Genomic DNA, 140,128 nt, shown 5'->3' on the forward strand with positions numbered 1-140,128 from the left:
TGGCCGAGTACAGACGCATCTGGTTCCAGGAAGATGGGGCGCCACCTCACCAATATCGTGACGTGGTTGCATATCTAAACGATGAGTTTCCTGGAAGATGAATCGGAAGAGCTGGTCCTGTTCGTTGGCCTGCAAGATCACCTGATCTAACACCACTCGACTTTTTTCTTTGGGGATTCGTAAAGGACTACGTATACCAAACACCTGTGACGAGCGTTGAAGATTTACGACAAAGAATCATCGAAGCATGTCGCCGGGTGACTCCAGAAATGGTTCGGGGAGCATTTCGCAATATGCAACATCGTGCATATTTGTGCATTGCATCAGAAGGTGGTATTTTTGAAAACATTTTGTAGAAGTCATTAAAAAACATTTGTCACTTGGGCTAATTATTATTTGTTTATTTTTCGAAATCTTTTAACTGAAATGCATGTTACCTACAATTCGTTAAAGGCTATTGCCTGCTATTACAACTTGTTTTTTCCCCCGACCTCCAAATTCAGTGAAAAATAGATCTTTTTCAACCGAACCAAAATTATTTTTACACTTTCGACTATGCCCTACAACTTTTCTATTGAAACATTTTGCGTGACACCTACCGGTGAAAATTTTCCAAAACGGCACAAAATCGTTCGATTTTTCAGAAATTTAGTAACCAAAGCCTTCCATACCAAACAAATAAACCCTGAAAATTTCAGAACCCTAGCATAAATACATTTTGAGAAAAATGGCCTGATCGAGCAAATTGAGACACCCTGTATATAAGTGAAAGCACTAATAAAAACTGCGTGGGCTCATAACGACAACCCAAAGAAGCCGATAAAAATTCATGCAAATATAAAATCGTAGAGATGAATTCTCCCCCACATTATCAACACTTTAGATAGACTAAATAAAACAAGAAAAATAACCAATAGAAGAATATACAGGGTCTTTTTTTTTGCTCGGAAAAGTGTTTTTTTTCAAAAACTATTTATAGTACCGATTTAAAATTTGGAAGGTCAATTCTCTATACCGGGGGACATCAGTTTGAGAAATTTGAGCGTTTTCGGTAATGTTTTTCACCAATTTTGAAAAATTATTTTTCGACCACTAGGTGCGAGATAAAAAATTTCTATTATAAAGTTGTAGGCCGTCATCGAAAACCCTTAAAAATTGTTCACTCGACGAAAAACAATTTATTTATCAGTGAAAATTCGAGCATGAAAAATTTACAAGTTGGTGAAGCCAAATTACGATTGTTTGAAACGATAATTGAAACCGAATTACCTAATCCAGTTGAAACTTTGGTTAAAAAAACGACCGGATTTAAAAAACACGAGGCTATAGGTCAATCCTAAACATGCATTGGGTATTTAAAGGAAAACTTTGGGAGATTATTATCAGTGTTTGATAATATTTCGAACAATACCTCGTTATTCAGTAGCTGAGCGTACCGAGATAGTTGCCATTTACTATGGAGAAGCAGCGCAAAACCTTAGAAGAGTGACTGAAATCTTCGCAGAAAGACATCCAAATGGAGCGCCATCTGTAAATACAGTAAGACGAGCAATTCACGATTTCAATCAATTTGGTAACTTGCAACCTAGGTTTCGCGGATTGGGTCAACCGGATTTAGACTTCGAGAACAATGTACTCGCGTACTTTGTGGCATATCCTCGTCACAGTTGCGCTAACGCCGCTGCTGATTTGGGTTGTTCTGCAAATCGTGTGTGGAAAATTCTTCGTAAGAATCGCTATCACCCATACAGAGCTACGCTCCACCAAGGACTAATTGACGGAGACCATCAAAGACGTTATGAATTTAGCAACTGGTTACTAAATGCTGTCCAAGAAGATAGACAATTTTTGCGCCATGTTTTGTTCTCCGACGAAGCGTCATTTTCTAGAGATGGGCCCTTTAATCATCAAAACAGCCATCTTTGGTCTGACATCAACCCACATTGGGGTTTTGAATATCATCACCAGGTTCAATTTGAACGGGTCAATGTTTGGGTTGGACTTGTTGGAAACCGTTTGATTGGTCCCTTTTTCCTGCCGACGAACCTCAACGGCCAAAGGTATTTACATTTTCTACAGAACGAACTGAGTGACGCAATCGACGACCTTCCATTGGCTGAAAGACGTCAGTTGTGGTTTCAGCAAGATGGCGCCCCTCCGCATTTTTCCCGGCAAGTAACTGAGCACCTCAACAACGAGTTTCCTGAAAGGTGGATAGGGAGAAATGGTCCAGTGCATTGGCCAGCAAGGTCACCTGACCTAACACCGCTGGATTATTTTCTCTGGGGATTCGTTAAAGCAAAGGTATACGCCACGCCCATTGAAACTAGGGAGGAACTCATTAGACGAATAATCAGTGCTTGCCGAGACGTCACACCAGAAATGGTAGAGAAAGCGTTTGAGAACTTAATTGTCCGCGCACAAACCTGTGTTGCAGCCAATGGTGATATTATTGAAAATATTTTGTAAAAATTTATGTGAATAAAATATCTGCATTTAAAAACCAAACGTGTACATTTTTTCAAGTGTGAAAACTCTACTACGTTTGTATTAGACTTGTTCCCTTTTCAATTATCGTTTCAAACAATCGTAATTTGGCTTCACCAACTTGTAAATTTTTCAAGCTCGAATTTTCACTGATAAATAAGTTGTTTTTCGTCGAGTGAACAATTTTTAAGGGTTTTCGATGACGGCCTACAACTTTATAATAGAAATTTTTATCTCGCACCTAGTGGTCGAAAAATAATTTTTCAAAATTGGTGAAAAACATTACCGAAAACGCTCAAATTTCTCAAACTGATGTCCCCCGGTATAGAGAATTGACCTTCCAAATTTGAAATCGGTACTATAAATAGTTTTTGAAAAAAAACACTTTTCCGAGCAAAAAAAAAGACCCTGTATAATAATTACCCAACCAAGTAACAAATTAATTAAAATACTTAGGAATCAAGAAAAAGTCAATCTAAATTCCCACAGTAATAAACATTGTATTAGCAGAAATATACAATAAAAATATATAATAATAACCCAATCAAACAACAGGGTAATTCAAATACTTAGAAATCCAGAAAATGTCAATCCATACACCCAAGGTAATGAAAATTGTAATAGAAAAAAACCAAAAACACCTTACCGTTAACAATTCCCGGCTTATAACGCACACAAAAAACCCTTAACAGAATAGTGAAGGCTAAACAACAACGCATATCTCAAAATAAATAAAACCAACGTAACCACATTAATGAAAATGTATCATTGATTTTGAGAATTTTTTCAGTGTTATTAACATTTTTCAATTTCGAAAAAAAATATTTCAAACAATTTTGAGATAGTTGGTCGAATTTAGTTTATTTTATATAATTTTTACAAAGCTTTAAAATTGGGCTAATTTATATCTATTATTTTCCAATTTCCGTTGCCCATTGAATAAAATCCCTTTAGGATTTTTAAGTTACATGAAGGTCTACCAATCCCCCGAGTTTGAACAAAATCGGTGTGTAACACCTCGGGTAGTCTCCTTGTAAGTGGACCAACCACAGGTCCTACCCTTTAATCCCCTTATCTCTGCTGAGTACGCTAAAACAAGATTTGACCTTTATAATTTCATACAAAATGTAAGACTTTAAAAACTATTAATATACTCTTCCGCTTAAGCTGAGTTTCTAATTTTCAGTGAAGTGTAACACGTATCGGTGGTTCTGTAGTAGAACACTCGCCTGTCATGCAAGTGGACTCGGGTTCGAATCCCGCCTGATACTACTAGCGAAAATTGATTTAAAGACGTATACATTAGTCAAAAATTACTCACGTACAATCGCAATTCGCGAAAGAACAAAAAGAGGGCTCTTTTGGAAAAACCTTTTCCCTAATTTCAAGAAACTGCGAACGCGGTGATTTCGACAAACTGCGTACGCAGTGATTACACTTTGCTCCGAAAATGCGAACGCGTGCGCAGCCCAGACAGACCGAGAGACACGGTGATTGTAACCCCCCCCCCCCCCCTAGGGGACTATGTCTCCTCGGAGAGGTAAAACTTTGTAGAGCGTACTCACAAACTTAAAATAAAGTTGGTTTGGTCGAAAAAGGCCAACTTTTCACGGCGATATTAGGTTATGACAAATAAAAAAGTTCGTAGTAGGTGGCAATGGCTTCCTTCAACTAAGTTTTAAGCGTAGCAAATCGAAATGTAATAAAGGCTGATCTTCCTTTTTTCAACCAAAAGGTAGGCGTTATGTCTACTGAATTTAACAAAGCATTTTTGACACTACGGTTTCGTAAAACATTTTGTTTCCATTAATATTTAAACTACCACCTTTTTAATTTTAAAGTAGTGGCTCACTCCTGTAATCCCAGGCGTCCGGGAGGCAGAGTTTGTGGATGGCCGTGTGAGGACGACCACTAATCCCCCAACGGGTGGTCGGAATACTTCCGCCACGGGTGTCCCCACCCCTGTCCCCGCGTATCCTCCCGTTGGCGTGGCCGTTACACTTATCTCGCCCTGATTAATCAGTTATTGTGTGCTGGTGTCTAAGGCCTTGGGTCGACACCGATGTGTGGATGTCAAAAAAAAAATTACTCCAGTCGAAAATTATTCCTCGCTTTGGTTTAACCACATGTGCAGCGATGAAAATCCACACTGGGGATTTCCTCACCACAATCGGATCCAATTTCGCTTCAACGTCATGGCTGGTGTACTAGGAGATCGCGTTATTGGAGCATTTTTTCTACCGAATCGGCTTAATGGGGAGAACCACTTGGCCTTCCAACAGAATGAAGTTGCAGAAGCGTTGGAACATGTACCTTTGATCGACATTCCGCACCTTTTGTTCCAGCATAACGGTGCGCTTAATCACCAGCAAAGCGGTGTGGTAAAATTCGTTGGATTGGAAGGAACGGTCCAGTGCGATGTCCTTCTACGTCCACAGATTTGACAGCGCCGGACTTTTTCCTGTGGGGATTCGTGAAGGAGGAAGTTTATAAGACGTCAGTCACTAGCGAAGAAGACTTGCGCCAGATAATTATTGTAGCGTTTCGACTCGTAACTACAGCTATGGTCCGTGGTTCATTTCAAAATCTGCTGTATAGCACATGAACGTGTATAGCAACGGATGGTGGAATTATTGATCCTCATTTAGTATAAGACTGGTACATTTGGAAATTTTGTAACACTTTCGGAAATTCTTTTTTATCTCAAAACTAATTACCAGTAAAAAAATTAGTTTAAAAAAGTTCTTTTTAGCAGTCATACAACATTACAATAGGCGCTTAAATAAATCATCCTCCCAGGAAATAGCCAAGGAGGAATATTTCCTAGAGCCAGGACACGCATGGTATTGTTTATATAGTGCTTGTGGAAATAATGGAAACTTTTCACCTGTAAACAGAACGTCTTGTTTTTGCCAAGCCTTAATATGTTAAAAGGGAACGCCATGGGGAACGCTTGTTGCTACCGTAAAGGTGGAAAATTTCCATTATTTTAACAAGCACTATATAATGACTTGCAGGTCATGGATCTCGGAAATATACCTTCTTGGCGATATACTAGCTGAAAACTATTCGTGAGTTCTGAACCGTTAAGAGAATGGCCTAGGACTGAGCTGTGACGTCACGCAAAAGTTCTGGATAGTTCAGAACTTTTGTACGAATAGTTATGATTCAAATTAGGATCGTACGATTTGACGTACGCAGCCCGATGTGCAGACGAATTTTAGAGATTTCAACCTTGAGTTCCGGCCAGTACTTGCTCTTGAGCAGGTACCATTTAGAACGGTTCCGAACGGTTCAACAAGAGGTTCTTGTCTGCCAATAGTTTGCATTTGGGTAGTTCTAGAATTTTTTTGCCGAATAGTGCGCATGGGGACTGGTTGAACGGTTCAGAACTCACGAATAGTTTTCAGCTACTGGGTGGATGATTTATTGAAGCGTCTATTTAGATAGGTTTCTTTTTAAATTAGTTGTGAAAAGGCTTAGCCCCCTACCAGCTTGTTATTTTTCATAATATCTCAGTGGCAAATTGACCTATTCCGACCAAACTATAATTTCATTTAAGGTTTTCGAGTATGCTCTACAGCTTGTTTATTGACAGTTTTCATCTACCACCTATCGTTAAAAAATAAACATTTCAAAACCGTGAAAAATGTCACGACCTTCAACGATAGTGTAGATCCTGAAAATATCACATTTCTAGGTAATATAGTTTATGAGAAAAATGCTTGGGGTTATCAAATTGAAACACCCTGTATAATATATATTGCAATTGTCCACATCATAACTCATTGGAAGTATTTAAATATAGTCCTTTAAGAAACGTTCAGGTTTTTTTCGAAATACGACCAGAACGTGTTACTCGTACCGGGCAACTGAGACGTGCGAGTAGGAACCATAGAAATAGAAATGAGACTAGAACCACTGCGCTATCCGGTAATCTCAAGGAAAACGGCCAAGCTAGAAGGCTGCCATGAGAGTGGAATCGCTACTAATCCATTCAGGAGTGCGCCATCTATTAAAAAAATTGAAACTTTAAATATTTTCAAATAGATGATGTGCTCCCACAAAGAATACTGGCGATTCCACTCTCACGGCAGCCTTCTAACTCGTACATCTCACCACAATCTAACCGTCTAGTCTATTTCTGTGGTAGGAACCCGGTTGAGGCCTGCCATAAAAGATCGGACGAATGGGATACATTCGTACTGGTGTGCTGGTTCATTATCTGCGTCAACGCTCCTATCAATATCGACTTGACGTGTTCTTTTTAAAACTGAACAGGCAACCCCTTAGATTATTAGTCCATGACTCAATTAACGCTTCACTACGACGTTGAGTTTGTTGAGTAACCGTTGAGAATCGTGACGTCAATACCGCAGTACAAAAATTCGTTTAACAACTTTCAACGGTTCAACGCTGACCCCGTTCATAGTGTATTTTTTTTCTACGGTCCGCTTACTAGTTACTGAACGTACCTATGGCACGCCAAGGTAAAATCATCGTCTAACTGTGCATGTCAGATAATATTGAAACTCGGTTATTGTAACGTTTTAGAAAATATCGTAATTTTATACTAACGATATTATTTATTTAAAAAAGTCCATTCTTCTTCAAGTATCTGAAAAATTATTATCGTTGAGACCGTTGCTAACGTGACGTAGGATCTCGTTGAACGCTTTTTACGTTTGTTGAAATATCGTCGTATGTGGCGTTTGCAGCTAGCAACGGTCTCAACCATAGAAAAATTGAATGGTCTCAGCGTTGCCAGATAGCCAAAATCAAATTATAGGCCCAAGGACTAAAAATTATAGATTTCCAGTTCAAATTATAGGACACATTGTACTTGGCGGTAGTTTCAATTTTGCATCGGATATACCATTGATGTTTGATAAAATTTCACTTTCAAATAAACCCATTGACGTATGGTAAAATAAAACGTTTTAAATAAAAACAAATAAAATATTAAAAATAATAAAAACACATTTATTCATCGCATTTGTCGGCTGCTATCCGAGAAATTCTTCGACGGTTAACGCTTACAGTAAGAGATTTTCAGATTTTAGGATTTATAGGTCATCAATATCAGTGCCGTATTTCCGCCTAGGCCAACCTAGGCCGTGGCCTAGGGGCCCATCCTTGGAAGGCGCCCTCCAGTGACCGTAATTACTGTATTCGAAGGCATAAATACATAATATCAATCGTAATTTATATTGGAGAAATTCCTAGGTAGAAGATTTTGTTTTAAAATTACCAACATTTCTGCCTGACAGTTTACGGACGCAGCCTTAAATCGCAATGTTGCATATTTAGTCGACGATTGTTAAAGGCCGAGAACAGAGATTCCATTTTCTCGTGTGCGAATTTAGACCCCCACAAAATTGAGTGACAGCGTCGACAGCTTGACCGACGGCTTGGACTGTTTTTGAATAGAATATATACAATGAGCATCAAAAAAAAGAGGTAAGCTACAATACACGGAATTGTCCAGGCAGTCATTCAATTTGTCAGAGATGTCAATCAGTTGTCACTCGTCAAAAAATTAAGTACAGGATAAGAGGGGTGGAAATTCGCTCTGGCCTCGGTCTTTAAGAGCTTTTATTTAGTAATATAACCATAGAGCTCAGACTTCTACGCTGAATCAGGGAAATTCAGATACAGCCTAGTTCCAGGGATAAGAGTAAATGCAGCGCGTGAAAAGGGGGCCCAGACTCCTTATCTGCCTATGGGCCCAGGATCTCTAAGTCCGGCCCTGATCAATATCGAAAAATCGGAAAAAACGCCCTATATAGTACACTGCTAAAATTATAGGACACCGAAAATTTTGTGGCAAAATTATAGATTTTTCCTATAATTATAGGACGTCTGCCACTGAATCATGGGCCAATAAAAGATATTCATGGCTGAATGGTCTCAACGAAAATAGTTTTTCAGATATTTCGTTGAGGGTTATTGAACGCAGCCCAAGTTACGGTGTTTTTTAGTAAAATTTCAAAGCGAAAATAGTAGAAACTTGACTTTTTTCGAATAGTCTTAGTCGATAATTCAAAATAACGGTCAAAAACGCCGCCGATCAGTTTAGTCAAATATTTTTGGCGGCGTAATCGTCAGCCATTTTCGGTATGGAGATACAGGCCGAATCATAGAAATCTTATACTTCTACCTAGAATGCTCCCGTCTACGGGAGAACCTGACGCCAAGACATTTTTTAGCAACGACTAATGATTATACAGTCTTTGCTTAAGCTTCACTTCAGCCACGGCCCCCTGCACGCGCTCACGCTGCTCGCGACGATAGCGGCCCCGGCGATCGACTGAAAATTGCGAAAGTGAAATTAGTTAACTTTTTTCCTACATCGACCTTTGGCGCTGACGTAACAACTAAGAAATGGCTGGAGTATATGGCGAAAACGTTCCAATTTTTAGAGTTTCATTAATTATTACTAATTGTGTAATTTTAGGGTTATAATTTCTTTCCGTAATCTTTAAATTACTTATTAATAAATAAGTAAAATACGTTTGGATATTTTTTAAATCAAAATACGCGCCGAGAAAACCAGACAAAGAAGACGCTGTCGACGTTAATAATGTAAACAAAAGAACTAGTCATGTGTCCGCTTATCAGCTGTTGTTTTTCGATTTTATTCTTACAGTTCTTTGATAGTAAGTTGTTTTAATATTTACAAAGTTAACTTCAATTTAAGTAAATAAGTAGTAAATGTAATGCAGATTATAAAACTAGAATATTATTTTTACAGTTAACAAAGTCAGACAATGTTGAAGATTGCTGAAAATCTATGTATGAGACATGTAAGCATTCTAAATCACAGACTCACTAGTCTCACTCACAGTTCACAATATGGTTTAGGTCTAAATGTAGAGATTCCCATTTTTTTTACCATAATTTAAGTTAAAATTGGTTTTTGTTAATTGCTTTTAAGAATCTCGATAACTTAGTAGTCCCACGCTCACATTAAAGTAATCAGCTTTTTTCAAGTAAAATTCATCAAGATTCAATTAAAATTACTGGATGATGTAGGAACATGCTGGATGATGTAGGAACATGCTGGATGATGTAGGAATATGCTGGATGATGTAGGAATATGCTGGATGAGGTTGAAATATGCTGGATGATGTGGATAAACATTCTTTTCGTTTCTGATGGTAGTTATATTCGAATTTGAGACCTAATCGTATATTGGCTCATATGTAATGCCACCAATTCAGTAATAGGTAGTGACGTACATCTGGTTCCAAATCCTACGATTACGCATTAGCCTAACAACAGACTATCATTAACTGAAGTTCCTTAAAATGCAAACCACAAACCAATCTTCCATGTGAAGTGTATGCTTCGTTGACTACAAAATCATTCCTAGAGATGCTCTTAATCCACAGTTTGCATAAATTTTCATCAGCGGGTAACTGATGAAATGACACTTTGGTCTTCTTAAAAGTAGATGAACACAATGGAACAGAACAATGCTGGAATTTTTTAAATGGGTAATTTGGAGGGGCAGGTCACTTCCTTGATTAACGACGCACCTCTCAAAAGATTAAATCGTTATTATTTTGATTAAATTCAATTTAATCACGATTATGTTGATTAAATCATGTTTAATTAATTAATATAATCTTTAAATCTATTTAATCATGATTAAATGATTAAATCTGATATAAATGATTAAATCTGATATAAATGATTAAATCTGATTGAAACAATTAAATCGTGATTAGTATGATTAAATCGCGATTAGAAATTAGAACGAGAATCAGAATGATTATATTGGTGATTGGAATGATAATAATTGTGCGTGATTTTATCGAGCTTATTAGAATAATTTACTAAGTGATTAGAATTATTATTTCGTATTTACCGCGCTCGATAAAATCTCGATTCGACCGATTATATTGATTAAATCGTGATTAAAATGTTTAAATCATGATTAAGTTTAAATCGTGATTAAAATGATTAAATCTAATTAAAATGTTTAAATCTAATTAAAATGTTTAAATCTGATTAAAATGATTAAATCCTGATTAAAAAGATTAGATCCTGATTAGAATGATTAAATCTCGTTTAAAGCGTGGTTAGATTTTCTAATCTTGATTAATTTTTGTTGAAGAAATAAAAAACAATGAAGATATTTTGTAACAAAGTCATTCAACAGTACTAGTCCGTTCTTACTAGTCAGTTTTCTGTTGTACTACCATCGTTTCATTAATTGCTATGTATATATATATTTTAACCAAGTCGAAAATAAACCGTTCATTACTTGTAGCTGATGTCACTGGATTTATTTCGGTATCTGCGCTCTGCTCCGTGTTGCTGTTGAAAACTTGAACAATTTTTTTAATTTTAATTACGCTGATTTAATCACGATTACCTTGATTTAATAATTTTACTATGATTAAGACGCACCCAAAATGGAAGTGACCTGTCCCTCCCGGTAATTTTCACTTATTAAAAAAACAGGATGTAACGCAGCCAGGGTAATGGCATTTGAGCAAATATTAATGTTTTATCTTATGCAAATTATAAAGAACAAAGTTTGGTGAATATGACAAAAATTATGAACAGTTATCATAATTATAGTCTTAAATAACTACAAAATACAGTTTTTAATAACTTGAAAACTCATTGCCAATACAAAACTTAAACCATTTATGGTTAGGCTTAGCAATAAAATGTTACCACTCAAAATATTGAAATATTTATTAAAAAAAATTTTTTGAAATGAAAACTTACATACTTAAAAAGTGTAATTACTAATTGTTTGTTACAAACTTCTCCAAATTCAATAAAACAGTTGGAAAAAAACTTCACTAATGCAAATTCATCGCCATTGAAACGTATGTTAAACTTCCCGCCTCTTTGATAGATTCCGGTTGTTACACCAGCGTTCCAAGCGACGGAAAATCGCTGTCGCGAAAATACATGGGGAGGAAATTCTTTGCCGGGGCCGCTATCGTCGCGAGCAGCGTGAGCGCGTGCAGGGGGCCGTGCTTCAGCCAATCAGCGGCCATTCATTGACTACGCCAAGCCGCTAGCGCCTTAACATGGCGGTTAAAAATAGTAGAAGCTCAGACGATTTTTACAGGATCCCATAGGTTTTTGCTGGAGTTTTTCAGTTTTTCACATTAACCACTTCAACGTTTTTGGATTTTTATTTAATAATAGTGTTAAGATTTTTTTAACTTATAGTTTTGTTTTCATATTTACTTATTATAAGGAATATTTAAATGCCATTGTGAGGAAGATAAATAAAATTTCGTTTAGGTTCGCTTTGAAAATATTTAAGCCTAGGCCTGACATAGGCACAACGGGCCAACTTTTAAAATAGCAGGCAATCATTCACGGCCCCCGGCACGCACTCACGTGAGCGCGTGCAGGGGGCCGTGACTCGATTGACGTGGGCCAATAAAATGCGGGTTCTTAAGGTGACGTAATCCATAATCGAATTATTATTTTCAGTAACTCAAACTAGATGGCAACGAGTCGTTGCCGTAGTCACTCTTTGAATCCTGATTGGCTGATAATGACGAAACCTCCGAAAATGTAATTGGCCCATGTAGTATTTATACGGTATCATTCTATGTTATAAGCAGTGATGTTCCACCGCGATTTAGGAATGTACTTTCCACCTATGTCAAAATGTACTTTTGGAGGATAAAATGTACTTTTCGTTTATAAGCTGAGCGGCGCGCGCCCTCTATGAGTTTTATTACCAAAAAGCGCGGGAAATTTCAAAACGTTTCTAGTTTTTCACTTTTCTTATTGCTATGATCATATGTAACATAATCACTCATAAGGATGCCATAAAAGCATTTTCGTTAATGAAACCTTGTTCACGTAATATGACGTAAATTACGTCACTTACAACTCCGTGACGAAATACGCGTCATCAACTTTACCGATTGGATACGGAAGTTAGTGAGAATTCCTCGCGCGTTTCTGGCTTTGTCCCATGTCAAGTTTAGCTCGTGCCTCGCGATCACATGATTTCATTTCCATGGTAACCTTTTCAATAGCGCAAGGATTATAAGCATTTCTGTATTTTTGAGAGGGATACTTATCCATAGAAATCTCATAGGTAACTAGAATGCTGCCGTGTAACTGGCAAATGGACCAAACGCCGTGGCAGACGATAGCCAGATCTCAGCCAATCAGAGCTCAAAGAGTGGTTCTGCCAAGAATTTAATGCCACCAGAGAGAATGATATCACCTATCTCCCGCTATAGTAGCGGAACCAAGGAGGATTATTATCCTCCTTGGCGGAACCACTCTACGGCCTCTCATTGGCTGAAGGTTCAAGGCGAACTGGCGTCAAGCTCGGCCGTAGGCGGCAGCATTCTAGTTACCTATGAGATTTCTATGTACTTATCAGTAATTATGTTACATAAGCTATAATAAAAGAACAAACTTTAATAACGCAGATGTTCGTAGGTAGAGCTCAGATGTTACATTACACAAAATTAGATAATGGACGCGAAAATTGTAAATACAAGAAATGAGTGGAAACAAAAATGTGGACTTAAAATTTTTTTGCATATTTTCAAAAACTTGTTTACAGTTTCCTTGATTTTGATAAGCCCAACTGGCCCAAGTCTCCTAAAACCCACCCCCTCTATAGTGTGGTGAAAACCCGAAAAGAAACAGTAAAATAGTAAGTACACAAAACAAATGTACACCTGTTACCCCGCGAGTGGTTCAGAGCGGCCAAGTAGATTTCACTATTAACTTCTTGCATTTAAAGCTGCTCTATGTCTGCAAAAGGGGTTGACCCCCCCCCCCCCTATTGATACTGATGAACGGTCAAAAGAAGAAGTCCGAAATATTAACTGCCTTTAAAACGCAGCTGCCCTTGAAAACCAGTATTCCAGTAAGTCCGAGCTACATGTATGAGCGGAATTTCCCTATCTATACAGGTGGCTGAGGTGGGGAGGGTGGGAGAGCGGGGGTTTACAATGGAAATTCGGAGATAAGCAGAAAATTTGTGATGGTTAAATTTAAAACAATCCCCCAAATTAAAAAAATGTACTAAATATATGTCAAAAATATAAAAATGTATTTTCGTTTCATATATTTTCAAAATGTACTAAATACGTATCTAAAAGTTTACTTTGGTATCATAAATTTACAAAATGTACTAAATACGTATTAAAAATCTCCAAATGTATTTTTGTACTTCAAAATCAAAAATGTATTAAAAAAGTACAAATGTACCGCTTGGAACATCACTGGTTATAAGATTTCTATGGGCCGGATTCGCCGGAAGGCAGGCAAGGCTGCCAGATTTCGATAGACCGAAAACGGCCAACTCTCTAAGACTATCTAACTGAAGTTTAAGGTTTTTTAAGCTAAAGAAAAACCGATGAAATAGGCATGTTATACTGGGTCGTGGGGCAGCGGTTTACTCTTTCAAGCTCGAACGGGTGCCCTACTAACCAGGGAACGTCAAGTGGAATTATTGGGTTCCGAAGCCTTATCCCCGCTTTGTAAGCTATGTGGTCAAGTGAATGAGGATGTTTACCATGTTCTCCTAGAATGCCCAGAAACGGAAACTGACCAAGCGTGTAACAGCTGGCGAGCAGAGCATTTTGGGTGCCCCTTGGAAAATATTCTTGGTCTTGCAGGGGATGTTTGGGACTTCGAGGTGATCCAATAGGTGTTAGAGACTTGGCAGAAGAAGAAAAATTAACTTATTTGACTCCCTTAACTTCTCTGTTTCCCGGTCTACATTGTACTTCCCCCTAAAATTTATTACATAACGTTGCATATTACTTTTTCCTGTTTACGTTTTCCTGGTTATTTTTCCATTACCATTACCTTTTATTTTTATTACTAGAGTATTATTGTATAATTAATGCTGAGCTCCCATTGGGGCCGCCCTGTTACAAAAGGGTGTACTTTGTACGAGCGAATAAAAACCTTTGAACCTTTGAACCTTTGATTGGAATATGTTTATTACCCCTTTTAAAAAGACTAAAAAAAAATCCAGCTTGATTTTCCAAGTTACCATTTTTGTAAACTTAAGGCCTTTTCACACGACCCCACGAGTCAACTTTTTGATACAACTAGATGAGTCAACTTGAGTTTAGTCAACTAGTTGGTTCGTGTGAATAAAAGTTCGATGAGTTGATCCACAAACAAAGTACGCGAGACTGACTCAGAATTTTTATTTGAAAAGTTGGCTCGTGTGAAAAGGTCTTTAGGTAGCACGATGCTCAGCGATGACCTTTCTTTGAGTTACTGAACGGCGTGAACGCATCCACAATTCCACATTCATCCATAGAGATAAATAGGTACATCCTAGGAGGATTCAAGTAAACCTGGAGTGGTCGTCTCCCGTTTTAGGCGGGGCAGTAAAAAATTAACGGACATAACAAGTATCGCCATCTATCGTAGAACCTTTACACTTTTAATCGGCTTTTCGTCTGCTAGTTTTTCTATTCGCGTATTTCTAGTCCCGTGTTTTTAGTAGGAATAGACAATTAATTTTAATATTCGAAAACTAGCAGACGAATTTTATAAAAACATGTAGAAAAGGTGGCGCTAAACTCGTATGTCCGCGATTCTGGCTCGCGCTGCGTTGCCGTAGAGAGAGAGGGGAGCTCGTAGTGGGGGAATACACTTTTCTATTCCAGGGTACCGAGTTTTCATATTCCTAGGTACATCCTTTAACTGAAATAATTAATCCATGGTTGATTCAAATTAGAATACTTGTCTCGAAATTTAATATTCTAACATTTAGTAACTCATCTATTGTTGATCGTATTATAGCACACTAGCGGATAATTATGGTTCGTTATTTGATATTTAAATTTTATATTTTGAGCCTTGGCTTCAAAGCCTGACTGATATTTTTTATAATAATTTTGTAGCTGTTCTATTCCTTTTTCAAGTCATTGGTTGGCAAAGACGTTGTTGTTGAATTGAAAAATGATCTTAGGTAAACCTAACATATTTAATTTCCCTATGAAGTCACTTTTTATTAAAATTATGAATTGGTTACGAAACTACTTATTAGTATTTGTGGAACATTGCATTCTGTTGATCAGTACCTTAATATTAAATTGACAGACATCAATGTTACAGATCCGGAAAAATACCCTCACATGGTAAACCAAATTTATGTTTTAAATCAATCATTTACACAATTAACATGTTTGTCCTTCGATTTCAGCTGTCGGTAAAGAATTGTTTTATAAGGGGTTCTGTAGTCAGATACGTTCAGTTACCAGCAGATGAAGTTGATACACAACTTTTACAAGATGCAGCTCGCAAAGAAGCTGTGCAAAGTAAACAGTAAATAATGATGCAAAAATTGCTTGTAAATATCATATATTTCATATGCATATTAACATTGTAAAGTTATCATTGTTAATCCCAAATTGAGGGTTATATAAAATAAATATAGTCATTTCATTTATTCTGGGTGTCTTTTAAAACAACTTCAATACAGGATAAGTCTGTAGATGGAAATTTAACAACTTTTTCACCTCTTTCTTCCAAAATATCTTCAATATTTCTGAAATTTGTGGAAAAAAAATCTTTATAAAATGACAATGGTGCTTCCAGTTTATAACTTTATACTGTACCTTTTGTCTCCCATATCAGAAAACCATTTCAAATTATCAGCGATTAAATGGTTATTATTGCAACCAGGGCATTTTACAATAACAACCCCCTTTTCATATGCAATTTTTGATATAAATTTTGAGACTCTTTCATTGCAAACTTTGCAGGTGAAAGCCAGAAACTTTTTACTTTGGACTTTAACAAATTCAACACCGTTAATTGGTGGTGTAACATTTTTTGTGTCTGAAAACCGTCTTTTATTGAAGGAGCACAATTTAAATGAAAGAGAAGTAACGGAAATTTTCAAGTCATTTCTAGAGCAATCAACACAGTTGTTTAATTTTCTAATAGTCCTCAAATGATTTCCCCAACTTAAGAGGAAATTCTGTCCTCTAAAACATAATTTGCATACATTCATGTCGAATATGTTGTTCTTTTAAACTAAGACTTGGCATGGATTAGGATGAGCTCAGTGCTCACGTTTGACTTTACCCCTACTATGTCCGCCAATCATTTCATAGGTCTTTACCTCTTGTACAGTAGTTGAGTCATAGTGGGAGGTGGGGGGCCTAGTATTCTTTGAAGGGAAAAAATCAATTGACATATTCTTGTGCTGCCAGCTGATTTCTTCTGGGCAGCTGCTTGAACCTGCTTCAGCCTCAGGTTTATGTTTTTTTTGTACTGCTCTTCACTGAATTGTCAAATCAATTATTTATAACAATTGTAGAGGTTTCTAAAAATTGTATTAAGGTAATATAATTTATTTCCTCTGTACAGTTTACAAGTAGTAGATTAGAACAATGGGCAGTAAACTTTTTTCATTTGTCAGTCTGTGAATGTTATGTTCAACAACATAATCCCCCTCTATCATTATATCATTCAGTGGTAAAAGGGTTTTTTATTTGTCATTGTATGTGAAATGTTAGGATAACAATTGCATATTATAGTGTGTAAGTGGAGGGTCTAACCTCTTATGAAAAATCTGTAGGTGTGATGTGAGTAGAGTAACCAAAAAAATATTTTAGATATAGATAAAAGTTGAAATTGCAATGCCTTAAGATGAAAATTAATCTTATCAGTTTTGGTACTTACCAGTTCCGTTTCTACTTATAGACTTTTTCTCTACTGCAAGAACATCCAATAATGATTGAAACGTGTCCTGAACGCAACTACTACTCTTTTGCATACACCCACTCACTGTTGCAACAAAATTTAGATTCCTCTTGAAATTCCAGAATAATAAGGATAAAAAGATGGGTTTTTGTTTGCAACTTCGCTTGCTATTATGGAAAAATTTTACTTTAAAGAAAAGAAAACCGGTATGCATTTTATAGGTAATTCTGGAACGAAATGTATGTTTAACTTCAATTTTATTTTATCAGCTCGTTTTGATGTTTGAACTGTTCATACCATTAGTTCTCTTCTTTATTTTACTGGGAATTAGGAAAAAACAACCGTCAAATCCTTTAGGGATGTGTAAGTTAGCATTTTCAAATAATCAACAGGGCTTTTTCTGAGAAAAAAATATTTGTTAGCAAAATTCCCGGCGTATCCTCTGCCTTCAGCTGGTGTTATAGCAGTCATGCAAGCATTCTGTGATAATAGTCATCACAATGATAGTGGTTTTTCAACTTTTGAAAACAACACGTAAATTATTTTCTTTGTATTTTTAAAGGCAATTTAAAGTAAAATTATAATGCTCCTTACAGCGTAACTAGTTTTCTCGAGAAACTCAATAATGCTTCTCAGCATCACAATTTCTTTAAACCGGATTTTACTCCGAGTGATATGGATGAGATCCCAAAAATTTATAGATCTTTAGTCGAAGATCCGGTAGCTCTACATGATCTCTTTCTCAATGCGGGAGGTCTGTCTCTCTTTTCTTTTTCTTTAAAGATTTGAATGAGGAGGTGATATTTAACTCCAATTCTAGATATTCCTACCACTTCTCTATTTATTAATGCCAGCGAACTAGAAGATTATTTTATTTATAATATGTCAATTCCCGAGGAGGGTGTTAGACTGCTTTTCAATACAACTGTCAATACTAAAAAGGTTTTGACAATAAAAATTTGGCTTAAAACGATTTTGCTTAATACTGATCTGTTTAGGTTTATGAATTAATATTTGGATCAAAACCACGTGAAAGTCAGAGGGTCATTCCTAGAGAAATTGAATCTCGGAAATCACTATCGGCCATTCCAGCCCAGTCTGTTGAATCTGTGGTTCCTAACACGGAATTTTCTAGTTGGATTATTAGCAATAGCGCCTCTCTCAATCATTTAGCCACAATTGTCAAATTCCTTGAAAAGCATAGATTGAGGAGTACGCTTTTACGAAAAACCATTTTGTGGATTTTAAATCCTCAATCTGGGGAACCTTCTCCCGTTGTTGATATGCAAGAATTGACTGAAGAACTTAAGGTATGGTTCCAATCTTCAAGATCAATGGTTTTTAAGAAATCATATTTTTAAGACAACATTGCTTATTCTATTAAAGGATTTAGTTTTCTCTGGGGATGGAATGATTACATTAATTTGTGAACAACACGGCTTAACTCAATTGCTTAAAGCTCAAGGCAATGAGAAAAAACTGGTGTGTTATAATCATTTTTGGTTTTTACTAGCTTTCTTACAATATTCCTCGCCTTTCTACTGTTGTCGGATTCTTAGGATGAGGTTCAGAAAATTCTTTGTCAGTTGAATCATACTATGAAAGTTCAGATTATGGAAAAAGTACAGCTACACTTGGATACTACAAAACTTTCAGATTGGGTATTGGTGTTATTAATTTTTATAATTTAGGGTCATGGCTAATGTCAACCCCTCCACCTTGAGTGACTGTATTAAATTTTGTTCCCTTCTCAATCCTATCTTAAATTTTACACTCTGTTATAATGTATTTTTAACTGTGATGTTACATTCTCCCTCTTTGTATAATAGTTAAAAATAGAACAGTGGAATATCTCCATTGCACGGAACAGAGTTAAAGCTCTAATAAATGATGTAAGCGTTATAACTTTCAATCTATGGAGAGTCACTCTTAATATTTAACTGGGAAAATTTTCAGCTTAAAAAGTTTCAAAGATTTGAAACAACACTAAGAAAGATGAGTGAGTTAGCCTCTGTCTTGCCCCAAGACGCTTGTGATGAGTTAAACACAACTAGCATCTATGACAATGAAACTGAAACTACTACCAAAGAATCTGACCCAACTGCCCAACCAACGGTAGAACCACAGAAGGTGTTTATACCCTACTAATTATCATACCAGCAGTTTTCTGGGGAAGTTTTATTCATTCACTGTGTTTTTCAATGTTTTCAGCCCCCTAAACGCAATCCCCAATATGGACTTTTGAGAATTTGGCTTGGAATGCAGAGAACTATTTGTGGAAGGGAAGTCAAGTCTTCTCAAAGTATTCCAAATGATGGCAGTGAAATTAACTTAGGTTTGTTACTGGTTTTATCTGCGTTTTGAAAAACATCATTTTTTGAATCACAATTTCCTCAGATGAACTTGGTATGTCTAAAAACCAGCAAGAACAGATGGGTTTGCTAGTACATGTACTCTATAGCAACCCTAAAGTCCTGTATAGTCCCAATAATACAGATGCTGATAACATTATATCAGAGGTATGATTACGCAAATGGATTTAAGCATTCCTATATAATTTTTTTTTAAATTTTTAATTAATTATAGGCCAATAAAACCTTTGAACTATTGGATACTGTAACTCAGTATGCAAAAACCATGTTAAATGTCTCTGAGGAAATAAGGGACTTCCTTTATCTCAATAATACTGATCATTCTTTAGCGGTTTTGCGACAAGTATTATAAAATAAAATAAAATTTTTGGTTGTATTTATAAAGAAATTTTCTTTTCATCACAGATTCAACACAATTTGAGGCATCATCCTCTATTAGTGAGACTTATTAATAGCTCTGAGCTTGGGGAATTTGCACAAGGGTCTATAATTGCTGATAAAGAAACTTTCATTAATCAACTCGATCTGATTGATAATGCTGCTTGTAGTTGGATCTCTTTAATGTCTGGCTTGAGCCTAAATGTCTTCAGAGGTTTTGGAACCGAGGAAGATTTGATTGAGTACTTTAAAGAGCGAGCCTATAATGATAACATCACTGTATTGGCCAGTGAGTGTTCCAAAATACTATTATTGCTAATTCAGAACAGTTCTATACATTTTTAATTTTGATAGGTGTTATATTCAATATGAAGCCTGATGGGTCACTACCTAACCATATGATATATAAAATAAGGCAGAATGCCTCCTTCACTCAAACAACTAATTTGGTTAGAAAGAGGTTTTGGTTCCCTGGTCCTAGGAACTGGGGCTATCACTATTACCAATTTGGATTTGTGTGGATTCAGGTTTGGTGATCTTAATTCACGTACAAATGCTTTAAAAGATCATATCCTTCCAAACAGAATTTTTGCTTTATTCTCTCATTTACAAGTACTTTTCCACTGGGTTTCTTTGTATTATGCTTATTTTATCCTGGTTTAACATTCAAAATGTACATTTTACCTTTTATATGCTCATAGTGCTTCGTTCTCCTTCTTCATGTGATCTTACAGCTTTTTTGCATTGCTTTTCTGTCAAAGTTCCAATTTTGTAATAGTTTTTATTCACTAAATTTACTAAACTTTAGGACATACTGGAAAGAGCGATGATAAATTTGTATACTGAAAAAGATGTCACTGAACCAGGCACCTATATTCATCAGTTTCCTTACCCATGTTATTTACAAGATCAGTATGTTGGTTCTAATAATAGCCATCACAATTGTTTGAAAAAGGGTAGTAAAATATCTATTATATTGTACACTCCTATAGGTTTCTATTTATGATTGAGCATGTCATGCCCCTGTGTATGGCTATTTCGTGGGTTTACTCCGTCGCCATGCTTGTTCAAAATATTGTGTATGAAAAAGAGCAAAGATTGAAAGAAGTGATGAAAACTATGGGCATGAACAATGCCGTTCATTGGTTGGCCTGGTTTATCGCTAGTTTTTCCCAAATGACGGTCACAGCAGGGATACTAACAGCCATTCTTAAATATGGCCACGTCTTAACTTATAGCAACCCATTGGTTATTTTCTTCATGTTAGAAGTATTTGTAGTGGCAAACATATCATTTTCGTAAGTTGCTTTGTTACAATCAGCAGTCAAAACCAGTGGCGTACTGAGGGTTTATCAATTAAATTCTTGTATGTCACCCCTTTTTGGTACAGAGTTGATCAACAAAAATTTCATAAACAGTTAAGGCGCTCCCATTACACAGGGTTTATACAGACTTGGAAAACCTGGAAATATCAGGGAATTTGATTGTCGACAGAAAAGTTAGGGAAATATCAGGGAAATTCCATTTTTTTTTGCTGTATGAACCCTGTTGCAATGCTTAATACGCCTCTGGTCTAAGAATAAACTATGAAGAAAGGTCAAACTCAAACTGACAATTGGTGTTATGAGAAAATGCCTTCATAGTTTTGTTTAAGTTATTTCAATTTAAATAACTTAACTTTTATTTTTTTAATTACTTTTAGGTTCCTTGTAAGTAGTCTATACTCAAAGGCCAAACTGGCAGCTGCTTGTGCAGGCATTATTTATTTCCTAACATACGTTCCTTATATGTACTTAGGTTAGTTTCTTTTTGTGAACTTTTGAAAGCTCTTAATTTGGGCACTATATTGACAATTTAAATTTTCAGCGGTGCGCGAAGAGGCTGCCCATGATCATATACCAGCTTGGTTAAAAAGTTTAGCTGTAAGTTAAAAATTATTTCAGTAATAGTATCAGTAAAATGACAATCGTTATTCGCACTCAGTGTCTGCTGTCAACAACGGCGTTCGGCTTAGGGGCCAAATACTTTGCTTTTTATGAAGAAGTAGGTGTTGGTGTACAATGGTCGAACATGGCAGTATCACCAGTCGAGGATGATGAATTTAGCCTTCAGAATGTGGCGGTTATGATGGTCACTGACACATTCATCTATTCGGTGTTAGTGTGGTACATTGAAAACGTTCATCCAGGTATAATTAGTGAAGAACTCAATGTTTGTTTTAAGTGGTTATCAATTAATTCTGATGACTATTTAGGTGCTTATGGTCTCCCAAAACCATGGTATTTTCCCTTTACAAAAAGCTACTGGTTGGGAACCAACAGCATTAAGAATGATCACAGCAGCTGTGGCTGCATGGGGAAATGTTGGAAAAAGTTCAGAAATCGGAGGAAAGGACTTTCTGTTATTGAAGAAAACCAGGCTTGCGCCATGGGTAACAGACCAGGTTAATTTCAAGGTATCAAAGCCAGTATTTTCATATTAAATACTCTCTTTGTCCCATATTCCTAGATGATGCGCGTTACTTTGAAAGTGACCCCTCTCACTTGCCATTAGGTGTCTGTATAGACAATTTAGTCAAAGTATGATTTTCTTAATAGCTCTATTTTCTTAAGTATAGTTCAATAATGCATACTTTTGTAAATAGGTTTACAAAACTGGACGTAAACTGGCAGTCAACCGTCTAAGTATTAACCTTTATGAAGGTCAAATTACTTCTTTTCTCGGCCATAACGGAGCTGGAAAAACTACTACAATGTATTTACATATTGAAGGTTTTTTTATTTAATGATTATGTGTTTGGTAAGTTTAGTTCTTTTAGGTCTATTTTAACGGGTCTTTTCCCACCATCTTCGGGCTATGCTACGATATACGGCCATGATATTAGGACAGATATGGACATAATTAGACAAAGTATGGGCATGTGCCCTCAACACAATGTATTATTTGAAGAGTATGTAATTTACACTGCAATAATGGATAGCGTTTCTAAAATCATATGATTCAATTCAGGTTATCAGTAGAGGAACATTTGTGGTTCTACGCGAGGCTGAAAGGTTTGCCCCAAAAAACTATAGCAACCCAAGTTGAAAAGTAATTGCTTAATAAGTAACCAAATTAGCCAAATTTTAACATAAATAAAATTGTACTTGGTTTAGAATGATCGAAGATCTAAATTTGCCATTAAAACGACACAGTAAAGTCAACTACTTGTCAGGTGGTATGAAACGAAAGTTGTCAGTTGCTATTGCATTTGTGGCTGGATCGCGGGTTGTTATATTGGATGAACCTACCGCGGGGGTTGATCCCTATTCGCGGCGAGCAATTTGGGATTTGATTCTCAAGTACAAAAGAGGTACTAATCAATAATCATTAACACCTCGTTCAAATGTTTACAATATAACATATGACACTATCTGTATGTAGGACGCACAATCTTGCTTTCGACGCATCATATGGATGAAGCTGATATTTTAGGTGACCGAATCGCTATCATATCACACGGTCAGTTGCGTTGTTGCGGCTCCTCGTTGTTCCTCAAGAATAATTTAGGAGAAGGGTACCATCTGTACGTAGTTAAGAAGCCAAAGAACTCAAAGAAGGATGTCTTTAAAGGTGATTGTTGATTGTGAAGTGGGGTGGCGGAGTGGTTAGCACTTTCGCCTCGCAGCAAGAGGAGCCGGGTTCTATCCCAGCTTGTGGCACTGGGTGAACTCTCGGAACAACTCCTGCATTGTGTTTGCAAGTTCTCTCCCCACTCGTTAAAGGGGTTTTCTCCCGAGCTCTTCGGTTCCCCCTTTCCATGAGAACTTGTAGAGGTTAATAGTAATAATAAGTGTAGGGAGCTGTTGTCTTGCATGAAGAGCTTGCCTCCACCCTCCTACACCTTGTAGCCTGGCCACCTGAATTAATGGCATTAAAAGTCGCTTGATGACTTAGGCCTAAGTTGGTGCCTTGCCTTGCTGATTATGGTCCTGTCGTATGAGGTTTCGCAGAGCTGCTTTTTGACGATTTTTTTTACTTTATCACAGAATGTGTTGAAGGAGAGGTGACCACTTTCATCCAAACACATGTTAGTTCAGCATATTTGGTGTCGGAAAGCAAGCACGAGCTTCATTACATCCTACCATTGAGTGAATTGAGGAAGGGGAGTTACGAGAAACTTTTTGTGGCATTGGAATGCAGTTTAGACCAGTTGGGTATCGTTAGCTACGGCATCAAAAATACGACTCTTGAAGAAGTTTTCCTTAAAGTAGCTGAAACTACTCAAGACTCTGAAAGTAATAATAGGCTCAAAATATTTATCACAATTGTTTTTTTTTTTAATTTTTTTCATATGTATAAGGAACAAGTTCCAATAAGTCGACTCCTATAAAAGCATCCAGCTTGAAGTTGTCTCCCAGTAAAATGGGAAAGAAACCAAAGAACAAGAATGATATGTCGATGTTGCTCGATGACAAGTCTGTAGAGACTATGGTTGAAGGGGAGCTGGTTGGCGATGTCCCGCTGAGTGAAATGGGCAAGAGCGAGACATGTCATTACTGGGAACCACTGAATGGAGAAGGTGTTCTTGTTGACGTGGATAACAGTGCCGAACAAAGTAGCTCCTCCGTTGAATGCGATTCCGAGTCCAAAACCAACTGTCCCTCTTCTTCCGAAGAAGGTGATTGTAAACCAGCTCTATCTAATTGTAAGCCCCATCTAAATTAGCGTATTTCTTGGACGCAGTGGACCAATTGGATCCAGGTGGATCGTACAGAGTGGAAGGAAACCTTTTGTTGCTGCAACAGTTTTCCGCTATCTTAATGAAACGGTATTATTGCACCCGGAGGAATTGGAAGGGAATGTTTTCGCAGATCCTACTTCCGGCGTTTTTCGTCAGTATTGCCATGTCCGTCGCGCTGACGGCCCCCAAAATAGAGGACCTGCCGCCTCTCATCCTAAGCCCCTCACAGTATTACAACTACACTCAACCCGAGGGAAACGTCATACCATTTGCCAACAACTTCCAAGATTGTATAAGCCCAATGTCCGTATTTTCGACTTCAATGAAGTTCTAGAAATTAAATGTCCCTCTTTGTTTTCAGCAAGGATTGGCATTCCTATAACGCCGATTCTAAGCAACTAATCAGTACGCTGAGAATGCCTTCTGGTGTTGGTGCTACTTGTGTTTTGAAATCGGCTTTCAACAACTTTGATAAAGTCAATTTTTCCGTGCGCAATTTCGAACTTCTGTCCGCGTATTTCGAGCCGATGTGTCAGAGTGTCTTTGTTCATGGTTTGCCCCTAGAAAATTTCGTTCCCGTTGTTCCCACCGTTGTTCCCACCGTTAGTCCTTTAGCTGATAAGGAACCCTTAAATAATACCTGGCTAATTCCATTAGGTATGACTCCTTGGTTTTCATTTCATGCCCTAAGGTACTCACCGTTGGTATTTTTTGCAGAAACGACCAATTCGAGCTACGAGCGTTATTACCCTATTTGCCATTGCTCCGATGACAAAACCGGATACGTATGCCAAGCGTATGGCTACAAATCTCCACCTTCATTTAAAGTGGTCACTGGTGATATATTACTCGATATTAGCGGTCAAAACGAGCATGATTATTATTTATACACAACAGATATGTACCGACTTCGAAGGTACGTATCATTTTCAACGAGATACATTGTCATTGGGTTAATGGAGCCTAATGTTTAGATACGGAGCTTTTTCTTTTGGGTTGGTGCAAGATTATGTTCCTGTTAATTTTGGCAAAGATGCCCCTCCATTGTTTAGGAAAGTAGCCGTCAGAAATATAGCTAAAGTATGATTTTGAAAATACTTCTGTATATTTTTCCTGAGAGATAAATTTCCGTTACTTTTTTTAGGTATGGTTTAACAACAAAGGTTTTCACGCTATGCCCACCTATATTAATAGCATGAATAATGCCATCCTAAGAGCCAATTTACCGGAAAAGAAAGGAAATGCTTCGGCTTATGGTATGATCAGTTTTAAGTTGTACTTTACAATTAAGTTAAATTATGTTTTTTGGATAGGAATTACTGTGATAAATCATCCTATGTCAGATACTTTATATATGCTGTCTCGGGATCAAATGTAATGATTAAAAATCGTATTTTTATCCCCATTGAATTTTCTGTAAAAAGTTAATTCTCTATTTATCTTTGTTGAACGCAGTTTACAAGGCACAGACGTATTGATAGCTATATTTATCATTGTGGCCATGTCTTTTGTGCCTGCTAGTTTCGTATTATTTCTAGTCTACGAGCGTTACACCAAAGCGAAGCACTTGCAGTTCGTCAGCGGTGTCAACGCCGTCATTTATTGGGTTTCGAACTATTTTTGGGATATGTGTAGTTACGTGGTTCCCGCCACTTGTTGCGTTCTCATTTTACTAATCTTCGATATCCCAGCGTACGCTAGTCACAAAAACTTCCCCGCCGTCGTCTCCTTGTTCCTCGTCTACGGGTAACACTTTCTGTTTCCTAGACTAATCCGCACGCTCTAAATGCTTTTTTTCTGCTTTAGGTGGTCCATCACGCCCGTTTCATATCCTTTAAGTTTCTTTTTTAAAGAGCCAAGCGCTGCCTATATCTTCTTAATTGTGATTAACCTTTTCGTGGGAATAACTTGTATAGTCACCAGTTTTCTTTTGGAGGTTTTTTCCGAAAACGAGGTATGTTTTTGAATTGGTTAAGTTTAAGTTGCCTAATCTGTAAACAATATCTTTTTTCGCAGTACTTGGGCCAAGTACATGGAATCTTGAAGTCTTCGTTTTTAATTTTTCCAAACTATTGTCTCGGGCGTGGTCTCATGGACATCGCTTTCAATGAATATCAGAATTATTTCCTGTTTAAAACTGGTACTTGTTTGGAACGCTGCCTTTTGAGATAATGATAAAACTCTTTATCTCTGTTTAAAGGACAATACGAAAAGATGCAGTCACCGTTCGAGTGGAACTTAGTTACCAGAAAATTAGTCGCTATGGCCATATCCGGTCTGGTCTTTTTCATTATAACTCTGCTGTGTGAGTTCAAGTTTTTTCGAAAACCAAAAAGAGATCAACAGTCTAGTCTCGTCCAATTCCCAAGTTCGTTGAAATTCGAGGATCAGGACGTCGCGGCCGAAAGGTTTCGCGTTCTGAACGGCTACGCCGATAATGACGTTCTGAGGATAGTCAATCTTACCAAAGTATGATACATTTTACATTTACGCTCCAAAAGTACGTCATATTGAGCGCATTTTTTTGCCTCAAGGTATATCAAACCAGAAAACTGGGCAAGCAGTTAGCAGTCAATAGGCTTTGTTTGGGTGTTCCCGAAGGGGAGGTAATCGTAATTTATCAATATCGGGTTTGCGATGTCTTTAACGTTAGACTTTCTCTCCAAAGTGTTTGGGATTATTGGGCGTTAACGGTGCCGGGAAATCGACCACTTTCAAAATGTTGACGGGTGATATGGATATCACGGCTGGTGACGCGTTTTTAAATGGATGGAGGTATTGTTTTAAGACGAGATTTCATTTACATCATAATTAACACAACGTATTACGAACAAAAGCGTACACAAAGACTTGAGGGAAGTTCAACGCTACGTTGGCTATTGTCCGCAGTTCGATGCGCTCTACGACGAATTAACGGCGGCTGAACATTTGACCCTTTACGCCCGATTTAGAGGCATACCGAGGAAGGACGAGAAAAAAGTGATTCACCCGATATAATCTGCCATAAAAACACGTTATTTTTAAGTAACATGTTCGTTTTAGGTGGTCGAATGGGCCCTGAGAAAGTTGGATTTAGTCAGCTACGCAAATCGTCCGTCTGGGACGTACAGTGGAGGAAATAAACGGAAATTATCTACTGCCATAGCTTTATTAGGATCGCCACCCGTTATCTATCTCGTAATTATATCTTCATTCACAATTTCTTACGGGTTGAAGCATTGCGAAAAACATTAGTTTCTTCAATCCAGGATGAGCCGACGACAGGGATGGATCCGTACACGAGGCGATTTCTTTGGGACCTGATCCTGGAACTGGTGAAGAGTGGACGTGCAATTATTTTGACGTCGCACAGTATGGAGGAGTGCGAAGCTTTGTGTACACGATTGGCCATTATGGTGAATGGCAATTTCAAGTGCATGGGTTCTATCCAGCACTTGAAGAACCGATTTGGAGAAGGATACTGCATTACGCTCCGTACCACGGAGGAGAAACAAAGCATAGTGCAGAGATGGTTTAAACATACATTTCCCGACGCGAAACTTAAAGAGAGACATTATAATTCGCTGCAATATGAGCTTAAATCGGGGTCCTTCTCTTTGGCATACGTCTTCTCGAAAATGGAAATGGCCTTACAAGATTTACCTATAGAGGAGTATTCGGTCTGTCAAAATACGCTCGACAATGTGAGCTTGATTTAAAACCTTTTGTCTTAATAGTTTTTAGCTGAAATTAATCATATTTTTTTGTAGGTTTTTATTAATTTTGTAAAACAACAATCCGAAATGAATAACGAATCCAATGGGGTCGCTGTCGGTGGTCAACACGAACTCAGGCAGCTAGCATCGGCTAGAGATAACGCAGTTGATGACGGAATATTAGATGATGAATTGGATGATGATCTTGCGGGGCAAATCACAAGGTCACAGGTGAGCGACGTTAGGTTAGTATGCCCTTTCCTATAATGATTTGGGCTTTTCCTAATTTCCACAATTTAACTGGTGGCGGTTCTCGACATTGCTCGACTCAAATTATGACATTTACGTTTGTTTGTCCTACCGTCTGTCCTATCATAATCACTCATAAGTATGCCATAATAGTCTTTTCGTTAATGAAACCTTGTTCACGGGATATGACGTAAATTACGTCACTTACAATTCCGTGACGAAATACGCTTCATCAACGTTACTGATTGGAAACGGAAGTCAGTGAGAATTCCTCGCGCGTTTCTGGCTTTGCCCATGTCAAGTTTAGCTCATGTCTCGCGATCACGAGATTTCATTTCCATGGTAACCTTTTCAATAGCGCAAGGATTATAAGCATTTTTGCATTTTTGGGTCCGCTTAATGAATGTTCCGCGTGAAACAAGGTCTCATTGAATTTTTTTCAATGGAAATGTTATACAGAGGCATACTTATGAGTAATTATGTTACATATGGTCCTATTTAAAGTATTTATTTAATCTTACGTCGTAAGCGTGCGTTTTAACTACTTTTGAACTTTTTTCTTTACAGAGCAAATTAGCATTTCTCGACTTAGATGTTGCCTGTTAAAATAAAGCCTATGGAATAAATAATAAAGGTTTTATTAAACCCCCGAATTAGTTCAAAAACTATTTAAAGTGATGACAAGAAAACCGACTACTTTTAGTGCAATTAGTTACTTTTTTAAGTACTATTAGGGAAAATATTTTTTAATACTGTTCTATATAAATGGTGTTGGGAATTAAGGACTGTACAATTTCACTTATTTCCTAATATATTTTATACATTGTGTTGCCTTTAAAGAGATTGCGTGAAAGCACAAACGGTTCCGGAGTGCGTGAAGTAAAATATTTTGCGCCTTTTCATACAGCTCGGTTTTTAGTCATCTCTACAATCCTCTCCTCTTATAAACTCTAAATCTCTATATAAAAGTGCTCAACTTATATAAGTATATCGTCTCTTTATGTCGTTTTTAACATGAGCTACGAACTTTTATGATCTCTAGGCTCTAGTCACGAAACTTGGTCTCTCCTAAAAAGATGCCTTTTCCCTTCTGTGCATATTTCCAATGTTGTATTATTCGAAACTTTACCTAGTACGGTTCATGGCTTGGTATATTTCTAACAATAAAAAATAATACATGATATTAAACTTGTCTTTTTTGTCTAATTTCGTGTGAATAGTTGGCTTCCCGGAAATTATGGTTTTCAGCCAGCTAGTATTTTGTATCAGACTATAACTTCTTGCAACGGAAAATGAAAAGTCAAAATAATTTAATCGTGGTCTGCTTGGGCTTTATTACCACTCGGGGATCTCGAGATTTATGGGCGCGAGATTCGTTGGGCAAAAAGGGAGAAAGGAAGAGGGTTGATTGACCAAGTATAGGATTCTCACTTTAAATTTGATATAAAACCACTCTTTATTGACATACACAAATTTATATACATTAACACTAATGGCGGCTAGGAGCAACAAACACAAGGAGAACGCAGCTAGCCTTTAAAGGGAATATAACCTCTGGTATTTCTGTCGCCCTCCGAGGGTTCCAATATTGTCCGCTGCCTCGCATAGCTTTTCACACTTGCGGCGCTGATAATCGCTGATTGTGAAGGGAATAAAGGAAATTGATGGGGTCTTCCATAAAGAACGCGTTGGAGGTTCTATTCCCTTTAAACACGCTAACGCAGTGTTGTGTACAAATTTCATTGGACGAGCCTTTACGCTGAACGTTTTACAGAAAGAGGAAAGACAATTTTCCCCTTCCGACGGCTGTGGGCGCTAAAGCGTCTAACCAATGAAAAATGTACTCAAGAAAATGCACGACTTTTGTGTAGTAAAAACACTATACATGGGCTACTGAGAAGAAGATAGTAGTTTAATCTCTTTTTTAGCAGATTGACTACCAGGCTACGTTGATGATGGCGATAAAAACCCGTGTAAACATGATTTTTATCTAAGTAACAAATTTAACCTAACTTTACCTTACCTAACCTCAATCTAATCTATCCTGAATAAAACAAAGCGCGAGAAGATTTTATCAATCTTCAAAGAAAAAATCAAATGTCGTAATTAGCAGCCAATGTAATTGAGAACCATTTAATTATCATTAAAGAACTCGTCTAGACAAACCCAGTTAGTACGGTATCGGGTAATGTGAGCATAGCCGCCTAGATTAAACAAAGCCCGTGCATGGTACCCAGAGAGGGGGGGATATTTTACTTACTCCTAGCCGAGCTTTAGTTCTTGTGTACGCCGTTGGATGGCGTCTTATGGACTACGAACTCGGGGGGCATTAATAAAGGTTCAAGGAAAATAAATTGTATTAGGGACTAGGGAGGTCCTTATAAAGTTCAAAATGTAAGTAACTGTAGCTGCTAAGTTTGAGATTTCTTGACTAGCTTCATTATCAGTAATAGATGTTAATTTTTCATTTTGTACTTTTTCAGGTGACCTTTTCTTCTTAGGAGGAGATAAATAAGGATTCCTTGTATTATGTGATGACATTTTATTGAGCACAGAATTTGAGTCATATTGAGTTCCTTGACTAGCGTGAAAAACCCCTTCTTGATTTTGATTGCGTATTATATTAGACAAAGGGGTTTTATTTATTGCGTAATCTCCATGACTTTGATGATTACTTTTATCAACTAAAGTTTCATTTAATTGGTCTTCAACAATGTCTTCGACAAATATTGAAGGAATAGCAAATGCCAGTAATGATTTTCTGGAACTTGAAATGCTGAAATCAGCTTGATTAAAGTGATCACTACAAACTCTTGCACCCTGATTATTAATGTTTTCAAGGTATTCGCTTTGAACTTCATAGTTCTCACCAAATATTGCACAAAGCCAGTTATTTCTATTATCTTTTTTCTTGGGAATCCTATGAAAACTTCTGGTATCAGAAGTTTTCTTGTGCCAATCGTTATTCTTACATCTTGGAACCAAACAGTAGACCATTTTTTAACAAATTTAACTGAAAAATAATAATAGTTTTAGGAAAAGACCTAACAAATAGCCCAAGATAAGGCCTACGTATATAGCATTTAGTTCAAAATAGAACACCCTAAATAAAGTACACCGCACAGTGTGCACTTTAAACTAGTTATTTAATGAACGAAACACTATTCTAAAAAAGTATTTTTCATTTAAAATCATTTTCTTACCTGTTAAATAATAATGAAATACTTATTACAACTTTACGAGGCACACAGCCTCCAAGCCTCGTAGCAGACGCCTCTACCGCACCGTTAGAAAATTATTGCGTAATCGTCCCTAGTCCATAACACGCCACCAAGCGGTCAACCCTAGCGTCCTTAAAATGCCAGTTTTAAAAAAGATTTTCCGACCATGCACGGGCTTTGTTTAATCTAGGCGGCTATGATGTGAGTGTCCCCCGGTTGTACTCCGGGGCCACCACCATATTTTCCCCCGAAAGAAATGAGAGGGGAGACATTGAAAATTTAATTCAGCATAAAGTGCCTTTAGTGTTTAAATATGTCGAAAGCGAAATAGACGGAGTAGGCCAAAGGTAGTGTTGCCAACCCTATACCAAGGTCAAAGGGCCGGGTGCCAGTAAATCCGACATTTAATTCAGTTGCAAATCGAAGTAGGAGCTGAAATAGAGTGTTAGTGTGGAAAACAAAGGAAGTGTCATATTTATTGTTATTATGTAACTATGGTATTAGAAATATTAAATGAGAAGAAAGTCTTTGGACTGTGGTTGACAACTTGCCATGTTCTTAAATGCCAATAGAATTGCTCCAAACTGGCACCCTTTTGTAAATAAACATGGTGCTCCTCAAGATGATTTTCTAGGAATAATCACTAGTTTAAGGGGTTTTCCCTTGAGGTCTTCGGTTTCCCCTTTCATAAAAACTTGTTGAGGTTAAAGGTAATAGTGAGTGTAGGGAGCTGTTGGTTCGCGTGTCATGAAGGGCTTGCCACCAGCCTCCTACGCATTGTAACCCGGCCACCTGAATTAATGGCTTTAAAAGTCGCTTGTTGATTTAGGCCTAAGGTGGTGCCTTGGGTATTAGCCTAGCTGATTATTATTATAAGAGCCAGCTCAGGTTGTGGGCCTGTTCCAAACGCCAAGCCCTCAGGAGGAACGGTAAACGTCCTACCGAGAAGCAATGTTCCAAAGTCTCGAGAGGAGACAAGGAGTAGTAAGCATGAATGTCCGCCGCGCCGCACGGAGCTATTGGTTGGGCTGAAGCACAATGGAGGAAGCGCTCCATGAGACTAATAGCCGTTGAGGGCGGGACCCCAAGGATAACTCTGAGAGCCGCATTTTGAACCTTGTCGAGTTTAGCAAGCAGAGTGGAGGAATAATCCATCGGATGAGATGGGTGTAAAGTAGTATAAGGACTGCTCTGGCTGCTTAAAAGAGACTGTGGTCTATCGTGACCCCTAGATATGGGTATGACGTCACCCTCGACAGGGCATTGCGTCCTAGGTGAAGTTGAAAAGCGTCCGGAATCTGTTGGAGATAATTAAGTATTTACATTTCCGCAGCAGGAAGTTTAGGCACCATCTTACGTCATAGGACGAAACGTTGTAAAAATAACCAGTAAGCTGCGAATGGTTAGTTTTTTTTAATCAAATTCACTGGAATCCATTTAATTTCTAAACTTAAAAAATTTAATGACCCAAGCCTAGGCCGCGATCAGTAACAGCAAACGGTTGGACCCATAGACATAATAAAGAAATAGACACCTTACGCGGAGTTTGATTTGACAAAAAAATACGGGATTGATAACTAGCAGACAACCGGCAGTTCTTACGTATTCCTGGGGTACTACGTGTAAAGCGCCACTTAAGTTTGGTGGCGCTTTAGGCTAGGCGCCCACTGGCTCTCCGTTTCCTATCCGTCCTGCCTTCCACAAGACATTGTCTCCGTTACGAAGCAAAGGCTTGTGGAAGTTGAAAAGCGTCCGGAACCTGTTTGACCTTGGAGATAATTAAGTATTTGCATTTCCGCAGCAGGAAGTTTAGGCACCATCTTACGTCATAGGATGAAACGTTGTAAAAATAACCAGTAAGCTGCGTATGGTTAGTTTTTTTAATCAAATTCACTGGAATCCATTTAATTTCTAAACTTAAAAAAAATTAATCAACCAACCTAACTTTCTCGCACGTACCTTCTCCTAAGCCCCAAGCCCCCAACTCGCAGTGATAGTTGAACAGAATTCTTGAGGCGCTTCAAAGCGGCTGATGTACCTCAGTAAGCCTTCCGATTTAGGCCACGCCTACCGTGTCAAAATATCTGGAGGAGTGAGTCCCCTTAAATTCTTGGTCCATGAGCCATTGAACACGCCAGACGTCGCCAGTTTATGTCATAATCTATGACATAGACTGGCGACGTTATTATAAAGGATCGTGCACGCTTCCCTAGAAGGGGGGGTACTTTTTAACGTCGCGACGTCTTGTTTCTTAGCTTCTTATTCCCAAGAGATAGCGCACCGAGTTGGACCTAATAAGGGGTTTTCATAAAGTTTCTTAATAACTTCTAAGGGGCCATATATAAAAGTAGAAAATTTGTAAGTTAATCAGAAATTTGTTGAATTTTAAATGTTTTATAATCATGACAATGTAATTAAAAGATTGTACAAATAAGATGAAAAAATAGCAGTTTATTTCCCATAAAAATTTTAAAATTTATGTACCTTCCTTGATAATGGAATGTAATTTAGAGGTTTCCGAATTTGTAAAGTATCAGTAGCGTCTCTGGCGTGATTATAAATATTTTTCTAGTAGTAATTTGGGTAGGCTAAAATTTTTACAATTACAAACTAACACTTTGGTAAAATGGGGTAATATAATTTGTAATACTGTGGCTAATACTCGGTCTTCAGGTAAATTTTGCAAAACTAACTGTATAAATTTTGTTACCTCTACTAAAAGCAAAACTAATAATCTGCTAGGGTATCTTAAAGTCTATCTTTATTAGTAACATGAGTGAGTTTGCAAGAGACATCAATAGGAACTGATAAAATTGAATGTGTTCACTGACATCAGTTTCACCAAATATAGATTCTATCACTTATTTTTAAATCTTGTTCTTTCGGGAATGAATTAAAACTGATGTGTACCCTATCATTTTCATGTTGACTTTTACGTTTATTACTTATTTTCTTTTCACTCTCATTACAATTTGGTACGGAGCAGACAACCATGTTCGAATATTAAAAAAGGTTATATAAATTTCCAAGCTATATTAGGCTTCACTTTTTTCATTTCTATCAAAATATCTATTACATTTTATACTAAAACCATTTATATTATTGAAAATAATGGATTATTAACTTTCTTTTTCTTTATCCTTCGAATTCAATTCTTTAAATAACTTAAGAAAACTTTAATTACATCCCAAGCTAGTCCCACTCTTTGCTAGTCCTAAGGCTGCCATTCGCACCGCCATATTCCGATGACTGACGTCATTTCTGACGTAAAACTACTATAAAAGCTACGGCATTTTAAAAAAACACCGATGACTGAATAAAAGCGTTCAACAACTTACGATGTCATTAGCTGAAAACTATTCGTGAGTTCTGAACCGTTAAGAGAACGGCCTAGGACTGAGCCATAGAAATCTCATAGGTAACTAGAATGCTGCCGTGTAACTGGCAAATGGGCCAAACGCCGTGGCAGACGATAGCCAGATCTCAGCCAATCAGAGCTCAAAGAGTGGTTCTGCCAAGAATTTAATGTCACCAGAGAGAATGACGTCACCTATCTCCCGCTATAGTAGCGGATCCAAGGAGGATTATTATCCTCCTTGGCGGAACCACTCTACGGCCTCTCATTGGCTGAAGGTTCAAGGCGAACTGGCGTCAAGCTCGGCCGTAGGCGGCAGCATTCTAGTTACCTATGAGATTTCTATGGACTGAGCTGTGACGTCACGCAAAAGTTCTGGATAGTTCAGAACTTTTGTACGAATAGTTGTGATTCAAATTAGGATCGTACGATTTGACGTACGCAGCCCGATGTGCAGACGAATTTTAGAGATTTCAACCTTGAGTTCCGGCCAGTACTTGCTTTTGAGCAGGTACCATTAAGAACGGTTCCGAACGGTTCAACAAGAGGTTGTCTGCGAATAGTTTGCATTTGGGTAGATCTAGAATTTTTTTTGCCGAATAGTGCGCATGGGGACTGGTTGAACGGTTCAGAACTCACGAATAGTTTTCAGCTATTATGACGAAAAAGCTCATCGGCGGAAAATATCAAATCCATCGGGTTCTTTTCCGTTGACTGCTGCTGAACGTAGCTAGTCATCGGTGTTTTTTAAAATGCCGTAGCTTTTATAGTAGTTTTACGTCAGAAATGACGTCAGTCATCGGAAAAACCGACTCTTCCAGCCGATGACTTCGGTGAGTAACCGATGACTATCGTGACGTCAAAACCGGAAACGCGACAAAGCGAACAGTAGGAAACTGATGTCACCGATTAGTAATCGGTGAGTCCGATGAGCTCTGCTGAACGTACCCCTTGTTATTGTGACTCGAGTCCAGCTAGGAGAAATCCTAGCGGTAAGATTTGGCAAGCTAAAATGCCAGAAATAAATAGAAAAAATCTAGCGTGCACGGGCCTTTATAATAACGTAGGCAACGCATAGATATAAGAAATGTATATCAAGGTCTAGATAAATTTCGGGGCGTCTAAGCCTAACATAAAATACGGAATTGACACCTAGCAGACACCGAGGAAGGCACGTGACCAAGAGCGCGAGCTCTCTTAGCATTTTAGTACTAAGTGCTTGACCTTTCCGCAGGCCGTAGTCTTTAGACACCATCTGTTGGTGACTTTTAGCAAAGACTATATATACGCTTCGCTTACTAGACAGGCGTGTTCCTAGGAAAAACCTGTTAACACCTCTGTAGCACTGTAAAAGCTGGGTTAATATTTGGACCCGCGGCTAGAGGCGCCACTAGTAACACAGCTCAAGCTAGGGAAAATTTTGACCTGTGTCGAGATGGAGCCACAATTGGTATGCAAGTTGAGACATAGAACACGCCTGTCTAGTAAGCGAAGCGTATATATAGTCTTTGACTTTTAGTAAGCAGGTGACAATGGCTCTCGAGACGATAGCACGAGCTTTCTTACCGATAGATAGCGCCTTATAAGGATAGCATTAAGAAATTACGCGTTTCTGCTAGCTGTAACCTCCGTATTCACTCCCTTTGAAATATTTTATCTAGACCTTTATATAGATTCTTTTACGGAGAATATTCGTGGAGGAATCCATAGATTGACTACATGGTGAGGGGAACCGTTAGGGGGGAAAAATTCAATAGTGGAGGCAGAGGTAGTACGGCGGTGGCGGCCGCCACATGGGAGATTGTAAAGGGGGGTCGATACGCTCGTAAAAGAGTGTATACGTTTCCTATATCTATGGTCTATGTAGTCTTTGTTATTAATCCAAGGTTCTACGAATTTTATTACCGCGGTTTTCGATTTTAATTTTTGAAAATGGGTAAAAAGATATTTTCTAATCCTTCATAAATTTATAACTCAAAAATTGATTAAATGGTTTTTCAGGGGAAGATGTAAAAATTTTTGACATGCCAGATATTCAGATAACTCCGGACGCTGTAATAGGAAATGTAAACATATATGATGGCTTACCTATCGTTATAGATAATGGTAACAACATTTTAATTTTACTGTTTTAATGATATTTAATATATTTTGATATATTTATGTTGAGGTTCTTGGGAATGTCGAGCTGACTTTGCCACTAATGGAGGATCAAGTCCCCGTTTAGTGTTCAGAAACATGATTGTTAGGAATCGTGGAAAGAAAGTATTAAGATCGTTTGAACTTAGCTTATAAGATGATTATACAAAGATATTTTGTAGGATTTTGAAATGCAAGTTGGAAATGATATCAAAAATATTGAATTATTTCGGTGGCTCATAAAAAATCAATTTGATCGCAATGTTATCACCAATTTTGAGAATCAAGAAACTATTTTTGATTATATTTTTACACACTTGGGGATAACCAATTGTAGTGTTGATCATCCCATTGTAATGACTGAAGCACTTTCAAATCCAAACTACAGTAGACAATGTAAAGTTTGCTTTGTAGTGCTACAAAATTGAGGCTTTTATTATCCAGTATTATTCCACAGTAATGTCCGAGCTTCTGTTTGAAGCATATCAAGTTCCTAGTATTGCGTTTGGAGTAGACAGTCTATTTAGTTATTACAAAAGTAATGAGGCTAAAAATGGTAAGATACCTTTGTCCTATGATTAAGATCAAGGTAATTGTAAACTAATTGAAGATTGAACTTTCAGTTGATTCTGGGTTGGTGATAAGTTGTGGTTTCAATAACACCCATGTCATTCCAATTTTGCACAATCGACTTGATTTGCCTAAAAGTCAGCGGATAAATGTTGGAAGTTGTCACATGGTGTCTTATTTACATCGATTATTACAACTAAAATACCCTACACACTTTGCATCCTTAACTTTAAGCCGAGCTGAGGTCAGACCATTAAGAATTTTACTCTACCTTTCGTTATTTAATCATGTTGATCAACAGGAATTGTTAAAAAGGCACATGATGTATGCTGACAACTATCAAGATGACTTGAATAATCTAAAAAATCCAGAATATTATGCAAAAAGGGTTCATAAAATTCAGTTACCATACACTCCAGTAAATATTTTCATATACTTCATTTTCACAATATTTTATTAGTATGAAATGGTTCATGTAGCTTCCAGGATCAGTTCCCAACAAACCGATTGGTAAAATAGAACGGTGTCAAGCAATGATAGAACGACTCAGAGATATTCACCTAAAAAAGAGGGCATTAAATGTAAGAATTGCGGAGCATTTAATATTCTAGTCTTCAAATGTCTGATAAAATTATTAAATTTTAGTTAATGGCGAAAGAGGAGAAATTACAGCAGCTAAATATGATTCAGGAATTGTACGAGGAGAGAGATTTAGATCTATTTCAAGTAAAATATTTGGGTTTCTTGACTTCCGAATGAAATTAAGCTACATATTTAATACTCTAGCGAGCTCTCAGAGAATTTGGCTTCTCTAGCCTACAGGAATTGCAAAATGGGATGGAAAAACTAAATAAGCATATAGCTAAAGTTAAAAATTCATCTATAACCATTAATTACAATACAGTTGAGTTTTTTTGTTACTTGATAACCAGTGATTATTCAATTTTATTTAACCATGTTCCATTTTCTTTTCTTAATTAAGCTGGATGGAGTTGAATTAGATAATTTTCCTGACATTGAAATGTGGATTTTAGCTGTTAGAAAAAAATGGCAGGTATATAATAAATTTATAATTCATTTTGGTTGATTTAATGGGAAATTTATTTTAAACAATCTTTATTTTTTGTAGAAATTTCGTGACCTTTCTTTGGAGGAGCTAAATCAACCCAAAAAAATGTTTAAAAGTATGTTTTATCGCCGAAATAATGTTGTTATTCTTACATTTAAGTTTTATTTTTATAGTTGAAGATTTTAATTCTGGGATTGAAAACGTAAGAATTTAAAGATAATTTGTGATAATTTTAATTTCATTTTAAAATTTATAGGAAATGGAAGTAGATATTTTGAGTATGTCTTGGGATGAATTTGAAGGCCCAGAAAAATTACAAGAATTAGAGGATATTTTGAACGAATATGAGGGCGAATTTAACAAGTTAGCCTATTTATTTGGATAAAATTTAGCCTTTTTCTTATGAGAATTTAAAACTGACCACATTTTAGGGAGCATGCGATTGGTTGCGAAAGTTCTTTGGCTTTCAATTTGGCTGAATATTATCAACTTCATTTGGGAGTTGAACGAACGAGGTATGTCATTGTAATAATTTCATCGTGAAGATAGACCATTTGCTAGTATATCATAAGCTAACACAATTATATTCTAAATAATACAAGATGCTTAAGCAACAATGTTTTAATTTTTGTCCAAGAGTCCCAGAAATTATATTTCAACCTTCCATGATTGGAATTGATCAAGCTGGTCTCGCGGAAGTGATGGATAATATTTTAAAAACCTATTCTAATGAAGAAAGAAATCTTCTTGTGAATGTACAATTTACTAATTTTAGAAATTCAGAGTTGAAATGAAGTAATTAATGGTTTTTACACGCTATTTTCTCAGAATGTATTTCTGACGGGGGGATGTTCATCTTTGCCCGGTTTTATTACAAGATTGAGCGCAGAGTTGCAAGAAATGTTGCCTTTTAAATCGGTTTTTCAGGTCTCTAAAGCTGGTAAGATTTATTGTTTGTGTCATTTCGTAACAAACCCTTTTAAAATTGTTTGAATTTTAGACAACAGCGTCTTAGATCCTTGGAATGGTGCTTGTATTTGGTCCTTAAAAGAATCTAATAAGTCCTTCTTTGTGATTAAGTCTGACTATGAAGAGAAAGGGGGCGATTATCTTAAAGAAAACTCAATTTCAAATATTTATATTCGGCCCCAGCAGTTAGTAAAACCAACGTAACTGTATTCAGTATTTTTTTATGCTTTTAAATAAATTTTAACTTTAAAAGTACACTCCTTCCTCTTTCCCAAGCAAAAATTTAAAACGCGGTTGTTCTGTTGAACATTTCTTGATACCATAGGTAGATGGCGACATAATTTTCGTAGCGTTATAGGGGACGTTCAGCAGCGCCAAGGACAGTAGATACATAAGTATATGTATTTGTACCCCGCTGCTCCGCCTTAAGCACTACAGCGGCCACCTTAAACAACCAGCCCTGGACAAAAGTGCGCTTTGCGAAACAACGTTCGGCCAGTGAGACAGCCATTTTGACCGCCTCACATATAGCAAACAAACGCCCTCATCACGGCCCAACAAAAGGCGACACCATGGGCTGCCCGAGACCCACCCTCGCACAGCTGAGGACTAGAGTGGCTTCCTCTTCCACTGCAAACTACCCTCCTTAGTAGGTCACAGAATGACGAGTTTGGAACACCCATGAGGTTCCAGTGACCCAGCGCCCCGATCACATGACCTTGAGAGCCGGGTATGGAGCCCCCCACAGGCTCCAGTGACCCCATCACACCACTAGATAGGGATGAGAAAGCAGATAAAAAAATTTCTATTTTAAACGTCTTCATAAAACATATTCACGGGGAGTTAGATGTAAACAAACCGCGGCCATTGTTAAGACGTGGTTCACCATGGACAGTATTATTGTAGTTAGTTTTTATCATTTTGATGTTAAATTAAAAATAAAACTACGAGCGTAAATAAAAAATGCCCATTTGTTTGGAACACTTAAGCCTCGTCAAGAACCGCTAAAATTAGGTGACCGCCATTTTTTTTGTTTACAACTAACTCTCCTTGCGTTTAGGTCGTTTTAGGTGATATATTTCAACCACGGCCAACTTTGATTTCTCGCGCTACAGCGGCCATCTCATTCGTTGACGTTCCTGTGTTAACCTATGAGCAAAAGATGTGTATGACGTCAGCGCCCCTAGCGGATTATTATTTTTAGTATAGTTTTTACATTGGGGACAATATAACCACCGAGCGTGGCGCTGAACTCCTACACATTATAGTAAGGTTTATAGGGGGAAAATCCTTGCTCGCGGAATTTCGACGAATGTGTTGGCCGTAGTAGCGCTAACAGCGCGTGATCAAAGTTGGCCGTGTTTCAACAGAGGCCGCCAATACACTTTCTCGTCCCTGTATCTACTGTCCTTAGCAGCGCGTTCAACAGACATGGCGTCACGATTGCAAACGGATATCAACGGTTAATTAACAATTAATGGCGACATAATTTCCGTAGCGTTATATTCTGGGTACGGGCAGCAGCGCTCATCGGACTCACCGATTATAGGAATCGTTGACATCGGTTTCCTACTGAACGCTTTTTCGCGTTTCCGGTTTTGACGTCACGATGGTTATCGGCTAGAAGAGTCGGTTTTTCCGATGACTGACGTCATTACTGATGTAAAACTACTATAAACTCAACGCCATTTAAAAAAACACCGATGACTGAATAAAAGCATTCAGCAACTTACGACTTCATTATGACGAAAAAGCTCATCGGTGGAAAATAAAAATCCTCTGGGTGCGTTCAGTAATGGTAAACGGACCCAATGTTGGGTAAACTTCCGGTTACGACGCCACGTTGCTCAACGAAGTCATGGGATGTAAATTTTTTCATTGCTCAACGGTATAGTAACGTCACGCAAACTAAGAATGGCGCGAATATTAATACAAAATTGGCAATGGTCCTAGAAAAGTGTTCAGTAAGTTTCTACGTCACGTTGAGAGTTCAGCATCAGTTTAGTCTTCATATTTAAGGAAGAACAACGGAAGTCCATCATCTCGGAGCTCGCGATTGAATCTGATATGTATGACTTGGGCCTAAGGTGGTGCCTTGGGTATTAACCTAGCTGATTTGTTTGTTATTGCGTGAGAGATTGCCAATTTTCATTTCGAAGTAATAATCAGCTAGGCTAATTACCCAAGGCACCACCTTAGGCTTAAGTCATCAAGCGACTTTTAAAGCCATTAATTCAGGTGGCCGGGTTACAATGCGTAGGAGGGTGGTGGCAAGCCCTTCATGCCAAGCGAGCCAACAGCTCCCTACACTCACTATTACCTTTAACCTTAACAAGTTTTTATGGAAGGGGAAACCGAAGAGCCTTAAACCAGCGGGGAGAGAACTTGCAAACTCAACGCAGAAGGAGTTGTTCCGAGTTTCCACCCAGCGCCACAAACTGGTTATTGAACCCCGCTCCTCTTGCTGCGAGGCGAAAGTGCTAACCACTCCGCCACCCCACCTAGTAGTGTACTTGACATCCCAGGAGTACCCAATAGATGTGGCAAAGCGATCTGCTTTACTCTGGACCATTTAAATCTTGCAATACGGACTAGCAATACTCTAAGCTCTGCTTGAAACGGAGGTATTTGAACTCCGCCACATGATAAAGGGAAAGCCCAGCTACCTGGTACCCATAAGTCCCCCGGACGAAGAAGGCCGAGAGTCTTGGACGTCCAAACCAGCGGACCAACCATCGAGACTAGAAAGGAGGTGGGTTTCCGCGCTGTTGCCACAGTGGAAACCCCGTTGAGGCGGAGCTAGTGCGTTGTGATACTCCAGGTGGACAGTGACTGTGAAAGCTAACACGTGTTTAGCGACCTTTAAAGGGAGTATAACCTTAGCATTGATGGTCTAGCTTCCACCAATAATAACGAGCGTCACTAGTTAGTATTGGCGGAAGCTAGACCTTCCCTGCTGAGGTTATACTGCCTATGCGTACGCACGCTTGAAGGTTTCTGTTAGGAGCACAGCCTTATCAACTGCGGAAGAGTAAACCTGAATTTTCTTACAGAGATCCAGAATTTTAAAATGCTTCACTTTAGAAAAAGGAACGTTTGGTAGCGGCAGCGTCAAAATAACGTGTACGACCAGCTCGAAGCGCGAATTTTACCAGAGCCCACTGGCGACAATATACGGCGGAAGCACCTGGAGATTAATATAGTTTAATAAGGTGATGACGACCTTTTAATTGGTCTGTAGCAGACGTTAGATCATAGGCGCCACCTCGGAGAAACTAGCGCCGTTACGACACCTAGACTCTTTTCGGTTGCGACTAGGGCTTGAAAAATGCCTAAGTATCATTTGTTTGATCTGTATACTATCAGGAGGTACGGAAGAGGAGGAGCTACCCAAAATTCTAGTTTTTCAAATTATTCTGTGACCCTTTAAAAGTACTATTGAAATTCTCAAAAGAAATGGTTTTAAAATTAAATAGCTTTTATTAAATAGTCTTTATACATTTTTATGTTATATAGTACATTTATACACGCATTACATAAAAGCAGAATGTATTCATTTCAACCATGAATATCGAACTATATCATTACCGTTTCTACCATCTGGGGCTAAGATGGACGGTGCCTTTTTGCGTTTTACGTAATCACTTGAGCCAATCGGGAGACAAGCGTTTGTCGTTGACTCGATCCACCCATGGGCCAAATAACCAAACGTTTTCGCCACTTTCCGGGATTGCGGACAAAATCACTTGATAATCGGCGTCGCAAATAACGGAATTTAGTATTAATACTCTTACCTATTTTCGTTCAATCATAAAGATGTGTATAAAAAATTTAGAAACTAAATTTCGCGCGAAGCCTTGGCACTGAAAGCTAGTCAAGTTTCAAGTTGCCCTTCAATACAAATTTTGAGCGGCGGCGCGTGACCAACTTCATAATAACTAAGCCCCTCCCATCATAGCGACTGAGGCTAGACTGCCTAATGCAGTTCGATATTCATGGTTGAAATGAATACATTCATGATAAAAGCCCATCCCCCGTTAATTTGGTAAAATAGTCTTAATCAGTTCTTCTTTTCCAGAGATGATTTCAGAGAGAAGAATGAAGATAATATTTGGCTAGCCGAGGCAGATCGAGTAGTACGCGACAATATTTCCGTTTCCGATTTGACGCGTTTTGCGGGTGGTTTGCGTTTGGCGGATGGCACGGTGGGTAAAGGCTCGCATATGCTGACCGAGGCCCTTCTGGGCAGGCGAGATCGGGCGTACAGCGATGGACGTATCCGATTAGTATACGGACAAACCTCAACAACAGGGTCGTTAGTCCATAGTTTCTGAAAAATATTGTGTCCATTTTATTCAAAGAACTAAATTAATAAAATCAGGAAGTTATATATGGATACACTTGGAAGACTATATAGGTGTCCCTGATGATTCTCATAGAAACGGGCGTGGTTTACTCAGGGGCGGCGTTAGGGGTAGGTGAGACAGGCTATAGCCTACGTTAGTTTTCACTTAGGGCCCACAAAGCGACTCAAGTCAATTTATACATAAAATGTTTTAATATTTAACGTTTTAGTCAATATATAGGGGGGCCTACAATTGAGGAACAAGGGAAAGAAATTAAGAAAAATCTCGTGATGCAGCCCCTGGGTTTACAGACGAGATTTTTGCTGGCGATGTGGTACTCTAAACTCAGCTCCTAGTCTACATTAAGCCTTGGCTGAAATAGAAGTTTGGCGTTCTTTTATAACCATATAAGTACGTGATTTTACACGAAACTAGACCAGTTTCGTGAATAACACGGATAATTCTTCAAGATCGTCAGTATGAGAATCAATCGGGGTTTCTTTAATTAATTTTCTGGCAAGTCTATTTTCCGAATGAGTGTCCTTCAGTTGCTTAGCGACGGCAGCCAGCCAATGAATTTGTAGAAACACGCTACGTCTTACATTCGCGGCAGTGTAGCAATGTAACCATCGATATTCCTAATGTATACGTATATAAAACGTATTAACGTACATCTTGTTCATCCCTTGTCCACTTAAGGATAGCTTCGTCGTCGTCATAGCAGCCGGAACAACTGATAACGGTCAACTCCTCGTCACATCTGTTAAATGCGTTTGATCAGAACTTTACGATAGAAGTATCCATATGGGACATGAAAATTAAATACTCAAGGCACTTTTCAATTGGATACAGTTTACTGCGGTTCTAACGATGCATAATTTAATAATAACACTGCGTAGGGATATTTACTTACATAAAAACGAAGGGCAGATCACTCCTTTTCGGATTAATACCTAATCGGATGTAATCCGATTAAATGTATTAAAACTTTAATCGCGATTACATTTTTAATCCGACTTAATCTTTTAATATGGAATTAATCTTTTTAATCTTGATTTAATCACAAGTTAATATTTTTAATTTCGATCTAATCTTTCTATCGCGTAGTCGTGATTAGATCAATTTAATCACGATCTAATTTTTTGAATAATGTTTTTTATTCGGTTTAATCGTGATTTAATCGGCTTAATCACTAACTTAATCATAGAAGTGAGCTACGCCTCACATAAAAACCATATTCATCCATTGTAATTATTTTAGAAAGTTATTTTTTCCTAAATTTAGTCCCCCCCCCCACTAATTTATACTTCCGAAACGTATTTTGAGTAGGAGGTCACTCAAAACGGCACAATTTATTTTATCCCCATCCCAATTCGTGTTGGCTAAAACGGCACATTTTTTATGAAGTATATTTTTTTTATTCCAAAGCGAAACTTCTTAAATTTATAGTCATCGAATACCAGACATCAACCGCCCTTATTATTCGCTATTAATTTGAAATCCATTTAAACCCTTCTACCGCATACCAAGAAATGCGAAATGTATATTTAGATTAAAATTATAATCGTGTCCTAAAGTACAGCCCAAAAAATGCGTGACGTTTTTAACTCACTCAAAAAAATTAAAAGGAACATTCTTTAGCAAAAATTGTGCCGTTTTGGGCTACTAATATGCCGTTTCGGGCATCCTCGTTTGAGTATGTACTTGTTTCAAGAAAATAACATAATCATAATAAGGGCCTCAAGTTCAAACTTACGTAGTTTTCAAAATACACTTGATGGCCTTGTCAGATATTTTGATTTTCTCCACCAGTGCCAAATCGAGCGAATAAGGCTGTTCAGTACTTGTACTAGACAGTACGCTGGCCGTATCACTGGCAGCTCCTCTGATACCATTCGAGGTGGCTCCCCATTCGTTCAGACGCAGAAAATCGAATTGGCCTTCCGTTTTGGTCAGCTTGGAGTGGACAGGGTAGTCGGTTGTACTTGTACTGTCTTCGTTGCTGCCGCCGTTCGTAGTGGTACTCGCCTTTGAGCCGTCGCAACTGGTCCACGATCTGTCCGTAGAACAATTTAGATAAATCACTGTTAATTACGCCTTTTATTTAAGTTTTTACCGTAACCTGTTATGTCTAAGTGTTCCATTTTCTTTGGGTTCCAGCTCTCCAATATTTATGATGACGTTAGCCTCGTTACTTTTCGATTCCGAGTTGTAGTCTGTCTCGTTGGTAGCAATGGAGCGCTCTTTATCCAACAACCTTAGCGAATTCAATAGCAAATTGGTCGATTCCTTCAACTCAGTTGACGAGATTCTGGGTATGGTCGCGAGGGGTTTACCAAATTCGTCGTCGGTGTAGGCTACGAAGAGGTCATCGTATTCGTAGCTATCCCAAGTGGTGAGGGAGCAAAGCGTCTCGGCGCTAGCGAAGTGAGCACCACCGAGCGTGTTGATGGATTTGCATCTGACCAAGGATGGTTTTCTGGCACTCAGCTCGCGTATGTCGGGCATAGAAAGTCGCCGTTCGCGATACTTTCGCTTCAGCCTTCGCCGTGTTTCTTGTACTTCGGCCACTAATTTGGAGTATCGGCTGGTTTGAACCGAAGAAGAATGACTGTTCGGTTTGCTAGAGATACTTTCGATGGTGCTACCCAATGTGGTTAATTTGTAAAGACGACGGTTAAAACCCGTGTTGTGAAGCCTACGTCCTATCAGTAGCGCGTCAAGGTCACCGAACAAAGCGTTGGGCGTTGGATCGCTGTCAGACGTGTCGGATAGGTTTCGACTGTTAGTTTTTAAACGTTTCTCACCCGAAGTTAATTCTGTTGGTAAAAGTTCGCCGGAAGGTATATGGAATACCGTATCGGTAGCCATTGGTATCGCTTCGATATTGTCCGAACTTAAAATACCGCTATCGACGACCGTTGAGTTAGTGGACGCGTCACTGTTAGTTCTAGCGGAGTTATTTCTTACGACCGAGGCGTCTAGCTCGTTCGTGGCGTTGCCGTCAACCGCGTGATCGTCTTCTGGCTGGGGCTCCGGCGTGTTGGCGTCATTTTGTTCAATTAGAGTAGAGCAACAAATTTCGTAGTCGGCTTTGTCGCTGACTGTGCCGGCGCAGCTTTCTCTTCTACTTAGCGTCAATGTGGTTGTGGTTGAAGAATAGCATCCGCTGTCATTTCGTTCTCTGAAGAAAGGATTTACAATCACGTCGGCTATCTTTTCAACCCGATTCTGTAACTCAAAATTAAAACTGTTAGAAACAATTTCGGAAATGAGCTTGTGGTTTTCAATCAGACTTACAGGGCTATCGTGATCGGGAGTTTCTTCGATCGATTTAATAGAACCGGGCGTGTAAACCGCGCTGCAACTCCTGGATAGTAAGGGCGTCACGTCATAAAAAAGAATGGACCCTTCATCAGTTCCGACAATGACGCATCCGTTGACTTGGAGAAGGGAAGAAACAGCGAATGTCCCATCACGGATGTCAGTGTCCTTTCGAAGAAACATCATCCAAATTAAGTTATAAAGTGAAGGCCATCTTAAAACTTAGACACGAACCATTTGACTATTCTTGGTAATTTGATTCTTGGCGACGTCAAAAAGAAGACGACAGGACAAGTCTTGGTGGTCCCATAGTTGAACGATCGATGACCCTCTTAAGGTAATCCAGACGCCGCTGGAACCTAGGACAACCAGGGAGACGTAATCCATGCCGTTCGTCGATGTTTGGAAGTTATCTTCGATATCGAAGGTCCTGCCACAAAATGAATTATTAGACTATAAGTTTCTGTCAACCGATATATGGGTTGACTACATACTTCAAACTCAAAACTACGATTCTGTTTCCGGAGGCGCACCAGAGTTTCCCGTTGATGAGGCACAAGGAAGTGACGGGAGAAGAACCAACGGAAACGTAAAATGTTTCAGGCTTGGACACGCTGTCCTTGTCTTTCTGTTGACGATCGAAAAAAGCACAAACGTTTTAATCCGTGGGTGAACGGGTACGTCTATAGATACGAACCTGAATGACCGCTACCGTTCCATCGGCCAGACCGGCGTAAACTTGGTACCTTCCCTTCTCCAATTCGGACGCCATGCTCAGAACGGAATCGTTTAAGGGTACTTCCCAAACTCTCTTCCTCGATTTGGTGCTGTAGGCGTACAATTGGCTGCTTATGCTGCCGAAGAGAACCACCGAGTCGCAAAGGGCGTGAACCGATCTTATTCTACTATCGAACTGAAACAATCACTCGCATTAACACCGGAATATTTATAAATTATACCAGAAATTTATAATATATCTATTAATCATAGTATTCATCTACCTATCTTTCTAATGTAGAAACATGTATATACCTACGTAAGTTCAAAACAAGTTTGCGAAGGAACATGAACAAAGATCTCACATATTGATTTTCTAATACTATTTCAGAATATAATTTATCGATAGGTCCTACACAGTGTAATTTTACATTTTACATCTTCACTGTTAAAAAAATTCGTTCAGAAGACGTTCAACTTAGAACAGTCTGTTCAAAAATGAACGATAGCGTTCTAAATGTATGTAACAGAGAACGGTGTGTTCAAGATATTTTATTTCATTCAAATAAGAACGAATGCTTTTTCGCCCTCTGGAGGAAGGCTTGTAAACTACACAATAGAATAGATTCGTTCCAATAGCTAGGAGATCGTTCCCCTTAGAACAGGTTTTACACACAATCCTATATGAATTTCTTTGTATTGGTTTCATGTACATGTACTAACATATAAGCGTGACACTTTCAACGTATGACCAAAAGTAACAAATAAGTGTGACACTATTTTGCGGAAAACTTCGTATGGCCAAAAGTAACAAACAAGTGTAACATCCATAATAAATGTGTGGTTTAGAGTGCGCTTTGTTATAGGTAGTTTTTTCGTACATTATTATGTTGTTTTAAGTTAGTGTACTGGTTGATTAAACTATTACTCGTAGTAATTTATTTACAGGGTGAGTTAGAACATGTTGTAATGAAGTTTTTTTGTAGTTGTATGTACAGTGTTTGGAAATTTACCGAAGATTCAATTGCATTGTTGGAGCGTAGCTCCTTCACTAGCGACTCAAATGGTGTTAGGTCTGTAACGCTGTTTCTCAGAAACTACCCCACCTATTGAAAAGAAACTTCACACAAATAACGATATAAATAACCTCCGTGTCCTAACGAAAGGTCCGAATTTATAGGACACGCACCGTTTTTTTTCAAGTACATTTTTATTTGATTGGCAAGGTAGACGAAATTCGTTCGGAAATGTAATTGCCCAAGTTCCAGAATTAAAATTTACAGAAAATATTTCGTAATATACTGCAATTTGGTTTGAAGTTTTCAGCATAGAAATAAATTCTAAAATCGTTTGTTACCAGTTCTCGGCCTCTCGGCTGAGAATAGAATGTAATATCTTTTGCGCTATGAAAAGGTTTTTATTAATTTACGCGTATAACTTTCGTGGTATATATTTTAAGCGTAGTAAGATGCTTGTAGTTGAGGTTGGAACTAAATTAAAATTATCTAATTTTAGGCCTGGTTTTCCTTTTCGGTGGGCAATGGGTTAGGCTAGGTTAGTTTTTTTTAATTTAGCATGAGGAACCGCCGGCAGGAGACATGAGCTATAATTTTGAAAGCAATAACTTTATGTACTCTTTGTATTGGATAACGATAAAGCATTCCAAGTCGAACGAGAAAATTATCCACGGCGAACGACAAAGCGTTCTAATTTGGACAAAGAAGGTTTGTTCAATATAGAACATCTAAGTTCAATCAAGGACTGTAGATACAGGGACGAGAAAGTGTATTGTCGGCCTCTGTTGGAATATATCACCTAAAACGACCTAAACGCAAGGAGAGTTAGTTGTAAACAAAAAAAAATGGCGGTCACCTAATTTTAGCGGTTCTTGACGAGGCTTAAGTGTTCAAAACAAATGGGATTTTTTTTTAAATAGAGTAGTAGGCACCACCTTCGACCACATAAGCAATGTTGCTTGTGCGTGATCAAGTAACAGGTGGCCGGGTTACAATGCGTAGGAGGGTGGTGGCAAGCCCTTCATGCCACGCGAGTCAACAGCTCCCTACACTAACTATTACCGTTAACCTCAACAAGTTTTTATGGAAGGGGAAACCGAAGATCTCGTAGTATTATTTTTAATTTAACATCAAAATGGTAAAAACTAACTACAATAATACTGTCCATGGTGAACCACGTCTTAACAATGGCCGCGGTTTGTTTACATCTAACTCCCCGTGAATATGAAGACGTTTAAAATCAAATTTTTCCCCCTGCTTTCTCGTCCCTGTATCTACTGTCCTTGATTGAACGAATATTTTTGGTTCATATTAGAACAAAATGGCGTTCTGTTACAGGGACAACCTTCTGAACGACGATTTGTTCAAATTAGAACAATTTTTTTAACAGTGTTGAAGTGAAGTAATAGAATCTGGGATGCGGTGTACATATCTGCCTCGAGCCCACCTACGCGGATACTTCTCTCGTAAGTGATATATCATAAACTTCTGACCCTGAACCGAATAAATATCAGTTGAATATTTGTCGGCTGATACAACTGTGATTCAAAATCGTTATATGAGTTTAAAAACATCGTAACTTGAGCTGTATTAAAGCTAGAGCTACGACTGAGGTTATGACTTACTCGAACCCAAGTAAGTAAATTGAATACAGTTCGCGTGGAATATGTATGTAAAATCTCCCGAAATTCTACGAAACATTTATCATGCCTAAGATGATGACAAAGGCTTCGCCAGTTGGGTCTATGATAAGGAAGCTTCACTCCAATAACGTGGCTTACTTGTAAATGCAGATTGTACATGATGTTCTCTTCGCAATTGACTTTGGCCACTTTACTGCTTTCGTGAGATCCGTAACATATCAATAATTTCCCTTTAAAATAATACCCATTAGTTACGGTTTTTATAAGTATACAATTTATTTTACCAGTGTCGAATAGAGTAGCGCATTCGATGAACATGGCACTAGACTCATCCTTTTCAATCTCCTGTTAAAAATATTAATTATTTTACATGAAACCTGAAGTAAATCATATATTTCTTACGAAATAAGTATCTATCTCTCTATATATCTAATGTTATAAATATTTAATTTCTGTTCCATGGTAAACTTATTGAAAATTGTTAAAAATATTTTAAAAAGAACTGCTACTGCATGGAGTTATTTAAAAACATAGTTTATTTTAATCGTTTCTTTTACTCGACGCTTGGCTGAGGAAGGACCGCGGTCCGAAAGCTCCCAAAGAAAAGATTTAAATAAATTATGTTTTTAAATAACTCCATGCAGTAGCAGTTCTTTTTAAAATATTTTTAACAATTTTCAATACCTAATGTTATTCACTTGAAACTTGTAACTTCGCCGGTTGTCGCCGATCTTTCAAAAGACTTCGTGAGAAAAAATAATGCGAACTAAATATAAAACTAAAAACCAAAACTAAACTAAAACTGTTAAAGAGAGTAAATTAAGTCAATAAATAATTAAATGCGCATTTAAATATCTATAATTTACATCGTTTTTACTGGCCATAAATGTTAATAATCAATAATAATAATAATCAGCTAAGCTAATACCCAAGGCACCACCTTAGGCCTAAGTCACCAAGCGACTTTTTAACAGTGAGGCTGTGTACTCATCCGCTGTTGGGCGGGAAATTGTCTCGAGCCAGCGAAGGTATCGTGACTCATTACAATAGCTTAGATGGATACTTTTCTCGTAAGGTATATCTTATATATTTCTGATAACACTCAATGATACTTCAAGATAATTGAAATTTACCGATTCGGTACGATGTAGTTTCCGGTGGATCCTTTCGCGGTCTTGCTTCAGGATTCTTTCCGAGATGGTTTTTAGATAGTAGGCCTGTCTCGCCGCGATGTCCTTGCGACACGGAAATGGTTCCAATTCCTCAAACGCCACCTATTATATTACGTGAAAGACTCGTTCGAGTATTCTGTACGTCTTTAGACGCGCGATAATGTGTCTGACCTGTATGAGGGCATCCGCGTCGAAACAGAGCTTGGCTGCCGTTTTAAGCTGTCTCATAACCGACACTGCGTCTTTCTTCGACAGAATGGCCGATTCTTGCATTTTGATGATGGCCAGAGCGAAACGGAAAATTACTTTTGGTCCCTCCAGCAAGAAACAGTCCCATATTCTTAGCACAGTCTAAATGGTAAATTACCCTGATATTTACTTTAAATAGCCTTCAGTATAAATGTTTATTAAATAAAATCATTTGCCAGAAATGTTCTAATCTGGAAAAAGACCGATAGAAATTTGTCTTAGGAGAAGATCATTTCATAGGGGTAAGGCCATTAAGGGTCGATTTTTATATACCCGAAGTCTTACCAGATGGCGCAAGCAGTCCTGAACGTAGAATTTAAAAATTATCTAATAAACCCCGAAAAATATTTTTTTGTGTTTTTTTTGTAGAATGTTTCTTGATTTGAGCATCACTTAAAATAGGGGTTATTTTTTTAAATAAATCGGTAAGTTCATAAGTAACATAATAAAATATGAGTGTGGCACTTTCTATTGTTTTTATCCTTATTTTCTTACCCAACCTTTTTTTGACACTGATACTCTCGCCGATAAATATGTAATCAATTACGTAATCACTTTAGTACAGTCTAAGCTATGGACTTGAACAACGATTACAGGCAGAGGCAAGTCTTTGGTAATGCTAAATATGTAATAAATTACGTAATCACTTTAGTACAGTCAAAGCTACGGACTTGTACACCGATTACAGGTGGCGACAAGTCTTTGCTAATGCTAAATATGTAATAAATTACGTTTACGTAATCACTTTAGTACAGTCAAAACTACGGACTTGTACACCGATTTCAGGCAGAGACAAGTCTTTGCTAATGCTAAATATGTCATAAGTTACGTAATCACTTTAGTACAGTCAAAACTACGGACTTGTACACCGATTACAGGCAGAGACAAGTCTTAAGTAATGCTAAATATGTAATAAATTACGTAATCACTTTAGTACAGTCAAAACTACGGACTTGCACACCGATTACAGGCAGAGACAAGTCTTTGGTAATGCTAAATATGTAATAAATTACGTTTACGTAATCACTTTAGTACAGTCAAAGGCTCAAAGCTACGGACTTGTACACCGATTACAGGCAGAGACAAGTCTTAAGTAATGCTAAATATGTAATAAATTACGTAATCACTTTAGTACAGTCAAAACTACGGACTTGCACACCGATTACAGGCAGAGACAAGTCTTTGGTAATGCTAAATATGTAATAAATTACGTTTACGTAATCACTTTAGTACAGTCAAAGCTACGGACTTGTACACCGATTACAGGCAGAGACAAGTCTTAAGTAATGCTAAATATGTAATAAATTACGTAATCACTTTAGTACAGTCAAAACTACGGACTTGCACACCGATTACAGGCAGAGATAAGTCTTTGGTAATGCTAAATATGTAATAAATTACGTTTACGTAATCACTTTAGTACAGTCAAAGGCTCAAAGCTACGGACTTGTACACCGATTACAGGCAGAGACAAGTCTTTGGTAATGCTAAATATGTAATAAATTACGTAATCACTTTAGTACAGTCAAAGCTACGGACTTGTACACCGATTACAGGTGGCGACAAGTCTTTGCTAATGCTAAATATGTAATAAATTACGTTTACGTAATCACTTTAGTACAGTCAAAACTACGGACTTGTACACCGATTTCAGGCAGAGACAAGTCTTTGCTAATGCTAAATATGTCATAAGTTACGTAATCACTTTAGTACAGTCAAAACTACGGACTTGTACACCGATTACAGGCAGAGACAAGTCTTAAGTAATGCTAAATATGTAATAAATTACGTAATCACTTTAGTACAGTCAAAACTACGGACTTGCACACCGATTACAGGCAGAGACAAGTCTTTGGTAATGCTAAATATGTAATAAATTACGTTTACGTAATCACTTTAGTACAGTCAAAGGCTCAAAGCTACGGACTTGTACACCGATTACAGGCAGAGACAAGTCTTAAGTAATGCTAAATATGTAATAAATTACGTAATCACTTTAGTACAGTCAAAACTACGGACTTGCACACCGATTACAGGCAGAGACAAGTCTTTGGTAATGCTAAATATGTAATAAATTACGTTTACGTAATCACTTTAGTACAGTCAAAGCTACGGACTTGTACACCGATTACAGGCAGAGACAAGTCTTAAGTAATGCTAAATATGTAATAAATTACGTAATCACTTTAGTACAGTCAAAACTACGGACTTGCACACCGATTACAGGCAGAGATAAGTCTTTGGTAATGCTAAATATGTAATAAATTACGTTTACGTAATCACTTTAGTACAGTCAAAGGCTCAAAGCTACGGACTTGTACACCGATTACAGGCAGAGACAAGTCTTTGGTAATGCTAAATATGTAATAAATTACGTAATCACTTTAGTACAGTCAAAACTACGGACTTGCACACCGATTACAGGCAGAGACAAGTCTTTGGTAATGCTAAATATGTAATAAATTACGTTTACGTAATCACTTTTGTACAGTCAAAGCTACGGACTTGTACACCGATTATGGAAAGTGGTCAGCTCCTCGAATTACACTGTACTAAACCTTGATTGTGCAATTTCTCAGTTTTTATGATAATTTTTGCTAACTGTCATTACTTATTGTTATTATTATTATTATATTATTACGTACTTATCATACTGATGGTAATAATTTATTCCATTAACGCCAAATGGTTTAAATTGGTGGCATCTAGTAAAACCATTAAAATTGAACGTCGCGTCGCGTCGCGTCGAATGGATTCGCTATAAATGTTTGCTTCCCCGTAAAGAATTTGTGAATCGATCTTATAGGACTTGGGGAAAATGTCAATCAATTTGCGCTCGGGGCCAGGGGCCTTCTTAAAAGACTTTCAAATTCCAAGGTATTATTAAAAAGTAGAAAGAGCTAAACATGGCAGCAGGCAGCTGGTCCGTTTTGCCAGTTAGACTAGATGGAATCTCGGAATTCTTAATAAAGAAAATATTTTTTTTTGTGTCTCTCGAACCGAGCGGTTTTGCCATTAAGTTGGAAAAAGAAAAGGTAGTAATTATATATTTGAAAATACTTATCGGTTGGGGGTTTCGGGAATTGGATAAGAAAGAGGTACGCGGAATATCAAATAGGGGCAGCTCAACGAAAAACTAAATAACGATAAATAATGTACAATTAATTTATTAAATAACGAGAAAATGTCTTAAGGTAATAAAAAATAAAACAAGCGATTAATTAATCATTAAAAATATAATATTATCAATTTGATGATTGTTTCAGGATATCGATTATGATCAATGTTTGTACTAGAGTGATCATACCCAAAATGAGGTTAAATGAAATAATTAAGTAAACAAGCATAAATTTTAGATCGCCTTTCATCCAAAATATCTAATAGCTCTAGTACATTCTAGATAATTATACAAGTTCTTGGAAATAAGAGACTTTTTTCAAAGATAAGCAAATTTTAAAGCTTATTGTCATTGGTTCCATAATAAAAACCGCATTGTAACGTAATAATGGTTACATCTATCTGTAAACTTATCAAGATAAGAAATGGTATATCACTATATAACGATCATTGATAATAAATTTCTAATCGTAAAACGCTAAACAAGGTTATTTTTTTTTACTGTTTTGGTATTTATATTGTCAATACACACACTCAAATTTGCTATATTATATTTATGGTATGTACTTGAGCCCAATAATGGTATTTAAAATAGCTTAATATAGAAGTAAACACATTACGTAAAGCATATAAAGCATAATTATTTATATAGCTTATTAATTAACTATTAATAAGGTTATTTTTTTACTTTATAAAAATTAATTATGCAGAGAGTTCTTAGTTAAAGAAGATTCGAATGCGACTGTGGGGTGTGGTGGGGTGGGAAGTCACGTTGATGGAAATATTGTATCCCTTTGTACCGTCAAAGAGAAAAAAAAGTAAGTTTCTATTTTATTATATTTACCAAGGAGAATTATTATCCTCCTTGGTGGAACCACTCTACGGCCTCTCATTGGCTGAAGGTTCAAAACGAACTGGCGACAAGCTCGGCCGTAGGCGGCAGCATTCTAGATACATATGAGATTTCGATGGTCACGAGGAAATAAAAAAGTACTGCCAACTTTTATTAGTGAAGTTGGCGTTGCGTGACGGAGACCGGCCGTTGAACATTTTATAGAAAAACCTATTGAAATACGCCAAAATAATATTATATCGCACAGCCATTTCCTCTTTAAAAATTCTAGAGCATCTACACACGATAAGATAGTTCTTGGAAATAAGAGACTTTTTTCAAAGATAAGCAAATTTTAAAGCTTATTGTCATTGGTTCCATAACAAAAACCGCATTGTAACGTAACAATGGTTACCTCTATCTGTAAACTTATCAAGATAAGAAATGGTATATCACTATATAACGATCATTGATAATAAATTTCTAATCGAAAAACGCTAAACAAGGTTATTTTTTTTTACTGTTTTGGTATTTATATTGTCAATACACACCCTCAAATTTGCTATATTATATTTATGGTATGTACTTGAGCCCAATAATGGTATTTAAAATAGCTTAATATAGAAGTAAACACATTACGTAAAGCATATAAAGCATAATTATTTATATATCTTATTAATTAACTATTAATAAGGTTATTTTTTTACTTTATAAAAATTAATTATGCAGAGAGTTCTTAGTTAAAGAAGATTCGAATGCGACTGTGGGGTGTGGTGGGGTGGGAAGTCGCTGTCCCTCGTATGTCAGACGATACTGCGGCTAGACACTACAAATACGTGAGTTAGAACTTTTAATTAAATTATTTATACAAGTTGCAGAAGGTAGTTCGTTTCAACCCTTTAAAATGTCGAATTAATTACAATTATATAGATAAATTACGATTTAAACGGATTATATATCATATCGGATTAGTCGTAATCATGTAAACAAAAGTTCTAAATTAAATTTAAATAACTTGTCCTTATTAATTATATTCTAGGGTTCGCCAGCGATAAATAAATTATAGCAATAAATTTAAGGAGTTTAGGGATGGGTGGAACAAATTACGGCTCTTCGTTTTTCCAATTGCAATTCGGATGTACCCAAAAATGGACCCAAATGGACCAAATGTACCCTAAAAACGACCAAAGTCACCATTTTCGCCCCTATGTACCCCATTTCGGACCAAATGTACCCCAAACTGGACCTTTTAGCTTTATTGTAATGTTAAACGCCCATAGAGATCCCCCTAAAAAGAATAATAAACTGGCGGTCCAATTTTGGGTACATTAATTATTTCGGAGAGATAAAACTAATTCTGGCAAACTGCTGCGATTTATAGTGAATGGGAAAAAAAAGCCAATTTCTAGCGATTGGGAGCAATAATAAAACCTTATAATTTGTATACACTCTTCTCTTTTTTTCCCAAAACACTTTTACCGATGACCGCCCGCTATTTTACGGTACGCTTAGGGGCCCGAAAGTGTTTGTCGGCGAAAACCAACTCGAATTGTGCCCGACATTAACTATGACGGGTAGGCTGTTTGCATAACATCGTGTCACCGCCATAGGGGCAGATAACCTATTGACCTAAAATGGGTTAACACCTGGGTTTTATGGGTTATAACATCGTAAATCAGCTAACCTTTTGACCTAAAATGGGGTGCCTCCAGCTATTAACTATGACGGGCCGGCTGTTTGCATAACATCGTGTCACCACCATAGGGGCAGATAACCTATTGACCTAAAATGGGTTAGCACCTGGGTTTTATGGGTTATAACATCGTAAATCATCTAACCTTTTGACCTAAAATGGGGGTGCCTCCAGCTATTAACTATGACTGGCCGGCTGTTTGCATAACATCGTGTCACCACCATAGATAACCTATTGACCCAACATCGTAAATCAACCTCGTAAATCATCTATTGACCCTAAAATGGGGTGCCTCCAGCTATTGACCTTTTGACCTGCCGAAAATGTACGCAAAATGGGGCCCCTATAGGGGGTCTGTTTCACACCTATTTAACGGCTGTTTGCATCGTGTCCATAGGGGCAGATAACCTATTGACCTAACATCGTAAATCAGCTAACCTTTTGACCCCGCCGAATATTGCCGCAAAAGGGGGGCCCCTATAGGGGCCCGTTTCCCCCGCCCGCAGGTGCCCCTTATCGGTAGACGCACTCACTTATCTCTTTCGTTTTCACCACGGAAACTTTAACAACGGAAGAAATAGTTCTTTTTATAAAATAACCATGGGCATCTTGTTGAAATGTTGCCTCCTTCAGCTGTGGATCCATTTTCTCTCCCACTAAAGAGCTTATGAACTCATTCTTAGGCTTTGGCTGAACTATTCCAGGGCAACATTTCAACAAGTGGGGCAAGCGTAAAGACATTTTATAAAATCAACTATTAAAGAAATTGTATGTATTTTCCGCAACAATATTAAATCTTTATATCGGGCCAATGGTATTATATTAGAAATTCACCAACAACTCCAAATTTGTGGATCACTAGTGTAGTATATTGAGAAGATCACCAAACACTGTAGACGTTAAAAAACCTTCAGCTTGTTACGTTTTTAATGTAAAAAGGTTTATCATTTAGCTTACGAATATTTTATTACAATTTCTTCCAGATTTTTACCATTATAATTTGAATATACTTGTATTTTGTACCTGGATGAATGCCTGGTTTTGTCCGATGTGATCAAAATAAAAATGAATTGATGAAATAAAATGTAAGAATTAACATTTTCCAAACTTCTGGAATAACTTTTACAATTGCTAATTACGCAATAAAAATATTTTATTTTCAGTTCAAACTTTGAAAATGACCCTAATAATATTTAGTATTTAGGTATCATTTTCCGATAGATCAGTTAGGAGGCCTAATAAGCCGACTACCATAACGGAAATTTTATTTATTTATTTATTTAGAAAGGAACTTTGCCAACATTTCTTACGTTTCGTACCTCATAATATTTTGTAGCGCTATATGATTGGGTAAATTTACACTGACTTCTTTTCAATGACCAATAAAAAGAAATCAAATCTCAAAGAGTATTAAACTTCCGGTTTACAGAGTTGCTAGTCGTTTTTCTGATTTATCGTTGGTGAAGAAAGGATGTAGTAATAAAAAATGCATGAGCAAGGCTACAAGTGTCAAACTTAGGGGTATTATGTTACTTATGGTGAAACGTAATGTTTCGCGAGTTAATGGAAATCAAGGCTAAAGGTGGAAAATTAGCTTTATCGTGAATAAACTTTGTATCCTACACGCAGGACCATCTAATTTTACCTACCGGCCTGTTAACCGCGCAACAGCGTTAAAAAAGTTAAAAATGCTAAAGCGTTATCTCTTGGGAGATTGCACAGGTCCCCTCCACCGGGTAAGCGTGATCTCCTGGGAAATTGCACAGATCCCCTCCACCGGGTAAGCGTGATCTCCTGGGAAATTGCAGAGGTTTCTCCGCCTTTCAACTGAAATTTAAAATCTCCAAGAACACTCTCGCAGTCCCCGGGACAGATGTTTGGCCGTACACTAATATTTTTACTGGATTTTTAGATAAACAGGAGAAACGCGCAATTTTAATCTATCTATCGATAAAATGGCAATTGGACAGAGGTGGATTGGCCACAAGGGAAAGTAGGCCCATGGAGCCCAGTGCACCCTAGTACATATATAGGTGAAAATCCATTTGCGCCGTGACGACATTTTTCTTAAAGGAAGTATAAATACAAAGTGCCGTGTTTTTGGTGGATTAACGAATTTAGCCTTTATGCCACCAATTGCCAATTTTATAATTTTCGCGAGTTAATTTAAAACCCATGCAGTCATCACGGTTTCGATTCTCTTCATACTCCCTTATGGCATGAGATAAACAAATGAGCTGGTGGTGCCACCCAACGGTAAAACTTTAAAAATAAGGAAAACGTCAGACCTGAAACAAGTCACGTGAGGTCTTTTTGAATGGCTTCTGGAAAATGAGACCAAGGCTTCGTTGTCTTTTGTAAATTATAATTCGCATCTTTTTTATTAAAGAATAATAATTAAAAATTATTATTACAATGTAAATACCTTATTTTATGCGGACACCTAATATTTTGTATTAGTTCAGGTATTTGTTTTAAAATTAAGAATTAAAATCCCCAACCATATTCTCGTCAAACAGTATTAATGTTGTAAGTCGGAAAATTTTCCGCTGAAAATTTTCTGCTCGGAAACTTTTCCGGAAAATTTTGGGAATTTTCTGCAAAAAAATAATTTCCGATTGTCACTCGAAAATCTGCCTCAACAACCCCTTGTGGCCCCGTCCAAAATGTTCCTCTGTACTCTCGAGCCACGCTTAAGTTTGTGCGAATAGTCCTTATTTAAGGTATTTGGCAAATACCAAATACGTCGGTTTTTGGGACAATCTGTCGTATCGAATTTCGAAAATCACTAAATAATAGGCCGATAAAAATATTTCGCCTAAGTTCTTCTCTTTCACTAACTACAAGAGGATTTCGGAAAGAGGGTAGAAAGGGGAAGTAAGTCTGTGACGTATGTTCAATAGCAGCGCCATCTATGTACAGATATCAAAACTATAAAAAACGTTAAAAACAAAATTCGTCTGCTGCAGTATTTTTGTGGGGAACATAAGCCGTAGCAAGAATCGCGGCCTTACACGAACGTTTCTTATGACTGAAAAAAAATCGTCGAAGTTGGCCGTAAATTCCGACCAATCAGAAAAATCATCTTTTTCGCGGGTTTACGCGGATTTCCCTTTGGAGTTACTTACTTTATTATTTCAATACGCGCAAAACACCAAATACTCCCGGATTTATGAATTTTCAATTTTAGAAGACGCTACACACAAGAAGTGGCTAGAAAACCGCAGCGCTACGTAAAACTATTTCGGTCACGAATTTACAAACGTCAAGATAATTTTAAAATTTCAATTTTGTTTGCTTCGTCAGAATCGTCATTCGCCACTCGTGACTCGGGTTTGTGTAGTGTATTGAATTGCGGCTTGGTGGGCCCTGAGGATTAAATGCCCAGCTGACCAAATGGGTGCCATTCGACGGCTCCTGGTAGTGTCGATAATCGAACATTTAAAACCTAAATACAAATTAATACACAAATTAACCCAAGGTTATTGCTAGATAATCGATTTATTCCGGGGGCATAGCCAGGAATTGGTTTCGGGAGGGGCACACATTGAAAAAAATAAAACAAAACAAAAAAATTGTATATAGAACAATAGGTTTCGGGGGGGGGCACGTGCCCCCTGTGCCCTTCCCTGGCTACGCCACTGAATTTATCCACCATAGAATCTAAGGTCAAATAGAAGAATTAATAAGCAGTAGATCCATCTTTCTGTAATCGAAAGTGCTTATCTATTCGCTTTAGCTAATTCACGAAAATAATTTATAAACCCGAGATGAAACGATAAGTAGCATAATGCATAGATAACACGCTTCCGTTTTCACTTGAAGCTAGTTATTTAAGGATGGTTTGTCTCACCAATCACAACATAAATAATTTATGAGGCTTAATACTAAAAACGACTCCTAATTGTTTGTAGTCTTTGAAACTGCCAGTTAACAATGCACGGAACTAATTTTCATTGTATTCCAATTTACATAAACATAGCAGCTGTCAGCACTTTAGTAAGCGTCGGCTCAATGATGTAAGTAACGGTCCCACGGAACAATTAGCGGCCGTTCAATAGATTTAAAGAAATCACAATGGGCCACAAAACCAGTTTCAAGGGTGGGCTAAGGACATTAGTTCCGCAACTGCCTGTGATAATGGATAAACGTATTTGAATTTACAAAAGATCAGTATCGATGTAGAGCAAGTAACGAGAAACATATAGCTATCGTGTGCAATGCATTAAAAATAATAAAGCTGGCGTGACAGTACGGGTTATTCTTAATTAATGTGTACATCACAAACGTCAATGAAACCCGATAACTATCAGAGTTGTCACTCCAGCGGCTCAAAAATGTCACCCATCTAATACGATAAAATCATATGGGGTCAATTGTAAACGAAACATGTTTAGAACGTTTCCTATCATGTCCTATAATGTCTCATTAAAACCTTACCGACGAAAAATATATAGATTTCGTGAATTTATTTCGATTCTATTGAAAATTTAAACGTTATAAGACTGAAAAAAATGACCTGGTTGTGCTATTTGAAACTCTGTATTTATTTATATACCACGCCAAATATAATGACGATAAATAACAAATAATATTTATTTATAAAAATATGTCATAGTCTCTTTAAATACGGTTACGTTAAAATAAATTGCCGCATCAGGCAGTGGCGCTTTAATTGACATCCAGGATCTTCGGCTTGAGCTTCAAAAGGGTCCTTAGAAGTAAGACCTTCCTTTCTACAATCCTCTCAGGCCCTCCTCTTTAAGCAAGTTCCCGGATCTCTAGTTTTAAACCTTATAGTTTTTGCGCCTAAAGCCTGTGCAAAGAGTTTAAAAAACTGATTTATGGCCTCACGAATTTTAATCACGTTAATACTTGCATACATTTTTCACACTATTGCGATGTCGCTAGAATCAAATAAGAATAATGATAGTACGAATTTTAGTTTGAAGAATGAATGTTGCTATAGAAAGAACTAAAGCTTTATACTTCGAAGCTTTCACATAACTCATTCACTAAAAATTTCTTCGTTCGACGGTTTTCGAAGCACCTTTACGTGATTTTTTAACGATTGAAGATATTTCAGACCATTTCGGCTAAAGTAGTATGAAACATTTTTTACTATACCATCTATAAAACCGAATGGTGTTCAGGAAAATGTTTGATTTACAACTTCATTTTTTTGACGGATGATATTTTTAACTTTGAAATGTTTGAACGAATAAACTAGATACGTTTTATAGTTTTAAGACTTTCAACTTGTGAAGGCTACTCGATTTTTTTGTAGGAATTCGATTACTTCGCGAAAAAGTCTAGTGAAGGTAAATTCCTTCTTCAAAGGCAGTCCGTGAAGCGAAGATGCCCAACTCTGTTTTTAAATCTTGTTCTTTCGGGAATGAATTAAAACTGATGTGTACCCTATCATTTTCATGTTGACTTTTACGATTATTACTTATTTTCTTTTCACTCTCATTACAATTTGGTACGGAGCAGACAACCATGTTCGAATATTAAAAAAGGTTATATAAATTTCCAAGCTATATTAGGCTTCACTTTTTTCATTTCTATCAAAATATCTATTACATTTTATACTAAAACCATTTATATTATTGAAAATAATGGATTATTAACTTTCTTTTTCTTTATCCTTCGAATTCAATTCTTTAAATAACTTAAGAAAACTTTAATTACATCCCAAGCTAGTCCCACTCTTTGCTAGTCCTAAGGCTGCCATTCGCACCGCCATATTCCGATGACTGACGTCATTTCTGACGTAAAACTACTATAAAAGCTACGGCATTTTAAAAAAACACCGATGACTGAATAAAAGCGTTCAACAACTTACGATGTCATTAGCTGAAAACTATTCGTGAGTTCTGAACCGTTAAGAGAACGGCCTAGGACTGAGCCATAGAAATCTCATAGGTAACTAGAATGCTGCCGTGTAACTGGCAAATGGGCCAAACGCCGTGGCAGACGATAGCCAGATCTCAGCCAATCAGAGCTCAAAGAGTGGTTCTGCCAAGAATTTAATGTCACCAGAGAGAATGACGTCACCTATCTCCCGCTATAGTAGCGGATCCAAGGAGGATTATTATCCTCCTTGGCGAAACCACTCTACGGCCTCTCATTTGCTGAAGGTTCAAGGCGAACTGGCGTCAAGCTCGGCCGTAGGCGGCAGCATTCTAGTTACCTATGAGATTTCTATGGACTGAGCTGTGACGTCACGCAAAAGTTCTGGATAGTTCAGAACTTTTGTACGAATAGTTGTGATTCAAATTAGGATCGTACGATTTGACGTACGCAGCCCGATGTGCAGACGAATTTTAGAGATTTCAACCTTGAGTTCCGGCCAGTACTTGCTTTTGAGCAGGTACCATTAAGAACGGTTCCGAACGGTTCAACAAGAGGTTGTCTGCGAATAGTTTTTCATTTGGGTAGATCTAGAATTTTTTTTGCCGAATAGTGCGCATGGGGACTGGTTGAACGGTTCAGAACTCACGAATAGTTTTCAGCTATTATGACGAAAAAGCTCATCGGCGGAAAATATCAAATCCATCGGGTTCTTTTCCGTTGACTGCTGCTGAACGTAGCTAGTCATCGGTGTTTTTTAAAATGCCGTAGCTTTTATAGTAGTTTTACGTCAGAAATGACGTCAGTCATCGGAAAAACCGACTCTTCCAGCCGATGACTTCGGTGAGTAACCGATGACTATCGTGACGTCAAAACCGGAAACGCGACAAAGCGAACAGTAGGAAACTGATGTCACCGATTAGTAATCGGTGAGTCCGATGAGCTCTGCTGAACGTACCCCTTGTTATTGTGACTCGAGTCCAGCTAGGAGAGATCCTAGCGGTAAGATTTGGCAAGCTAAAATGCCAGAAATAAATAGAAAAAATCTAGCGTGCACGGGCCTTTATAATAACGTAGGCAACGCATAGATATAAGAAATGTATATCAAGGTCTAGATAAATTTCGGGGCGTCTAAGCCTAACATAAAATACGGAATTGACACCTAGCAGACACCGAGGAAGGCACGTGACCAAGAGCGCGAGCTCTCTTAGCATTTTAGTACTAAGTGCTTGACCTTTCCGCAGGCCGTAGTCTTTAGACACCATCTGTTGGTGACTTTTAGCAAAGACTATATATACGCTTCGCTCACTAGACAGGCGTGTTCCTAGGAAAAACCTGTTAACACCTCTGTAGCACTGTAAAAGCTGGGTTAATATTTGGACCCGCGGCTAGAGGCGCCACTAGTAACACAGCTCAAGCTAGGGAAAATTTTGACCTGTGTCGAGATGGAGCCACAATTGGTATGCAAGTTGAGACATAGAACACGCCTGTCTAGTAAGCGAAGCGTATATATAGTCTTTGACTTTTAGTAAGCAGGTGACAATGGCTCTCGAGACGATAGCACGAGCTTTCTTACCGATAGATAGCGCCTTATAAGGATAGCATTAAGAAATTACGCGTTTCTGCTAGCTGTAACCTCCGTATTCACTCCCTTTGAAATATTTTATCTAGACCTTTATATAGATTCTTTTACGGAGAATATTCGTGGAGGAATCCATAGCTTGACTACATGGTGAGGGGAACCGTTAGGGGGGAAAATTCAATAGTGGAGGCAGAGGTAGTACGGCGGTGGCGGCCGCCACATGGGAGATTGTAAAGGGGGGTCGATACGCTCGTAAAAGAGTGTATACGTTTCCTATATCTATGGTCTATGTAGCGAAGCGTAGTCTTTGTTATTAATCCAAGGTTCTACGAATTTTATTACCGCGGTTTTCGATTTTAATTTTTGAAAATGGGTAAAAAGATATTTTCTAATCCTTCATAAATTTATAACTCAAAAATTGATTAAATGGTTTTTCAGGGGAAGATGTAAAAATTTTTGACATGCCAGATATTCAGATAACTCCGGACGCTGTAATAGGAAATGTAAACATATATGATGGCTTACCTATCGTTATAGATAATGGTAACAACATTTTAATTTTACTGTTTTAATGATATTTAATATATTTTGATATATTTATGTTGAGGTTCTTGGGAATGTCGAGCTGACTTTGCCACTAATGGAGGATCAAGTCCCCGTTTAGTGTTCAGAAACATGATTGTTAGGAATCGTGGAAAGAAAGTATTAAGATCGTTTGAACTTAGCTTATAAGATGATTATACAAAGATATTTTGTAGGATTTTGAAATGCAAGTTGGAAATGATATCAAAAATATTGAATTATTTCGGTGGCTCATAAAAAATCAATTTGATCGCAATGTTATCACCAATTTTGAGAATCAAGAAACTATTTTTGATTATATTTTTACACACTTGGGGATAACCAATTGTAGTGTTGATCATCCCATTGTAATGACTGAAGCACTTTCAAATCCAAACTACAGTAGACAATGTAAAGTTTGCTTTGTAGTGCTACAAAATTGAGGCTTTTATTATCCAGTATTATTCCACAGTAATGTCCGAGCTTCTGTTTGAAGCATATCAAGTTCCTAGTATTGCGTTTGGAGTAGACAGTCTATTTAGTTATTACAAAAGTAATGAGGCTAAAAATGGTAAGATACCTTTGTCCTATGATTAAGATCAAGGTAATTGTAAACTAATTGAAGATTGAACTTTCAGTTGATTCTGGGTTGGTGATAAGTTGTGGTTTCAATAACACCCATGTCATTCCAATTTTGCACAATCGACTTGATTTGCCTAAAAGTCAGCGGATAAATGTTGGAAGTTGTCACATGGTGTCTTATTTACATCGATTATTACAACTAAAATACCCTACACACTTTGCATCCTTAACTTTAAGCCGAGCTGAGGTCAGACCATTAAGAATTTTACTCTACCTTTCGTTATTTAATCATGTTGATCAACAGGAATTGTTAAAAAGGCACATGATGTATGCTGACAACTATCAAGATGACTTGAATAATCTAAAAAATCCAGAATATTATGCAAAAAGGGTTCATAAAATTCAGTTACCATACACTCCAGTAAATATTTTCATATACTTCATTTTCACAATATTTTATTAGTATGAAATGGTTCATGTAGCTTCCAGGATCAGTTCCCAACAAACCGATTGGTAAAATAGAACGGTGTCAAGCAATGATAGAACGACTCAGAGATATTCACCTAAAAAAGAGGGCATTAAATGTAAGAATTGCGGAGCATTTAATATTCTAGTCTTCAAATGTCTGATAAAATTATTAAATTTTAGTTAATGGCGAAAGAGGAGAAATTACAGCAGCTAAATATGATTCAGGAATTGTACGAGGAGAGAGATTTAGATCTATTTCAAGTAAAATATTTGGGTTTCTTGACTTCCGAATGAAATTAAGCTACATATTTAATACTCTAGCGAGCTCTCAGAGAATTTGGCTTCTCTAGCCTACAGGAATTGCAAAATGGGATGGAAAAACTAAATAAGCATATAGCTAAAGTTAAAAATTCATCTATAACCATTAATTACAATACAGTTGAGTTTTTTTGTTACTTGATAACCAGTGATTATTCAATTTTATTTAACCATGTTCCATTTTCTTTTCTTAATTAAGCTGGATGGAGTTGAATTAGATAATTTTCCTGACATTGAAATGTGGATTTTAGCTGTTAGAAAAAAATGGCAGGTATATAATAAATTTATAATTCATTTTGGTTGATTTAATGGGAAATTTATTTTAAACAATCTTTATTTTTTGTAGAAATTTCGTGACCTTTCTTTGGAGGAGCTAAATCAACCCAAAAAAATGTTTAAAAGTATGTTTTATCGCCGAAATAATGTTGTTATTCTTACATTTAAGTTTTATTTTTATAGTTGAAGATTTTAATTCTGGGATTGAAAACGTAAGAATTTAAAGATAATTTGTGATAATTTTAATTTCATTTTAAAATTTATAGGAAATGGAAGTAGATATTTTGAGTATGTCTTGGGATGAATTTGAAGGCCCAGAAAAATTACAAGAATTAGAGGATATTTTGAACGAATATGAGGGCGAATTTAACAAGTTAGCCTATTTATTTGGATAAAATTTAGCCTTTTTCTTATGAGAATTTAAAACTGACCACATTTTAGGGAGCATGCGATTGGTTGCGAAAGTTCTTTGGCTTTCAATTTGGCTGAATATTATCAACTTCATTTGGGAGTTGAACGAACGAGGTATGTCATTGTAATAATTTCATCGTGAAGATAGACCATTTGCTAGTATATCATAAGCTAACACAATTATATTCTAAATAATACAAGATGCTTAAGCAACAATGTTTTAATTTTTGTACAAGAGTCCCAGAAATTATATTTCAACCTTCCATGATTGGAATTGATCAAGCTGGTCTCGCGGAAGTGATGGATAATATTTTAAAAACCTATTCTAATGAAGAAAGAAATCTTCTTGTGAATGTACAATTTACTAATTTTAGAAATTCAGAGTTGAAATGAAGTAATTAATGGTTTTTACACGCTATTTTCTCAGAATGTATTTCTGACGGGGGGATGTTCATCTTTGCCCGGTTTTATTACAAGATTGAGTGCAGAGTTGCAAGAAATGTTGCCTTTTAAATCGGTTTTTCAGGTCTCTAAAGCTGGTAAGATTTATTGTTTGTGTCATTTCGTAACAAACCCTTTTAAAATTGTTTGAATTTTAGACAACAGCGTCTTAGATCCTTGGAATGGTGCTTGTATTTGGTCCTTAAAAGAATCTAATAAGTCCTTCTTTGTGACTAAGTCTGACTATGAAGAGAAAGGGGGCGATTATCTTAAAGAAAACTCAATTTCAAATATTTATATTCGGCCCCAGCAGTTAGTAAAACCAACGTAACTGTATTCAGTATTTTTTTATGCTTTTAAATAAATTTTAACTTTAAAAGTACACTCCTTCCTCTTTCCCAAGCAAAAATTTAAAACGCGGTTGTTCTGTTGAACATTTCTTGATACCATAGGTAGATGGCGACATAATTTTCGTAGCGTTATAGGGGACGTTCAGCAGCGCCAAGGACAGTAGATACATAAGTATATGTATTTGTACCCCGCTGCTCCGCCTTAAGCACTACAGCGGCCACCTTAAACAACCAGCCCTGGACAAAAGTGCGCTTTGCGAAACAACGTTCGGCCAGTGAGACAGCCATTTTGACCGCCTCACATATAGCAAACAAACGCCCTCATCACGGCCCAACAAAAGGCGACACCATGGGCTGCCCGAGACCCACCCTCGCACAGCTGAGGACTAGAGTGGCTTCCTCTTCCACTGCAAACTACCCTCCTTAGTAGGTCACAGAATGACGAGTGTGGAACACCCATGAGGTTCCAGTGACCCAGCGCCCCGATCACATGACCTTGAGAGCCGGGTATGGAGCCCCCCACAGGCTCCAGTGACCCCATCACACCACTAGATAGGGACGAGAAAGCAGATAAAAAAATTTCTATTTTAAACGTCTTCATAAAACATATTCACGGGGAGTTAGATGTAAACAAACCGCGGCCATTGTTAAGACGTGGTTCACCATGGACAGTATTATTGTAGTTAGTTTTTATCATTTTGATGTTAAATTAAAAATAAAACTACGAGCGTAAATAAAAAATGCCCATTTGTTTGGAACACTTAAGCCTCGTCAAGAACCGCTAAAATTAGGTGACCGCCATTTTTTTTGTTTACAACTAACTCTCCTTGCGTTTAGGTCGTTTTAGGTGATATATTTCAACCACGGCCAACTTTGATTTCTCGCGCTACAGCGGCCATCTCATTCGTTGACGTTCCTGTGTTAACCTATGAGCAAAAGATGTGTATGACGTCAGCGCCCCTAGCGGATTATTATTTTTAGTATAGTTTTTACATTGGGGACAATATAACCACCGAGCGTGGCGCTGAACTCCTACACATTATAGTAAGGTTTATAGGGGGAAAATCCTTGCTCGCGGAATTTCGACGAATGTGTTGGCCGTAGTAGCGCTAACAGCGCGTGATCAAAGTTGGCCGTGTTTCAACAGAGGCCGCCAATACACTTTCTCGTCCCTGTATCTACTGTCCTTAGCAGCGCGTTCAACAGACATGGCGTCACGATTGCAAACGGATATCAACGGTTAATTAACAATTAATGGCGACATAATTTCCGTAGCGTTATATTCTGGGTACGGGCAGCAGCGCTCATCGGACTCACCGATTATAGGAATCGTTGACATCGGTTTCCTACTGAACGCTTTTTCGCGTTTCCGGTTTTGACGTCACGATGGTTATCGGCTAGAAGAGTCGGTTTTTCCGATGACTGACGTCATTACTGATGTAAAACTACTATAAACTCAACGCCATTTAAAAAAAACACCGATGACTGAATAAAAGCATTCAGCAACTTACGACTTCATTATGACGAAAAAGCTCATCGGTGGAAAATAAAAATCCTCTGGGTGCGTTCAGTAATGGTAAACGGACCCAATGTTGGGTAAACTTCCGGTTACGACGCCACGTTGCTCAACGAAGTCATGGGATGTAAATTTTTTCATTGCTCAACGGTATAGTAACGTCACGCAAACTAAGAATGGCGCGAATATTAATACAAAATTGGCAATGGTCCTAGAAAAGTGTTCAGTAAGTTTCTACGTCACGTTGAGAGTTCAGCATCAGTTTAGTCTTCATATTTAAGGAAGAACAACGGAAGTCCATCATCTCGGAGCTCGCGATTGAATCTGATATGTATGACTTGGGCCTAAGGTGGTGCCTTGGGTATTAACCTAGCTGATTTGTTTGTTATTGCGTGAGAGATTGCCAATTTTCATTTCGAAGTAATAATCAGCTAGGCTAATTACCCAAGGCACCACCTTAGGCTTAAGTCATCAAGCGACTTTTAAAGCCATTAATTCAGGTGGCCGGGTTACAATGCGTAGGAGGGTGGTGGCAAGCCCTTCATGCCAAGCGAGCCAACAGCTCCCTACACTCACTATTACCTTTAACCTTAACAAGTTTTTATGGAAGGGGAAACCGAAGAGCCTTAAACCAGCGGGGAGAGAACTTGCAAACTCAACGCAGAAGGAGTTGTTCCGAGTTTCCACCCAGCGCCACAAACTGGTTATTGAACCCCGCTCCTCTTGCTGCGAGGCGAAAGTGCTAACCACTCCGCCACCCCACCTAGTAGTGTACTTGACATCCCAGGAGTACCCAATAGATGTGGCAAAGCGATCTGCTTTACTCTGGACCATTTAAATCTTGCAATACGGACTAGCAATACTCTAAGCTCTGCTTGAAACGGAGGTATTTGAACTCCGCCACATGATAAAGGAAAAGCCCAGCTACCTGGTACCCATAAGTCCCCCGGACGAAGAAGGCCGAGAGTCTTGGACGTCCAAACCAGCGGACCAACCATCGAGACTAGAAAGGAGGTGGGTTTCCGCGCTGTTGCCACAGTGGAAACCCCGTTGAGGCGGAGCTAGTGCGTTGTGATACTCCAGGTGGACAGTGACTGTGAAAGCTAACACGTGTTTAGCGACCTTTAAAGGGAGTATAACCTTAGCATTGATGGTCTAGCTTCCGCCAATAATAACGAGCGTTACTAGTTAGTATTGGCGGAAGCTAGACCTTCCCTGCTGAGGTTATACTCCCAATGCGTACGCACGCTTGAAGGTTTCTGTTAGGAGCACAGCCTTATCAACTGCGGAAGAGTAAACCTGAATTTTCTTACAGAGATCCAGAATTTTAAAATGCTTCACTTTAGAAAAAGGAACGTTTGGTAGCGGCAGCGTCAAAATAACGTGTACGACCAGCTCGAAGCGCGAATTTTACCAGAGCCCACTGGCGACAATATACGGCGGAAGCACCTGGAGATTAATATAGTTTAATAAGGTGATGACGACCTTTTAATTGGTCTGTAGCAGACGTTAGATCATAGGCGCCACCTCGGAGAAACTAGCGCCGTTACGCCACCTAGACTCTTTTCGGTTGCGACTAGGGCTTGAAAAATGCCTAAGTATCATTTGTTTGATCTGTATACTATCAGGAGGTACGGAAGAGGAGGAGCTACCCAAAATTCTAGTTTTTCAAATTATTCTGTGACCCTTTAAAAGTACTATTGAAATTCTCAAAAGAAATGGTTTTAAAATTAAATAGCTTTTATTAAATAGTCTTTATACATTTTTATGTTATATAGTACATTTATACACGCATTACATAAAAGCAGAATGTATTCATTTCAACCATGAATATCGAACTATATCATTACCGTTTCTACCATCTGGGGCTAAGATGGACGGTGCCTTTTTGCGTTTTACGTAATCACTTGAGCCAATCGGGAGACAAGCGTTTGTCGTTGACTCGATCCACCCATGGGCCAAATAACCAAACGTTTTCGCCACTTTCCGGGATTGCGGACAAAATCACTTGATAATCGGCGTCGCAAATAACGGAATTTAGTATTAATACTCTTACCTATTTTCGTTCAATCATAAAGATGTGTATAAAAAATTTAGAAACTAAATTTCGCGCGAAGCCTTGGCACTGAAAGCTAGTCAAGTTTCAAGTTGCCCTTCAATACAAATTTTGAGCGGCGGCGCGTGACCAACTTCATAATAACTAAGCCCCTCCCATCATAGCGACTGAGGCTAGACTGCCTAATGCAGTTCGATATTCATGGTTGAAATGAATACATTCATGATAAAAGCCCATCCCCCGTTAATTTGGTAAAATAGTCTTAATCAGTTCTTCTTTTCCAGAGATGATTTCAGAGAGAAGAATGAAGATAATATTTGGCTAGCCGAGGCAGATCGAGTAGTACGCGACAATATTTCCGTTTCCGATTTGACGCGTTTTGCGGGTGGTTTGCGTTTGGCGGATGGCACGGTGGGTAAAGGCTCGCATATGCTGACCGAGGCCCTTCTGGGCAGGCGAGATCGGGCGTACAGCGATGGACGTATCCGATTAGTATACGGACAAACCTCAACAACAGGGTCGTTAGTCCATAGTTTCTGAAAAATATTGTGTCCATTTTATTCAAAGAACTAAATTAATAAAATCAGGAAGTTATATATGGATACACTTGGAAGACTATATAGGTGTCCCTGATGATTCTCATAGAAACGGGCGTGGTTTACTCAGGGGCGGCGTTAGGGGTAGGTGAGACAGGCTATAGCCTACATTAGTTTTCACTTAGGGCCCACAAAGCGACTCAAGTCAATTTATACATAAAATGTTTTAATATTTAACGTTTTAGTCAATATATAGGGGGGCCTACAATTGAGGAACAGGGGAAAGAAATTAAGAAAAATCTCGTGATGCAGCCCCTGGGTTTACAGACGAGATTTTTGCTGGCGATGTGGTACTCTAAACTCAGCTCCTAGTCTACATTAAGCCTTGGCTGAAATAGAAGTTTGGCGTTCTTTTATAACCATATAAGTACGTGATTTTACACGAAACTAGAGCAGTTTCGTGAATAACACGGATAATTCTTCAAGATCGTCAGTATGAGAATCAATCGGGGTTTCTTTAATTAATTTTCTGGCAAGTCTATTTTCCGAATGAGTGTCCTTCAGTTGCTTAGCGACGGCAGCCAGCCAATGAATTTGTAGAAACACGCTACGTCTTACATTCGCGGCAGTGTAGCAATGTAACCATCGATATTCCTAATGTATACGTATATAAAACGTATTAACGTACATCTTGTTCATCCCTTGTCCACTTAAGGATAGCTTCGTCGTCGTCATAGCAGCCGGAACAACTGATAACGGTCAACTCCTCGTCACATCTGTTAAATGCGTTTGATCAGAACTTTACGATAGAAGTATCCATATGGGACATGAAAATTAAATACTCAAGGCACTTTTCAATTGGATACAGTTTACTGCGGTTCTAACGATGCATAATTTAATAATAACACTGCGTAGGGATATTTACTTACATAAAAACGAAGGGCAGATCACTCCTTTTCGGATTAATACCTAATCGGATGTAATCCGATTAAATGTATTAAAACTTTAATCGCGATTACATTTTTAATCCGACTTAATCTTTTAATATGGAATTAATCTTTTTAATCTTGATTTAATCACAAGTTAATATTTTTAATTTCGATCTAATCTTTCTATCGCGTAGTCGTGATTAGATCAATTTAATCACGATCTAATTTTTTGAATAATGTTTTTTATTCGGTTTAATCGTGATTTAATCGGCTTAATCACTAACTTAATCATAGAAGTGAGCTACGCCTCACATAAAAACCATATTCATCCATTGTAATTATTTTAGAAAGTTATTTTTTCCTAAATTTAGTCCCCCCCCCCCACTAATTTATACTTCCGAAACGTATTTTGAGTAGGAGGTCACTCAAAACGGCACAATTTATTTTATCCCCATCCCAATTCGTGTTGGCTAAAACGGCACATTTTTTATGAAGTATATTTTTTTTATTCCAAAGCGAAACTTCTTAAATTTATAGTCATCGAATACCAGACATCAACCGCCCTTATTATTCGCTATTAATTTGAAATCCATTTAAACCCTTCTACCGCATACCAAGAAATGCGAAATGTATATTTAGATTAAAATTATAATCGTGTCCTAAAGTACAGCCCAAAAAATGCGTGACGTTTTTAACTCACTCAAAAAAATTAAAAGGAAAATTCTTTAGCAAAAATTGTGCCGTTTTGGGCTACTAATATGCCGTTTCGGGCATCCTCGTTTGAGTATGTACTTGTTTCAAGAAAATAACATAATCATAATAAGGGCCTCAAGTTCAAACTTACGTAGTTTTCAAAATACACTTGATGGCCTTGTCAGATATTTTGATTTTCTCCACCAGTGCCAAATCGAGCGAATAAGGCTGTTCAGTACTTGTACTAGACAGTACGCTGGCCGTATCACTGGCAGCTCCTCTGATACCATTCGAGGTGGCTCCCCATTCGTTCAGACGCAGAAAATCGAATTGGCCTTCCGTTTTGGTCAGCTTGGAGTGGACAGGGTAGTCGGTTGTACTTGTACTGTCTTCGTTGCTGCCGCCGTTCGTAGTGGTACTCGCCTTTGAGCCGTCGCAACTGGTCCACGATCTGTCCGTAGAACAATTTAGATAAATCACTGTTAATTACGCCTTTTATTTAAGTTTTTACCGTAACCTGTTATGTCTAAGTGTTCCATTTTCTTTGGGTTCCAGCTCTCCAATATTTATGATGACGTTAGCCTCGTTACTTTTCGATTCCGAGTTGTAGTCTGTCTCGTTGGTAGCAATGGAGCGCTCTTTATCCAACAACCTTAGCGAATTCAATAGCAAATTGGTCGATTCCTTCAACTCAGTTGACGAGATTCTGGGTATGGTCGCGAGGGGTTTACCAAATTCGTCGTCGGTGTAGGCTACGAAGAGGTCATCGTATTCGTAGCTATCCCAAGTGGTGAGGGAGCAAAGCGTCTCGGCGCTAGCGAAGTGAGCACCACCGAGCGTGTTGATGGATTTGCATCTGACCAAGGATGGTTTTCTGGCACTCAGCTCGCGTATGTCGGGCATAGAAAGTCGCCGTTCGCGATACTTTCGCTTCAGCCTTCGCCGTGTTTCTTGTACTTCGGCCACTAATTTGGAGTATCGGCTGGTTTGAACCGAAGAAGAATGACTGTTCGGTTTGCTAGAGATACTTTCGATGGTGCTACCCAATGTGGTTAATTTGTAAAGACGACGGTTAAAACCCGTGTTGTGAAGCCTACGTCCTATCAGTAGCGCGTCAAGGTCACCGAACAAAGCGTTGGGCGTTGGATCGCTGTCAGACGTGTCGGATAGGTTTCGACTGTTAGTTTTTAAACGTTTCTCACCCGAAGTTAATTCTGTTGGTAAAAGTTCGCCGGAAGGTATATGGAATACCGTATCGGTAGCCATTGGTATCGCTTCGATATTGTCCGAACTTAAAATACCGCTATCGACGACCGTTGAGTTAGTGGACGCGTCACTGTTAGTTCTAGCGGAGTTATTTCTTACGACCGAGGCGTCTAGCTCGTTCGTGGCGTTGCCGTCAACCGCGTGATCGTCTTCTGGCTGGGGCTCCGGCGTGTTGGCGTCATTTTGTTCAATTAGAGTAGAGCAACAAATTTCGTAGTCGGCTTTGTCGCTGACTGTGCCGGCGCAGCTTTCTCTTCTACTTAGCGTCAATGTGGTTGTGGTTGAAGAATAGCATCCGCTGTCATTTCGTTCTCTGAAGAAAGGATTTACAATCACGTCGGCTATCTTTTCAACCCGATTCTGTAACTCAAAATTAAAACTGTTAGAAACAATTTCGGAAATGAGCTTGTGGTTTTCAATCAGACTTACAGGGCTATCGTGATCGGGAGTTTCTTCGATCGATTTAATAGAACCGGGCGTGTAAACCGCGCTGCAACTCCTGGATAGTAAGGGCGTCACGTCATAAAAAAGAATGGACCCTTCATCAGTTCCGACAATGACGCATCCGTTGACTTGGAGAAGGGAAGAAACAGCGAATGTCCCATCACGGATGTCAGTGTCCTTTCGAAGAAACATCATCCAAATTAAGTTATAAAGTGAAGGCCATCTTAAAACTTAGACACGAACCATTTGACTATTCTTGGTAATTTGATTCTTGGCGACGTCAAAAAGAAGACGACAGGACAAGTCTTGGTGGTCCCATAGTTGAACGATCGATGACCCTCTTAAGGTAATCCAGACGCCGCTGGAACCTAGGACAACCAGGGAGACGTAATCCATGCCGTTCGTCGATGTTTGGAAGTTATCTTCGATATCGAAGGTCCTGCCACAAAATGAATTATTAGACTATAAGTTTCTGTCAACCGATATATGGGTTGACTACATACTTCAAACTCAAAACTACGATTCTGTTTCCGGAGGCGCACCAGAGTTTCCCGTTGATGAGGCACAAGGAAGTGACGGGAGAAGAACCAACGGAAACGTAAAATGTTTCAGGCTTGGACACGCTGTCCTTGTCTTTCTGTTGACGATCGAAAAAAGCACAAACGTTTTAATCCGTGGGTGAACGGGTACGTCTATAGATACGAACCTGAATGACCGCTACCGTTCCATCGGCCAGACCGGCGTAAACTTGGTACCTTCCCTTCTCCAATTCGGACGCCATGCTCAGAACGGAATCGTTTAAGGGTACTTCCCAAACTCTCTTCCTCGATTTGGTGCTGTAGGCGTACAATTGGCTGCTTATGCTACCGAAGAGAACCACCGAGTCGCAAAGGGCGTGAACCGATCTTATTCTACTATCGAACTGAAACAATCACTCGCATTAACACCGGAATATTTATAAATTATACCAGAAATTTATAATATATCTATTAATCATAGTATTCATCTACCTATCTTTCTAATGTAGAAACATGTATATACCTACGTAAGTTCAAAACAAGTTTGCGAAGGAACATGAACAAAGATCTCACATATTGATTTTCTAATACTATTTCAGAATATAATTTATCGATAGGTCCTCACTCCTCATGGAATATTTATTCCTACAAAGTGTAATTTTACATTTTACATCTTCACTGTTAAAAAAATTCGTTCAGAAGACGTTCAACTTAGAACAGTCTGTTCAAAAATGAACGATAGCGTTCTAAATGTATGTAACAGAGAACGGTGTGTTCAAGATATTTTATTTCATTCAAATAAGAACGAATGCTTTTTCGCCCTCTGGAGGAAGGCTTGTAAACTACACAATAGAATAGATTCGTTCCAATAGCTAGGAGATCGTTCCCCTTAGAACAGGTTTTACACACAATCCTATATGAATTTCTTTGTATTGGTTTCATGTACATGTACTAACATATAAGCGTGACACTTTCAACGTATGACCAAAAGTAACAAATAAGTGTGACACTATTTTGCGGAAAACTTCGTATGGCCAAAAGTAACAAACAAGTGTAACATCCATAATAAATGTGTGGTTTAGAGTGCGCTTTGTTATAGGTAGTTTTTTCGTACATTATTATGTTGTTTTAAGTTAGTGTACTGGTTGATTAAACTATTACTCGTAGTAATTTATTTACAGGGTGAGTTAGAACATGTTGTAATGAAGTTTTTTTGTAGTTGTATGTACAGTGTTTGGAAATTTACCGAAGATTCAATTGCATTGTTGGAGCGTAGCTCCTTCACTAGCGACTCAAATGGTGTTAGGTCTGTAACGCTGTTTCTCAGAAACTACCCCACCTATTGAAAAGAAACTTCACACAAATAACGATATAAATAACCTCCGTGTCCTAACGAAAGGTCCGAATTTATAGGACACGCACCGTTTTTTTTCAAGTACATTTTTATTTGATTGGCAAGGTAGACGAAATTCGTTCGGAAATGTAATTGCCCAAGTTCCAGAATTAAAATTTACAGAAAATATTTCGTAATATACTGCAATTTGGTTTGAAGTTTTCAGCATAGAAATAAATTCTAAAATCGTTTGTTACCAGTTCTCGGCCTCTCGGCTGAGAATAGAATGTAATATCTTTTGCGCTATGAAAAGGTTTTTATTAATTTACGCGTATAACTTTCGTGGTATATATTTTAAGCGTAGTAAGATGCTTGTAGTTGAGGTTGGAACTAAATTAAAATTATCTAATTTTAGGCCTGGTTTTCCTTTTCGGTGGGCAATGGGTTAGGCTAGGTTAGTTTTTTTTAATTTAGCATGAGGAACCGCCGGCAGGAGACATGAGCTATAATTTTGAAAGCAATAACTTTATGTACTCTTTGTATTGGATAACGATAAAGCATTCCAAGTCGAACGAGAAAATTATCCACGGCGAACGACAAAGCGTTCTAATTTGGACAAAGAAGGTTTGTTCACTATAGAACATCTAAGTTCAATCAAGGACTGTAGATACAGGGACGAGAAAGTGTATTGTCGGCCTCTGTTGGAATATATCACCTAAAACGACCTAAACGCAAGGAGAGTTAGTTGTAAACAAAAAAAAAAGGTGGTCACCTAATTTTAGCGGTTCTTGACGAGGCTTAAGTGTTCAAAACAAATGGGATTTTTTTTAAATAGAGCTAATACCCAAGGCACCACCTTCGACCACATAAGCAATGTTGCTTGTGCGTGATCAAGTAACAGGTGGCCGGGTTACAATGCGTAGGAGGGTGGTGGCAAGCCCTTCATGCCACGCGAGCCAACAGCTCCCTACACTAACTATTACCGTTAACCTCAACAAGTTTTTATGGAAGGGGAAACCGAAGATCTCGTAGTTTTATTTTTAATTTAACATCAAAATGGTAAAAACTAACTACAATAATACTGTCCATGGTGAACCACGTCTTAACAATGGCCGCGGTTTGTTTACATCTAACTCCCCGTGAATATGAAGACGTTTAAAATCAAATTTTTCCCCCTGCTTTCTCGTCCCTGTATCTACTGTCCTTGATTGAACGAATATTTTTGGTTCATATTAGAACAAAATGGCGTTCTGTTACAGGGACAACCTTCTGAACGACGATTTGTTCAAATTAGAACAATTTTTTTAACAGTGTTGAAGTGAAGTAATAGAATCTGGGATGCGGTGTACATATCTGCCTCGAGCCCACCTACGCGGATACTTCTCTCGTAAGTGATATATCATAAACTTCTGACCCTGAACCGAATAAATATCAGTTGAATATTTGTCGGCTGATACAACTGTGATTCAAAATCGTTATATGAGTTTAAAAACATCGTAACTTGAGCTGTATTAAAGCTAGAGCTACGACTGAGGTTATGACTTACTCGAACCCAAGTAAGTAAATTGAATACAGTTCGCGTGGAATATGTATGTAAAATCTCCCGAAATTCTACGAAACATTTATCATGCCTAAGATGATGACAAAGGCTTCGCCAGTTGGGTCTATGATAAGGAAGCTTCACTCCAATAACGTGGCTTACTTGTAAATGCAGATTGTACATGATGTTCTCTTCGCAATTGACTTTGGCCACTTTACTGCTTTCGTGAGATCCGTAACATATCAATAATTTCCCTTTAAAATAATACCCATTAGTTACGGTTTTTATAAGTATACAATTTATTTTACCAGTGTCGAATAGAGTAGCGCATTCGATGAACATGGCACTAGACTCATCCTTTTCAATCTCCTGTTAAAAATATTAATTATTTTACATGAAACCTGAAGTAAATCATATATTTCTTACGAAATAAGTATCTATCTCTCTATATATCTAATGTTATAAATATTTAATTTCTGTTCCATGGTAAACTTATTGAAAATTGTTAAAAATATTTTAAAAAGAACTGCTACTGCATGGAGTTATTTAAAAACATAGTTTATTTAAATCGTTTCTTTTACTCGACGCTTGGCTGAGGAAGGACCGCGGTCCGAAAGCTCCCAAAGAAAAGATTTAAATAAATTATGTTTTTAAATAACTCCATGCAGTAGCAGTTCTTTTTAAAATATTTTTAACAATTTTCAATACCTAATGTTATTCACTTGAAACTTGTAACTTCGCCGGTTGTCGCCGATCTTTCAAAAGACTTCGTGAGAAAAAATAATGCGAACTAAATATAAAACTAAAAACCAAAACTAAACTAAAACTGTTAAAGAGAGTAAATTAAGTCAATAAATAATTAAATGCGCATTTAAATATCTATAATTTACATCGTTTTTACTGGCCATAAATGTTAATAATCAATAATAATAATAATCAGCTAAGCTAATACCCAAGGCACCACCTTAGGCCTAAGTCACCAAGCGACTTTTTAACAGTGAGGCTGTGTACTCATCCGCTGTTGGGCGGGAAATTGTCTCGAGCCAGCGAAGGTATCGTGACTCATTACAATAGCTTAGATGGATACTTTTCTCGTAAGGTATATCTTATATATTTCTGATAACACTCAATGATACTTCAAGATAATTGAAATTTACCGATTCGGTACGATGTAGTTTCCGGTGGACCCTTTCGCGGTCTTGCTTCAGGATTCTTTCCGAGATGGTTTTTAGATAGTAGGCCTGTCTCGCCGCGATGTCCTTGCGACACGGAAATGGTTCCAATTCCTCAAACGCCACCTATTATATTACGTGAAAGACTCGTTCGAGTATTCTGTACGTCTTTAGACGCGCGATAATGTGTCTGACCTGTATGAGGGCATCCGCGTCGAAACAGAGCTTGGCTGCCGTTTTAAGCTGTCTCATAACCGACACTGCGTCTTTCTTCGACAGAATGGCCGATTCTTGCATTTTGATGATGGCCAGAGCGAAACGGAAAATTACTTTTGGTCCCTCCAGCAAGAAACAGTCCCATATTCTTAGCACAGTCTAAATGGTAAATTACCCTGATATTTACTTTAAATAGCCTTCAGTATAAATGTTTATTAAATAAAACCATTTGCCAGAAATGTTCTAATCTGGAAAAAGACCGATAGAAATTTGTCTTAGGAGAAGATCATTTCATAGGGGTAAGGCCATTAAGGGTCGATTTTTATATACCCGAAGTCTTACCAGATGGCGCAAGCAGTCCTGAACGTAGAATTTAAAAATTATCTAATAAACCCCGAAAAATATTTTTTTGTGTTTTTTTTTGTAGAATGTTTCTTGATTTGAGCATCACTTAAAATAGGGGTTATTTTTTTAAATAAATCGGTAAGTTCATAAGTAACATAATAAAATATGAGTGTGGCACTTTCTATTGTTTTTATCCTTATTTTCTTACCCAACCTTTTTTTGACACTGATACTCTCGCCGATAAATATGTAATCAATTACGTAATCACTTTAGTACAGTCTAAGCTATGGACTTGAACAACGATTACAGGCAGAGGCAAGTCTTTGGTAATGCTAAATATGTAATAAATTACGTAATCACTTTAGTACAGTCAAAGCTACGGACTTGTACACCGATTACAGGTGGCGACAAGTCTTTGCTAATGCTAAATATGTAATAAATTACGTTTACGTAATCACTTTAGTACAGTCAAAACTACGGACTTGTACACCGATTTCAGGCAGAGACAAGTCTTTGCTAATGCTAAATATGTCATAAGTTACGTAATCACTTTAGTACAGTCAAAACTACGGACTTGTACACCGATTACAGGCAGAGACAAGTCTTAAGTAATGCTAAATATGTAATAAATTACGTAATCACTTTAGTACAGTCAAAACTACGGACTTGCACACCGATTACAGGCAGAGATAAGTCTTTGGTAATGCTAAATATGTAATAAATTACGTTTACGTAATCACTTTAGTACAGTCAAAGGCTCAAAGCTACGGACTTGTACACCGATTACAGGCAGAGACAAGTCTTTGGTAATGCTAAATATGTAATAAATTACGTAATCACTTTAGTACAGTCAAAACTACGGACTTGCACACCGATTACAGGCAGAGACAAGTCTTTGGTAATGCTAAATATGTAATAAATTACGTTTACGTAATCACTTTTGTACAGTCAAAGCTACGGACTTGTACACCGATTATGGAAAGTGGTCAGCTCCTCGAATTACACTGTACTAAACCTTGATTGTGCAATTTCTCAGTTTTTATGATAATTTTTGCTAACTGTCATTACTTATTGTTATTATTATTATTATATTATTACGTACTTATCATACTGATGGTAATAATTTATTCCATTAACGCCAAATGGTTTAAATTGGTGGCATCTAGTAAAACCATTAAAATTGAACGTCGCGTCGCGTCGCGTCGAATGGATTCGCTATAAATGTTTGCTTCCCCGTAAAGAATTTGTGAATCGATCTTATAGGACTTGGGGAAAATGTCAATCAATTTGCGCTCGGGGCCAGGGGCCTTCTTAAAAGACTTTCAAATTCCAAGGTATTATTAAAAAGTAGAAAGAGCTAAACATGGCAGCAGGCAGCTGGTCCGTTTTGCCAGTTAGACTAGATGGAATCTCGGAATTCTTAATAAAGAAAATATTTTTTTTTGTGTCTCTCGAACCGAGCGGTTTTGCCATTAAGTTGGAAAAAGAAAAGGTAGTAATTATATATTTGAAAATACTTATCGGTTGGGGGTTTCGGGAATTGGATAAGAAAGAGGTACGCGGAATATCAAATAGGGGCAGCTCGCCTCCCCCCCCCACCATTTTTGACTGCACGAGTCACCTGTCTCCGCACGCGTCCGACATACCCGGATTGCACTTTTAATTTTTGTGGACATGATACGTGTAAAAACTCCTTAAACTGACATTTCAGTCACGGTTAGGGTGACGGTAAAGTTTTGGCGTAACTTAGCAAGGCCAAATATCAGTCGATCTAGATTGATGGGGACGTATAGGACGTCACGCGCGGTTTAATATCGAGCGACTTTTTGGGAGAAGCAGGGGGCCAAATATGGCGAAAAAAATCCAGAATTTATTAGGGTGTGCGGATAAAACGCGGCTGGTGATTCCCCGAAGGAAAACCACTCCCCTCTGGTCAATTTTATCCCTTTCTTGGAGTAAGGTACAATTGCAGGCTCGCTATCTTTCTCCGTGAAGGTGGGGAATATCTTGGAAACAGAGGCTATAGTTAGGGTTACATATTCTCCGTTAACATCAATACATTCTTCAAATTTGTCTGAAATTCTTGTTATCATTCACTCTTTCTTTTCGGATCTGTGGCGGGAAAGGTGGGGCTTAAGAAAAAGCGGTGGCAGCCGGCGGGTCCAGGTGCGAGAGCGTCGCGGGTCCTACAGAGATAACGAGGACATCAATTATTCCTCTTCGAAAGACGTTTTAGTTTCGAAGAAGGAATAAAAAAAATTCGTCGATTTTCTCCATTTTGCCGCTGCCCTTGTGGACTCCGGTATAGTACTCGGGACACTCCTGTTTGTTTTTGGACGGTACCACCAGACACGCGTCCTCTGTTTCCGGTATTTTAAGGGGAACGGTGGTGATTTTGTCTTATATTTACATATCCGGGTAAGGCTCACCATTAACCCCGTCTTAAATGGTGATTTTAGGGAGGAATTTCGGAGGACAAGCCCAATTTAGTCATTTAGACTTATTTCGAAATCAACGGAAGTTTATAAACTAGGTGTGATCGTCGTCATGTACATAATTGTACTTGATAATGTTTGAAGGCAGACTGTATTGAATCCTTAATTCTGTTGGCGTGTCGTATCAGATTGCAAGTATGCCAATTTAAAGACATATATAAATTCATTTGTGGTATACTGGTATGCAAAAATTTTATCGAAGCCATAAATTTGGGTGTAACCTACATTAATCAAATTTTTAATTAAAATTTACCGCTACAAATTTATGCTTACATCGTTTCAAATACAATTTTCAATTTCCATTAACTGCTTCTAAAAAATGCCGGCACCCAACTGTACTGGTATTACCAAAACGAATTTAGGTCCTTAAGAATCTTCAACAATGACACTGACTTTTGATGCCATGCTTTATACTTTTCATAAAAAGCACGCCTTAAACTGCGCATGTAGCGCCATCTGGAGGGTACAAAACTTCGATATATTTGTTATTCAATGGCCCAGCTTCAAATCCGGTATCTGCGAGGTAAATATTTTTAGAATTCAAGTTTTAAAAACTTGGAACCCCAACGGATGAGGAAAATCTAAAGTGATATGTTATTAACAAGTACAATTTGCTTCCAAAATAATTCTTCAGAACTCCCGTAACCACCAAGTGGTAATTAGTTTGGGCACATCGGCTTGATTGAAGGTTACAGTGACTATTTTAAGTATTTTTTGAACTACACAAAATTAACCAAAATTAGGATAATATTTGTAATAATGTAACTTTTGCAATTTAGTTGTCAAAACCAATTTAACCACTTTCAAACTAATTTTTTTGGCTAATACGAGAAGTAAATGAACCGAATTTTTCAGACTGCTATACTCCCCATGTTGGAGGCGTTTTCTTTATGAAGTTACATTTTGACCTCGAATTTGAATTTTGCGCGCTCCTAGGCCTAAAAAAAACGTTTTGGTTTTATGAAACTATTTTTTATACATAGATCTAGCTATACCCACAATTCCCAAGTGCAATTTATCGCGTCTAAAGACGGGGATGGAAATTAGCTTTTATTTGACTCGATTTCCTCATCATTTTCATAAGGAAAACGCCCTCCGATTCTGAGCGCTATTTCTATAACTTCGGTTCATTTACTTCTGGCAATACTCAATATTAGGACTACCCAAACCAGGATGAGCAGTTCATTATAATAGATCTGGCAAGGTTTTTAAGGATGTAAATACTCTCTCGAGCGGTATTAAAGCTGGTTCGGTACAAAAAAGACTCGAATTCGAGTCTGAGGGTACCCTCATAATATAATATGTGGGCATACCCATTGTAAATTCAATTGTCGCTATAAATTCGAAGATCTTATAGAAACTTCGCGTCAGTTGCCATAGTAAGGAGAGCCCTCCGTTATGTGGAATGTGTTGCTCATTAGTTAAACGTCCCAGAATGTGTACTTAGTACGAGTAACTTGAGTTAAATTATTACGAAACAACCGGTGACGCGTCCTGGAGTGAACAGCGTGAGGTCGGACTGCGGTCGCATCTGCTAATAATGAAAGTTAATTTGGAAGAGAGGTGGCCCGCGTGAGAGTGTTGGGAGCCCTTCCCGTTCCGCTCACCTGGATAAACAAAAGAAGCCGCTCGCGCGCGCCCCCGATCATTATTCGAGGAACGAAATCTCCGAAACGGGCAGAGGGGCGCCCGAATAAAGGTATGGCGCAGATGCGCGTCTGCCAAATTGTTTCAGCGAGTCGTGTGGCCCATTTGAACCAGCCGAAGTCCACCCGAATCCAGCTGCCCCGCCGAAGACGCCATTCCAACCGCTGAGTCCTCCGCGATACCTACTCACCGGCTACCATCGGTATTGGTACGGGAGGGTCTCTTCGTCGATCATAAATATAACCGGTAACGTTTGTGGCTCGATTGAGGAAGGCAGTTCCCCTTTTGGGTCGAGGTGTGCACGCGCGCCGAATGGTGGAAGAGCTCTACAAATGGTCCACGGGTGGGGGGGAAGTGAGGGGCTGGGGTTCGACTTAAATTGTATCGTTACTAGCTCGTGATTAAATTTTCCTTTATTTTTTCTTCTTCCCGTAAGCCTCGGCACCCTCGGGCCATTTTATTTTATATATCTATAGAAGTCATTCGCTGTTTTATTTTAACTTTTTTCTTCACATTCATTCCAAGAAATTTTCGAGAGCTCGCGCCAGATGTTTTATTTATCCGCAACGAACTTTGCGATAGTGACACCGTGGACGAACTACCTCCATAAAGGACTTGTAGTTTGCTTTTTTGAATCGGCCTGCGTGAAAACGCGATCGCGTTGCCACCAGGTTCCCGCGGGAATTTGATACGTTATAGTTACCAGTCCCTTTCGTAGTTTGTCCAACGTGACATTAAAAAGTAATTTTTCCTAAGCAATGTTTTTTTTCCTAAGCAATGTTTTTTTTTCCTAAGCAATGTTTTTTTTTTCCTATTAACAAAACAACCCTGAAATTATCATTAAAATTCAACCGTCTTCGTGTAAAAATATTCGGTAATTATAAAATGACGCGGAAGTTAAAATTGTTTTTGAGGACTGAAAGGTTTGCTCGCGGGTTAACAAAACGACTTAGCTATTATATATGCAGCTGTCTAATTTCGTGTACTCAAAATGTCATTTTAGAACATACGAATATATGCGTAAAAATATTTAAATAGTTATCATAAAATTGCCTTTTATCTTGTTGTCTGATAGGCTCGTATATTGTTGTCAAACCAAGTTTTGTTTGACGTATATAAAAGAAATTACCATTATTCAAATAAATATTATTATCAATTTGAAAGGTTTTTCTACAAATGTAAATTCATTTTAATATAAGCGGATCAATTTAATGGGAAACTGATATGCATTATCGAATTTGTTGTTTTAATAAATATTTAAATTGACGAACTAAAAGCCATACATGCTGTCAATTTAGTTATAAGAATGGCTTAATTAAGGTAAATTGATTTTGATTTTAGACCTTTAATTATTTTATAAAAAATATTTGAAATAGGTCTAACGAGCAGAGAGATAACTTACAAACTCAACGCGGAAGAAGTGGTTCCGTGTTTTCTTACTCTAGTTTGTCTAGAAACTATTTATTTGAGCCTAAGCCTATTCAATACACCAATACGCATATAAGAAGGGAGAAGAACCTTTTACAGGGGTACCGCCATTGTGCGTACATTTTTAATAATCTACTTGTTACTAGATGGCGCCATTAGTTTACAATCCGAAATAACCAAAATGATAAAACCCGCGAAAGTCTAATTTAAATTGTGGTTATTTAAAAGCTGAAATTTTGTATAACTATATTTTCTAAAATATTTTATATAAACTTTCAGCTTGAAATATCACTTAAATAATATATATTTTTTTAAATTTTGCGTCCAAATATCTACGCTGGTGTCATCTAGTGTAGAAATACGAAATTAAAATTTTATACTCGATGGCGGTTTCTAAAGGTTTGTTTCCCTGTATGTATTATAGTTTTACCATAAGTTTATGATGTATCATAAACTTATGGTTTTAGCCTAATAAAACTACAAAGTGTAAGTCCCTATTAGCGTTTGAAGTATAAGCGTTTTACCAAAACTGGAATTGTAAAGTTTCCGATGACATTGGAGGAATTTTAAATCCAAACTCGTTCACCCCAAACCGCACTCCTCCGTTGGGGAAAGGGTACGACCATAATGTTCTTGGCCAATTTGATGTTAATTATAATGGATGACCACCTCTACACGTTCCAGTATTCGAAGGGAAAGTCCGCATTTTAATTGAGTAGAGAAAGACGCTATGGCATAAGTAACATAAGTATAAATATAAGTAAGTCAGTTAACAAAACTATCATCGAACGGAGTTATTCCGCTATCAAAGTTTAGTTCAACACAGGGCCCCCTGGAGTCTGAAATATACAATTACGAAGAATCCATTTACGGTCGAGAGTGTCAGTATCGAAAAAGATTTATTCAGAAAATGATCGTTAATAATCAGCACCACCTTAGACTTCTAAAGCCTTTAAAGGCCGGGTTACAAGCCCTTCGTGCCCGCGAGCCAACACTTACTATCACCGTTAACTTCTAGAAGTTTTAGAAACGGGAAACCGAAGAACTCAGGGAAAAACTCCTTTGAGCAGTGGGGAGAGAACTTGCAAACTCAACGCGGAAGGCGTAGTTCCGAGTTTTTACCCAGTGCCACAAACTGGGATCGAACCCGGCTCCTCTTGCTGCGAGGCGGAAGCATTAACCACTACGCCACCCAACGCTTAATGCAATAGGAAGTGTCATACTTATTGGTATTATGTTACTTAAGACTATAGTTAGTACGGGCACGTATCTTTAATTTGGATCACGTCGTTATGGGGGAAATTCCTATCATTTTTCGTCTAAATTAATCGGGCCGCTAATTAAATACAACGCCTTTTTGAAATATATTTTTTCTAAGGATAAATATAAAGGGAATAAGTGATATTGCTCGTCACCTATTACCGAGAGCCTCGGCATTAGACTTAAGTGATTTGGCGGACAGACAAAGAAAATTTAAATATGACGCGGCTATTTGGCACCTATCTTTTTATCTTATTAGTTTAAAGGGGCTCTAAGATCGTCAAGGATGTGGGCGTGGCCTAGTTAGCGTTGCCGCTGTTACGTTTAAGTTTTTAATCGAGTCTTAACAGGTTTGAGGATTCTTGAAGATTTTGGCCTTCAGCCGGCTTTTCTTTGGCAAGCCGTTTTCTTTTAAGATTCCCGCCCCCCGTCCAATTTGGGAGGGTGAGGGGGAACAATGGGGAGGGGGGGTATTTAATCTGGAGAGCGCGTGCGTGGAACGTGTAGCTCTTCTCCGTTGGCGATTTTCAATAAACGAAGGACGTTTTTTTTATTACAATATAATCGGAATAAGAAATTAAAAAATGCGGCGGTTGCCAGGGGAGAAGAGGGGGAAGTTAGTGGAAGACAAAATTAATTCTCATTTTTTTTTTAAAGATTAAGTATTATTTTATGCCTCTCTCTATGATATTATGTATTATCATAAGCTTATGATATTCCTCTTACTTGAGAAGTATACATTTATATCTAGGATATACTAATGAACGATGTACCTTTCCAGGTTTGAGACGGTTTCCAATAAGCGCAATTTTCTTTTCAAACCGCATTACGGTTGAAATATATTATATTATTATATTTTATAGGTATATTTATATTTATCCGACTGACCATTTATTAAATAACCTTACAGGGGTAGTTCTCTCTAATACATTTTACTATACTACGAGTTGAAGATGTTTCATGTTTGTTTCAAACGAGGCTGCCAGATATTTTTGCCATCGCCTCAATTTTACCCCCTTTACCGATACAAATACGGAATAAGATTTCTTGACACGTCGCCATCTCGCGGCGGCTTTTGGCGAATTTAATATTTTTCCAACGGTTTGTTTTATTACATTTGAAATTAAAAATTTGAAATATTCAATCGTGGTCAGTACCTCAGTGGCTCTGGAGCTTCCTGGTTAAATGTGGGAAATAAATAAGTACTGTAAGCGACCTTTTTCATATTGTTTTTTAGCCATTTATGTATATCACCTAATTTTTCGTTAAATTGTTTATAGGCTTTCAAACTGTAAACACGTTTTCAATAGATAGGCCTTGGCCTACAAAAATAATAATTTAATAAATCGCGATTGCACCCCCTTTGCAATTTTCCCCCCGTGTATCGGTAAAATCGAGACTTCCGGTCGTTGACAATTCTGGCCACCAGGGTACGTTTGGCGCAGGGATATTTATTTAATTATATACTATCTATTCCCGGTGTAAAATAGGTTAGAAAATCAGTATGGAATGTATTTCAGTCCGCACTATTTTTTATTCCGAAACTATTTTGGAAAGTCAATTTGAGTCTACGAACGTATCTGTTTCAAAGCGAATAATATAGTAATAATAGTAAAATAATAATATTAGTAATATAGGGAGATGTATCTTATGTACCTTTGGTATCATTACGAAGTGCGCTCCTTAATTTACAGCTACCTAGGGCCTAAACTAATCGACTATCAGGAAAAAAATATTCATTAAAATCGAGGTGGAAATAGTTTTTAATGGTAAGAGACAACTTTCACTCGTGATTAATGGAGACTTAAGGCATTAGTTAAACAGTTCCTTGAAGAAAATTGAAAATACGATAAAAAATTTATAAGAAAACTATTACTTGCAGTCAAACCCTTGCAGTAGGCTTCTCCTCGAACATTTACGGTAAGACTGGGGGTGCCGCAGGTTCTAGTTTTATATTAAGTTTTGTGTTATGCATTTGTTTTTTTTTGTAAATTTTTAAATTAGTGTTTTTTCTAACTTTTAAATTAGTGTTTTTTCTAACTTTTAAATTAGTGTTTTTTCTAACTTTTAAATTAGTGTTTTTTCTAACTTTTAAAGTGTTTTTTCTAACTTTTAAATTAGTGTTTTTTCTATTATTTTGTGTTTTTTTAATTTTGTAAAATATGATAATTGTAAATTTTGTAAAATATGGTATTTGTAAATTTTGTAAAATAGTGCATTTGTAAATTTTGTAAAATATGGTATTTGTAAATTTTGTAAAATAGTGCATTTGTAAATTTTGTAAAATAGTGAATTTTGAAAATTTTGTAAAATAGTGAATTTTGAAAATTTTGTAAAATAGTTAATTTTATAAATAGTGTTTTTTGTAAATTTTGTAAATAGTGAATTTGTAAATTATGTAAATAGTACATTTGTAAATTTTGTAAATTAGTGCATTTGTAAATTTTGTAAATAATGCATTTGTAAATTTTGTAAATAGTATTTTGTAAAATATTTCAAATTTTGTAAATAGTATTTTTTGTAAAATATTTCAAATTTTGTAAATAGTGCATTTGTAAATTTTAAAAATAGTGCATTTGTAAGTTTTGTAAATAGTGTATTTGTGAATGTCGCTTTCTTTTTCGTTTGCTTATGTTTTAAATCTGCTTGTGGGTGAAGATTAATTATACAAGAAGAGAAATAACGAGTATCGCTTTGACTATGCTTTAAAATGTATCTATGAATAATTTTTACACCGCGCCACGATAAATATTTCTTCCATTATCGAAACCACCCTCGTAACTTCGAAGAATAAAATAGCAGATTATCCTTACAAGAATATTTCCCAGGTGCTGCGAGGACTAGCTAGAATATCTTTGGCCACGCGAGAGACCCCTAACAAACCCCCCTACGAGTCTATCGTCTTATTATATATAAAGTGAAGGTATTCCAGTCCCCGCGGCGATAATGGGGCTGAATAGAAGCTGGGAGACAGCGGTACATAGATCTAAGTCATTTAATTCGTGGAGACATCCACAAAAAATTGTATCTCATTAAGATGCACGAGTCAACCTTTTTAACATTTGAAGTGAAGGAAAAAAAAATCTTCGAATATTAAAAAAAAACTATTTAAGACGTAGAATCATTATTATAATGTAATGTCACCGTTGCCAATTTAATTCGATTGTGTTTTAGCTCTTCATTCTTAATAATGCGTTAAATTTTGGCCTTTAATGAAATGATTGTTTAAGCTTGGTCATTTTTTAATTTAGCTTATCATTGTATTTTTTTAAATAACCAGGATAGCCTTGACGTTACACAGTTTGATGGTGATATTTATATAACGGGTACCGTGTGAACTTGTGAAGCCAAAAATTAAGCTTGAATGGGATTTAAGAGAGGTACCTTCCACCGTTTTCGTTGAATTTGAATGTCTTTAAGATACAATGTATAATATTTTCTGTTTCTCTTTGGCGCTCAGCCCCCCTGGGCGACCAGCCCCGGGGCGAAAAGTGAAAACAAAGGGGAAAATTACGTTAATCATACGTCTTCCTAGTCCGAAACCCTCATTATATTTGCGCGCGGGCTAAAAGTTGTTTAACCTACTACTTACTTAACAATCGGCACTTTCGTTAGTTTTCTAATTAAAACGCTCTGCCGACGCCGCCGGATGATACCCGTTTACAAGATGAAGAGGATTTACTACTAGCAGAAGCGTATAAAATCTCTCTTACAACGGAAGTATGCACTATTTATCTTCAAATTTGTACCTTCGCTGTCTCCCACTCTATTTAAAAAAAAAACGTTTGGCAAGAACCAAAAAAGAGTGCTTACAACGGTCAACTGATCAGGTTAAGATCAGGTTAATCTTTTATACTGCTCACACCCAGCAATCTGATTTCAAACTATATGATACAATATCCCAAGTAACCGATCTGAACTGATCTGCTATCATTCATCTCACCAGTTTCAGTTTGGTGAACAGTTATCTGATTTATATTCTTAGTGTATATATAATCTTGTGAAAAGCAAATTAAAATAAGCAGAAATTAACATTTTGAAAGTAATTTAATCGGGAATATATGAAAACATAAGTCTATAATATTGTTCATAAGTTTGGGGAATATTTTAATGAGAGCTATTAACGAAGTGACGTCATCACAAGAAGAAAATCTCCCCCTAGCGAGGCGCTGTCAAAGGCTACGTGTGACGCGTTAGCAAGCGGACGCAAAACGGCGACGAAGCCCGCAATGTAAAACCTTTGCATGTGAAGAATAGGAAGTGTCACACTTATGTAATAATATTATACTCTTATGGTCAAAACGAGGCACAAAATAGTTCTGGGCGAAATATTTATTTAATAGAACAGTTGCAGGGGTAAAATATGATTTATAAATTAGTTAATACCTTTTGTCAATGTAATTTTTATATTTTACATCCAGTGGCGGACTGGCCATAGAGTGACCTGCCCGATGGCAGGTGGGCCCCACGGACCGTTCATGAAGTGGGCCCCTCAAACATGATAGCGTTATAGTTGTTAAAGCTGGGGTCCTTTCCCTTCTTACAGCCCAAAATATTACACCCAGTCCGCCACTGTTTACACCGTCAGGTGTAGTAATACATGCTGTAATTAGAGGCATGATACTGTGTACGCATCCGCTGTTTGGTACGAAATTAGCGCCTATTGAATCGGCGAAGGTATATATATATATTCTAGATGGAATCTGAGAGATATTTAATATACTTTTGCATAATGGGAGCTCTCTCCCTCTGCTAAATTGTTTCAAATGTTTTTCGTGTAGTTAATTGCGGGGTAATTTGCATAAGTGATATTTTCAATTCTTCACGGTATCTTCTTAATTATCTCGCCAACCCTCCAATCCATTTATATTTGACTTAATTTGATTCATATCGGGTTTTCGTGAATAGGGAGCTATTTTAAGTAACATTTTATTTATTGATAGTGTCATTTCTAAGCCTTTTCTTTAAATTTTCAATTCTTTAAATATTTATATAAGTTTAAAAGAAGTAGATTTCATTGGGAAAAAAAAGGTTTAAAAACTCTCTACGAATATCCAAAGTAGGGTTTTAGATACTTCCAATAATAAACTTTACAGATTTCAGTTTAAGTCCTTGTTAATGGTTCAAAGTAGAGTGGATAATATTTAAGAAAATAACCCTAAAAATTTCAGTTAAAACCCTTTTCAAGGTTAAAAGTAGGGTTTTGGGTATTTAAAAAAAACTGCAAACAAATGTAAATTTAAACCCTTGTTCGAGATAGGTTCAAAGTAGAGTTGGGGATATTTCAGGAAAATAAACCCTACAAATTTCAGTTTAAGCGCTTTTCAAGGTTCAAAGTAGGGTTTCGGGTATTTCAGAAAAAACTGCAAACAAATGTAAATTTAAACCCTTGTTCCAGCTAGGTTCAAAGTAGGGTTGGGGATATATTAAAGGAAAATAAAAGGTCCAAAATAGGGATGAGGGGTGGTCCTGGTTATTTCTGTTACGTTTGAGTTTAATTAATTCTAGGCCAATTTGGGTACTCAAATGTTATCGACCAAATTGGGGGTCTCCGCGAACTCCGCGATGATGAAATAACCATTACAGAGAACACTTGTTAATAAATTCACCCGGGGAGTAACTTCATCCGTAAATGAGCGGTGAGGGTCTTCTATTATTTTGCCATTGAAACTCCGCTCCAGTAAACAACAGCTTCGTATCCCATTTAAAAGACTACGCGAAAAAAAAAGTGGGGGACCCCACCGCTGAAAACCAACCATTTAGAAAAACGCGTCGCATGTCGAGGACCAGCTCAAAATCACCCGCGCGTAACCTCGATTCCCCATTGAAAGTGGCTCGCTTCGATAGAAGAAAACCCGATTGGGTAGGGTAAAAGGTGGACGATCGAAACAGGTGGCCCATGAACGGAGTTGGGCACGTGGCTGCGGCTCTTGGAAAAATCGTCAAGAAAAGAAAATAATAGCTTCGCGAATTTGAGAAAAATAAGTTGAACGGCCATAAGACGAAGTCCCCCCATTCGAATGCTTCCACCCTCCCGGATTTGATAAGTTGGCGCACGCCGAACCCCCATTGTGTCTTGGAACTTCTCTCCGACAGGCAGCTGTAAACTCGATATTTTTTCTCCTTTCTACCCTCGTCTTTAGCCGGAATGAGACCCACGTGCCAGATGTTTTTAAATCCCCAGCACTCTCGTCCTGGTACGCGCGAAGGCCTTCTCCGGTACAACAACAATCCTCGGGATGGGACATAAGGGAGCCCTGGTTCCGCGTGGCGAGGTATTGTTCGCCCGTAAATACCCCCGGATGTCGGACCCTCGAGGGGGAGCCCATTTTGGGGTCCATCTGATTCTTGATATTTGGTTGAGACGCGTGCCAGGGTCCTCTGTTTATCCCCGCGGGATTGAAGCCTCACCTTCGTTTTGAGAATATATTACGTATGTTTTGTAAACGCGGTGTTATATTCCGGACGCGAATATTAAATCATGATTGAATGTCTTTCCACTCTTGGATGGTTGTCTCGTCCATAGGCGCGGGTAGATCCGTTTTTTGGAACCTCCCTGTGGCTCGACCGCTCCCTTATTTCTAGAATTTCGCTAGCGTAGTTTTTGGTATTTACGCGTATCAAGTTCGGATTGATTTGAAAGTCTAATCGAGCTTTTCCAGTTCGTTTTCCCACTAGAAGTGTGTGAATGAAAATCGAAACCACTCTCTTCGCATTAGCAACTGTTGCTCGTAAACAAATTATCCGTATCGTAGAGTATCGTGAGATCGACGTCCTCGAGTAAAATTGCGTGACCGATTTCACGTTTCTCAATTGATTCACGGATGAATTTAGTATTTTAACAGATTGTGGGTAATATTTATTCATCTTTATGTATAAGCCAACTGCCCCTTTTATTTCGCTTCTCCCTGAACACTGGGTCTTTTTAAAGTGCGGTCTACTTAAAATAACTAATCGAAATTTTATCAAGCTCGATTTCGTTAATTTTTGGCCTAAATACACTTTTATTTATAAATACACTTTGTTTAATTTTTCGTTTTTTTTTCGAATTTATCTCGCTTCTCTTGAAAACGCTTGTGGTTTAAGTTTTAAAAATCTTCTATAGACTAAGTATTCTACTATTCTACACTTCTACTATAGACTAAGTATTCTACTATAGACTAAGTATTCTAGTATTCTAGTGTTCTACACTTCAACTACAGACTAAGTATTCTACACTTCTACTACAGACTAAGTATTCTACACTTCTATTATAGACTAAGTATTCTAGTATTCTACACTTGTACTGGAAAGATATTCCATAGTGCCCTATTGTGAAAGTTCTAAGGACGTTTTGATGTATTTTCACCTACAATAATTCCTAACATCTCATATAACTGCTGCGATAAAGTTACTTTATGAAATGGGTTCTTATTGCGCCTTGTAAATATATCGCGAAAAGGTTGACTAAGCAATTTATCAAATTCACTAAACGCAATAAAATTTCCGAAAATTGAACTATGCACGTATCAAATTCTTCCGTAACCTCTAACGTAGCCATAATAAAACTTTATTGGAATTCAAAGCAATTCGTCTTCAAATATAAACATAAGCCAGAAATTGCCTCCCGCCGTAGACTAAACTAAAAGTTCGCTCAAACTCCAGATTGTGTTTACAACAACCCTCAACCATCAGGAGGGAAAGGACGTCAGAAGAGGGTAAAATTTAGCGAAAGAAAAGTGCAAGGGGGAGTTTTTACAGTAAAAAGAGTATTATATTTCAACATCGGGGTCCAAGGTGTCCGAATACGCGAATAGGATAGAACGGAATACCCAAAATGGAACACGCTGGAAAACTACACTTCAAGCGGAGTAAGGTTTATTTTAAATTTCTCAGCTACCGAGTAAAAAAAGCGCGGTAGCTATAATGGAGAAAGAACGCATTCCACGGGTCCTTCGTAATAACACGTTTGAGCGAATGGCAGACCCGAAAGTGCGACCCTAACTAAGGTCAATTGAAAAGACCAGCGTCTGGGTAAGATCGCAGTGTTAGGTCGTACGTAGCAGAACCGCTCGGACCTTTAGAGGCGCACCCCTCCCGTTCGAGAACCATCGGGGGCTTTTGGGGGGTTTAACTGCGGTATTGGTACACCGTATTACCACCCCTCATCCCTGGCAAACTTCGTACCCAGTCGGGAATCCCCCTACCAGTCTGAGCGAGTACCTAAGTCAGTGGTAAAACGGTAGGTGCAGTCTGTTTTAGTCGGACTATCACGGTGCTAGTCGTTAATGAATGTTTTTGACGGTGGCAAAAAAATACTGCGGGTATCTAACGAAGGGGACGATGGGGGAAAAGAGAGAGAATTCGGCAGCTGGTGTCGGTCGCGAGTTACCCCGGGGCCAGTCATTCTTTATAAAATGAGACTCGAAGGTTTCTCCGCTACCCCGAATTTTAGCCTCCTCAGTCTCTCTTTAAACGTTCGCCCGTGAAGTTTATATAATTTCGCGTTTTGGGGCTCCCTTCATCCAATCTCTCGCAATCGCGGCAGAAGCTTCGTCTCTGTGATTTGTATATTACCGTGTGCTAAAAACCGTTGTAATACGAAATCTTTCGGCTTGAAAGTTTCACGCGCTAACGCCCGGGATAATGCGGTAGATTCTTCTGGGTTTAATTTATTTAAATTTATAGTCCATAGAACGATGTCGCTAATAGGAAAAGTGTGGTTTTGCGTCGTCCTTTTCGTGTCTTTGAGCTCGACGACGAACTCTACCGAATTCACGACAGACTCTACCGGGATTACGGACTCGTCTACGGACGTGTCGCGCTTACTGGCTAATCTCCAAGCTCAAATTAAGTCTTTACAAGACGAGCGTCATCGAGATCAGTCAATAATTAGACGATTGAGGACTATGGGACCTCACCATCACCATTCTCACCATCGAATCGAAGAAACTAAAGCGAAAGGAGACGTAGTTTCTCGTAATGACGATACGATGAAGATTTTGGAATTGGAGAGGGAAAGTTTGAATCATTTGCAAAAACAGATTTCCGAGTTGAAGGATCACTTAATCGAGATCGTTGGTAATAAGGAGAGGGACTCGAAGGCGTGGTCGACTATCGGGGAACTGCGCGACGAACAGGAGTCGCTCAGGTCCGAAATGAACAAGTTGAGGAAAGAAATCGAAAAACGACCCTCCGCTCTGGGAGAGGACGACTCGAACGCCCTGAAACATTTGAAGACCACCCAAGTGACCACGAGATGGTTGAGGAAGACAGTCGAGGAACTCAAGAGCGAAATGAACGAATTGGCGCAGTCCGTCAACGTCTCCGCCGCTTTCCGACAAAGCCAAATGGTCGAAACTAACTTGACCTTCGTTCATACTGACCTGAGGTCGGTTAGGAGCGAAGTGGAGGAATTACGAGCCAGCGAGACCAAACACGAAGCCCAATTGGAACAATTACGTCTCGAATCGAAAGAAATGGGATCCATCGTTCGTCTGCTGTCCAAGAAGCACGAGGACATCGCGAATGAGGTATGTACTTTCATATTTATAAAGTTTCCGTGTCAAAAACGTTTTTGCGTCCGTTTTTCAACGACTACATTACGGTATCTTTGTACTCGATTGTAAATTTGAAACTTGAAATAACCTTCACGTATTTTATATTTGCCTTATCTCATCGGATATTTTTCCCTCCGTGACAAAGATAAGTCAGACAGATTTGTAAATATTTAACGAAACCCCCGTTTGACCTCGGCCTCTTATTAGTCTCACGTAACGGTAGTACCGCGGAGGAGAGAGAAAAAAAGATTCGGGAAAACAGTCGGCTGTGCCGCGGCAGTATTAAGACGCGATCAGCCTTGAAACATTACAGATTTTAAATTACAAAAGTGAAAAAAATCTAAGCAACCATTAGCCCACTTCTGTCTTATTTCTGTCTCCCCTCCGTAAGTCTATAGGCGCTAAAAACACGTCTGCTTTCGCGGGGAAAAAAACGAAATTACAGGTTTCAGTACTCTTAAACTTTCTTTTAAAAAAAGTAATCCCAAATTAAGTTATTTGTAAAAATTTAATCAATCATTACGAAAGAAGTTATACAAAATATATAAAATAAATTTATTTTATCCGGACTCAATTTGCATATTAAAATAATTATATATCAGAGATAACGTAACTGGAAGGTTGTCTCTTCTTCGCGGAGTTATTTTAAATCAGGCCCGTATATGGGGGGCGCCAGGGGATGCTCAGCACCACCAAATGAATACTTGAGCATCCCCAACCCCAACCCGACCGACCCAAAAAAAATCGATTGCTCAACTACCAACTAATATCATATAACATCGGTTACCTGTATTTTTAATAAAATATTCTGTTTTCTACGAAGTCGAAATTCATAATTTTAAAAATACCAAAATAAAGCCAATTTCGGTATATTTACTAATTTCATGGGTGGGAGTTAAAAATTACGATTTTTAGTATCAAGGCATTGGAACCCCCCAAAAACATTTGAGCGCCCCCGAGTTTTGGTGGCTGGTTACGGGCCTGTTTTAAATGAATGGTCCCCTCTTTCCCAAAGGCCAATCACGAGCCTGCTATCCTCGGAAGATGTTACGGGGAAAGGTTTATTATGTAGAAGTGTCAATCCGAACGTTGTGAAGAGAAATTAGGGGTTCAGGGTCACCTTGTTTTCAATTAACACGGAAGCTACGAAAACATGGAATCATCTATCTTCTAGATAACTTTTCTATCGGCGAAGGGGGATTTTTTGCCTTAGTACTAATGTCGGCAAAGATGAGTAGATTGCGGACCACAAATTCAAACGTGTTTCATTGATGAGCCGTTCACCAAGGGGCGTCCCATCTATAGATGTTTCACTATTAACCCCACAGTTAAATTAAAGGCTGGGAGTAGGTAAAGTTTGTGACTCTGCGGGCATTTTAGAAAGTCTGTCAGGTCTTACTAAAGTTTCATTATATATATATATATCCGTTTGCAGACGCGTTTCCCCCCAGATTTTATAGGTTGTGTATTCGCGGCCAGTTGCGAAACTCTGAATGAAATCCCTTGGAGGATTCCCGGTGGTAACGAAGGGGCCCCTATCACGGAGGATTATGGAAAAAATCATCCATGAGTCATGTCTCCTCTTCGCAGCTGCGTTAGGACTGGGGTCGTCCTCTGCCCCGCATGCGGGGGTTGTTGGGATGTTGAACCCTGATATTCCCTCGTTCTTCTTTTGGAAGGGCAACTATTGGTCCCCTCCTAAATTGTATCAATGGGCAGGGGTCTGAAGGTATAGGAAAATGGTATTTGATATTTCATTGTATGGCTGTCTGGTTCCGACACTTTCCCCGCTCTGAGCCATTGTGAAACGGCCTTATCTGGAGAAGGAAACGGGGGAAGGGTTTTACGCGTAGTTTCAAGAGGGGCTGAATGGGGTCTAGAGCATTTCGTGGTTATGAAACGCCAGTATATATACTATCGCTGATCGCCCACCTAATCGATGTATAGGCCTGTAGCTTTGATGACAGATTTAGCATTACCAACGGCTTTACTCAGTTACATATTCCTCTAATCCTTGTACACAGATTTATTAAGTGGTAAGCCTAGTAGCGTAAGCAGAATTTTAGTTCGGAGGGGGGGGGGGGGGCACAATTGAAAACACTTAACCGAAAAATAATTGTACATAAAACCATACATTTCGGGGGCACATGCACCCTGTGTTCCCAGTGGTTACGCCACTTGGTTAGCCCCCTTGACCCTCACTGAACGTTTCTATTCGGACATTATGGAAAACGTTTTTGATTACTATTTTAAAATCGTAAAATAGCCTTGGTTCTAATTTAGTTCTCGTTTTTTAGGTTCGTTCAATCCAAAACGATTACAGCGAGCAGATACAGGGACAGCGTTATCATTCGAACATAAACGTAAGTTATCCGTCGCTACGTGAAAATATTTCGAAGAAATTAATGTCAGGTGGAAGTTTTTAACAAATAATCCGTTGTTCAACAGAATCTACATTCCAAACCCTTAACGTCGGACTTCAGTAATGACAACCAAGATGGATCGGGAGACGATGCCGTAGAAGACGGAACAGTCGATGCGACCGGTAAGAGATCTTTGAATTACCACTCGTTATCGCGGTGAAAATCGGTACGGTGGTTAATAAACCCTTCCTTTTCATTAGAAGACGTTGAAGAAGATATCCATCGTACCCGTCATCGACGTCAATTGAAACTGGAGCTGTTAGAGTTGCGTCGTGGACTAATCTCCTGCCAAGGACGCCAAAAGATTATGGAAAAGGAACTGAAGAGAACGTTACACGCTTTCAAATCAATCAATCACACCGTGTGTTCGATGCGCGACGACTTGAACAGGGTTCAAAACCTTTCCACCGATGACTTGAGAACCAGGAATGACTTGGCCGAGTACGTCGATGATATGCGAGAACGCTTGATGTCGGCCGAGATCAAAATTGAAACCAATTCCAAGTTCTTAGCCAACGTTAATGAAACTGCCTCCACCATCAAAATGCTCCACGATTCTTCCGTTAAACTTTTCCGGGCCGTCGAAACCGTCGAGGAAGAATACGGCAAGACCATCGGCGACATGCGCAAGGAAGTATCCAAGTGCGACTTTAACTTGGCCCAGATTCAGTCCTCGAACAAAGTCTTGAGAGAAGATTTGACTACTCAGGAAGAGAAGCAAAGGATCTTGTCTCGTCAAGTGGACGTTATCCGGGGAGAAGTAGAACGGGACCATTACCGACTCCTGGCCGTTCAGAACGAAGCGCTAAACCGTTCGTTGGTAGACTGCAAGGAACGGAATGAGAACGCCCTCAACGCGCTAAAACTATCCACTTTGGAATATTCGGTGACGCAGATTCAGAGTAAATTTTTGGATCATCAGAACAAACTGAAAGAAATGAACGCTGCTTTGGAGGGGAAAGTGGCCGTAGCAGAAGGGGGGAAATTCGTCAGTGCTCAGAGACAAATCAACGAAACCATTCTCATTCTGAACCGAAGAATTTTGGAGCTTCAAAACGACAGTCAACTCCTTAATAAATATTTGAACATGATGGCCAGAAAACTACCAAAAGGTAATTTGTCTTTGCTGTAGATACAATTAATCTAATTGAACAATGACTAATAAATCCTTTAACTTATTGATACAGATTGTTCCATGGAAGGCTTAGCGGAATCGCCAATGAAATATTCTAACGGAGTATACTTAATTCATCCCATTCCTAACGGAACGCCGGCGTTCGTGGAGGTAGCTTGCGACATGTCAAGCCACAGTCCAACGGACAGCTGGACGTACATTCAGAGACGATTTGACGGTTCAGAAGATTTCTACCGAACCTGGGACGAGTACCGCGTCGGTTTCGGCCACGCTTCGGGCGAGTACTGGTTAGGGAACGAACTTCTGCATACTATTACCACTAAACGTAACTACACGTTACGGATTGATATGTGGGACACTTTGGGCCATCATAAATACGCGGAATACGCCCATTTCCAAGTGGGATCCGAGGAGGACAATTACCGCTTAAGTATCGGTGGATATAGTGGAAACGCGAGCAACGCGATGGAGTTCCATAACCAAATGGGCTTCAGCACCAGAGACAGGGACAATGACGCCAGCAGTACCCACTGCGCAGTTTACTATTCCAGTGGCTGGTGGTATAATCATTGCCAGTACGTCAACATTAACGGCAAATATAACATAGGTCTAACATGGTACGACATTGACTCTCACGAATGGGTACAGTTGACAAAAGTCGAAATGAAAATTAGGCCCGGCAAAAGAAATTAGGTTTTTCTATCGAAATTCTAGGCAATTACTTTTTAATTTAAGTTCCTATTTTAATTTTTTTCCCCCAAAAACTATTCGTTTTCACGCGCCCAATAGAAATTAAGGGACATCTTTAAACACGTGACTACTCTGCCCACGATTTTTATGTGATTATAACATCGATATGTCCTAATTTCTGTTACGTCCTTCAAGAAAATCGACTCTCAAAAATATAATAACAGAAAACGGTAGTGCCAAATACAGAACTTAACTGTCTGTGGGAATACTCTTCCCTAAAACGCGTTTTGGAACGAGCATAGTTTTGGATAAAGAAACATTTAACGCGAATAAGATTTGTTGCAAAGATTTTAAAATTTATTTATTTGTGAATAATCGATTAGTATTTTAAGAATGTCATGTAGTAGGTGAAAAAATACTTTATTTTTTAAAGCGATTTTATAAGACTGTGTATTATATATATTTTTCCGATAAAGTATGTTTTTATTGATCTGTTGCGGTTAATTAAATTCTACACCGTAATTTTTTGTAACACCATAGAAAAATTTTGTTTAAGAAAATATAGAGAGTTCCTACCTCAATTGGCGCGCTGTCGAAAAATATAGCCAGAAACCAATTCAAGGTGATAGTGCATATCTCAATGTCAAATGATTCTAGGTGCTGGTAGACAGACGGTATTTTTTCTTTCATCAGATCTTTAAGGACCTCCTGGTCCACTTGCGCTCCTATTAAATTGCAGTCGTAGTATCCAGACGGAAAGTAACGCTCCACAATGGCGACCAGACACCTTCGAACGACCAAATTTACTATCTTAAGTTCAAATGGGTTATATTAAGGGGAAATATTACCAGAAAGCATTTTCAGCGTCCATGAATAACAGACATATGGCCACCAAGAAATTCATCCCTTGACAGTATCCCAGGTCGGGGTTATGAATGCAGAACGATTGAAGTATTTCTTGCATCTTACGAACCTGCTCTAACAAAGGCTATTTAGTTTTAGTAAATAACATTTTGTTAATAGGTGCTTCAATAAAAGATCGACTCGACTCTTTTTGACTGGTAAAAATGGATCGCTGAATGAAATATAAATCGGTTACCAGATTCCTCAACTCAAACCCTGTCAACTAGACTCGACATTTACTTATTAAAATACTTGTTAAGCGTAGTATCAGAAATACATGAACCGAAATTAGCAACGACCTCCTTTTTATTGGGGAGAAATTTCTCCGTGCGACAGGGGAGGGTTAAATAGCGAGGCCTTGTTAATTTTCCGCCTCCCGCGACTACAGGGAAAATTTCGAATGCACCACGGGTAACTAGACCGCCATCTAGTGAGGCTAAGAGAAATGACTTCATCGAAGAAAATCGTACCCAATAAAGTATGTTATCCCTTGCGAGGGGCTGACCACTATCCGTAATCGGTATACAAGCCTGTAGCTTTGACTGTACTAAAGTGAATACGTAATCGATTACAGACTTTGCACTACCAAAGGCTGTACTCACTGTAATCGGTGTACAGAATTTGAGGAAGTGGTTGGCTCATCGATCCCTTGCTAGTGGAAACTTAGCCTAAGGCCTGAAACAAAGTTTTCGCATCGAAGCTCTCCCCATCGCAGGTTTTTGCCTTTTGGAAAACCAGCCCTTACAAGTACCATATAATGATTAGCTTGCACGTCCAGGCTCTGTGTTTTAATACTTCCTAGCGAATCACCGAATAGATTTTATTGAAGCGTCTATTGAAATCAGTTTTACCCCGTCGCCATTTGTATGACTGAATCTAACGTTATTGGGTAACGTTCTCAGCAGGTCCAAGGAAATTTGTCTTTTGCTTTGGGCCACAATCTATAAAATTGTTGTTGAAAAGTTGATGTTTTTTTAAATGTAATTTAAGCAACGGTACTTTTGAGTCTGGTGCCAGGGAACAAAGGTTATTGTAGTAATGCGAACCCGCTTTATCCATCATATTCTTAACGCGGTATCGGTACAAGTAACACCAAACTCTACTTCGCAACTGATTGGGAATACCTCCTCTGACCAATTCTTTGAGTTCCTTCTGAAATATATGCTAGGTTTAAATACCACAAGTACGTAATTAACAACCTAGTACCAGTGGGCGGGAGCATTTTTACCTCTGGTTTAAGCACGACACCGTGCCTTTTGAGATATTCCTTCCACCTCAGTTGGTGTAATTGATAGTTTCGAATCTTGCTGATGTAGTGGTTGTATAGTTGACGGCATATGTAATGTAATATTACTTGTTCCTCGGTGTAACAGTGTTGAAAGCCCATAGAGTCAACATGACATAGACAAGTACTCGCGTTGTCGTAAACAGGTAGAATCTGGTTCATGGTTCTGGCCTCGTTTAGTAATTGGATTACGCGACGTTTGTGCTACGAATTGCAAACGATTAAATAAGCGACAGTCTCTTTAATCAGTCCGAAATAATAGGCTTACTTGGGATCCTCCGTATAGGTAAACTTCCATTTGTTCGGGGCCTTCTTGTCCCGTTGGTCTCATGGCCGATTGCATTAAGAACACGTAGTCGCGTTTAAGCTGCTCCAACGAAGCTTCCATTTCCTTAGCCTGGCTGTAATTGTACCTTTAATACGTGTCAGTGGAGTTCATTTCTGGGATAAAAAGAAACTTACAATTGCTGTGTCTGATACTTGTAGTCTTGTTCTTGTATTTGACGCGATAGCATAATAACTTCTTCGTTCAGAAAACGGTTTTGACCTTCCAAGATTCCCGGGATGCATTTAGCCGAATTGTTTTCTAGTCTTATTATCGGAGAAGATTGTAAGTTTCCTTAAATACATTGGGTATTTGCAAGTACTTACGACTTCTCTCTATCAATTTCTTGAATCTTTTCTTTGAGGTATTCTAAATCTCGCTCCTGACTCAGTACTTTATTCTTATAAATTGTGGACCTGTTAACCGCTTTGGCCAGCTCGCATTTTACCTCCCTACAGCAGACGGATAAGTAAATTTCTGGTCTTATAACCACCCATAATACATTAACGAAAAAGCTCACATCAGTTCCATTTCGAGTTGCTTTATTCGTCTAACATTCTGACAGTCTTGGATTCTGGTACCTTTGCACAACTTGGGTTCGTCGCTGAAAGGCGTTTAAGAAACCAGGTTTACTTCTAACCATTACTTCGAAATGAGAAATACCACTGCCATTACGTTAGAGTAGCCTGGTTCTCCATTTGCTCCCTGTGTTTCTTGGCGTAATTCAGGTGCCTTAAGACCACGAATTTTTCTTCGTTGTCTTCGGACGAGGTCATAGGCGAGGTGACGCAACTGGTATAGTTCTCTTCCAAATTCTCCGAATCTTCGGATTCTTTGCAGACAGCTTTACGAGGCTCTTGGCACTCTATTTTGAGCGGGCAGGTTGTTTGTGACTCAGTTTCGTTATTGTTGTTGGAATCTGGTTCGGGAGACGAAGTGTCCTGATCCTTTATGTGAGAATCCATGACTGCGACTGTCTCCGACGGCGTTGAGCTTACTTCTGTTCGAAGTTTGAACCATTTTCGAAAACACTTACATACGGAACTCGTTAACAAACCGATCTTACTTCTCAACGATAATTTCTCCGTCGAATTTTGTTGTGACACGTACATGGACGGAGTTCTGGTCGAGGGCTCTGTGGCGATTTGCCTCGGTTCCAGGCTCTCTCTCCCCATTGAGAGTTGAATTTTCGACTGTTAGTTTAACTATTATTAGTGTTTGCGATTAGAGAACCGAGTGTCTACGTTAAACCAGGAACCCAAATAACGAACCTTGTCACAAACTGGCGCGAATTGAAATGCAACCGCGATACTAAATTTTCCTTCAGTCTGGTATCAAACACGGTGATTCAAACGTTACTGTATAAACGCTAACCTGACAGTTGTTTCGGAAGGAAACCCGCGGTATAGTTTTCGAATCTAAAAGGTACTTTATACGCAACGAGTGTCGGGTAAGTCATCGCGTCGGTTCAAACGTATGCTTTTCTATGTCGAGGTCTGTGAATGAGTCCTACATTCCTTTTTGGTAAACACGCGTGTTTTGCGAAGCCTTCGACACTAACGCCACGACTGCACAGAAAAAAAGGCGTCTAGGTACTAACACTTTCTTAAACACGAAAATGCAACAGAATATTTATCATGTTTAAAAACTATCATGTTTAGGCGATAGTGGTGTTCAGCTTTGAAACATCATGCGTTTAGAAATTAAACGTGTTATTTGCTTCTCATATTTATCGTTAAAACGTGTTTAGATAGAATACGTTTAAAGATTAAACATATTAAATGCTTTTGGCGCTTACAATGAAAACACGTCTAAAGATTTTTAAGATTAGTTTCTAAACATGTTCAAAGGTTCGGGTGTTGTGGTTTAAAAAATGTGTTAATTTGCCGTATACGCCACTCTTTGAATAGCCGTATATTTGAGTGGTTTAATTACGATCTAAAATAACATTTATATTAATTGGCTACGAATTAATGAAACCAAGAATGTATTTATTTATATTTAGGAAGAATGATTATGTTGCGACAATCGCCGGGCACGTTGAACGCCTTTCCCCCGTCTCGCGCGGGGGGGAAAGACAAAACGTCACCGGCGTTTGATTACCATCGCGTTAGGTGACGTAAATTTTAAGCAGCTAATGAAATACCGGGACTATTCGTTTTATTTTAAGTGGAGGAGCGTACTGGGGGGACCAACGGGCGGATTGAGACATAGACATTCTCCCTAGGTATAAATAAATACATTCTTTATGAAATCTACTGCCTATACTGTCGATTTCATTTCTTTAAATGCCTGATTATATTTTAGTGATATTAATTTAAATTATATTTGTGTTAATACGACCTTAAATCACATCAAAAGTAGTGTTATTTTATTAATTTTTAGTAGTTCATGTTCAATTATTGATTTATATACATTAGTGTTATTTAATTAGTCTTAATAACCAATAACTTAAAATTATAAGATGATATAGAAACCCGGTCCATATTGTAGTTAACACTATTTATATAACGGTGATTAACGAATATTATTTTATTTAAAAAAATAGAAAACGAAATTAAATGAAATATATAGACAACGCGAAACATATATTAAACTCGTAACGCAATATACACTTATTAAACATCAGTATTTAGCATTATGTTTAAAAACCACGAAGTTTAATTTCTAAACATGACCTCTTACCAGTTGTTCCGGCTTGGAACACTACCGGAGAGATCTTGGAAGGTTGTTTGGGAAACTCGTTTTATTTAAACAGATGTGTTTAAGGAAACAACACCAACTCTTACCCATGTTTAGCTTTCAAACATGTTTAGATGATAAAAACATAAACACCTTTTTTTCTGTGTGTATGTGATTTAATATCGGCATAATACGCTCGTGACAATGGATTCCCGGTTCAATGTAGGACTCTGACATTGAAAGGAATTTAGTTTACCCTTAAAAAGGACAAGTTTCTGGAGTTGTGATCCGAAAGGTATTTCTCCCTTAATTCCTGCACCGATTCTTGTCGAAGAAACCGGTTGGGACAGTCGTTTCGTTTTGACTAAGGTGGCAGAAAATGTAACAGATTCCACCCACATAAATTATAGCTCTACCAGGAAATTATATATGTAAGCACTTGGTATGTCTAAGGCTCCATTGCCACCGAGCTGCGAATGACCCTGGATAATGAGGAGGGGCTTAAACTACGATGAATGTAACTTAACGCGTATTTTCGTATTCATTCATTGGCTGGCTGCCGTCGCCAGTGGAGTATCATATACCTTCTAGGAACTAAATTTCTTTGACACTTTATAATGTTTATCACTAGTCTAATTCCGATGATAGTCGCGAATTTAGACGGTAAAAAATAAGGTATTGTAAACTCTTATTTGAGACAAGGCTTAGTATCAAATCAACGCAGATTTTAACGTAACACGGCGCAGGCTAAAATGTCTGCTGTAAAATATTACTATTTATTTTCAAGGAGACCACTTAAAAATTGACCAATGAATGCCAACTGAGGACGCTACCTAACGTAGAGTGAATAAAACATTTTTTCGCCAATATAGGGATGACCTTATAAGTGTGGTTTACGATTTGGGGAAGCTGAAACGTCCCTGTGTTAATTAGTTCAAGGGACCACCCTAAACGTCCTTAGACATTCCAATAATTATATTTATATAATAATATATAATATCATATAATTTCCTGCTTTTAACCCGCTTACTTGTAAAGTATATATCCATTTCAACATGCTGTTGTGATCGTCAGAAATGAATGTGTATTCCTTGCCGTCAGTACTGAGGAAAACAATACGCGTTTTTTAAGAACTACTGATGGAAGATTAGATGAAAGCAACCCACTGCAGGACGAAGCTGTTATCTTCTTCCAGTACTAAAGATATAGCAACGTTCCTCAATGGTATTATCCCCGATGGTGGGTCACTACTGGTCTTGGAAGGATAGTACAGGAGCTGCTGATTTTGCTCGTCGTAAATGTACCATTGTCTTTTCCTGGCTTTCAATCGGCCGAACGCTTTGTCAAGATAATACACATATACGTAGTTATAATCGCGTCCAAAGTAAACAGGCTTATCTTATCTTTCAATTAAATCGACTTCATCCATATTAACCCGTCGTTATTAAACAATATATTTCAACCTTTCCAAGTGGGTTCCCCATTACCCGGGGACATCACTCCAAAATGGAAGAGCCACCCAGGGTCATTTAGAATGGATATTGCGCAACTCTCAGTATGGACCCATATGCTCCCTGTCATTGTTCAAGAACTTTGTATTTAACATTTTATCATAAGTAAATATTCAATAGGTTATAATTGAGGATAATGGTACTACTAGGATCCGTGGTCATTCACTAACGACCCTGCCTACCCCAAATTAAAGCGCCTATTTAAACGCGATTCTAATGTCCAGATTATAGTGACAATGATAGGTTAGCTTATAGCGAAATTGACTTACTTCCGCTGGGTCTAAGAACGAGATATCCTTCTAGTTGACCTTCGGCCTTAGCCATGGCACGTTCACTAGTAGCGGCAGTCGCGCATCTACTAGAACTTTCTCCTTTCTAACTCTTTCCCGACGGTCCTGGCAACCGGGTTCTCTTCGATAGCGAACCTCCACATGGTGAACTGAAAAAATACAGCGATTGCGATTAACAGCAACCGGGGCCGGTGATAAGATTAGATGGACACGATCGATACGTCAAAATTTCTCTTCTGAGATCACGGCGGAGTTGACGCGTCGGGCTTCTGTTTAGTTTCGTCTAGCGAAGCGGGATGTCTCACACCCGCGACAGGTACGGAATAGACTGCTGTAATACCGTACAATATCGCCGGGGAAGAATATAAATTATCTCTCTTTTATTGCACAGTCCTTATCGCCGCTGTTTTATTATGAATAGGCAAATGCAGCTTTTAAGGGGGAACACCGCTACTTCGGGCAGGCTTGGTGTTCTCATTTCGCACTCGGAGACTGCCTTCAAACGTTTCGGGTCGTAAAACGAAACGCGCTATATTGGGGCAATAAGATAAGTTTAATTGATGGACAGTGATGACGGGATCCGGCGCCAGCCCAGTAGATCCAGTTTTTTATCTTGTCTATTTGTATAATTTTCTACAAAAAAACCTTTCTTACATACACTGTCGATGGAACGATTTCAAAATTTGTTTTTCATACGGATATTATCAAAATTTTAATACTTTTTAAAAGAAATTATAACCTCTACAATTTAGGTCGTTCCCCGAAAGGTTCCAATATTGGCCGTTACCTTATTTAGCTTTTGACATTCTTGACGCTACTTAGTGGTTTGTTGCTGAGGTAATCCCTAAAGAACGCGTTAGTGGTTACATTTCCTTTAAAGTATATCGCTATAACCATCAACCTTCACGAATTTCTAGTTAATTTACTTTGGTTTAAAGAAACGCGCGCGTTTTTTAGATAACGTACGTTATTACGTGGACAGTATTACATTTTCCTCAAAGCGCGCAACGATACATTTGTATAGATCATGCATGGGATTCTATATTATCTTCCCGGCTTTTAGAAAGGCTCGATTTTCTGCCTTTAATGATGATTTTTTCTATCTTCCCATTGTAATCGCGACAAATAAAAAAAGTTTGAAAATTCAACTCCCTCGGCTTCCAACGAGACGTTCGCAGCTGACAAGTAGCTGTAGAAGTTTTTAGATTTGAACTTGTACACGGAGCACGTGATATACCTCGCAAGCCTCTAAAACTAAACATTCAGGAAGGCGTGTTAACCAAACTCTTTCTCTATTTATCTCTCTGCCCCTTGCGGAAAACAGGTGTTCAAATCTAGGCGCATAGCGATTCGAAAACTGGGTCTCGACGGCGGCTTGACAAGTCCAAATAATTAGCCCACGGAATTAAGCTTTAAAGGACTTCGCAAGAGACTTATATGCGCAATGTGTCAATTTTATCAAATTGCCTGTTTAAGGAGTCTTTAGAAATTGCGCTGCTCAATGCTGGTTGTAAACTTGTTGTCAACCTTAATTCGTGCATTTTACTGTGATACTGTGTCTGATTTTTTTTAAACCAGCGTATGGTATCAACCAAAGGATTTCATATGATCAAATTGAACTATACACTGTCCCATGTTGTTATAAGGCAGGTTAAACCCTTCCTCGAAACACGTTTCGGGGGAACATTTAGGAGTGTTTTGTAGTAAATAAAATTGCTTATAATTGCACCGGCTTAACCTGTAGATCTATTATTTGACCATATTTTAACAAATTTATTAACAGAAGTATTGTACTATATCTTTCGAGATATGTAACTATCTTTTACCTAAAAATTTACTTTCGCGAAACATTTCAATGGGCGCGTATTTCCTACCATGTATGTAAAATGTCCAAAATTTTACTTGGATCCCTGGCATATTTATTTATTTGTTAGTCATATATTAGTCGTTGACACCTTTAAAAATTAGTTAAACATGCATTTTACCCCCCCGCACAATTTTTCTGTTCTGAATCGAATTTCAAAAAATTAACGATAGTCTTCGAAGGTTCATATGTCAAACGATTAATTTCATAAGTACCATAATGACTATAAGTATGACCATAAGTGTATGATATTGTTACATTAGTATGACACTTCCTATTCTTCACATGCCAAAATTTTACTGACAAACTATTAGCAAGACAGACTGCTTGCTAACGCGTCACACGTAGCCTTTGACAGCGCCTCGCTAGGGGGCGATTTTCTTCTCGTGATGATGTAACCCCGTTACTAGCTCTCAGTAAAATATTCCTCAAAGTGACAAACTATGGAACAATATTATAAACTTATGGTATGTCATATGATTATCCCCGAACTGATTTTCCCAGATTTCGTTTAGAACAGAGCCCCCTAGTGTATAAAATATGCCCGAGGACGAAAATATACTACGCAGTTCAGTGTTGAAAAAAGGTTCGGTAAGAAAATTAGCATTGAAACAATAGAAAGTTTCATACTTATGGTTATGTTACTTATACTAACGGTAAAGGGAGATGGATACTTCTCTGTAACAAATTTATTACAAACTTCTGGTATTATCCAATTTTTATCATTTATTCTCTGCTTGGAAAAACTTAATTTTTTCAGTTTCGGCAGAATTAGATTCTGGTTTCGGTGGTAATATAAAATTTTGATACATTTTACATAATATCATTCAATATATCATACGCAGGATTTTAAATTTATTGATATAGAATATCTTTCAAGGTATTCGATATATCGTCTCTAATCCTTCATTGAACAATATTATAGACTTATGATAGCACCAGTGACGTATTTTACATGTGATCGTGGATGTAAAGAGTAGAAGAGAAACGGTTTTTATAATTTACCACGGTAACCATGGGAATAACGCGGGGATGAGCGATGATTAGATTGATTTCTTATTTTCTGTTAAGAAATGGATGGTAAATGTACTTTTGAGTTCGGGAATGAATTTTCCTTTCGATCGCAGAACTTTAAATCGGAAATGGGAATTTCAAGAACGGTAGGTAAATTAATGAAATTGGCGGGAATGGTAATGGTTGGAAGGCCAATATTTTAACCGAAATCGAATAAGAATGGATATGGTTTTGAGGGGAATGTGCGGGTGATGTTGTTGGTTGGTTTACCCTAGAATCCATAGAAATCTCATAGGTAACTAGAATGCTGCCGCCTAGGGCCGAGCTTGACGCCAGTTCGCCTTGAACCTTCAGCCAATGAGAGGCCGTAGAGTGGTTCCGCCTAGGAGGATAATAATCCTCCTTGGATCCGCTACTATAGCGGGAGATAGGTGACGTCATTCTCTCTGTTGACATTAAATTCTTGGCAGAACCACTCTTTGAGCTCTGATTGGCTGAGATCTGGCTATCGTCTGCCACGGCGTTTGGCCCATTTGCCAGTTACACGGCAGCATTCTAGTTACCTATGAGATTTCTATGCTAGAATCCCTACAGATTTTTGAACATGTTTTAACCCTTTTTTATTTAAACTGGCAGCGTTGTTACAACAGCCCAGGGCCAACTTTGACCACGCATTGTTTACGTGATCAAACTTGGCTGTTGAATAACTAAAAACAACGCCGGGAGTAGTGGCTCACTCCTGTAATCCCAGGCGTCCGGGAGGCAGAGTTTGTGGATGGCCGTGTGAGGACCAGGCTTGGAAATAAGCGGTGGTCACTGGGTCAAAGACCAGTTTATTAATTGCTCGGTCCAGTTTTTTTATTCAAAAGCTAGGGGTTCACTGGTCCAGTGTCCAGTTTATTAATTCAAAATTATCTACCGTATTATTAACCAACTGGTCTACGTGACCACTTAAATAATTCAAGAGTTGGGAGTCACTGGCCAAATAGACCAGTTTAGAAATAAACCTTATTTCCAAGCCTGGTGAGGACGACTACTAATCCCCCAACGGGTGGTTGTCATACTTCCGCCACGGGGGTCCCAACCCTATCCCCAAGTATCCCCCCGTTGGCGTTGCCGTAACACATATCTCGCACCTGATTAATCAAATGGACGAGCGGACTGAATTGTCCCACCCGTTACAATCGCTCATAACGAGCTTCTAAAAAAAAAAACAAAAAAAAACTTAAAACAACAACATTGCGTCTTGTTTGCCGCCATTATTTAACCTAGGAAAAACACCACAAACTGAGTAACCACACTTAAACTATACTAAATTTACAAAATTATTGCACGACGGATACTTCATGGTTCAATATTTTATTAAAATTAAAGGTTTACGCTAGCTTTCGGGTCAAAACCCCTCTTCAGGCGTTCTGTTTACAATGATTCTAAAATCTAAATTCAATTTACATTTCTCTTATCAGTGTATATTTTTTAATTTTAAATTTTAATTTTTAATTTTTAAAAACATTTAGTTTTTTAAAATTAGTATTTTTTTAAAAAAAATTTTAAAATTTTTTTTATTTTAAAACACCCCAATTGTTTATACTAATTTTTCCTTTATCTAAATTTAATTGTCCTAGGTTTTTTATAGCTATTGCTTCTTTAAATTGTCTTTTATAATATTGTGGTTCTTTAGTTATAATTTCCACTTCGTCAAACTTTATGTTGTGTCCTTTTGTTTTCCAAACGTGGTTCGCGATTCCGTTGTGTTGTTCTCCTAATTTTATACATTTTTTATGGTCTTTTATTCTTACTGCTAATTTTCGTTTCGTTTCGCCTATGTATGACATATTACAATCACATGATATTTTGTAGACAACACCGGTTTCATTGTTTTTATCGATTTTAGGTCTATTTTTAATTAATAATATTTACATAAGTCTGGTTTTGGTATTTAGTTATGGGTTTGAATTATATTATTGAATTAAAATTGATAACAGTAATACTTTATTTTCAAAACTCTATTATCGTACATATAAAAAATTGCAAGAACTAAAAAATAAATTGTACTCTTGGGATGGGGAAATGACTGAAAAACAATCCAAATTTATTTCTATCATAATGAAATTTTCTGACTTAAAATTTCAAATCTGGTTTTTGCTACATTGAAAATGTCTTCGGCTAGATCTTCTACAGTGGTATATCTAACTTTGTGAAAGTTAAAAATATCTTGAATGAAACCTTCGACTTCATTCTGTAACAATACAAGATTTAAAGAATTAGGCGAGGTCTTACATTATTACCATAATGTTTCAATACAATTAAAAAATACCTTGAAACTTAGACAAACTTCTTTTAAATCTTCATTGGGGCCCAAAAACCCCCAAGCAAGAACTGGTGTTAAATGCTCAGATATTGCATAAAAATGACTTGAAAAACCATCAGAGTGCTAAAAGAAATTAATTTCAAACGAGTTATAGTACAACATTTTTGTTTATGGTTTTAAATACCTTTAATCTACGTCTTTTGGCTTGTAAAACAGACCAAACTGCAGTTGAAAGAGCCTTTTATAATACCAAATGAATTGATATTAATAAACCTTTAATACTTGAATGCAGTGCTCGAAATGGACCGGAATGACGTTCCGTTTCATAAAAGTCTTTCCTCTTATCAATCTGGTTCGTAAAGTTTTTTTTTAATGCACTGCTCCCGTTTTTCAAAATAATTGGAAGCTCTGAAAGGAAACACGTTCCAATTCGTAAATAAGTCCATTTCGCGCACTGCTTGAATGACATGTGACCAAAATTTCCGTTCTATATAAAAATTCACTAACAGATTCTTTAAACCCATTTGAAAGCCAACGGTTTTGAATGACTGCTCTAACAGAAGTAGGAGGATTATCTAAATCCTCAAAGGCATCCATGAGCATATAATCCAAAACTATATCGTAGAAAGACAAACATGGAACCTTAATATAAACAAAAATTAGTTGAGATATGATTTTAATAGAAATGTTATTTTAAAAAAGTTGAAAAAACTTACACCACGGGCACCTAGTTCTTCTTCCATAATAGTCCAGTTTTTTTTAATTTGGACAAAATTAATCATTTCATCATAAGCTATTTGACAATCTTTAGGATCCTGAATGAACATTTTTACTAATTTATAGTAAACATGAAAATCCGAAATACTATGGTTATTTACTTTTTCAGCATAAATAAGTAAGTCTGTAAGTAGTTGGCCTCCTACGTTAATGAACCAAGCAACTGGGTCTGGATTTTCAAATAAATATTGGAATGCTAAGCGAATGCAATGTATTTTAGCCAAACATTCGGTTTCATCATGACATTTTACAACTTCGGTTCTAAAGTTAGAAAGTTTGAATTAAGTATTTCACAAACATTTTAAGCAAATAATATAAAATGAACCTAAGTTTTCTTATAGGAACATCACCGTCAGTGGCTGGTTTAAAAGCGCTGTTGTAAAGGATTAATTTTTCCATGTCTAAAACTATTTCGCCAAATTCGTCAAAATCTCTTATGTCACCGAGCTATTATTAAAATTTTTCATTGAGATAATTAAAATAACTTAAATAAGACAGTAAATATTTCAAATAATATATTACATCAGCCTGTGCAGAAACAAAGCTTTCAGCCGCTGAGCTGAAACTGGTCATTGTACGTCTATCAGATTCGGAGTAACGGTCCAAATGTAATGAACTGGCAGACTGGGTTTGGAAGAGTATTGAATTTTCAAATAAGAATAGTTGCGTGCAGAGTCTTTGTAGTTCATGAGCCTCATCAAGAATTGATTCTAGCTCGTGGGTAAATTTATTTTCTTCGGCATTCTTCAAAAAAAAGTTTTTAAAATACTGCAAAAATTTTAAAAACTGGGCTACTCTTACCGTCAGTGCAAATTGATTTAGACCTTCTTGGTTATAGGAAGCTAGCGCATCCTCCCAATATCCCACTGCTGTGTCTAACGCTTCCATTCCTTTAATATTATTTTAATGTACTGTAATTGATACTGGTGGTAAACTCGATTTATCAGAAATTCCTTTACCCATAACTCCTAGTTGCTGAGGTGTAAGTTGTGTTGAGTTTAATCCTCCATTTGGGGTGAGGCTAGGTTGGGGACCCAAGATGGATGAGATTTTGTCACTTTGGGCCAAACTATAACGGTACGGTGCTCGGGAATCTGAAGGTGCCAGGCTATTCTGCCTGTAGCCCACTTTTAAAGTTTCCATAATTAGGTTTAGCTTCTTTTGAAATGTTTTAAAAATATCCCTACCATTTCTCGGATACTTTCTGTATGGCCCATTATCGCTTATTTTACGGTTTTTTCTACGTTGTCCCCAAATTCTAAAAACACGAAATATTTAATAAATTATGTTACCAGGGTCTATGCCCTATATTAGACCTTGGATTAAAAACGTTTTTAATCCAAGATTAGACTGATATCAAACCTGGAAAATATCCCCAACACTAATATGCCAACGCTAACTGTGATTAATGTAGCTTTTGCTTTAAATGGAATAGAACTAAACTGTTGTTGATATCCTGTATAGATGTTTGCCATTACTACTCACTGAAAATTTAAATTTATCATTCTATTTTTTAAACTTTTTTCTATAATTTTTCTTGTTCCCATACTTCCGATACGGGCGTGCTAGCCGGTAGCAGACGATATAATGAGAGCTATCATCCTGGCCCACTAGAGGGCAGCAGTGTAAAATTTTTTAAATCGCGACAAGCTGGGCTAGCTAAATTGAAAATGATATAGACTTCGTACCTTAGATATTAGATTCGAATTCACTGCCATGCGCGTCTTCAAAAGCGTTTACCCACTTTCTTGCCGAACTCCGAAAAATTAAGCTCCACCAACGGACACCGATTTTTCGGAGGTCACGTGCCGGAAGTGGGTATTCGCTTCATTTAAAAACCGTTAATCGGAAAGATCCCAATAGACCCTTCAATAAAACATCTTGAAGAAAATTGCCAAGAAGTAAAGTTGAAGTAATGGGCAGTGGCGTAACTAGCATGGGCACCCGGGCGGATATTATGGTGTGCTACTTACTAGTCTCTAGTTTGTGTAAGTTTTTAATTTTTTTCACGGTTGGTTGTCACCTCCAAATCACGCCCAAACGGGTGGCACCCGGGGTGGACCGCCCCCTTAGCTACGCCACTGATAATGGAAACTTTTCACCTGTACGGTATGCAACAAGTGTTCCGTTTTAACCAGGTAGCTTTTTTTTGACATATTAAGGCTTAGTCAAAACACGGCGTTCTGTTTACAGGTGAAAAGTTTCCATTATTTGAACAAGCACTAAATATAAAGTAACTTGCAGGTCCAGGCTCTCGGAAATATTACTTGGCGATTTCCTTGAAGATATTTTATTGAAGCGCCTATTCGAATCTAGGGTTCTAAATTGTCTTTGGTTTAATAGGCGGATTATTATTATTATTATTAGTGAAAGGGGTGAAGGGCTTGGGACATGCCCGTTCGCGCACTTCGACCAGAGGTCCATTGTGCAACCCCGAACCTTAAAGGGAATATAACCTCCGGTATTTCTGTCGCCCTCCAAGGGTTCCAATATTGTCCGCTGCCTCCCATGGCTTTTCACACCTGCGGCGCTGATAATCGCTGATTGTGAAGGGAATAAAGGAAACTGATGGGGGTCTTCCATAAAGAACGCGTTGGAGGTTCTATTTCCTTTAAGACTTAAAAAGCCCGATATCCGACACAAAACGGAGAATCCTTTTGGCCGGCATATTATAGAAATCAGAAGCTTCCAGCTGATGCATACCAAGATGCTCGAATCTTTGGGCCGCGTAGTAATCGCACCTACAAAGCACATGAGAGGCAATTTCCTCCTCAACCTGACATGCCCTACAGATAGGATCATCACTGATTCCAATCAGGCAAAGATGTCTGTTAAGGAGACAGTGACCTGTTAGTAGGCCAACGACCAACCTGATATTAGATTTGGAAAGCGAGAGCAGCTCCTTAGCTCTCTGCCTCGAGGGGCCTGAGATCAAAGGTGGGAACTGTACAGATTACCTGTGCAGGTCTGCAGATAACTGCAACCTGCGCAGGTCAGGTCAGATCAGATCACGATAGAAAATATTTTTTGCAGGTTGCAGGTTGGACAGGTGAGAAGAGTGGCAGATACAGGTTGGGTAGATCATATTATCGCAGATTTGCAGGTTTATCTGCCAACCTACCATATATACGAAAGGTCCGCTTTACCGCAACATAAAAGAACTAAGAAAACGAGTATGCTGTGACGAACTGGTGCCTGTCCTCGCTAAAATAACCGCGGGGAGAATTGAAATGTGTAGCTTCTCGGATTGAGTTTTCCTTTACTCTCTCCACGTACGCCAGCTCCAGGCTCCGGCCTTTAACTCTCTCCATGCGGTGGCGCGCCTCGACTTAATATCAATTTTCGAAAGTCGGTTTGGTTTTAGTTTCTTTAGCATTTACCTCAATGAAATATATATTAATACTTCTCTACATATTTCATTATTAGTATTTATGCAGGTGATTTGCAGGTTACCTGCGCAGGTTTAACAGGTGAAATAGCCTGCAGGTGCAGGTTGGGTAGATCATTGGTTTTAGAAAATATTGCAGGTTGCAGGTGGTACAGGTTAGAAACTTGGCAGGTGCAGGTTGGACAGGTCGTCGCAAATTGCTGCAGGTCCCACCTTTGCCTGAGACAAACTCTTTAGCCTGCCTTTGGCCATCCATCTCAAGCAGTGGCGGCGGAAGGTTCATTTTTTGGGGGGGGGGACAAACCCGCGATATATATATGTGTATTTTTAGTGTAAATACGTTAATCGGTGTTTGATTGCGTTGGGTTTTAAACAAAGTGCACAATGCACATGTGATAAAGGTAATTTTAACAGAATTAAGATAGTTTAAACGTGTTTAAATTTTCGGTAAAGAGAATAAATATACAGGTTTTAAAATTTTATTTTCCCAACATAAGCCTACGTAGAAACTTAGAATTATTTGGAATTAAAATGGGATATATATAAATGGTATATTAGTATTACCCAAACAAACCATCATATTATAATCTTGTGTGGTCGTGCACCCTACTACATCAGAGAAAATATGGGATGTTTGAGGAAAACGATAGTTTTAGTTTTACTTTCGATTTTATATAAGATTATCGATTTTAAACGGTTTAATAGGCGCTTAAATTAAATATCTTCCCAGAAATTGCCAAGAAGTAATATTTCCGACAGCCAGGACTCATAAGTTACTATTAATATAGTGCTTGTTGAAATATTAGAAAGCTGGAAACTTTCTCGAACGTAACATCAGTTTTTTGCTAAGCCTTAACATGCCAAAAAAGTTACCTGGTTAAAAGGAAACACTTGTTGCATACCGTACTGCAAAAGTAATATGTTTAGTTCTAAAGGAATGAGTTTTCATCTTTTTCCAAAAGATAATTTTATACGAAATGAATTGACTCTGCATCCATGAGAAGCTTTAAAATTGCCCGGTATTATAAAAATATTACATATAATTTTAATTATTTATACCATAAGAGGATGATAATAATAATAATATTATCTTCTTATACTTAGTTTTAGTAACATTATATAGTTTACCTTAAAATATATTATCGAAAATTAACATTAGTATGTTCCTTATACACGTGAGCCGACGCATTTCTTATCTGACGAAAAAATCTCATGAGGGAAAAAACGCGTCTCCCTTGGCTTAAATTTGACTTTTTGGCTAGTCATCCTAACCGTTTAACCGACCGACCGGAAATAGCTCCTTCCCAGAAGAATTTGGAGAGGGGAGTAGAAACCGAGTTTCTTTTATTGAAGCGTCCATTTAGCTTTCTCAACTATATGTAATATAATATGTTAAATCAATTAAGTAATTAAAAATACAGAAAAGGAAAAGAACTTATAATTTTAAAAGACAGTCAAATGAGTGATTTCTACCGGTATTTAATATCCGTTTCCGTTAATCAAAATACTGAATATGATCGTCGATCGGCTAAAACGTCGACGCAGTCGGACGAAAATTTCCACGTTACGGTTATTTAATCTACGTTGGTAGCCGTCGCACTCGGAAAGGCAAAATTCGTATTTGTATTCTTGGACAATACTACTACAGACGCATTTATTTTTTTGTTTGTTTGTTTTGTAAATAATTACAATTTGGTTTTTAATAATTATTTCAATCATAATGTTAATTAACCTTTTATTATTATGCGCTCGACATATACAATGTTTCTATGACACGAACATATTTTTATGGTTTCCCAAATAATTGGACTCTGCTCTCACTGTTTATGAAGTCTTTAACAATCTCATCTAAATCAATCTCGTCTAATTTTTCTTGATACGTGTTTAATATGCATAAATGATTTAATCTTGGCTGAGTCATTGTACTCCTTAAATAGGACTTGACGCGTTTTAAAAGAGAAAAAGATCGCTCCGCTGTTGCAGAGGTCGCGGGCATGACTTGAAGGAGGTTTACGAGCTCTTCTGTAGTTGTGAAAAGTAAACGAGTTTCCTTTTCCATAGACTTAAGCTTTTCAACTACTACTGATAGATTCGTTGGTTTCACAAGGCGAGATAGCATTTTCAACTCTAAATTAAGTGTTTCAGGATTAACGGACCTTTCTTCAATAGTAGCAATCATTTTCGGAGTCCATTCTGATGGTGTCGTTAGCAAAACACTCTCAAGGAGACAGTATTTTTCAAAACCAGGCTGCGTGAATCGACTTTTAATTTCACCACTAACTTTGTCAATACCCTCGAAAAACGTTGCTCGTAACATATCTTTGGGAGTTTTAAATATGTGTCCTTGGGTTGGTGTCTTAGTGTGTTCTAGACGTCGCGGAACCTTTGTAACTCGGGGTAAAGAAGGCTCAATAAGGTCAAAATCCGTTATGGACCTTTCGAGTTTGGCCCACTCACTTTCAAAATATTCTTCACTTCGAATATTTTCAAATTCTCGGAGAGTTATATTTACACATTCTTTGGCCTTGCTAACAGATATACTAGGGTTTTGTAGAAGTATTGCTAATTTTTCACTTCTTATGAAAATAGTAAAACACGTCAAAATTCCGAAGTAAACAGATGCTTTAACCAAGTTTTCATAAAGACCGCGGGCTTTAGTTGATATATCATCATTGGAAGACGCTAGTTCTTCAAGAAAAGATAAAATAGCTGAGTAGTTGTCCAGCACTCCTTTCAGAGAAGTTACCCGAACAGTCCATCTCGTTGGACAAAGAGGTCGTCGAGTTGTACGTTTAGACAATCCAATACCACCAGATTCGCATTCTTCTAACTGCTCTCTCACGATGTCTAAGAACCTATTTCTCCTTTTAGGTGAGGCTTTTATAAGTACTCCTACGTCGTTAACATATTGCAGTGCATCTCTCATTAAGGTAATTCCATGTTTACGTTTGACAGTATCTTCGAGTGCTAAATTTAGACTGTGATTACTACAGTGTAAATAAAACGCCAGCGGTTGATCGGCCTCTAATAGTGTTTTAACTCCTTTCCGAATTCCGGACATGTTACTAGCACCATCGTAACATTGTCCACGCAGGTTTTATATAGGCAAATTAAATCTGGCTAATGCGTCCTTTATGATGTTGTATAACGTGTTTCCGGAAGTGGAAGACGTTTCATATAAACCGAGAAACAACTCCAAAGGCTCGAGATCTTTAACGATGCGCACGCAAATTGCAACCTGCTCATGCCCACTGATGTCGCAAGTCTTTAATCTCAGAAACAACTTCTCTCAAAACCTTGTGGGCCATTAGCTGAACCATTTCGTTTTGAATATCGTGTGATGTATAATGTTTTTTTTCTTTTAAGCCACTCGTTCAGTTCAGGAATATCTTTACTCCGTAAAAGGTTTAATTGAGGCAAATTTCCTTTTTTTTTCTTCGTGGCCTCTGAACGGAATCCCTTGGCGTGCTAAATATTGTACCGAACCTAAAAGTGCTCTTAAAGATACTCGTGCCGCTCTCTGCTGAAGATCTAACTCCTTCGATAGCTGAGTGGCCACTGGAGTAATGTTTTTGTATTCTTGTATTTTGAGAACAGCGTCGAGGTGTAAAGCACTTTTTGCGTGTGACGAAAACTTTTCGACGGCTTTTTTCCAATTTTTATTCCATTTCCGTTTACGAGATCCGATTCCTTTAGGCATTGATCATGTTTTTGCGGAAGTAGTTTTTTTTTAAATGCAAATATGCACAAGAAGCACAAGACACAACCTTTATTTTCGTCAAAATGAAGCCAAGAATACTCCCTAAACCATTTTTCTTGAAATCTCAAAGACTTCCCCTTGCACTCTTTAGCAGGTATAGTTAAGTGATGAGGATGGTTCGGAGAAACAGGGAGTAAATAATTCTGTATTAGTGCGTCAGAATCCTTTGAATGCAATTGATTAAAGTTACTAATTGCAGTGGCGCTTGAAAGGTTGGTGCGAACCGTGCGAACGGTGCGATGCTCTAAGCCAGTTTCAGTAATTTCATTGGATTTAGTCAAAGTTATCGTATCGAACTCTTGTAATATAGCTAATAAAATTAAAGGTTTTAGAAGTACACAATTAACTATATGAATTGATTCATTGAAAAGGTATAAGTTATATTACGAAATAGTGTTAAAGTTCTGTAATGTCAAGTTATATTTAAAGTTAAAGTAGTGCTTACAAAATTATATTTTGAAAAAGTAGTGCTTACAAAATTATATTTCAAAATGTAGTGCTTACAAGATTATAGTAAGAAAAATTAGTGAGATTCAAATTTATTTTCAATATATGTAGTTCAGATGCACTGAAAAGGTTATGGGGCCTAAAAGATTAAAAAATAGCTAGTTTCTTAAGGCAGTAATGTTACTAATGTATTGATTATAATTATAGGTCTGAAGAAATCGGAATCGGTGAGCGCCGGTGACTCTGACTCGGGTCGCCTAGTATTGTTTATTTTAAACTTTACATTTTTTACTACCTTAGGAGTTTAGGTCTACCGTGTTAAAGATTAAAGATATTAATTTTCATTTAACACGGTGTAGAATTTTACCATTTCAGTATTGTGCAAAGTAAAATGATCAAATATAAAATTTACCATTTGGAACTTCTCCGACTTTCTTAATCTTTTCTTCACCTTTGTGCTTTTCGACAGCTGATGAATCTGAATCATCAGATTTGACCCTCTTTATTTTTTTTCTTTATCACCAAAATTGTTAAAATAGTCCTTTATTGTTCTTTTACCGTTCATTTTTATTTTTAATTATGGTTTTTAAATACAATGATAAAAAAATCAATAGATTTTTACTCCACTGATCCAGTCGCCGTCGGAGAAGTAACTGAAAACTCGGTTGCAGAATACTAGCCTAAGCTTGGAGGAATAAAACCAGTATACTTGTTTTATTCCTCCAAGGCCTAAGATAGTTAGACAAGCAGTTGTGGTATTCGTTAAAACAAATAATATTCTTAAATGAAGAAGAACTGGTGATATGAATAAATAATTAAATTAGTTTAGAGACGAAACTACACTAAATTTCTGAATACAAAATGAAATAAACAGAAAACTCAGCCGATTTATATAATTTCTTGATAAGTGGCTGGCTGCTCTGCTCGCACTACAATTTACACGCATGTGTTTTGTAGTTATTTAGTAATTTCGAATGTTTACTCGAGAATGAAGTTCAATAAAAAAAGCCTTTTTTGGGGGGGGGGGGGGACAACATATACCCTGGTCCCCACCCGATATTTTTGGAAGGGGACCAAGTACCCCGGTCCCCCCCCGTTCCGCCGCCACTGAGTTGACGGTCAGTCATGGAGTTAGAGATAAGGCCCCGAACTATGCTAGATGGGATAGGAACGGCAGGTTCAGGACCAAAGAACCCAGCATCTGCCCCCTTCTTGGCTAAGACATCGGCTTTCTCATTACTATAGTACCCCCGATGGCCAGGAACCCAATAGAGCTGAACTTTATTGTTGGTGCCTAGCTCCGAGAGGAGATTCAAACAGCTATAAATTTTTTTTTGAAGAGACCTGAAACTGGTTGAGAGCCTTGAGGGCTGCTTGGCTATCCGAATAAATTTGGATAGCCTTGCCATGAAGCTTCTTTTTAAGACAAAAGTCAACACAGAAGCAAATAGCCGTCAATTTCCGCCTGAAAAACACTAGCATACACACCAAGGCTTTCAAAGAAGCCGAGATTGCTAGTAAGACAATACATCCCCGAACCAGAGCCAGAGTGGGTCTTAGACCCATCGGTAAACCAGACGATTTCTCCTCTGGCCCCGAGGGTTCTGTGGTTGGCCCACTCCGTACGGCTTGGAAAATAAGTATTGAAAGACTTACTAAAATGTAGCTTCGTAGCCATCATATCAGAACCCATTAGGTAGACAGGTAACTTACATGAAATTTCCCGATAGATCCTAGTGTGGTTATTATCCCAAATATTCGCCTTCCACCAACCATTCTGGTTGAGCCTATAGGCTACCATAGCAGCAGCTTCCTCTATAAAAAGATGAAGAGGAAGAAAGTTCAGGAGAATATCTAGAGAAGCACTTGGGGCTGTTCTCATAGCTCCTGTGATGCTGACACAAGCCAGCCTTTGTAGGGTGCGCAGATCACTCTGCACAGTCTTAATTCGGACTCTAGGCCACCAGACCACTGCAGCATAAGAGAGCAATGGTCTGATGATCATGGTGTACAGCCAGAAGACCACTTTAGGGCTAAGTCACCATGACCTGCTGACAGCACTTCTGGTTCTCCAAAGTAACATCTTAGCCTTCTTAACTATAGAGTCAAGGTGAGGCTTCCAGGTTAGTTTGTTGTCAAGAATAACACCAAGGTACTTCACCTCCGTGCTTTCGCTCAAAATAGTCCCGAATAAGGAGATATCATTAAAAGAGTTTTGCAACATTTTACAAGTAAAAGGAACAAGAACCATTTTATTAGGATTAACCGTAAGGTTAACTTCCCTGCACCAGTTTTCCACTGATGCAAGAGCCCTTCTTACTAAATCACTAATAGTGTTGGGGAACTTTCCCGTAAAGATGATGGCGATATCGTCGGCATACCCGAAGCAGCGGCACCATCCCTATTTAGCCTCACCAAAAGATCATCCACAACCAGGCACCACAGCAGAGGTGATAGAACACCACCTTGAGGGCAACCGCGGCTGGTGGTGACCATAAGGGATTCACCAAGCAGGGAGGATACCACCACACGATTCGTCAGCATAGCTTTGATCCAAAGACACAGAGTGTCATTAATGCCAAAGCGCTTTGCAGCCTTCCTGATGACTGCGCTGGACACCATATCAAAAGCGCCCTCTATATCAAGGAAAACCGCTAACGCTATTTCCTTAAAGTTAATAGCCCTTCAATGCAGTTAGTAATGCCATGAAGGGCAGTCTCAGTAGATTTGCCTTTTTGGTAGGCATACTGAGCCGTCGAGAGAGGTATATGAGAAATAACCCCCCTAATATAGTTGTCTACCAATTTCTCCAAAATCTTTAGAAAAAATGAAGTCAAACTGATTGGCCTAAAGGCCTCAGCCTCGAGATAGTTAGATTTAATAGGCTGACACTTTTCGCTTGTTCTGAGATTCCGGAGTAGGTTAACAAGAGTAACGACGGACCACAAAGTCACGCGGTTAGTCAACTAAATTTTAACCCTTTTTGTTTCGCACTGTGCTAAGCCTAGGTCCCAAATTTAGACTGTAAAGAAGCGAAGTCAGGTGACCTAAAACGTACCTCAAACTCTAAACGTAACATTCTCGACGTGACATAATTGATTCAAAGCATGTGAACGATTAGAACTAATTGATAATACACCCCTCTGTGGCACGATAACGTTTAAAGCTATCGATTATGTCTGCCGGCTCTGTGACATCACCACACTGCATCAGACTCTTCACTCTGAACTCTATCAACTGAAAGCTTCAACCACCCACTGTCGTGAATCTCATAAAATAGCTCTTGATAAAATTACGACTCTCGAATCTTCTTAACGTAATGCAACGTCAGAGATTGCACTCTTCAACTACACGGTAAAACCCCTCGAAGACAAATTCGCCAAAACTTAAACAGCCCAAATAAATAAACTTAATTATTGCTGAATCTAAATATGTCAAAACAACTCAATGCGTGCACAAGTGATCTCTCTGAGAAACTATCCATTCAAGGCTTCACCATCGCTTCTGATATCCTGGCTCAACTTGAACCATTGCTCTTACAGCAAGAAACAAACTGCACTGAATGGTGATGGGTGTTTTATCTATCGCTCAAGACGTTTTGTCCAAACTTGATCCCCCCTTGAAAAAAAAAGGAACTAGAATACACGAAATTGAAGACAAAAACTGGAGGTTCTTCCTAACACAATGTCCTTTTGCTTAACGTTCTCGAAGACCTTTATTCTTCGAATAATGTTTTGGGCCAAGCCCAGAGCCCAGGTTGCAGAACTGCTTCGTGCATGTGACTTACACCCTCACATTACATTTTTCCCCTGCTCCCTCGTGACTCCAGTGCCTCTACAACAAGACCAAGACCTTTCAAGATATTGCTCCCCAATGGCCATCAAAAATCCAAATTCCTCCAATTTATCTCAAATCGCCGCCAAGATCGGGATTTTGCTACACACTTGGCCGGTCTAAATATCAGTAACAACAATACCATGTGACTGTGAGTGAACTACAACGACGTATGCAGAGCGATGAAACCAACCTAGTCTTTAGAAACTACAAAGTAGTTTCTGCGTCCACTCGTAACCCATCTCACCCGTGAAGTAAGGTTCCTGGTCCACCGCAATTACACAGGGTGGCTGATCCCTCTCACCGGCAAGACAATACTGACTAGTTCTCTCAAGCCAGACTTACGTTCCCTATAGCCTCATTCTGCCGATCTCAGCCTCTCAGGCCTGCGGACAGTACTTTCCCCAAACAGTACTCAAATCATTTTCCTCAAATACAACACTGGAAGCCGCACCCCCTCATCGTCCGTTCCCCACCACACAAACTATTGGAATACATCACGTAACGTCATCCCCCAGGGCAGCCTTCCCCCAGCTACTGACCTCCCAACTCGACAACTGCATCTACTCTCTCACAGTCACCATCCTTGTAAATATACACGAAATGTTCAACATGCACCCATACAACGAGCTTTCCTACTATCTGCTACTCATAGATCTTGCCTTTTATGTGTTACAGAAACTTAGTGGGACGCGGATATTGAGACAGCTGAAATTTCAATACCTCACGTCAATGTTGTCCGAATGGTTTGGAGACAAATTGGAGGATCCAATATAGGGAAAGTGTAGAGAGAAAGTTTATATATTCGTCCACCGTTGTTTGTGGATGTGACCATGATGTCCAGTTTATAGAGGGGTAATTGAAGTCTCCAACGAGGAGGGGGCAAAGATTTTTCGCTGACGCCTAATGGTCAATGTGCTGAAGAAGATGAAGGAGGTCAGGCTTGTTCTTATAAGAGCGATAAATGCGCACGACCAGAAGAGATAATAATAATAATAATAATTTGTTTAATTCTGTCTCTGCTTTTTGGTCCTATCGGGCCTAGTTTGTAGCAAAATCCCGATCTTGGCGGCGATTTGAGATAAATTGGAGGAATTTGGATTTTTGATGACCGTTGGGGAGCAATATCTTGACAGGTCTTGGTCTTGTTGTAGAGGCACTAGAGTCACGAGGGAGCAGGGGGAAAAATGTAATGTGAGGGTGTAAGTCACATGCTAGAAGCAGTTCTGCAACCTGGACTCTGGGCTCGGCCCAAAACATTATTCGAAGAATAAGGGTCTTCGAGAACGTTAAGCAAAAGGACATTGTGTTGGGAAGAACCTCCAGTTTTTGTCTTGAATTTCGTGTATTCTAGTTCCAGTTTTTTCAAGGGGGGATCAATTCAAATACCCGTGTTCGATAAAAAGCCAAATTAATTTTTAAAATCAGCTAATAGCTTTGAGATTGGAAAAGGCAGTTTGAAAAAGTATTATATACTGATAGCTTCGAGAAAGGCTGTTTTAAAAGAGTTAATACTATTAGCCTTTAAAAGGCTGAAAATAGTAAATACTATTAGCCTTGAAAAAGGCTGTTTGAAAAAGTAGTAGCCTTTAAAAAGGCTGTTTGAAAAAGTAGTAGCCTTTAAAAAGGTTTTTTTTTAAATTACACTAACTACTACTAACTGAGATACTTGAAATAGAGAACTGTTTCCTTTTCGTAAAAAAAAGGCATGGAGACATGAGAAAAACTAAGATAGTTTCGAGGTAAAAGAGCGCCAGAGAGCTTCAAAGTGTGGCCTACTAGCCCCTGGAAGTAGGCTGCAACAAGCGCAGTGGCCAGTTGCGCGGGTGTGCATTTGCGCAGTTTCTCAATAGCGCAGTTTATTATTTGCGCAAATTTTCCCATTTCCGCAGTTTTCTTATTGGCGTAGATTACCATTAGCGCAGTTTTTCCCCATTAGTGCGGGTTTCCATTTGCGCGGCTCTTATGACGTAAATATTGTATATTAAGCCATGACGTAAATATTGCGTATTAAGGCATTTTTCCTTGAAAAAGGGTTGTTGGTGGATTTTTTATTTTAAATAACCTTGTTTAGCGTCCACCTGAATTGCTAGCGTACGATTAAGGTCCTGCCGCGCTGTAAATACCAATAATTTTCATGTTTTCCTCAGGTGAAATATCGTTCGTCGAATTACTATCTTGGGAATATATTTCCAGTCGAACAGCATATCGTACCTTCTCGGCCGTTCGACTAAGATGAGAAAATGGTATCTGCCTAGCTTAGGCCTCCGGCAGCCATCTTACCTTATCAAGCCTTAACTTGCGGCGGCCACCTAACCTAACCTAACCTAACCTAACCTAACCTAAGCTCAACCGGAACTTCAGCCTATGCTACGCTTGAAATGTGAGATAATCTTAAGTATCATACGCAATGTATGTACGGCGCTACCCCAGACTCATTCTTGCTATCACGATGGGCCGTCTATAACGCGACCTAGAGGACTGTACCTAGCCATAACGAACCAAGTAATGTCCAATTTAATATTAACCTAACCTAACCTAACGTATCGTAGCCAAGTAAAAAGTCTGGACCTTTAAAGGGAATATATAATAAATCGAAAAATCGTCTGCTTTCTAACGTGACTAGCGCCAATTATTCCTAGTTTTTGTTAAACCTGGTGGCAGAAATGTGAAATTGGTTGGTCCCCCTTAAAGATTGAAGTACTTACTCCCTTTAAAGCACAACCATATATTTTTCCAATGCCACCCATCTAACTTGACGTTGAAAAAATGGATGACCCCAATACCGGGGTTTGCCTATCACGTATAACCTAATCCAAAGAAAAAGTGATCGTAAAAGTTAGAGTAAAATAAATCATTAATGAACCAAAATATTCTTGTCCCCTGAGAAATACGAAATTCCCGTTTAAGTAAGCCCTCGTATTGATCCCTGGTTCTGCTTAGATTTCTGCATTTTCCACCTGAATGTAAGCTTAACCTCTCTAAAATACATCTGAATTAAGTCTAATGCAACTGTTACAAGCTGCATTCATTCCTTCGAACCGAGAAACCTATTCATAGCGTAACAGATACTACATTTTCATCTTAGCCGAAAGGCCGAGAAACTATGATTTGCTGTTCGACTAAACATATACCCTAGAGAAAAGTTCAACGAACAATATTTAACCGATAGAAAAACATGAAAATTATTGGTATTTACAGCACGACCGAACACAAAGTTATGACAAAAAAAAATCGAACGACACGAAATACCTTTTTCCAATATATGCTAATTAATATTAGTGCTAGTTTAGCTAGGAAAACCATTGTCCAAGAAGTTAATGAATCCGGTGGCTTTTACTCTGTTATTGCCGATGAAACTCGTGATAATGCAGGTGTTTGCGTTCAGTATACTAGAAAAGAAATATGCGTCGTAGAGAGATTTTAAGGGTACACGGCCCTTCCATAAACTGCAACCTTGAACCTCTACGTGGTGGAGGGGTAACCCTTCATGCTGGCTAACTAAGGCTCTGCTTCTTCCTTAAGCCAAGGTGGAAGGCATCGAGGGCTGAATGATACCGGGGAAGCGAAATTACTGTATCACTAACAATCCTCTTGGGGGAACCAGGAGAAACCCCGTTGTAATTAGCCTTCTACCCGGGAGGAGGACTACCGGGTGGTGACGTTTTACTTTCCTCCATACTCGTGGGCTCATTTGTGTATTCTAAAAAACAAAAAATAAACAAAAACCAAAATGAGCAGTATCCGGCTTGATGAGGGGTCTGGGTTATCTTCGGATGTTACCCAACCATCAAAAACGTTGATCTCCAATGCACGCCCCAAGGCTGCAAGGCTCGCTATAAGAAGGAGGTTCAGTCATCCTCGGGTGACAAAGTAACCCCTTCACTTAAGAGACTCAGGTCGGAGGATTCCAATTCCTCGCCTCGGTCTTCCCAATCTGCGGCCAAAAAGGATAAGGCACGTCTAACTCCTATGTCCTTTAGGGAAACAGTAGCGTTGCTTAAGATTGCCATTATAACAACGTTATCACAGAGGAGGAGATGGGCGCCGTCCAGCGTGGGATTCTGGAGAAAGTTGATGGGACACCTTCGGGTGAACCTCTTCCTCTCATCAGTAATCACCTGGTCGGAGGTGCCATCACTTACCTCTGCGGGGATGCCCCAACCGGGGAGTGGTTAAGGAAGGCCTTTGACAAGAATGACTGTGTTTTGGAGGGCACAAAGCTTTTAGTAATAAAGGCTAGTGAACTACCGAAACAGGTCACGGTCGCCTTCAGGACTAAGGATATCTGGACGAAGGGTTCAGAAATCCTTCTAAAGAGGCTGTACCTCTTCAACAATACGAGCCGTTGGAAAGTGGTCATCTCTATCTGTGATAAGAACTTCATTCGATGGTTTTTCCAGATGGATGAAGATTCGGTCGCAGTCTTTAAGAAGGCAGGATGTTCTGCCTACACAGGGGTGGATAGGGGGACTTTTAAAGTCCTTAAAAATCCTAACACCCTGAAGCGGTGGCAGAGGACTCTGCAACTGAGATGTCGAACTTTGATCTGGCAGTAGAACTGTGTGATGTCACCTTGGGCTCCATGTCGGATATTTCCGAAATCACAGTGGTGGGGGACACCTCCACCGACAAAGGGTCAGTCCGGTACCCAGCCCCTTAGCCGGCGAGTAGCCCGGCCAGATCAATCTGCATCACTGCAAGGCAACCTCGGCAGTCCTCTGTCGCCGGTTAGTTGTGGAGGGGCTAGACATGGCCCTCATACAGGAGCCTTGGATCCATAATGGAAGAATCCTGGGTCTCGAAAATGCAGGTACTGTTTATTATGAATACAAGTCTGCTAACCCTAGGGCATGTATTTTGATACGAAGGGGCATTCACGCTCTTCCTGTTTCACTATACCAATCTAGGGACACTGCCACCATAAAACGCCTCTCTTAGTCAGCTGATGGAGAAGACGAATTAACGCTGGGTTCAGGTTATTTTCCATATGATGCCTTGTCCACTCCATCACAAGAGGTTGCCAATCTGTTGAACCACTGTGAAAGACTGCAAGAAACTTGTCATTGGATGTGACGCTAATGCTCACCATGTTGTATGGAGCAGCAGTGACTGCATCCAACGTGGTGATGACTACATATTCTCAGCAAACATAATATACTAACTTTAGTTACAAGTAACAGGAGTGAGGTTATTGATTTAACATTGTGCACAGAAAATGCATTACCCTCTGTGACACAATGGCATGTGTCTAATGAACCGTCAATTTCGGATCATAGACAAATATGTTTCTCTGTTTTGGTCAAACCTTCTCAGGTAATTACCGAAATTCGCAATCCTAGATCAACTAATTGGTCTAGGTATAGGGAAGACCTTGATCTTCATTTACGAGGATGTGGTTTTCCACTCTCCTCGGTGCTGGAGCTCGAAATGGCTGTTGATCACACGCAACAGTCCATACTCGACTCCTACCACCAAAACTGTCCGGCAAAGTCTACCAACCAGCCAAGGTTAGTTCCTTGGGGGAATAATGAGATTGGTAGACTTCGCAAAACTACTCGCCAGCTTTTTAATAGAGCTAAGAGTTTGAGTGACTAGTCAGTCTATAAGCAGATCCTCACTTTCTATGATAAGGCCATCCGGAAGCCAAACAGGCTTCCTAGCGGGATTTTTGTGAGAGTATCTCTGATATTCCCATTACAGCCAAACTAATGAAAATTATGGCTCATGACAATACCAAACATCTGGATACTATCAAGTTGAAGGCTGGTAGTTACTCATATAGTGCCGCTTGTAAGAACCTTGGTAGTTACTCTAGTTCTGGAAAGGAGTCGCTAACGCATATGTTGGAGGTTCACTTTCCAGACTCCAAAGTCACTGAATTCATGTCAATAGTTCGCACCTCATCAGTTCGCGGGAAATAGTTCGCACGCCAACAGTTCGCATTAACAAATAGCTCGCCAACAAATAGTTCGTCTGGAAAATGGTTCGCCTGGTCAATAGTTCGTATACCAAAAAAAAATATTTTTTTTATAATTTATTTTTATTTACCTAACGGCATAATCATAGGAGATTAAAAAATTATAATAAATTTCTCCTGCCATTAGGATGATACCCGCATTGGCCGTTATTCCGCTTACATTTGTAGTTGAAGCCTTCGAACTATTACCATCTGAGACGAATCCGTTACCTTTATATAGAAGCCCATCCTAAATTGTGCTATTTTGAAGATGTCTGGATAGGGCGACCAAATCGAAGTAATCGCCGGCTTCCTTTATTTTCGCATTCACTGTGAAATTGCTACCATCGCTAATGGCAAATCGAAAACCAACAACTCGGCTGAAGGGTGGAATCGTGGCTTCTTATCTTTAGTTGGTGGACATCATACTTCAATTTGATACAGATGACTCTCATGATCGTCCTTTTCGGTTCAAAATAACTAAACAGGTAGATTGGGACGTGGCAAAAGAAGTTGTCACTCACTTCAAGGTTATGTGGGCTATAAAGTCATTTAAGCCCACATCTGGGCCCATCTGGGCCGGATGGGATCTCACCCATAATATTGCAGGAGGGAATTGATATTATCTGTCCTGTGTTGTGCAGAACCTGTATTGCTATCGGGCATATACCGGGCTCTTGGAAGCATTCAAAGGTTATCTTTATTCCTAAACCCGGGAAAACCACTTATATCGAGGCTAAAGCATTTAGACCAATCAGTCTCTTCATTTATCCTAAAGATCTACATGTAGGAGAAATTAGTTGATAGTCATAGGAGATTCTTAGTGTTACACCCCTCTCTGATGCTCAGTATGCCTATCAAAAGGGCAAATCTACGGCGACTACCCTTCATGGCACAATTAATTGCCTTGAATGTGCAATTGAGTTCAAAGAAATAGCGTTAGCTGTTTTTCTGGACATCGAGGGGGCTTTTGATAAAGCCTCTGAGGCTCTCATTCTTAAGGCGGCCAAACGTTTCGGTATCAAAGATACGTTGTGTCTTTGGATCGATTCTGTCACCACCAGCCGGGGCTGCCCAGGAACCATTTCGGCTATGATGAATCCCTGTGGAATGCTGGTGTAGGTAGTTTGGCTTCACCGTCAATCCTGATAAGACGAGCCTGGTTCCTTTCACGTGAAAGAAGGTACAGGACTTTTTTAACGATATTTATTTTTTTGGGACCGTCTTGGACTCTTGGTCAAGTCTGACTGAGGTAAAATACCTCGGGTGTTTTATCGACAGTAAGTTAACAAGGAAGCCTCTTATTGATCTTAGTATCAGGAAGGCTAAAATGTTATTCTGGAGAGTAAGCAAGTTTTGGGGTTTAAGCCCAAAGGTTGTTTATTGGATCTATACTATGATAATCAGGCCTATGCTGACATATGCATCTGTGGTTTGGTGTCCGAGGGTAGTGCTTAAGTCAGTTCAGGCTGAATTACGCATTGTGCAAAGGTTGGGGTGTGTCAGCATTACAGGAGCTATGAGAACAGCCCCGAGTGCTTCTCTGGAAGTGCTCCTGAATATTCTACCACTCCCTCTTTATATAGAGGAAGTTGCAGTTATGAGTGCCTATCAGTTACTACATAATGGCTGGTGGAGGTCTCCTAATTGGGAAAGTAGCCACATCAAGTTGTTTCGGCAATATTCTGGTCATTTACCGATCTTAGTGATGGGTTCTGACAACATGGCTGCAAAGTTACACTTTGTAAAGCCGTTTAGTGTTTAATTTCCAAGTCGCCTAGACTGAACTGACGACACAGTTTTTGGAACAAAGGGTGAAATTGTTTGGTTCACGGATGGCTCCAAGACTCACTCAGGGGTGGGTGCTGGAGTTTACTGTCAGACTAAGAAGTTTTTTTTTGAGAGCACCGGCGTTTTCAGGCAGAGATCTCTGCCATTTGCTTTTGTGTAGACTTCTGTCTATAGAAGAAGTATCGGGGCAAGACTGCTCAGATTTTCTCGGACAGCCAGGCTGCCCTTAAGGCTCTTAATCAGTTTCGTATTACTTCTAAGCTCGTTCTTAGCTGTTTGAATCTCCCTACAAAACTGGACACCCATAATAGGGTTCAACTATATTGGGTGCCTGGTCATGGTAATGAAAAGGCCAACACTCTGGCCAAGGAGGGTGCGGAGGCTATGGTCTTAAGTGCTGAACCTGTTATTCCCATAGCCAATGGCCTGGTTTGCAGCCATGTGAATGGCGCTATGGCTGAGAGACAGGTCAGACTTTGGCTTGAGATGGATGGTCAGAGGCAGGCCAACTAATTTATCCCTGGACCTTCTAAGAAAAGAGCGACTGAGTTGCTCTCGCTCTCTAAGAGTAGTATCAGGGTGGTCACGGGTCTACTTTTAGGTCACTTCCAGCTTAAAAGACATCTGCATCTGATTGGCATCAGTGAGAGTCCTATGTGCAGGGCATGCCTTGCAGAGGAGGAAACACCCTCCCATGTCCTTTGTGTCTGATTTTTATTCGGCTCAAAGGTTGGGGCTGCACAATGGACCTCTGGTCGAAGTGCTAGGTTGGGTTAAGCCGAACCACCCAACCCACTAATAATAATAATAAGGGTACACAGATATGCATAAGTTTGACTCTGAAAACATCAGCTTAGCTATTATAAACCTTTTAACGCAAAACTGTTTATTAATTGGAAATTGCCTTGCACAACTGTACGATGGGGCTAGTGTAATGAGCGGACACGTACCAGGTGTTAGAGTTAGAATAGAAGCGGCAGATGGTGGTAATTCTCCGTACGTGCACTGCTACGCTCATCGGTTAAATCTAGTTTTGGTTAATTTCTGCTTTAATATATTGGCAGTGAGGGAATTGCGTGGTTTAGTTCAAACAAACAATTTCCTAAGCAATGCCATTATTAGAAGCGAATGTTTTGGGGAATCCCAGAAAGAGCTGGGCTATAACGTCGTCCTTAAAATGCCTCAAAGTTGCGAGACAAGATGGTGGAGCAAAAAGAAGGGAATTCATTATTTTAGAAATAGGTTAAATTCTGTGGTTTTAGCATTAGAATATTTGGTTGGGGAAGAAGCTGAATGTCGAGAATATATTTCTCAATTACATAATTTTAACAACTTAATTTTGATTGTTGCGATAGATGAAGTTTTAGGTGTAACAAATTCGTTGTCGGAAAACTTACAAAGTACGAAAGATGTTTATACGGAAGCCGGTGCCATTTGCTCAGCTACTGTAACTACCTTAGGGGAAATTAGGAACTCTGAACGATTCGACTCAATTTGGGAAGAAGCTTCAAAGTGGGTTGAGTCCGTTTTTATCCCGGTACCGGATCGACCTTAAGCTTTAAGAAAACGGAAAAAAATCCCAAACAAATGGCTAAGACATAAGTGTGATCACATCATCACATGCACGACGGGAAGTAGAGAAACGGAAGCAAATACCCTAAATATTCAGTTGAGATCCACCTATTACCAATTAATCGATAAATATTATCGGAAATGAAGACTCGACTACTTATTGAAGAATGTAATTGCTTCTGATCCTGAGTCAGGAAACTTTCTTAACGAAAACGACATCCTAGCCCATTGCTGGTTTCGCTTTGACCAAGCTAGATTCCTTTAAGTGTCAAAATAAAATAGCTAGAAATTTGATAAAATCTACAAATTTAAACAGCGTAACAGAGTGCTTCAATTATTTGATGACGATGGACAATGGATTTTCAAACCTAGCCAAGTACTTTAAAGTGGTTTTGTCCATTCCAGTGGCCAATACCATTTCAGAAAGGAGTTTCATTTCCCTCCAAAGAATTGAAACTCGTCTACGCTCAACATGGGAGAATCTAGACTTTCTAGTCTGGCCACATTGTCGATTAATCGTGATATATCGAGTTATTTGAAAGCTAACCCAATGTTAGTGGTTGATGAATTTGGAAAACGGTCAAATCGAAGAGTGTCCTTCGTTTAGATTTAAAACTTCTATTACAGTTCTCTGGATGTTAAGTGAGAGTTCAGAGTTATCTCGTTTTTTTTGCGCAGTTCGTTCATAACCTTCATGTGGGAAAGAAAAAGTTGGATTGCGCGCCAACTAAATCACAACCTATAACCTATAAATTAAATAAAAATTAAATAGATGGCACACGTTAAGGTAGAGCATTTCCCTATGAGCATAGAGAAAGAAGGAAGGGGAGAGATGGTGAAGGCGAATTTCAATGTATTTTCCCTTTTCACGAAGTGGCTCTTCGCGTCATATGGCTACCATGGTTACCGACTGAATCTTGTACAATAACGCGCATCGTTGTGCGCAACTACGACACAGTCAAGAGAGAGCTTTCTCCGAGCTTTCTCTGTTCGTTTGCGTTTTTTGGGAAAGGCTTACCAATGTTCGGTAGAATCGGTAATAAATTGAATATAGAACTAAAAGTAAGTTATAAATTTATATGTTATAAATTGAATTTCTTGACTAGTATATCTAGTGTTGCTATTGCAATTTTTATAGCAGCACTTTGTGTGGTAAACCATTTTAATTAAAAGCTCACTACCTATAGGCACGTGGCAGAAGCACAGCTGTCTCTTTCATCTTGGATTAACAATCCAAGCTTCACTGTGGGTCAAAGTTTCAAATTTTCACATATTATGACGATGCGCGTTAGTGTACGAGCTTCTCTCTACCGTCGAGTTTACGTCGGCCCCTTTCTAAATATCTCTCCCCTTCCTTCTTTCTCTATGCTATGAGCCTCCTTCCCACTCGACATTTTGGAAACGTTTTCGAAAGTTCAAATTAAACAGTTTCAGTGTCAACTGCATCAAAAATTCATAACAGTTCCACTATCAGTCATTAGACAGCACACCAAGATAAATATATTTTCCTGTTCCAGACTTCGGAACTGGCAGAAATAGGCTGAACACTTCAAAAAGACTGGTCAGAACAAAGCACCATAATTTATATAATTTAAGAAATTAAAAAATATTAATTTATTATTGCAACAGTGGCGTAGCCAGAAATCCTTCAAGGGAGGGGTTTAAACTATGTAAATTACCGAAGAGGGGTCGAGAAGGGGTGAAATTTTTGTACAACCAAAGTTACAACAAAGGGGGAGTTTTGACACGGAAACCCTCCCTTGTCTACACAACTGCATTGCAATAATTATATGTACAGTACTTATTCAATTTTAAAATATTAATATTATCATGAACCATTTAAATTATTATTAAAGTTTGACAAAATATCTTTTAAAATTTAAAATTGGCATTAAGATTTACTACAACAAAGCTTTTATCTCTGCATTCAAAAGACCTGCCATATCCAATGCATTTCTTAAAACTTCTTTATCAAAGTTTTCTTCCCGCTAGAAGTAGTTTTTTTATGTTACCATGAGGTCCAACATGAAAAATGTGTTGCATTATATGGAATTACCTCTTTTATGACGTCTATAACGCCTCTTGTTGGGCTATTTGGGTGTAATCTCAAAAATGCATCAGACATTCCTTCATCTATGTGTACTTCAACTAAATTTCTCCATAATTCTGTTCTGGGTGGATCTAGTAATGCGCATAGTTTTTCCAAACAGTCTTCTGGAATTTCGTTTATTTGTTTTCCTGGAAAAATTTTAAACATTAATTTTGTTCAGTACATAGGAAAGCTGCCCGCATATGCGATCATGATTGACCTGAAACGTACCACTTGTGTACCCGGAATCAGGTTGCGTTAACATATCTGATTTTCGTGAGTTCAATATGTACAACTTTGTCAAATTAATAGCGTAGTAGTCAATTGGCTCTTCCTTGATTATGGTTGATGTCGGTTCACTAAAACTGTCTTGTAAAGAGGTTTTCGTAGAATTACATATCCTCCTGCTTACTTCTTCATTCACAATCCCAGCCATTATAGATTTTAGCTGTGATATAATACGGGTTAATTAATCGAATATGAGTGTTTCATTAAGTGACATACAGCTTCATTTTTGGCAATGTCATAGGGTGTCACACCTCTTGGCTCAAGAAAATTTTCAATAAGTGGATTTGCATCCGCCTTCATCAACTGATGAACAGTTTCTCTATCCCCACACATAGAAGCTAGATGGAGTGCAGTGTCTCCAGCAAAGTCTTGGCAATCCACATCAATTTTTATCTGAAGTGAAAGAATGTTATGGCAGGCTGAAATCCAAAAGGATTTACTTGGTGCACTTACTTGACGCAAGAGACAAGATATCATTTTTGTATGATGTTCAACAGCCAAGTGCAAAGGGGTCCTTCCACTTGTTCCTTCTCTAATATTCATCTGTGCTTTAGCATCAGCAAGTTTGCATACCGCATCTTCATCTTCGTTTTTGACAGCCAGATGAATTGCAGCAAAGCCTAAGTCATCGTAACAAATGCTTTGAAGAACTTTCCTTTTGATAATCAAATATATGATTGTTATACCTTCGTAATTCAGAATGTTGACAAAATCGAGGCAAACTCTCCTATCACGGTAGCTCTGTTTGTTTAAAAGAACAGCCAAGCACGTTGAGTGTTGATTCTTTACAGCTAGTTGGACGGGTGTGTTTCCTTCATTGTCTTGTACTTTTGGATTTGCTCCTTTCATTAGAAGCAACTGAACTATAGATGGCTTGTTTAGAAGTACTGCTAAATGCAATGGTGTCTGCAAATGGTGCAGCTTTGTTAGTTTTGAATGGGGTTCAAAGTTTGTGGTTCCTTACCTGGAACAAATTGTTAGTTTGGTTGAGGAATTCAGGAGTAACCACGCTGATAAAATGTTGGAGCAACGTCTCATTTGATGAGTGATGAATGATAGCAAGATGTAAAGGACTACAGATAAGGAGTACATCATTGTTTTGTTATGTTGAAAAATTGCGCTTTAAAAAATACATACTTGTCGCCATTTTCATCTGCCTTTGCCATTAAATTTCGTAGAGGCATGATGAGGGCTCTGGGATCTGCGGTTATAGCGTATGCCCTCAAGGATTGTGATAAGTGGTTTAACAAATGTTTTAGAGCAACAGCTATATTGTATTGGTCTCTTGGCTCTAGAACAATGTCAATAGTTTTGGATTAAATGTCATTGATTATCAATAACAGTTTTGAATCTTACGTGGTCGAGTCATTTCGCCTACAGGTAGTGGACCATCATACATATATTCAAATTCAGGAGCAAATAAACGATCATCAAAAAGATCGATAATATCATCAAAACTCAAGGTTGCTGGGCTAGTGCTTGGATTAATGATATCACTTAAAATTGATGATACTGGGGGGCCTACTGCTACACTAGGAGGACTTAATGCTGATACACTAGGAGGACTTAATGCTGATACGCTAGGAGGACTTAATGCTGATACGCTAGGAGGACTTAATGCTGATACGCTAGGAGGACTTAATGCTGAGGCTCCAGGACTGAATGTGCTCGAAGGATTAGGACTTAGTGTAGAAGAAGCACTTGTACTAAACGAGCTGATCTGACTGTGGCTTGTTAAATTTGAAGCGCTTGGACTTAACGCACTGGAAGATGAACTGGGGCTGAAGGTACTTGATGTGCCAGGACCTCCATTAACGTTATACATTCCTGAATAATTTTTACCACTCGCCAATGGTTGGTGATGATAGAACTGTCCTTGCGGATTGCCACTTTGGTCTTGGTAATTACTGGGATCATTGAAATCATTTGGTGGGCATCTTCCATACCTATGTTCTTCCCCACCGTACTCTTCTCTTCTCAATCTTTTT

General features: G+C 38.4%; 12 protein-coding genes and 2 long non-coding RNA genes across 27 annotated transcripts in view; 6 read left to right on the forward strand and 8 right to left on the reverse strand.

Moving 5' to 3' along the window:
* Positions 1-15,054: 15,054 nt before the first annotated feature.
* On the forward strand, positions 15,055-15,916 carry LOC149927369 (U6 snRNA-associated Sm-like protein LSm2). The gene is made up of 4 exons (XM_090158977.1): positions 15,055-15,287; positions 15,369-15,436; positions 15,515-15,605; positions 15,671-15,916. Exons 1-4 carry the CDS (start codon positions 15,285-15,287, stop codon positions 15,794-15,796), a joined length of 288 nt encoding a protein of 95 aa, XP_090015103.1. The 5' UTR covers positions 15,055-15,284; the 3' UTR covers positions 15,797-15,916.
* Positions 15,794-16,735, reverse strand: LOC149927370 (DNL-type zinc finger protein-like). Its single transcript, XM_090158976.1, has 2 exons — positions 16,086-16,735; positions 15,794-16,015 (listed from the first exon to the last, which is right to left on the reverse strand). The coding sequence occupies exons 1-2, from the start codon at positions 16,481-16,483 to the stop codon at positions 15,910-15,912; spliced, it is 504 nt and encodes a 167-aa protein (XP_090015102.1). The 5' UTR covers positions 16,484-16,735; the 3' UTR covers positions 15,794-15,909.
* On the forward strand, positions 16,667-29,746 carry LOC149927371 (ATP-binding cassette sub-family A member 2-like). 5 transcript variants are annotated; one of them, XM_090158975.1, is made up of 47 exons: positions 16,667-16,815; positions 17,179-17,384; positions 17,448-17,541; positions 17,601-17,712; positions 17,775-17,932; positions 17,999-18,120; positions 18,177-18,488; positions 18,565-18,660; positions 18,738-18,839; positions 19,008-19,070; positions 19,135-19,308; positions 19,390-19,513; positions 19,576-19,697; positions 19,765-19,893; positions 19,956-20,217; positions 20,283-20,455; positions 20,737-20,840; positions 20,921-21,226; positions 21,631-21,725; positions 21,795-21,850; positions 21,912-22,116; positions 22,183-22,371; positions 22,437-22,507; positions 22,573-22,682; positions 22,747-22,878; positions 22,938-23,018; positions 23,084-23,280; positions 23,352-23,540; positions 23,957-24,205; positions 24,271-24,588; positions 24,654-24,954; positions 25,013-25,308; positions 25,369-25,567; positions 25,626-25,731; positions 25,796-25,907; positions 25,965-26,025; positions 26,107-26,397; positions 26,458-26,605; positions 26,668-26,791; positions 26,852-27,120; positions 27,186-27,257; positions 27,320-27,426; positions 27,489-27,630; positions 27,694-27,828; positions 27,900-28,334; positions 28,401-28,577; positions 29,163-29,746. In XM_090158975.1, exons 2-47 carry the CDS (start codon positions 17,319-17,321, stop codon positions 29,199-29,201), a joined length of 7,425 nt encoding a protein of 2,474 aa, XP_090015101.1. In that variant the 5' UTR covers positions 16,667-16,815; positions 17,179-17,318; the 3' UTR covers positions 29,202-29,746. The 5 variants fall into 5 exon arrangements, with proteins under 5 accessions (XP_090015101.1, XP_090015100.1, XP_090015097.1 ...); XM_090158974.1 differs by having other exon boundaries at positions 25,013-25,567; positions 28,401-28,591; XM_090158971.1 differs by having other exon boundaries at positions 25,013-25,567.
* A 7,337-nt stretch (positions 29,747-37,083) lies between these two features.
* On the forward strand, positions 37,084-40,160 carry LOC149927372 (actin-related protein 5-like). 2 transcript variants are annotated; one of them, XM_090159030.1, is made up of 18 exons: positions 37,084-37,107; positions 37,173-37,277; positions 37,342-37,436; positions 37,493-37,706; positions 37,768-37,866; positions 37,934-38,124; positions 38,182-38,298; positions 38,360-38,461; positions 38,526-38,606; positions 38,667-38,783; positions 38,863-38,934; positions 39,010-39,064; positions 39,123-39,151; positions 39,206-39,312; positions 39,381-39,464; positions 39,587-39,704; positions 39,778-39,889; positions 39,950-40,160. In XM_090159030.1, the coding sequence occupies exons 1-18, from the start codon at positions 37,104-37,106 to the stop codon at positions 40,120-40,122; spliced, it is 1,875 nt and encodes a 624-aa protein (XP_090015156.1). In that variant the 5' UTR covers positions 37,084-37,103; the 3' UTR covers positions 40,123-40,160. The 2 variants fall into 2 exon arrangements, with proteins under 2 accessions (XP_090015156.1, XP_090015157.1); XM_090159031.1 differs by lacking the exon at positions 37,084-37,107 and having other exon boundaries at positions 37,179-37,237.
* LOC149927373 (uncharacterized) lies at positions 37,287-38,567 on the reverse strand. Its single transcript, XR_016473968.1, has 3 exons — positions 38,152-38,567; positions 37,876-38,011; positions 37,287-37,803 (listed from the first exon to the last, which is right to left on the reverse strand). It is a non-coding gene; the product is annotated as an uncharacterized LOC149927373 (long non-coding RNA).
* Positions 40,161-43,378: 3,218 nt separating the features above from the next.
* Positions 43,379-52,487, reverse strand: LOC149927374 (uncharacterized). 2 transcript variants are annotated; one of them, XM_090159162.1, is made up of 12 exons: positions 52,308-52,487; positions 52,098-52,238; positions 51,249-51,309; positions 51,103-51,194; positions 48,286-48,501; positions 48,083-48,216; positions 47,823-48,018; positions 47,565-47,756; positions 46,387-47,495; positions 46,021-46,320; positions 44,937-45,024; positions 43,379-44,248 (listed from the first exon to the last, which is right to left on the reverse strand). In XM_090159162.1, the coding sequence occupies exons 1-12, from the start codon at positions 52,407-52,409 to the stop codon at positions 43,979-43,981; spliced, it is 2,901 nt and encodes a 966-aa protein (XP_090015288.1). In that variant the 5' UTR covers positions 52,410-52,487; the 3' UTR covers positions 43,379-43,978. The 2 variants fall into 2 exon arrangements, with proteins under 2 accessions (XP_090015288.1, XP_090015287.1); XM_090159161.1 differs by having other exon boundaries at positions 46,381-47,495.
* A 13,192-nt stretch (positions 52,488-65,679) lies between these two features.
* On the forward strand, positions 65,680-68,882 carry LOC149927375 (actin-related protein 5-like). Of its 2 annotated transcripts, XM_090159107.1 has the most exons (18): positions 65,680-65,835; positions 65,901-66,005; positions 66,070-66,164; positions 66,221-66,434; positions 66,496-66,594; positions 66,662-66,852; positions 66,910-67,026; positions 67,088-67,189; positions 67,254-67,334; positions 67,395-67,511; positions 67,591-67,662; positions 67,738-67,792; positions 67,851-67,879; positions 67,934-68,040; positions 68,109-68,192; positions 68,315-68,432; positions 68,506-68,617; positions 68,678-68,882. In XM_090159107.1, exons 1-18 carry the CDS (start codon positions 65,832-65,834, stop codon positions 68,848-68,850), a joined length of 1,875 nt encoding a protein of 624 aa, XP_090015233.1. In that variant the 5' UTR covers positions 65,680-65,831; the 3' UTR covers positions 68,851-68,882. The 2 variants fall into 2 exon arrangements, with proteins under 2 accessions (XP_090015233.1, XP_090015234.1); XM_090159108.1 differs by lacking the exon at positions 65,680-65,835 and having other exon boundaries at positions 65,900-65,965.
* Positions 66,015-67,295, reverse strand: LOC149927376 (uncharacterized). Its single transcript, XR_016473988.1, has 3 exons — positions 66,880-67,295; positions 66,604-66,739; positions 66,015-66,531 (listed from the first exon to the last, which is right to left on the reverse strand). It is a non-coding gene; the product is annotated as an uncharacterized LOC149927376 (long non-coding RNA).
* A 3,225-nt stretch (positions 68,883-72,107) lies between the features above and the next one.
* LOC149927377 (uncharacterized) lies at positions 72,108-109,339 on the reverse strand. 6 transcript variants are annotated; one of them, XM_090158615.1, is made up of 28 exons: positions 109,268-109,339; positions 109,026-109,195; positions 108,412-108,583; positions 108,276-108,348; positions 107,502-107,609; positions 105,630-105,756; positions 105,239-105,563; positions 105,084-105,167; positions 104,890-105,015; positions 104,701-104,829; positions 104,507-104,651; positions 104,182-104,442; positions 103,953-104,105; positions 103,805-103,894; positions 102,899-103,023; positions 102,627-102,837; positions 81,068-81,247; positions 80,858-80,998; positions 80,009-80,069; positions 79,863-79,954; positions 77,016-77,231; positions 76,813-76,946; positions 76,553-76,748; positions 76,295-76,486; positions 75,111-76,225; positions 74,751-75,050; positions 73,666-73,753; positions 72,108-72,977 (listed from the first exon to the last, which is right to left on the reverse strand). In XM_090158615.1, the coding sequence occupies exons 2-28, from the start codon at positions 109,078-109,080 to the stop codon at positions 72,708-72,710; spliced, it is 5,169 nt and encodes a 1,722-aa protein (XP_090014741.1). In that variant the 5' UTR covers positions 109,081-109,195; positions 109,268-109,339; the 3' UTR covers positions 72,108-72,707. The 6 variants fall into 6 exon arrangements, with proteins under 6 accessions (XP_090014741.1, XP_090014742.1, XP_090014745.1 ...); XM_090158616.1 differs by having other exon boundaries at positions 105,239-105,560; positions 109,026-109,307; XM_090158619.1 differs by having other exon boundaries at positions 104,507-104,639; positions 109,026-109,307.
* On the forward strand, positions 91,729-102,427 carry LOC149927378 (uncharacterized). Of its 2 annotated transcripts, XM_090158100.1 has the most exons (6): positions 91,729-91,983; positions 96,931-97,775; positions 100,100-100,165; positions 100,251-100,347; positions 100,426-101,337; positions 101,413-102,427. In XM_090158100.1, exons 2-6 carry the CDS (start codon positions 96,942-96,944, stop codon positions 102,051-102,053), a joined length of 2,550 nt encoding a protein of 849 aa, XP_090014226.1. In that variant the 5' UTR covers positions 91,729-91,983; positions 96,931-96,941; the 3' UTR covers positions 102,054-102,427. The 2 variants fall into 2 exon arrangements, with proteins under 2 accessions (XP_090014226.1, XP_090014227.1); XM_090158101.1 differs by lacking the exon at positions 91,729-91,983 and having other exon boundaries at positions 96,733-97,775.
* Positions 109,340-113,986: 4,647 nt separating the features above from the next.
* Positions 113,987-116,622, reverse strand: Miga (mitoguardin). The gene is made up of 12 exons (XM_090158354.1): positions 116,375-116,622; positions 116,200-116,270; positions 115,972-116,139; positions 115,814-115,902; positions 115,535-115,756; positions 115,338-115,459; positions 115,114-115,273; positions 114,952-115,050; positions 114,743-114,877; positions 114,420-114,473; positions 114,242-114,358; positions 113,987-114,163 (listed from the first exon to the last, which is right to left on the reverse strand). Exons 1-12 carry the CDS (start codon positions 116,485-116,487, stop codon positions 114,026-114,028), a joined length of 1,488 nt encoding a protein of 495 aa, XP_090014480.1. The 5' UTR covers positions 116,488-116,622; the 3' UTR covers positions 113,987-114,025.
* A 3,564-nt stretch (positions 116,623-120,186) lies between these two features.
* On the reverse strand, positions 120,187-121,461 carry LOC149927380 (zinc finger MYM-type protein 1-like). The gene has a single exon (XM_090157846.1). The coding sequence runs from the start codon at positions 121,459-121,461 to the stop codon at positions 120,187-120,189; it is 1,275 nt and encodes a 424-aa protein (XP_090013972.1).
* Positions 121,462-135,014: 13,553 nt separating this feature from the next.
* On the forward strand, positions 135,015-135,746 carry LOC149927381 (zinc finger MYM-type protein 1-like). The gene has a single exon (XM_090157847.1). It carries the CDS (start codon positions 135,015-135,017, stop codon positions 135,744-135,746), a length of 732 nt encoding a protein of 243 aa, XP_090013973.1.
* Positions 135,747-137,137: 1,391 nt separating this feature from the next.
* LOC149927382 (nuclear factor NF-kappa-B p100 subunit-like) overlaps positions 137,138-140,128 on the reverse strand; it is an 11,962-nt gene continuing 8,971 nt past the window's right edge. The window contains exons 10-19 of the mRNA XM_090157635.1: positions 139,497-140,128; positions 139,278-139,431; positions 139,105-139,213; positions 138,827-139,046; positions 138,594-138,760; positions 138,357-138,533; positions 138,084-138,300; positions 137,820-138,001; positions 137,666-137,751; positions 137,138-137,321 (exon numbers count right to left, since the gene is read on the reverse strand). The exon at positions 139,497-140,128 is cut by the window's right edge and continues 19 nt beyond it. Coding sequence (XP_090013761.1) covers positions 137,234-137,321; positions 137,666-137,751; positions 137,820-138,001; positions 138,084-138,300; positions 138,357-138,533; positions 138,594-138,760; positions 138,827-139,046; positions 139,105-139,213; positions 139,278-139,431; positions 139,497-140,128 — 2,032 coding nt within the window. The 3' untranslated portion in view covers positions 137,138-137,233. The remainder of the gene's footprint in view (positions 137,322-137,665; positions 137,752-137,819; positions 138,002-138,083; positions 138,301-138,356; positions 138,534-138,593; positions 138,761-138,826; positions 139,047-139,104; positions 139,214-139,277; positions 139,432-139,496) is intronic.

This window comes from Leiobunum rupestre, chromosome 9, assembly GCF_980474605.1.
Source record: "Leiobunum rupestre chromosome 9, qqLeiRupe1.1.hap1, whole genome shotgun sequence".
Classification (NCBI taxonomy): domain Eukaryota; kingdom Metazoa; phylum Arthropoda; class Arachnida; order Opiliones; family Sclerosomatidae; genus Leiobunum; species Leiobunum rupestre.

Excerpts from the sequence above, each read along its gene's own strand:
- LOC149927369 (XM_090158977.1), top strand. Across the intron at positions 15,437-15,514 it reads GAATTGAAAAATGATCTTAG|TATTTGTGGAACATTGCATT; the intron begins GTAAACCTAACA and ends ACTACTTATTAG. Across the intron at positions 15,606-15,670 it reads CGGAAAAATACCCTCACATG|CTGTCGGTAAAGAATTGTTT; the intron begins GTAAACCAAATT and ends CTTCGATTTCAG.
- LOC149927370 (XM_090158976.1), bottom strand. The coding sequence starts at position 16,483 with ATGAATGTATGCAAATTATGTTTTAGAGGACAGAATTTCCTCTTAAGT. Across the intron at positions 16,016-16,085 it reads TCTGATATGGGAGACAAAAG|AAATATTGAAGATATTTTGG; the intron begins GTACAGTATAAA and ends CACAAATTTCAG.
- LOC149927371 (XM_090158971.1), top strand. The coding sequence starts at position 17,319 with ATGGGTTTTTGTTTGCAACTTCGCTTGCTATTATGGAAAAATTTTACT. Across the intron at positions 17,542-17,600 it reads GTCAAATCCTTTAGGGATGT|CAAAATTCCCGGCGTATCCT; the intron begins GTAAGTTAGCAT and ends AATATTTGTTAG. Across the intron at positions 18,661-18,737 it reads AAGGCAATGAGAAAAAACTG|GATGAGGTTCAGAAAATTCT; the intron begins GTGTGTTATAAT and ends TCGGATTCTTAG.
- LOC149927372 (XM_090159030.1), top strand. Across the intron at positions 38,299-38,359 it reads TTCAGTTACCATACACTCCA|CTTCCAGGATCAGTTCCCAA; the intron begins GTAAATATTTTC and ends TGGTTCATGTAG. Across the intron at positions 39,705-39,777 it reads AAAGAAATCTTCTTGTGAAT|AATGTATTTCTGACGGGGGG; the intron begins GTACAATTTACT and ends CTATTTTCTCAG.
- LOC149927374 (XM_090159161.1), bottom strand. The coding sequence starts at position 52,409 with ATGCAAGAATCGGCCATTCTGTCGAAGAAAGACGCAGTGTCGGTTATG. Across the intron at positions 48,217-48,285 it reads GAACGGTAGCGGTCATTCAG|AAAGACAAGGACAGCGTGTC; the intron begins GTTCGTATCTAT and ends GATCGTCAACAG. Across the intron at positions 46,321-46,380 it reads CTTAGACATAACAGGTTACG|ATCGTGGACCAGTTGCGACG; the intron begins GTAAAAACTTAA and ends TTCTACGGACAG.
- LOC149927375 (XM_090159107.1), top strand. Across the intron at positions 67,663-67,737 it reads CTGTTAGAAAAAAATGGCAG|AAATTTCGTGACCTTTCTTT; the intron begins GTATATAATAAA and ends TATTTTTTGTAG. Across the intron at positions 68,433-68,505 it reads AAAGAAATCTTCTTGTGAAT|AATGTATTTCTGACGGGGGG; the intron begins GTACAATTTACT and ends CTATTTTCTCAG.
- LOC149927378 (XM_090158100.1), top strand. The coding sequence starts at position 96,942 with ATGTCGCTAATAGGAAAAGTGTGGTTTTGCGTCGTCCTTTTCGTGTCT. Across the intron at positions 97,776-100,099 it reads ACGAGGACATCGCGAATGAG|GTTCGTTCAATCCAAAACGA; the intron begins GTATGTACTTTC and ends CTCGTTTTTTAG. Across the intron at positions 100,348-100,425 it reads CGGAACAGTCGATGCGACCG|AAGACGTTGAAGAAGATATC; the intron begins GTAAGAGATCTT and ends CCTTTTCATTAG.
- LOC149927377 (XM_090158615.1), bottom strand. The coding sequence starts at position 109,080 with ATGGCTAAGGCCGAAGGTCAACTAGAAGGATATCTCGTTCTTAGACCC. Across the intron at positions 105,564-105,629 it reads GGAGAAATTATCGTTGAGAA|AAGTAAGCTCAACGCCGTCG; the intron begins GTAAGATCGGTT and ends AACTTCGAACAG. Across the intron at positions 76,947-77,015 it reads GAACGGTAGCGGTCATTCAG|AAAGACAAGGACAGCGTGTC; the intron begins GTTCGTATCTAT and ends GATCGTCAACAG.
- Miga (XM_090158354.1), bottom strand. The coding sequence starts at position 116,487 with ATGGCAAACATCTATACAGGATATCAACAACAGTTTAGTTCTATTCCA. Across the intron at positions 114,878-114,951 it reads AAGAACTAGGTGCCCGTGGT|GTTCCATGTTTGTCTTTCTA; the intron begins GTAAGTTTTTTC and ends GTTTATATTAAG. Across the intron at positions 114,359-114,419 it reads CCAAAAGACGTAGATTAAAG|CACTCTGATGGTTTTTCAAG; the intron begins GTATTTAAAACC and ends AATTTCTTTTAG.
- LOC149927380 (XM_090157846.1), bottom strand. The coding sequence starts at position 121,461 with ATGTCCGGAATTCGGAAAGGAGTTAAAACACTATTAGAGGCCGATCAA.
- LOC149927381 (XM_090157847.1), top strand. The coding sequence starts at position 135,015 with ATGCATAAGTTTGACTCTGAAAACATCAGCTTAGCTATTATAAACCTT.